Genomic DNA, 144,179 nt, shown 5'->3' on the forward strand with positions numbered 1-144,179 from the left:
ATTCTTTAAAAAACATTTGCTAGGACGCCTGGGTGGCTCAGTTGGTTGGACGACTGCCTTCGGCTCAGGTCATGATCCCGGAGTCCCGGGATCGAGTCCCGCATCGAGCTCCCAGCTCCATGGGGAGTCTGCTTCTCCCTCTGACCATCTCCTCGCTCATGCTCTCTCACTGCCTCTCTCTCAAATAAATAAATAAAATCTTTTAAAAATAAATAAATAAATAAATAAAAAACATTTGCTTTTTTTAAAAGTAAAAATTATAAAACAAATTTGTCCTCGCTGGTCCAAAGCCAAATATACAAGAAGAGTGGAAGGGAATGCTAAGGGCAGGAGTTTTTTTTCAGAGTCACATTTGGGTCTCTGGGGGAGATAGCCTTGCAAGTTTTCCATATACCAACTTGGGAGTTGGCCAATTCAATGTGAATTGGGAAGTTCTCTCTATGGCAGGTACAGGGAAGACAGAAATATAGCTTTCCAGAACTCTTCTAATTCCTGTGTGTCACTGATTGGTCCCAGGATTTCCTGGAAGTGGAGGGGGAAATGAGGTTGGGGATAAGGGTCCAATGTGAAGATTGTTCTGTGGAAATCAGCAGGCCTGAGCAGGATGGTCTTATGGCAGAGGCTGTGGGATCAAACTCAGAGTAGAGCCAGAGAGAAGACATGGAAGAGACCCAGGAGGTCTTGAGTACCTGCAAGCTCTAAGATAAGACCAAGTCAGCCTGGTAGCAACACTCAGCCAGTCCCATTCAGAAAGACCAGACAGCAGAGGACAGCCGTTGCCAACTTCAGCTGCAGATGCCAGCAAGGAAAGCATGACCAGGCAGGAAAGAGAGATCCCAAGCAGGGATCCCAGTTCCCCTCACTCCACCACCTCGGGATGACTCCATCACCCAGAGAATTAGGGTAAGTCTGAAGGGACCAGTCTTTTTACCCAGAGTCACACAATAGATACTATTTAAATCACTTTCATAGGTTGAATGTTAATTGCTTTTTAAAATACGCTCCATTTTTCTATCAATATATTTACATGATCTATAAGCTGAAACAATGTACAGAGATTTAAAGGAAAGAATCCTGTTTCCCTCTATCCCAACCCTACTCCCCCAAGAACGCTCCACCAAAGACATTATTTTAGCTTCTGATGTATCTTTCCAGAGTTTATGCTATTACTAGAAAATGTGAATATATATTCTTAATCTGATTTTTCATTTTCTTAAAGATGGCATCACTATTTTTTTCTCATTTAAAATACATTATTGGGATTTCCATATCTGTATGGTATTACAATGTATTTGTTGTTTTTTTGGAGGGTATTTCATTGTAAGGATGCTTCATAATTTATTCAACTCTTTCCTTATTGATGGACATAGATAACATTTTGCTATTACAAACAGTGGTTCATGAATGACTTTATTATAAATGTGTTATTTTTGTTGACATGAGATAGATCTTTAACAAAAACCTAAGGGGTTGAACTTTAAGTGAATGGGTATACTGGATTATGCCACAGCATACTGGAACATTGCTAAGTTTGATGGTCCCAGGCACGCAGTGACTAATAACTTTTGGGTGATCAAATCAGTTAATAAAGAAATAAAGAAGCCACATAATCTTGGTACATCTAAGAATATTGTCAGTAAGTTTGTGACTTTACTTCATAGGCATGCATATATGTAAGCACACGTTAAAAATATAAAATTGGGCGCCAGTCTTGTAAAAGTTGTGTAATAGGGAGCCACTAAGGCCTGACTGCACAAAAGGCTTAATGATAGGATTTACAAAGAATAGCAAGGAAATTGTCTTGGAAATCTAAGAGCTGGGGTCGGGTTAGGGCAAGCCCCTTGTGAAACGGGCTGGAGTGTGGGTCTGCATCTGAGGCAGCTGCCAAGACTTCCGGTGGCTGCCCTCCAACTGTCTTTTCACTCTGTCTTCAACTGCTCTACTTGTTCTTAACTTGTGTGCCCCCATACTTTCAGCTTCCTACTTCTCACAGCGGCTCCTCCAGTGTCAATTTTACCTTATGACCTTTTAACTGAGCTGTCAAACTTACTGTCTCATGATTTCTGGATTTTTAGTACAAATTTCAAATTTTGCCCTGCTCATTTTTCCATCAAGCCTGTACAGATAATAGGTTGTTGGTAAGTGGACTGTTTGGTTACTCTTCGATCTGTTACTCACTCATGAACCAATCAGCGACCCTGGAGTGAGGACCACGTGGTCTAACAAATTTTCAGTCCCCACCTCCCTGCAGGGAGAGAAGCTGGTGGGGCTTTCTTCCTTACAACCCAGTGTGGTCAGGCAGGCACTGTAACATTTCTAATGTCCAGAATCAAAACGTTTTATTCATGTTCTTTAATATCAATTTAACATGATTATAAATGACTGCCTAGTTGTCTATCACATGGTAGTTCTGTAATTTATATTATGAATTCCTTTCGCTTGACACTGGAGTATATACATAGCCAGGGGAGAAGGATGAAACAACGATGAGCTTTGAAGGGAGGTCAAGAAATTGATCAAAACCTGATCAAACTTCCTCCCTTATACATGTGTAGAAAAAAACGATATTGAGGTATTAACTGGTGCATGTGTCCTCTCCCCCCCACCCTGTCCCCACCATCTTCCTTTGTCTCTTGTGACTCTCCTCACCACCAGTGGGACAGTTTCTTGGAAAAGATGACACAAGTAGGCGATTCTCCACGCTTGAGTATTAAAATAGACCTTTGGAATGATAGCAAAAATGTCTTGAAAGAAAAGGTGTTTTGAGTTACAAGAGCCTAGGTTCTGAAGACTTCAGAACAGAATAATGAAGAAAATGTTCCCAGTACAAGACAATTTTTCCCATCCTTTCAACTAGGGTATCCATAAGAAAGAAGAATCAGAACACACTTAGACACTGTTGTTTTCCGGAGAGGGAGCTTGTGCTTTGGTCCGTACTGCTGGGGCTGCTCCTCCTAGAGCCAAAAAAGGCAGCAAGCCTTATGGGTCCCATTTCAGCATTGTGGTAGGGAAGCAACAGAGTAGAGATGGAGAGGGGGGAATCTCTGCACAGAGGAGACTGAGTCAGCTCTGATGGTCCCCCAAACCCAGCAGAGCTGGAGAAGCAGCAGAATGCTTTCCTGAGACACCAAGAATGGGCAAAGGCTGTTGATAGAGAGAGCCGGACCTAAGTGACTTTGAGGTCAGGAGGAGACAAGAGCCAGATGTACCCATGACCTGAGGCCAGGTGGGAAAGAGGATATTTCAGATATTTCTGTCCCAGGACAGAAGAGGACCAGGGCCTAGACCTCTGTGATGCCTTGGAATGCCCTACATCCCCTGACTTAGACACAACCATGGTCAGAGGCAGGCTGCATTAGACCTCAGGGGTAATAGGACATAAAAATAGAAATTAACTTAGTTGCAGAAAAATGAAATATATTTCAAAAATGTACACTTCTGTCCTGTTCCTGACACTCTTACCTGGTACACGGATTTCTCATGGGTGCAAATATTTGAGCTTAGATAGCCCCTTAGAGCTCATCAAACACTTGGGGGAAAAAACGTGATTTAAGAATAAACAGTCCTCTGTTCCTTTAAGTGTTTTTACATTTCATTAATAGTTGAACTGGTGTCTGACCTCTAAGATACTTTGATAAACATCTCAGAAATGTACACATGATGTTCATATTTTTTGAGGGGTGATTTTTCAGACTTGGCATACTTTAACAGTAGAAACCTCTCTTCAAACAATATATGGAGGACCTCAATATATGAACAGCTTGAAGGGGTGCTCTGGTGGAAAATCAGAGTCTCCCCTTCCCTCACTGTCCCCTTCACCCCCAAGATGGCCCTGGAGACACCATCTTATAATCCTGGTGACTCATGCACAAGCTGGAAATCCACTACTTGTTCAGGCTCCTTCAGTCCCAATGGCCTCATAAGTAAGAAATGAAATGGTGACATCCCACTTAGCAGGCTGGTCCTCAGTCCCCATGTCTGTTAAGTGAGGAGGATGGACTAGCTCAATAGTGTAATGTCATTAAATCTCCCAAGGGACTTTAAGGATATCTATGCTTGCTCCTCCCCCCACCCCCTGCTGAGATTCCTTAAAGTGGGGCCCAGGAATCTGTATTTTTTAAAAGTTCCCCCACCCCATTCTAATATGCAGCTACCACAAGAATCACTGAGGAAGATAGTCTTTGAGGACTGCTACAAACAATAAAATTCACATGAATAGGAATTTGGGGAAGAGTACCTTAATTTGACTATCCAGTTGGAACAAACTCTGGAGGGTAGGAGAGTCTTTTGAGAAGTCTTTTTTGAGGAAGTAGAAATAACACATTTTCAATTTCAGTGGTCTTAAGTCAGACAGTGAAGCAGAACAAAATCTATTCTCTCTTTAAGAAAGCAAAAATTTTTCTCTAGCAAAAAAATGTCCTTGAAATAATTGTCCTTGGCTCCTTGGAAAATCATGGCTGATTGCCTGGTGGTGGGTATAAAGAAGGGTGATTTGTTCATGTGAATGACAATATTGCCTTCAGGAGGTAGGAATGTTAAAAACAGTGTTTTAAAATTCTGGAGCCTAGTTACCATATAATTAAATTAAATCTCAGCTAAAATCTTGCGTTCTCTGAGAAGAGTATTATCCAATTTTTGTTAAATATTTAAAAAATAACCCATAAGGAAATGAAAATCATCATTTTAATCTTGCCTCATATTTGTTTAATAATCTCAAATGATTAATTTTCTAATTAAGGAAATGGAATTGATTTTGGAAAGTTATCATGTAGTATTCATGGTTGAAATGTTCAATATTTCATAATGACATTTAGCCCAGTTTAATAAAAATTTTGCAGTTTTCTAAAAAAGCATTCCCAAAATGTGTGCTATGACTGCCGCAAGAGGTTAATAGAAGTCATACACACGAAATATTTCTATATGGAAAGAAGTTTGGGAAACACAGCAGTCATTTATAGAAGTCTGGGTTTGAGTTTCAACACCTTAATTAAAGTTCTTAGAAATGTCCTTTATAATAGGTGCTTTCACCTCAAGATTATTTATAGACATAGAGTAAAAGGCAAAGACAGATTGTTTTTTTTTTGAAGTTGTTATTCCCAACCTAACCTCTGTTTACTCAGAAACCATAACAAGGGGGGAACCCACTTCTGATTCTGGGTTCTCCAAATGGGAATATTGAGAGATTATATGGTCATTCTAAGCAGTTCTCTGGGAGCAGAGCAGCTCAAGGTCTAAGTAATAAGGTTCCTGTCAGAATTCAGAGAAGGAAGCAGATGGAAGGACACAATTTGGGGATGAGTTGTTGATTTTTATCCCTTCATCACGGAGAAGTCTAACACATGATGAGCTACACTAGTAGCTACACTGTCCAGTATGGTAGTCGCTAGCCATATGGGGCTATTTAAATTTGAATGTAATTCACTGAAATTACATAAAATTTAAAATTCAACTCCACAGATGCACTAACCACATTTCAAGTGCCTAACAGCCACAGATGAATGTTTCATCATGACACAAAGTTTCTTTGGAAACACACAGGCCTCGATTATGGGTCCTAGCAGTTGAACCCTAACTCAGACTCAGAGTTTTGTCCTCTGCTGTAGGTCTGGGACCTTCCCCATCTACTTATGCCCAGCACCCTTGTCTTAGCGATTGGTTTTCATTTTATATTTCACATGATTTTCTCTTTGTAGGTGCTCTCTTAGTCTCTACAGTAGTTTCATTTACCTTTTATTTTCTGAGACTTACCTGAGCTCCGCGGTGGTTCTTCCTATTGTCATGGGGTCGACTAGGATCTCTCCTGTGCCTGCTGTCAGCTGCAAGCTCTATGGGACCCGAGTGTCCAAGATGGCATCAGCTCCCTGCTGGGCACATCAGCTAGGTGACTGGCATGACTGCAAGCTGGCTGGGTCTCTCTCTTTCTCTCTCTCTTCATTACGGCTCAACTCTTCTTTCACCCTATAAACGAGAGAAAGCAGAAGCTGCCGGACTTCTTAAGGGCTGGGGCTAGAATCTGCCCAACATCACTTGTGCTACAGAGAGTGAGTTGGGAAAGGAAAGAAGCCTCAGTGCTTTTCGCTGCTGCAGTGAAGAAATGCAGGACAGTGCAGTGAAAGTCAATCGGAGCAAAGTTCTATTATAGTTCACTCGAAGGATGGAGCGGGCCAGTCAAGAGAGACAAAGGTCCCAGAAACTCGGGGTGTTGGCTTTTATCATTTTTTTCTTTGGGGCGGGTCCTAAGGTTGCCACATTTGAGTGATAGGACTGGATGATATAACAAATTAGCCAACTACCCATGCTCTTTTGCAAAATGCATTTGAAATACCTGCAGGGGTAGGAAACAAGAGACATTATTTCTCTTCTAGAGACGTAGGTCAGATAAGGACAGGGGGCTGCTTTCTTCACAAGCACAGCAAATGTAACTCTTCTGCAGGGATGCTGTCACCCGAGATCCAGGGTGGGTGGAATGGGATGGTCTCCCTGAGGTCCTCGGTTAGGGCTCTTCAATAGGACCTCTAAGGTCCATCCTCCTGCCACTCATGCCTAGCTTCCTGCCTAATACTTCCATTGCATTCTGTAGGTTACAGCAAGTCGCAAGACCAACTGGAGCTTCCAACAGAGAGCAGCTGATGTGAGTTCTAGAATAAAAAGGCCCAAGAGGGGTGCCTGGGTGGCTCAGTGGGTTAAGCCGCTGCCTTCGGCTCAGGTCATGATCTCAGAGTCCTGGGATCGAGCCCCGCATGGGGCTCTCTGCTCGGCAGGGAGCCTGCTTCCTCCTCTCTCTCTGCCCGCCTCTCTGCTTACTTGTGATTTCTCTCTGTCAAATAAATAAATAAAATCTTTTAAAAAAAAAGATTTTATTTATTTATTTGACAGAGAGATCACAAGCAGGCAGAGAGGCGGGCAGAGAGAGAGGAGGAAGCAGGCTCCCTGCCGAGCAGAGAGCCCCATGCGGGGCTCGAACCCAGGACTCTGAGATCATGACCTGAGCCGAAGGCAGCTGCTTAACCCACTGAGCCACCCAGGCGCCCCAATAAATAAAATCTTAAAAAAAAAAAAAAAAGGCCCAAGAACCAGGAGCTCTGATGTCTGAAGGCAGTAAATATAAATGTCGAAGCTTAAGAAGGGAAAGAAAGAATTCATCCTTCCTCCTTTTTGTTGTATTTGGGCTTTCAGTGAATTGGATGATGCCTGCCCACATTGGTGAGAGTGGATCTTCTTTATTCAGTCTACCGAATCAACCTCCTCACAGACACACTCAGAAATAATGTTTGAACAGCTATCTGGGTACCCCTTAAGTTAAGCTGACACATAAAATTTACCATCACTTCGATTTTTGTTTTTTTTTCTGAAAATATTCTCACCCATCTATAACTGTATATATTGGATTATTTTTACCCAAAATGTTTGTTAGCACATATAGAAACAGAGGGAAAAACCATATATGAGTAATTTTTAAAAATGCAATTTTTGTCTATGTTTGCCTAAGGCCTATGACAAAATGTCAGGGTAGCTTTCCATGTCAAGCAGTTTGATATATTTATCATGTGATAAGTCAATCATGTCTTCATCATATCTTTGTGAGTATGAAGAGTTCTTTGGTATAAAAAATCTTAAATATATTTCTCAGTCTTGTCAATTTCCTCGATGAGCAAATTCTATAAAATGCTATAAAATTTAACCCAAAACCCTTTAGTCTGTATCTCTACTAGATATCATCACATCCAACAAATTTAACAATGATTCCTTAATATCATCCAAGGTATAGCCTGTATTCCAATGTCCCTGGTATCTTAACATATATTTTTCAATCAGAGTAGAAACAAGATCTGCATTTGGCTATAAGTCTTTTAAGTATGTAGAACAATACTTACAGACCTAAAAAGAGGACTATCCAAGTCCACAAGAATGAGAAAATTTGCATATTTCTTTCACTAAGTGATAAAACAGTCAAAAATCCATTCCTGTACAATGTTGGTGGAAACGTAAATTGTACAGCCATTATGGAAAGCAGTTCCCTCCAAAATTAAAAATAAAGCTACCATATGATCTAAGAATCCTTCTCCTAGGTATATATTCACAGGAAATGAAATCAGTGTCTCAAGAGACCCCTGTACTCCCACGTTTTCTGCAGGATTACTCTTAATAGTCAAGATATGAAAACAAACTAAGGCCCATAGATAGCTGAATGGATAAAGATGTGGCATGTATATACAACGGAATCCTATTCAGCCAGGAGAAAGAAATTCTATCATTTGCAACAACATGGATGAACCTGGAGGGCATTTTGCTAAGGGAAATAAGCCAGAGAAAGACAAATACTATATAGTATTCCTTAAATATGGAATCTACAAAAAAAATCAAACTCAAAGAGACAGAGTAGAATAGTGTTTGTCAGGGGCTGACAGTGGGGGAAAATGGAGAGATGTAAGTCACTTAAAAGATGAATAAGTTCCAAGGATCTAATATACAGCATAATGACTATTCTTTTTTTTTTTTTTTTTAAGATTTTATTTATTTATTTGACAGGCAGGGGTCACAAGTAGGCAGAGAGGCAGGCAGAGAGAGAGAGGAGGAAGCAGGCTCTCCGCGGAGCAGAGAGCCCGATGTGGGGCTTGATCCAAGGACCCTGGGATCATGACCTGAGCCGAAGGCAGAGGCTTAACACACTGGGCCACCCAGGGGCCCCCATAATGACTATTCTAACAATATTGTGTTGTATACTTGTTGTATACTAGTAGATCTCAAGCATTTTTATGGAGAGAAGGAAAGAAAGAAAGAAAGAAAGAGAACCTCATTAAATGTAAAGAAGATTTAAAAAATGGGATTAACAGATTTGACCCAAATGACATTATAGAGCACCCATCAAACAGTGATAGAATTCACATTTTTCGGGGTGCATGTGGAATAAACCTTTGTTGACCACATGCTGGGCCGTAAAGCAAGGCTCTACAACTGTGAAAGGATCGCAAACGTAGAGAATATTCTCTTTGATTATGGTGAGATTAAACCAGAAACCAGTAATAAAGAAAAGAAAACTAGAAAATACCCCCAACTTTTGAAGATTAAGCAAATTCATTCCCATAAATTATGAGTCAAAAAAGAAGTCACAATGGAAGTATCTGAAATGTAATAACATGAGAAAATATTTTAATAAACTTGGGGGGTGGATTTCTTAAACAGGAAACAAAAAGCACTTATTACAATGGAAGCATTGAGAAATTGAACGACATTAAATTAGAATTGAAAAGTGTACCTCCTTTTGGCAGAGAGTAGAGTTAGTGACTGGGAAGAAATACAAAGGAAACTTCTGGCAGAGGTGTGCTGGCAATGTTCTGTTTCTTGATTTGGCTAGTATTCACACAAGTGTACTTTGTGTTACTTCATCACGCCATGCATTATGATTTATACTCATACACAGTCATGTATATGAAATATTATAAAAACATTAGTGTAAAATGTAAGGTGACTAGGACTAAATCTAACAAAGAAAGCAACTTCTTTTAAGAGAAAAAATTAAAACTAAACTAAAATAAGAGATGTAAAGACAACTTAGAGACCAATACTCTGTTAATAGATTGAAAGATTCACTAATGTGAAGAGGTCAGGATACTGACAGGCCTATTTAAAAATTGTATATGGAGAAACCATGACCTCAATTGAACCGGGGCTATTTTTTCAGTTATTTTTAATTTTTTTAAATTTTAATTTTTAATTTTAATTTTAATTTTTTTTTTAAGTAGGCTCTGCACCCTGTGGGACTTGAACTCCCGACCCTGAGATTGAGACCTGAGCTAGGAGTTGGATTTAGAACTGACTGAACCACCCAGAGGCCCATTCACTTGTTTTTTTAATTGCGGATAAATACTGATGACATAAAATTTTACCATCATAACTTGTTTGAAGTGTACAGTTCAAAGACATTTAGAACATTTGCGTTACTGAACAGCCATCATCATCATTTATTCCAGAACATTTTCCTCACCTCAGAGGGAAATCCCAAACTTATTAACTAGTTAATCTCCATTCACCTTTCCCCACACCTCCTGGCAAACACTAATCTGCTTTCTGTTTCTATGAATTGGCCTATTCTGGGTATTTAATATAAATGGAAATATAGAGTCTGTGGCTTTTTTCATGTTTCATCCATGTTGTAGTATATATTAGGACTTTATGACTCCTTATGGCTAAATAATACTTCATTGTATAGAATATGCTGCATTTGTTTTTCTGTTAGTTTCTGGGTTGCATCTACCTTTTGGCTATCACAATAGTACTGCTTTGAACACTCTTGTACAAATTTGTCTGAACGCCTGTTTTCAGTTCTTATGGGTATATATGTAGGAGTGGAGTCAGATGGTACAGGCTGTCATATGGTGATTCTATGTTTAACTTATTAAAGAACTCCCAAACTGTCTTCCACGATGGCTATCCCATTTTCCCTTCTCACTAGCAGTGTGTGAGAGCTCCACCCTGGGTACCCATGTGGCCTTCTCGATTCCCAGGTTGATGAAGTTTTTCAAAACTCTTCTTCCTCAAAGGATCTCACTTCACAGCCTTTCTCTCAGACTTTTTGGAGTGTCAGCTGTTTGCCTCAATGGATAGCCTTAGTCCCAGTCCCAGAAAGTCATATTTCTGCCTGTAAATGTTTTTGAAACATTTCTCCATGCTGCAGCTTCTTTGTCCTGAGAGAGTTGCAGGTTCGGCAAAGTAAAGGCAAGCTCTTCTCTCGTCCTTCAGGGAGTGACCAGACAGGTCAAAGCACAACCACAGTTGTGGGTCTTTGAGAACAAGGTCAGCTCTGCTGTCTCCATGGACTGTGGTTTTCCAGAGCATCACGAGAAGCACAAGTGGGGTATTTTTACCCCGGGGGGCAAGGGTAGGTTAGAAATGCCACCAAGATTTCCTACCAGGTTTTGTTTGCTTCTTCCTGATTAAGAGTTTACTTGGTTGCTGTAAGCCATTGACCATTTTCCAGAGTTCCATTGATTTTAACAGTTTTTGTCAGTTTTTAGTGTTCTGTTGAGGGACAGGACCTTGGAGTTCCTGACTGTGCCATTATTTCTGATAGTCTTCAAAACACTCTTTAAGAAATAAAATAACACAGGGGCTCCCCATAAGTTATTAAGAGTTATTATAAAACCAGAGTAATGAGATAGTGTGGTTTCATTTTAGGGTTAGTCAAATTGATGAGTAGAAAAGAAAAGAAAGCACAGAGGTGGGCTTCAGTGATATTGTTAATATTCTGTTTTTTAGTTTTGTTGATGGGTGCTCACTCTTACAAATAGTCTTTTGAATGTAGCAGGTGTTACATAATGAAATATGTTTACATTCCAACTACTTGGACACTGAGAAATGCACTTCTAAGTAACCACTGGGTTAAGGATGATTTCAAAACCAGTTATGAACTATTTAGAAAGCAATACAAGGAGATCACTTCACACCAAAATCTATAAGACACTACTGCAAACCCATACAAGGAGTAAAAGTATTAACCTTAAATACCTTCATTATTAAAGAAGAAATAACAAAAAAGGAGCAGTTTCTTAGTCTACATCCTAAAAACATTGAAAAGGTCAACAAAATAAAAAACACTAGAAAGTTGGGGTTTTAAAGTAGGAAAGAAACAATAACTATACTGCTAAACATCTTTCAAAAGACAAATCAGTCTTTCAAAATAGGAAATATCAATAAAATTAAGTTCTTCTTGAGTTTGAGAAAAAATAATGTAGATAATAAAGATTGTGCTCAATTCGAATAAGGAAACAAACAAGGTCCTGTGATGAAAAAAAATAACTCAGGTGAACTAATGACAACAGCATTGTGGGAGAAAGTTTTCCTAATCTAAGAATGAGAGGGACTCTCGTCTAGGTCTAGGACATTAGAGGCTGGCAAAGATTTCTAGACTCCCCGTGATGTCAGAAAGAGCATGGTGTGCTGAACTCAGTTTTTCCACGTCTAGGGCTCAGTAAACGAAAATTACGTTGGGTAGGACAATGCCTGAGCAAATGAATGACGTCACAGAATCTTTGTTTGCAAGTCACCGCAAGTTGGCAACAAGAAGGAAAACTAAGAAATACATTTTATCCTTAAAATACATTTGATACTCAGCTAAAATATTATAGGCAGATACAAACTGAATAATCAAGCCCTGGAAAATCTGAAAACTGATCACAAAGGGGAAATTGTTGTTTTCTTTCTTCCTTTTAAGTTTTCAAATCAGGGAATTTCTACTTGCTTTGCTTATCTCATCATGCAACTTAACCCCTGCATTAGTCACTTCCTGTGTGTCCAATCCACCGTGTGGATAGATTGGATACTCAGCAACCAGGAAGTATATGAATAATCTCTGTGGTGCTCTTACTCATCATGCATTAGTGATTTGAATGCTAATTAGTATTTGTAAAGTAGGAGGAGAAATATAAGTGAAGTGTGGTTGATTTTCATTACCTGATAGTAATGAACATATCACAATATTATTGTAAAGAGTAACTTCCTAGCGTTCTTTAATCTTACCAATTTAAAGAAAATGGCTTTGCCTCACTCTATGTGGAAAGATCTGGAACAGATAAAGATAATTAAAATGTGGTCTTCAAAGGGATAAAAATAATAATAAAACCTATCTTTCCCCTCCTAGCATCTTCCTAATTGTCAGACCCATGTATATAAGGACTCATTCAGTGGATTCAGCTAGATGTCCACAATTCAAACATGTTCACAACATGAGACATTGTCTTCCCCCAAGCCCAACAGGTGTGCCAAGGGACCTTCCATACTCCCCTCCAAATCTACTCTTCTGTATTTTCTATCTCCATATTCAGCACAAACATCTACCCACTTTCCCAGTCCAGAAATCTCGGAATTGTTTTATATCTTCAACTCTTGCCACATCCATTAAAAAAGAATCTCCCTGTCCTGTTGATTCTACCTCCTAAATTCTATTTAAGTCCCATATTTTCTCCACTTCAGTTCAGTTCAGGTGCTCATAACAACTTTCAGATGCCCGGGATAGCCACTTAATTGTGTCCTGACTTAATTCTTACACTTCTCCAATTTATCTATATGTAAAAGTCCCAGCTGATCCTTATAAAATGCAAATCCCATTGCCTTTCTCTCTGATTTAAAATTCACCATTGTTCTTTATGGTATTTTGGATTATATACAAAAGTTTTAATTTGGTTTCTGATGAACTGGCCATCGCGTCTCTCCCACACGTACATGAGACAATAGCCAGGCTGAGCTGCTTGTATTCACCTACATGCCACAGTGTTTTATTCCTTCTGTCTTTTTCGTGTGATGCTACTCCCCCAGCTTGAAACACTTCCCCCTTTCTCTTATTCTTCTCATTTCTCTTCAACACTTCTCAAACCTGGCGAAATTGTATCCAAATATCAGGATTCAGCTCCAACATCACTTCTTCCAGGAATAAAGGGTTCTTGATCTCCCACCTCCAGTAGTCTGAGTTAAATGACCTTCTTCTTTGCACTACCCTATAGTGAAGATTGGGGATTGTTTTCTGTGAAGGGCTAAGTCATTATTATTTTCAGTTTTGAGAGGGTAGTAGGCCAAATGGTGGACTCTTAAAAGATCTATGTCTTAAAGTCAGGAATCTGAGAATGTCACAGGATTTGGGGGGGAAAAAAAAAAGATCCTTGCAGATGTAATGGATCTTGAGATGAGGAAAGCATCTTGAACTATCCGGGTGGGCCCTAAATTCAAGGACAAATGACTTATAAAGGACACACAGAAGAGAAGACCGGTAGAAGAGGAGGAATCAATGTAACCAGAGAGAGGACTCCGGGTGACGAAGCCATGAATTAAGCAATGCCAGCAGAAGCTGGATGAGGCCAAAAGAGGATTGTTCTCTAGAGCCCCTCATAGTGGGTGTGGCCCTGCCAACACCTTGAGACTGCATTTCTGACCTTCACAACTGTGAGAGGTTTAATGTTTGCTATTTTAGCCACCCAGCTTGTTCCAGATGCCACAGAAACCTATTTCGGGAGCTACACAGTCTCAGGCACAACTATGAACCCCTGCCGCGGTGGTGTGAAAGCAGCCGTGGACAGTATGTCAACACATGGGCAGGACTGGGTTCTAATAAAGACTTCATTTACAAGAAGGGATGGCAGGACAGATTTGACCCACAGGCTTGACCACCCACGTTATAATACGGACACTGTCACACTTGATCATCACTCCTCTGGAATACAAGCATATTGAAGACAAGGAATATGTCTTTTATCTTAAAATGTCTAACCCAAGAGTCTCAAACTTTAATTCTAATAGTGACCAGGCAGGTAAATTAAAGGAGTGTAGTAGCCTGGATGAGAAAGTCAAAGTGTCACCTAATGAGGGCAACTTCTACTCAGTCCCTGGCAGTTATTACCACGTGGGCCTCCCCAAGTCGGGCCAAATAAGTCACATCTGGGCTTCAAATTTAGTTCCTGGGCCACAATCTTTCAAGTTTGCATAGCCAGGGCCTGACAAAACACATAGTAAATACTTGAATGAATTGAACGAATTCATGTATTCACAAATACCAACATTCTAACACCAAATGCGGAGGATATTGTAAGTATATTAGTTGGGATATAAATTTGTACACTTTAAATATGTATAATTTATTGTGTATCAATTATACCTCAAGAGAACTATTTTTAAAAGGCGATAAACTAAGGGCAAGAGTATAAATAGGGAAGAAAAAGCCTTAATAGTACAAACTATAAAAGCGAGATTCCTCCCTCAAATAAAATTCTGAGCTGATACAGTGACTCAGCTCACTTAAAATGTGGGGACCAGCCCCCCCCTTTTCTCCTCTTTTCTAAAGGAGTTGCCTTTGTCCTAAGTACAAGATGTAGTACAAGATGGCGCACTTCCACATGTGTATTCCCACCTGTGAGAAGAGGGAAAGGGAGGCGAGAGCAGATTATGTTCCTTTGCAGATACCACCAGGAAGTTCTCTGCATAATTTCCACCCACATTCTAAGGGAAAAAAAGATTCACACCTAGCTCCAATGGAGGGTGGAGAACATAGTCTTTCTGGGGGCAGCCCTGTACCCAGGTAACGGTTGAGGGTTCTTTCACTATGGAAGGGGAGAATGGATATTGGGGGACTACAGTTAAGTATGCAGTGAAAACAATGAAATAATTTACATACTGAAAGCAATAGAAAAATCTGATTTAAACTCTTCAACCATTTCCCAGTAGGACATAATATGTCATGTCAGGCTAATGTTCTTTTTTATTTATTTATTTTTTAAATTTATTTTTATTTTTTAAAGATTTTTATTTATTTATCTGACAGAGAGAGAGATCACAAGTAGGCAGAGCAGCGGGCAGAGAGAGAGGGGAAGCAGGCTGCCTGCTGAGCAGAGAGCCCGATGCTTGCGGGGGCTCGATCCCAGAACCCTGAGATCATGACCTGAGCCAATGACAGAGGCTTAACCCTTTGAGCCACCCAGGTGCCCCTGAGGCTAATGCAAAAACTAGAAGAGGCCAAAAAAAATTCTAAAAATCATACTTTTAAAAACCTCAGTGAACTATGGAAGCAATGAAGGCTATATTAGGCTGCTCAGGCTGCCATAACAAAATACCTTAAACTGGGTGGCTGAAACAACAGAAATTAATTTTCTCCCAGTTCTAGAAGCTGGAAGTCCAAGATCAGTGTGCCAGTATGGCCACGGTTCTGATGAGACCTCTCCGTCTTGCAGACAGCCACCTTCTCATGTGCTCACATGGCCTTTCCTTGGTGCGCTTATGAAGCCTGAGAGAGCAAGCTCCCTGGTGTCTCTTCTAAGGGCAAACAAATCTATAAGGAGGGTCCCACCCTCATGACACCATCTAACACTAATTATCTCCCAAAGCCCCATCTCCAGATACTACCATATTGGGGCTTACAGCTTCAACATACAGATTTTGTGGGGATGCCAAAGTTTGGTTGATAACAAGGACAAGCTGGATATGATGCATTCACAGAGAGTAAAGAACTTTCCCAGATGAGCTGTCAGCCACCAGCTCTTTCTTCCAGGGAGGCATTGCTGATCCTGGGCTCAGGATAAAGGTCTGGCTTAGCCAAAAGGAGAACCTCTGCTCAGGGCAAAGGAAACCAGTAAGCTTTTAGGATCGTGGGGGCTGGAGCAACAAATGGGAGCTGTGGGGAGTGTCAAAAGCACAGGGGATTCTGGAGTTACGTCAACATTGGGGGAGTTAGGCTTCTACAAAGCAAGGCGAAATCTTCTGCAGTTTCACACCTTTGGGAAGGGGTCCTGTCTCAAGCACATAGCTGGTTTCCACATCATAGATATTTGTTGTAACCTTGAACAAGGCACTGTCTTCAAGGGTGATTCTTTGGGAGGGACCAAACTAGGTTCTGTCAGCATGCAATAATTCTGGCTAGAGGAGAGTCAGTACCCCCATCTTACAAGAAGAATCTTAGTAGTACACTGCAACTGCCTCCACACAGGGAAAGACGGGTTGTGATGAAATCTTTAGAGAGCTAAAATAAAATGACGCCTAACCTATAATTCTATATTCGGTGAAAATATCTTTTAACAATGATGGTGAAATAAGCACTTTTTTCAGACAAAAAATTAAAGGAATGTTGATAGAAGGTAAATTAAAGAAGTATCTTTAGGCAGGGGGAAAGGATCCCAAATAAAAACATGAAAATGCAGAAGGGAATGAAGAACACCAGAGAGGGAAACTAAATTGGTAAATACAAACATGAATTGTACAAATAATAATCATAACGTCACCTGAGTTTTAACATTATATGTACAACAAAAACAAAAAGTGAGAGATAGTTTAATAGTAAAAGTTGCAATTTGTCTTAGTCTATTATAAGAAAAGAACATATGTTGTATGTCTAGATGAACCACACTGTATAAATAGTTAATGACAAAAATTACAAAATAATGGAAGGGATAAATGGAATAATATTTTTTTAAGTGTGATTAGTCCTAAGGAAGGAAAGAAAAATGGAAAAAAGCAACATGAAACAGATAGTTTTAATAGAAAATGAATGGTGGGATGCCTGGGTGGCTCAGTCGGTTAAGGATCCAACTCTTGATTTTAGCTCAGATCATGATCTCAGGGTTGTGGGATTGATCCCCATGTCTGGCTCTGTGCTCAGCATGGAGTCAGCTTGTCTCTCTCACTCTGTTCCCCGCCTCACCCTCTCACTCTCCCTCCCTCTCTCTCTCTCAAATAAATAAATAAATAAATAAGATCTGAATGGCAACATTGTATATATAAACTCAACTATGCAAGTAATTACATTAAGCATAAATAAACTAAATACATCAAGATTTATGGTTGTTAGATTGGATTAAACAACTACGTTGTGCCTAAAGACTCACACTTGAAAGATAAAAACACAGAAAAGTGGACAGTAAAGAACAAGAGCAACAACAAAGCCACAAAAACACTGAACAGAAGTGATATATCTATACTAAAGTCAAAGTAGATTTAATGCCAAAAAGAATTATCACAGATAAAGACAGAGGTTTCGTAATTATTGAAGTGGGAATCCAGCAGGACACTATCATACAATACTAAATTTGTATGTACTCTATAATAAAGCTTCAAATATTGAAGCAGAAAGGGGCAGAATTAAAAGAAGCAATGAACAAATCCATACTTGTGGGCGCCTGGGTTGTTTAGCTGGTTAAGCGTCTTGGCTCAGGTCATGACCCCAGGATTCTGGGATCCATTCCGAATCTGGCTCCCTGCTCCTTGGGGAATCTACTTCTCTCTCTGCCCCTGCCCGCCCCCCTCCCTACCCACCCCTGTGTGCGCACCCTCTCTCTCCAGCTCTCTCTCAAAAATAAATGAATAATATATTTTGAAAAATCCATACTCTTAATGCAAAACTTTAGCATATTTCATTTAATAAGTTATAAAATAGTCTAACAAAAAATATCTATAAAAACAACACACTTGACCAGCTTGATCTGACTTATATAGAATACTACATCAAAAGACGATAGAATTCACCTTCTTTTCAAGGGCAAATGGATCTTTTACTGAAATCATAAAGAAAGATTCAACAAATTTGAAAAAATTAAAGTCATTCATAGTGTGCTATTTTTCCACTATAAAATCAAAATACAAATCAATAACAAAATGTAACTAGAATAATGCAACTACTTGGTAATTAAATACTTTAACAACAATGAATTTGACCATTAAAGTGAAAAGGATAATTCCTAGAAAAATACAACTTACCCAAACTGTCAGAGGTAGAAAATCTGAATAGTTCACTATCTATTAAAGATAGTTAATTCATTATTTTAAAAATCTCCCCCAAAGAAAATTCTAGGCTCTCTTGGTTTCACTGGTAAATTCTCACAATATTTAAGGGAAAGAAAAATAACACAAATCTTGCATAACCTTTTCCAGAAAACAGACTGTTTTTCAAATCCAACTTTTGTTGAGACCAATATAGCACAATTCCAAAACCTGACAAGGATATTACAAGAAAGAAGTACAGACCTATCTCTCATGAACATAGATGTAAAAATCTTTAACAAAATTTTTGACAATTGAATCTAGTGACATGAATCGAAACTATTCTAGGAATGTAAGATTGGGTTAACATTCAAAAGTTAATCCAACCATATTAACCAAAAAAAGGAGAAACTTTAAATGAACATCTCGATAGATACAGAGAAATAATTTGACAAAACTTCTCTCTCCCTCATTTATTATATATTAAAAAAAATACTCTTCACAAACAGAATAAAAAGTAAACTTTCTAAAACAAATAAAGAATATTACAAAAAATCAACAGCAAACATCATACCCAATGGTGAGATATTGAAAACTTCCCTTCTGATCAGGAGTGAGACAAGGATGCTAGCTGTTACTACTTACATCCAATATTTTGCTGGAGGTCCTAACCATTGCAATATTTTTTAAAAGATATTCAAATTTGAAAGAAAAAAAGAAAAGGAAAAAGAACTGTCAGTATTTCTAGACTGCATGATTATATTCTACAAATATTCAAAAGAATCCATAAACTATTTGAAATAATAATTGAAATCTGCAATGTTGTTGGATACAAGATCATTATTTAAAAATCATTTATATTTCTATATATTGTTACAAATACAATGTCATATTTTAAAATGTACTATTTATATTAGAATAAAACAGAAGCTATATAGTTATAATTTCAACAAAAGATTTGCAATGCCCAATAAACATTCTTGAGAGAGAATATCTAAAACATCTAAATAATATCTAAATATCTATATCTAATATTTAAATAATATCTAAATAATCTAAATATCTATCTAAATAATAATATCTAAATAATTTCTAAATATCTAAATATCTAAATAAATTTAGGAATACACTTTCAATATTTAGAAGGCTCAATGTGTCAATTCCCAAACTAATCTACATCTACAAATTAACACTATCCCAATCAAAATCCCAGCAGGTTTTTGTTTTTGTTTTTGTTTTAGAGAAGTTGACAAGCTGATTCTAAAATTTATACGGAAATGCAAAGGCCCAAGGATAGCTAAGGCAATTGAAGAGAAAGTACAAAGCTGGAAGATTCATTGTACCTGAGAACAAAACACATCATAAAGCTACAGTAGTGAACTCAAAGTTATATAAACTAATCAGTTAACTAGATTAGAGAGCCCACACATAAATGGTCACCTGATTCATGACAAAGGCAATAATGCAATGGGTGAAGAATAATATTTTCAACAAATGTCGCTGGATGAACTGGACATGTGAAAAAACATATATATGGACCCCTTCTCTCCTCTTACTCAAATAATAATTTCAGTGGATTGTAGATTTAAATGTGAAAATTAAACAAAAAAGCTTAGAGGACAGCATGGGAACATATCTTCATGACCTTGAAGAAGGTAGAGATTTCTTAAGTGAGACCTAAAATGTGCTAACCATAAAGGAATATCTCCTCATATGTATTTATAACAAGGGACTGTATCTCAAGTACACAGAAACTTCCACTGATCAATAAGAATAAGGCAGACAACCCAAGAGAAAAATGAAGAAAAGATTTGAACAGACATTTCACAAGGCAATATCAAATATCCAAAAAAAATGCGTGAATGGGTGCTTCAACCTTGTTAGCCAGCAGGGGCTTGTGGATTAAACCACAATGAGATTGTCAGCACACATCTCCCAGAATGGCTCAATTAACATCAGAAAATTCCAAGAGTTGGAGAGGATGTGTAGTGTTTGGGACCCTTCCACATGAAGGGTAGGTTTGTTTATAAATTGGAATAACATCTTTGAATACTTTTAGGCAACATCTACCCAAACCAAAAAGGTTACATGCAATACAATTTCATTTACGTGAAGCACACAGAAGCAGGCCTGACCCATGCTGTTTGCAGTCAGGGTGATGGTTACCCCAGGAAAGGAAACGGTGGGTCCTTGATAGGAATACAAAGGAGTGTTCTGGGAAGCAGAATCTCCATTTCTTGATCTGGATTCTTGTCACATGAGTGTATCTAGTTGTGAAAATTCATTATGATTCACACTTACGATATGAAAAATTATCTGTGTGTTCATCTCCAATAAAAACTTTAATCTAACAACTTATTTTTAGAGAGGAATTAGACTAGGTAGTAGAAACTGAAAAACACTACTTATTTTCACCTCATAATAGTTATGCTCCAAAGAAGCTGTCTTTTTAAATTAGCTTCTGATCTTAGCCATGAGCCTAGTACAATACATCTCTTAGCATAACCTAGAAAATCAGTCCTGCACTGCTGGGGGCAGAGCGGGGGAGTAGGGAGGGAGGCAACCTTTCTTCCTAATAAGAATTATTTCTATAGCCTGTATTTTATTTTCAAGTTCAGTTCTCTCTTGCCTATAGTTATAAGTGCTTTCTTTTCCCTCTCTGCTTCTAAAAACAAAATTTCACCTAAAATAGAGGAACAAAAATGCCCATGTATTCTAGGTCCTAGAAAACAGGCCCTATTTTGACAGAACATCAGTTTCATAATTCATTCTCCACATAATTGCATAATTCAGACTCATTATCTAACAATCCCCCTATTTTAACTGTATCTTTTTCTGTGTATTTTATTCCATAGCAACATGCTTTCTAGCTCTCCCGCAACCATTTCACTTAGGGGAGATGTCTCAAAGGTTTCTCTTCACATAATAAACTACCAAGAAAGAAAAAAGCCTTGAAGATTTTTGAATAATAGGCACTGAGAACCTTCTAGCATACCAGTCATTTACTGCACATTTGACAATTAGTCTTTGAGAGCCCTATGGGTGCCAGGCGATGGTCGAGGCACAAGGGATACAACGGAATCATGGTCAGCCCGTTGGTTCTGAATTTAGATGGTTCCAAATTCAAATCCTAACTAGAAAATCTGCTACTCCCGTGAAAATGATGTTTACTTTACAGCTCTGTGTCTCCGTTTACTCATTTTTAACATAGGGTAATGCCTTTCCCCAAGTCTTGCTAGGAAGGTAAAATAGCATATTCTGTGGAGTCACCAAGAATCATCCTCAGCACGTGGTCAACAACTGATACACACTAGCTGTTATTACCGGAAGAGATGACAACTAAAGTTATTTGCTGAGTTACCTGTTGACAAATTTTGACACCATCATCACTGCCTGCCATGTCTCCTTCCCTAGTCCCCCAGTCTTTGTTAGCAAGGCAATGACAAACATGTTGGACTAGTAACTAGGGGAGTCCTTCATTCATACCAGCTCCTGCCCTTTACACACAAGGACACTAAATCCCAGAGATGTTGCCCCACCTGAATAGAACCTCACACAGCTCATTAGGGGGTGAAGTTGGCTTTAGACCTCAGGTCTCCACATTCCCAGTCCAGGAATGGGGCAGGAAAACCCTGCTAGTTGGAAGCCTGGCCCATTCTCCGATATGGCTCCAGGCTGACCCGAGCCAAGGGAGCAAATAAGTAATAATCATTCTGGGTGGTAGGGGTGCAGGGCACCTTGCTGTAAATTGTCTATTTTTAGCCTCTCTATATGGCCTCCTCTCTGCAGACTCACTCAGGCTAACAGACTGCTGTGGGATTTAAGGCACTCTCCATGATGTTGCTTGGTGGTTGCCATGCCAACGAAATTTAACAGAAATAGAGTTTTCTAGTAGATTATTCTGGTAGAGGGTTTAAAGCTAGATTAGAGTTCCGACTCTGAAGCTGAAACAAAGCAAGCAATTAGTAATGGAACATAGTAGGCACGCCATTACTACTTGTTGGATAAACAGAATACATAAATGCAATTAGGTGTGTTAGGGAGATGAAGATGTAACAGCAGAGAACTTATCTGCTACATAAAGTCAATACTTAACGTCAGTCTGGAGCAAGTTTACTCATATCCTTCCTCCCTGGATTTTCATAATTACCTGACATTCTGTGTGCCATGATTTGTCTGACTGAGGAGGACTGCCTCTGATCTTCAGGCCACTTCCTAGCTCTGTCACTCAGGGGCCCAACAGCACACAGATGCTAATCTGGGGTCCTCCTTTGATCTGGGGAGCTTATTCACATTTGAAAGGGTCTGTGTTTGGTCCTTCTAAAGTCACTTTTTGGCAAATGTAACCACTGTATTTAGTAAAGTGCATTTGCCATTTAGAAAGCCTCGGTGGGTCAAGAAACCTGTGTTTGAAAGGCTGTCCTTCTGGTCGCCATGAGAAGATGCTATTAGACAAGGAGAGAGGCAAGGCAGCCTGTAAATCTCCATTCAGTTCTCAGGGCTTTCAGCAGGATGGTCTGACAACCCTGCCCACAGTCTCTTTCCCTTTTCAATGAAATGTATTTTCCCTAGTAATCATTTCGCCTTCCTTCCCTCCTTCCTCCTTGCCTATTCTTCCATCCTGCCCAGAGTATTTTCCGCTCCCCATCTCTCCTTCTTTGACAGTGGCAGTGGAAACAGCACAGGCTTTTGGAGTCTAGACAATTCATATCCTTACTATCTGATGCTTGTGAGTGGTGTGACCTTCAGCAACTTTCATGTCATCCCAAGCAGCATTTCCCCTTGTGCTACCAATGTCTGTCTTGAATGGATTTTAACAACAAATTGTTTCTCAGACTTCGGTGGATGTGAGAGTTACCTGGAGATAGGGGAAAATGCAGATTCTCGAGAATCATACCACATAGATTTCAAGTAATTATTCTAGGTAAAAATTCCAGACATCTGCATTTTAACAAGCTTCCCAGACTTCAAGAACCCTACTCTGAGAAGCATTAGATATCCTCATAAACACTTAGCAGGAAACATGTTGTAAATATTCCAAAGGTGGAAGCTATGATCATTATTCATTCAGTAGACATTTATTGAACATCTACTATGTACCTGGCGCGATTCCAAGCCCTGTAGATATGACCTATTTAATTTCTTTTACTACTATATATATAGTAGTAAAAGAAATATATATATAGATACCTATCTATATATATATATAGATATATCTTGTCCATTCCACTAGTTGTAAGATCCCGAAGGGCAGGGTAAAATATCATAATGTAGTATAAAAGAACATACATATTAGAAGACATGGATTCTAATCCTGATTCTATTACTTACTAGCTATATGACTTTGGGCAAGTCATTTTCTCTCTCAGAATTTTATTTTATTTGTCAGAAATTGGAAAGACTGTAAGAATAGTGGTTAAAATCTGGAGTTTGGAGTCCTGGCTCTAATCCTTTCCAGGTATGTCATCTTGGGAACGTTACTTAACTTTTTTGAGCCTCAGCTTCCCCTAAAGTAGAAAGGGAATTTGTTTCAACATTTATTCCTTCAAAAAATATTTACTGAGCCCTTTGTGCTCAGCACCATAATAGGTACTGCAAATATGCTGGGAAGTAGGACAGAGTCCCTGACTCATGTAGCTTATGATTTAATAATGGACGTAAATATTAAATAGGTAACTCTACAAATTTTTCCATTGTGATAAACTCTGCTGTAATAAATTTTACTAGCAGGAGCTAACTGGCTGGACAGGATCAGGGCAGACCTCCTAGGAATGGGACCACGGAAGCTGAGCCCTGACAGATAAGTAGGCATTATCCAGAAAAGAAGGACCTGAGATGGAAAAACTGAGCACTTGGAGGAGAAAAGCAATACCAGTGTGGCTGAAACCAAGTGCACAGGGTCCCCTCTCCTTCACAGGTGTTGGCAAGATTAAATGAGATAATAAAATGCTTAGCACAGTCCCCAGCATAAACACAATGATCATAGAGATAGCACACCTTTTGGTTTGTTGTAGACAGTAAATGAAGAAGTACTGTGTAAATGAGAGGTTCTCAAAAACTAGTGTTCATTAGAATTACCTGCAGAACTTGTTAAACCACAGAATGCCTGCTCCCACTTCAGAGTTTCGGATGTTTGGTGTGAGGCACGTAATTTGCATTTCTAACTAGTTACAAACTAATGCTCACGCTGCTGGTTGGAAGTGGGAGGATACCCCTTGAGAGCAAGTGGTGTAACTGTAAGGTCCTGAATGTCTATCAAAGTTGAGTTTCCCACAGTGCTCAACTCTAATCCGTACATAATACAACCTCTCCATAATTATTTGATACTATCCTTGATACTTTTAGGGTGAAAATAGGACATTGAAAATCTCTATCCTTTTATTTTTACAGGGGAGGAACTCAAGGACCAGAGGCAGAGAGCTAAGAAATGGGAGGGGCCTGAACCCCAGAGCTTTTTTCCTCAAGGGCTACATTTGGTCTATTTTGTTTTAAGGCAGGCAGCCGCTGAGAGAGGCTTACCCTGTATGCTCCTCCCATCCACTAGATGACCAAGATGAGATTGCCCTCCATTACATGTACATTTCACACTTAAAAATATTTTACTAAGTGAATTGATTTTTGAAATAAACATTTTTGGGACGGTCATCGGATGAATTCAATGAAATATAATCTTTTCAAAGAGAATGCACCCCAGCACAACAGCCTACCCACCCTTTATGTGGAAGTGAGTGCATATTTAGTTCCCCTTCTCTTCTTCTTCTTCTTTTTTTTTAATAGATGTGTAGCCTCCTCTCTTGTACCTGAAATAACCAGAGCTGATTTTATCAGTGTTGTTCTGGGTCAGAGAGAGTGTTTTACCCTCACAACCTCATTTGATCCTCATCACCCCAGTAGAAGGTAGTTTCCCCCTATCTCTTTAACAGATGAGAAATCCAAGACAGAAAAGTCCAACTTGATGCAGATCTTAGGAGTCAGGATTTGAATCCCAGCATTAGGATTTGAATCATGTCTGACTCCAGAGCTTGGGCTCTTAATTACATAAACAAACAAAATCTAAGATAGTCATTGAGGTATTCACAGCTGAAATAAAATCAGCGTTGAAAGGAGAAGTATGGGAAGCTCTGAGATCAGAGACACCCTTAGGAGTCGAGAAGATGCATTGAAATAACTATACGGATGAACAGAATCTCTCTTTCTAATAAGAAAACCCAACAGTAACTTTTACCCTGGTTTCATACTTCAAGAGTTAGACCAGGAATACCCTGAAGCAGGTTAAAATAAGATGCTGAGTCATCAGGGTCTTCCTGAAGGAAAGAAGCCTCCTTAGGATGAGAGATCTTCGCTCCTGCGGGGAGGGGCGGAGACTGGATGCCTGAGGACTCCGGGAGGGAGGAGGCGTGTCCCTCACAGATCCCGGAGAGGGCGTGGGGGGGTCTTCTCGCTTTATTTATTCACAACCCACATACTTTACTAGATTTAGTTCTGCCGGTTAACATACCACCAGGATGCTCGGCTGGTAAGGCTAGAGGAGACTCTAGGTTATTCGGGGACATTCTCGTCCCCGTTGCTTAGGAAGAAGAGGTCCTAAAATGAACCACCGGACCTTCCTGCCGGCAGATTAGCGAAGATACCCAAGCCGCGCCTCATCCTCATCCACACTCTCCCGCTCCCCAGTAACTGTAAAGTGCAAAAGAGCTGGCCGGGGCCTGCAGAGAGCGCAGCGCCTCCGAGCCTGGCACGCTTTTTCCCTTCCCTCCCCCGGGGGAGCGATCCCGGCGTCTCCCCGCGTGATGTCAGTGGGATCCTGAGCCCCATCCCGCTTCACGGCTGGGGGCGGGGAGACGGTGCTCCCCCACGCGGGGCAGAGCGGGGTGTCACTCGAGGGGCCGCGGCGCCCCAGGCCCACCCCGCCCCCGCCCCCGGGGCGTCCGCTCTCGGGCCCCGGGGTCCCCGGCAGCGGCGCGCGCCGCCCCCGCCACGCTCCGCCCCGGACGCCGCGGGTCCCCGCGCGAGGGTGCGCGGGGGGTGGGAGCGGGCCCCGGCTTAGCCTGATTTACGGCTCTGCTGAAAACCGCTTCGCTCCCGCAGCAGTAGCACCGGCCGCGGCGGCAGCAGCAGCGGCTGCGGCTGCAGCAACAAGTCGGTAAGTGGCGGCGGCTGGGCTTCCGCGCCTGCGGCCCGGCCCGGGGGGCGCAGCAGCGGGGGCCGGCCGAGCGGTCCTGGGCTGGAGAGGGGTCCCGTCCTCTCCGCGCGGCGGGGAGTTGCGCCGTCGGCCCCCACTTGCGGGAACTCGTGCGCGCACGAATCCACTCTGGCACCTGAGGGCTGGCCCGCAGCGGAGCGGGGGCGGGGAGAGCCGGGACCCTCGGGGCAGCGTCTTTGCCAGACTGCCCAGGGCTGGCAGAGGAAATTAGGGCTTTTCCGCCAACCTTGTGGATTGGGGTTTCCGCTGGGCCCTTGAAAGCATGAGTACTCCCAGAGTGTGTGATTACCCATTCCCCCATTCAGGGATGCCAACCCTTTTCCATTGCCGCCTGGAATCCAGACTTCCCCTGCCTTCACCTCTCTGCTGCCTTTTCGGCCAGGGTTTGCAGCCTATCTCCACGGGGTTTGCAGCCTATCTCTTACAGCCCGGAGTAGCACAGGAAGAGGTTTTCCTCTCTCGGGGGCCAGAGGCTTATTAACCTGGAGGCTTTGCCTAGCTGGCTGGGGACAGCTTGGGCCTTTGCTTTTCGGAAGAGGTTGAGGTTCCAATAACACCACTTTCCAGGTATAGACCCTTAGCTGAGCTTCCTCTTTTGGGGGCCCAAGGCTTGTTAACATTTAAATAGAAGCCATTCCTGGAGGGAATAGGTATGCCCCGCTTGCAGAATAGGGTTGCTAGCAGTCATCTGTTGCTAGGGCTAAGATAATAAATTCTTACAAGGAAATAAGAACTTCCTGTTATTAAAAGACTTATGCTGATACCTGCCAGGTTCACATATTGGCCATCTCTAAAGGTTATCATATTAAAACAGGATCAGAGATGAGATAAATCATTCAGAAAACCATATCTTTATAAAGTCTTGGCCATGGCCATGGCCCCTAGTGGGTCAAAACGTATTTGATATCTTGAGTTCCCAAATGTCAGTAATTCTGGAATATGGAGACTGTCATTACAATAACATTTTGATTTCTGGCATCACAGCAATAACTAAAAGCAAAATCTCAGGTTGAAAAATTTCCAGCTGATTCTGTGTTTAATGCCACTGCACCTAGCTTGAGTAATATCATTCTTATGTTTGAAGAAAGATTGCTGAACTCGCTCTCTCAGGACAGTTTTGACAATTCATGTGAGTCTTCCTCATTTTTGGAATTCATGCTTATCAGGATTGTATCAGTAAAATAGGGCACAGATTTGCAGTTAGTGCACTCAATTCGGGAGGGCAAGAAACTTGAATTTCACTTCTGGAGCTGCCACGTTCCATCTGGCTTTGAATTCATTACTTTACCTCCTTGCTCCAGTTTTCTCATCTGCAAAAAGAGAATGTTATCCACCTTCTTTATCGTGGGCAGGGGGAGGGGAGGCTGGCAGGCTTTTTCCTAAAGGCCAAGGAGTAAGTCATTTTGGCTTTGCAGGCTGCAGAGGTCACTCACCTTTGCCTTTAGTGCAAAAGCAGCAGAAGGCAACACAGAAAGGAGTGAATGCGGCTGGATTTGGCCCACGGATTGTAGGTTTTAATTTTAATGTGAGATGTTATATTACCAAAGGCATTTGAAGCCAAAGGCCTCTGCCGTGGTGTTGATGAACGGGCCACAAGTGTTTCAGGAGCATTTTTTAAACAGACGTGTGAACTATGTTTTATGTTGCCCTGTTCAGGATTTGAAGAGTAATGCAACAGAAGGCTTTTGAGGAAAGCAGATACCCCTGGCAGGAGTCCTTCGAGAATGTTGCTGTGTGCCTGCCATTCCGCTGTCCGAGGTGTGGAGACCATACCAGATTTAGAAGTCTGTCCTCGTTGAGGGCCCATCTGGAATTCAGTCACAGCTACCAGGAAAGAACCCTCTTGACCAAATGCAGCCTCTTTCCGTCCTTCAAAGACACAGACCTAGTCACTTCCTCAGAACCCCTGAAGCAGGGAAAACTGCAGGGCACCGGCCACGTGGTGAAGCAGAAACCCAGCTATGTGAACTTGTACAGCATCTCGCACGAACACTCCAAGGACAGGAAGCCATTCGAGGTGGTGGCCGAGCGGCCCGTGTCCTACGTGCAGACCTACACGGCGCTGGACCTGCGTGCAGACTCGCTGGAGGGGCCGCGTTCCAGTCCCGGACTGCCCACCCCGGACACCAAAGCCGCTTTCGAGGCTCATGTCCGAGAAAAATTCAACCGGATGGTCGAGGCCGTGGACAGGACCATCGAGAAGAGAATCGATAAGCTCACCAAAGAGTTGGCCCAGAAAACTGCCGAACTGTTGGAAGTTCGGGCGGCCTTTGTGCAGCTAACGCAGAAAAAGCAGGAGGTGCAGAGGAGAGAGCGGGTCCTGAACCGCCAGGTGGACGTGGCGGTGGAGATGATCGCTGCGCTCAGGCAGCGCCTGACCGAGTCCGAGGAGGAGCTGCTGCGGAAGGAAGAGTAAGTGGTGCTGCGCCATCGCTTTAAGCGCCTCCCCCCGGGGTACCCGCACATGTAAAGCTAGGATTGGTTTTTATTGCTTGCAGGTACCTCGGCTACCTTTCTCACTGATACAGCTGAACTCGGGACCCACAAGGCTTTTGATACTATTTACCCTCTCTGTGTATAGTCTGCGAGCCGGCTGCAGGAAAGACAAAATATTCAGTCCCTTCTCGCCTTGGAAACTACAGCACGTTTTGAGAGAGGAGTAGTGGGGTCTATGCATGGTGGGATCGGTTCCCAGCACTAGCTGGTGAGCTGGGGGAGGTGAGTGGGCGGGCAGAGAGGGGGCTCTAGCCCAGCCATTCCTTCTTGGTAGCCTCCGCCTAGCAGAGTCAAGAACATGAGATGCTGTCTTGTTCAAGTATAAAAATATACTCTGAATACCAGTAATTCTGGCTGCTTTGCCATTTTGGATTATCTGCTCGTGTTAATTAAATGTTGGTAGCTGAGAATCCATTTAATTATAGTTTTTATTTGGAAGAAGCCGACATTAGTAAACCCAGAGGAGACTTTCTGATCCTGCTGGCTTCTGTGATTTTAGTTTGAGAATTTTCTTTTTGTAGAATGGTAAGACTAGAGTCAGTCAGGCCTGTTCGCACAGAGTTGGCAAGTGGTTTTCACAAGATAGAGGTGAAAGACATCATACTTGGAAAAGCATTTCCTTATCAATAAGTATGGCTTCAACTCAAACTAGAAAAGCTTACCTAGTAAAGCAGTGTATTTCCCAAATGCATAATGTTAGATTTAATTTTAAATGGAGGCTCAGAATTTGTAGAATCAAAGAGCATAAAAATTGGGACGCCTGGGTGGCTCAGTTGGTTAAGCAGCTGCCTTCGGCTCAGGTCATGATCCCAGCATCCTGGGATCGAGTCCCGCATCGGGCTCCTTGCTCAGCAGGGAGCCTGCTTCTCCCTCTGCCTCTGCCTGCCGTTCTGTCTGCCTGTGTTCACTCTCTCTCCCTCTCTCTCTGACAAATAAATAAAATCTTAAAAAAAAAAAATCTAAAAAAAAAAAAAAAAAGAGCATAAAAATGGATACCCTAGGATAAAGTAGGAAGAAGGTTTCAAATAATCTGGATTATATTACAGAGATTGACTTAATTTCCTACTTTCCGTGTCTACTAGCACTCTTCTACCCTGTATTATCTCTTAAAATGTAGTAGTTAAAGCTTCTCTGTTTGGTTCGAGGCTGAGAAACCCTATATATTAAAGAGACCATTACCTAGTGTCACTAAATACCTACATTGTACCTAGAGGGAAAACCTGCTCTGATCACCTAGAAATTTTTTTAATTACCTAGTGAGTACAGATTCGAATCAGCCATGGATTTACTTGGCTTTTAGGGAAATGATCTGTAATGAAAATGTTTCTCTCTGGGCTTCTGGAGTTTCCCTGTGGGAAGTTAGTGCCATGATGAACCATTGTGGCCAGCAGGGTGATTAACATTGCATCACTGGAAAAATGGCACTTGGGGTTCCCCTATGTGCAAAGAAAAGCTTAGAATTAAATTTGTGGTGTTTGATTGAAGAGCAGTGAATTTAAAAGGAAAAAAAAAACTGATTGCACATACTGATTTGTCATATTTTACTTATTAATTACACAAGTAATAACAAATGTGGGATTTGGGCTGGTGGTTGCTGGGAAGAAAGCCAATATGATGGCAGGGAGAATCCTATAGTTAGATCTAAGTTATTCTTAAGGATCTAAATTTTATTTGGCGTTGTGAGTTCAAAGTGCTTTATTATTAAGACTATCTGGTTGACTTTGTAAAAGTGGGCCATGCATGGATCAATTATGATAATGTTAACCCAGTGCTAGCACCTGAGGACCAATTGAAAAAGTAATACATACTCATAAAAAAAAATTTAACAGGGTAGATTTGTATGTGTTAAAAGGGTCCCTTCCTCTCCAAGGATACCCTACTCCATCCTCCAGAGAAAGCAATGGTTTAGGTCAGTGAATGTCCTTCTAGAGCTTTCCTGTGTAGATACAATCATATGTACTTTACACACAGACATACTATATTCTCCCAAATGGAATCGTGACATATACTGTTCTGCCATTTATGCATGGAGTATTTTTTGTTTTAATGTAGTATGTTGCAGGCATCTTTCAGGTCCTGAGTATAGGATTATGTCATTCCTTTTGGCTCTTGCATGGTATTCTGTGGTGTGGATGCATTCATGCCTGATTTCATCAGTTTGCAATTAATGAATACACGGTTTTGTTCTGTTTTTCTAGTATTAAAAATAATGTGTCAGTTAACATCCTTGTACATACATCTTTGTTCACGTTTTTGTGAGTATATCTGAAGATAAATTATGAATTGGTTTTTAGTAAGTCATTTTGGACAGCCAGGGAGGAGGGGAAGCAATAGCATTAAAAAAAAACAAACAAAAAACTTTAAATGAAAATACAGTGAAACTGCCTTAAACTTTTAAACATAAAATTAACAAAGTCTCCATTTTTTTTAAGCCTTCATTTGGCCTGGCTTGTCAGTTTCTGTATTCAAGTCTCAAATAATCACTCTTTCTGTACATAAAATAACACTGAAAGAGTCTTGTTTTCAGGAAGGACACTGGAGCTCTTGGTCTGAGAGGGTGACTATGGCCAGCTCCGTCAGGGTCTGTGGTATTCAACCTCCCTGACACCCGTCCCTGCCCCCAAAATGGGGATGGAGAGCAAGTCAGCCGCCCATCTGCCACACCATTGAAACCGAATTCATTTGACTAGATTTGCCTGCCCTGCACAAGGCCCTTCCCTCCTCACCAGCCTCACAGAGCTGTGTCATGGACCCAAGAGGTGACCTCTTAGTTATGGGACAACCCTATTTGGCCAGAGAACAAACCAGGGGCTAAACCCCTCCAGATGAGCTCTCAAGACTCATTTGTGAGAGAACGCAGGTGGTTACAGTCCTAGTCGATGTGGACTTCAACTTGGGGACCCTTTGAGACCCAGATGGGAGATTCTGTTTAAAAAAAACCCGAACACCTACATGAGGCTCTCTTGCGTACGGATTTTTTTTCCATCAACTTTAAAAGCCTTTCAGGTGAGGCTTAAGAGGCTCACTTGGTTATGGATTTTGCATGAGGCTCTTCTGCTTACGGATTTGTTCTCTCAACTTTAGAATCCTTTCTTTCAAACTGAAATGAAAGACTCCAGGGCCGCTTCTGCCCCGAAGCCATCTATAGGCTGAATCACCCTGCATTGTAGAAGGCCTAAGTAAACTCTAACAGAGGAGATGGGTTGGATAGGCAGTATCTTGTACTTTGGGGCTGGTGAGTCTTATTGTACCTCTGGAGAGAGGTGTCTGTAAGTCTCTGGAGCACAAATCCAAGGGAGCTGTTGCCCATCATCTTCGCAAAGTCTCTGCAACTTTACAAGTCCTACCGAAGCAGGTATTTACTTATTCAGGAGTTTTCAGAGCTATAAGGTAGCACTGCCCATAATCAGGTAAATCAATCCCAGCTGACCTTGCAGTAAGGTGTCCCTTAACAAGAAAGGATGGACTTGGATGGTAGCTGAGTTGTGGTTGAGTCAGTCATCCAAGGTTTGGAGCATACCCGTGTAACGCCACTAATCCTGAGTATTTCTGTACCTCCCTCTGGTGAGACTGGGAAGCCCTACCTGAGCACCCGCGATGGGCCCAACACTATGCTAGGTGTATATAGGGAACATAAAACTCTCGCTGTTTTCCTCTAAGGAGCTAACATCCTACATAGGAAGAATAAAACATCCTGCGATCATGTCCATGTTCAGACCCAAGGTAGCTGAACAAGTGCTTAAATACAAGGCATGGTTTCAAGTTGATAAACCATTAAAGAACAGATTTTTTTTTTAACGTGGAGCGTCCACACTGAGAAAGCGAGAAGGAAGGGCAGTGTTTGCATCAGTGGCCAGAGGAGAGTGACGTTGAAGGGACAGCAGGGAGAAGAAAGACTGTTAGAGAGGGCACCTGGGGAGATTGTGTGTTTTGGGAACTGAAAGGTACTTCTGTCTCCTTCAGGATAGCACTCTCATTTTACAGAAGTGGAAAATAAGGCCCAGAGCAGTGGAATGACTCGCCCAAGGACAAAAATTTGGTAGCAGAGCTGAAATCAAAACCCATATTCCCTATCTCTCTGTTGAGTGCTTTTTCCATTAATTCACTGTGTCTCAGCCAGACTTTTGAAAATGTGGTATTTGCCCAAAGTGTCAAGACTTATGTAATACTGAATCTGGCCCATTTTGGAATGGGCTGGCTTCCTTGCTGTTTTGAGAGAACTGCTACGGTGACGTCATTTATTTCTCTAATGAGATTAAAGCAAATGTCAGCTGGCATCAAAGGTGTTGGGAAATAGGGAAATGCTGGCGTCATAAGTGTGGTTATGCTATTCAGATTCTGGAATACCAGGCCAGGTCTTTTTAACTTGACTCTGGATGTCCATGGCCAGTCAAAGTGGATCATGTACCACAGACAGCCCTTGATTGTGATGAGGGGCCCCCTTGTAATTCTGTCTCACCTCCATGCTACTCCCTTGCAAAGTCTGATAGAGATAATCCTTCCCTTCTTCCTTCATTATTTGCCCTCCTCTCTGCTGGGAGTCAGCCCAGGAGACAAACCTGGCACTAAGTCCCTGCCAAGGGCCAGGTATTGTTCTAGGTCATAGGTAGTATAGCAGGTGAGTCCTGTTTCTGCTTTCATGACAGCAAGAGGCCAGAAGGTAAAATTAAATGTTAAACGGATCCTTAAGGACATGATGAAAGAGGCATAAAGGGTGGCCTGAGCCAGGTAACCGGCATTTAGGTTTCTATCCTAAGCTTGCTGTGGGATGCTGGACTTTTAAAGGTAAGTTTGACTTGGTAACTTGCTTTGCACAGCTAAACCCTCTTGCCACTTAATTACAGCATTCCTATTTTTGATCAGCGAAAGCAGTAACAACTTGGTCTCCAGATGGATCCATAGCTAGGAAACAGGCCAGGAAAAATCATGTTACATGTAGGGTTCAGTGGGACAGGGAGGGGTCTGTTTGCTCCATATTTTACTGTGTTTATGTAAATGAGGTCCTCTCTTTCCAGGCTGCTTTCCCTGCAGACTTAAAAATAATGTAGGAAAAACTGGACGTCAAACATGTCCTGTTCGGGATGGTTAAAGGCTGGAGACCAAGGAGAATATTCCGTTTTTCCCTGTCTGTCTAGTGTCAGTCGCCTTCTATCTGGATTGAGGGCCTTACATGTAGTGTTGATCCACTTAGTACCAGTAAGAGTCATTTGACTTTCTCATTAAAGGTATTTTTTAAGCTCTTAATGAGAACTATATACGTTTTGGTTTAGTCAAAGAGGCCAAGAGAGAAAGTTGAGGCCAGAGGCCAACAAAGGTAGAGATGGCCTGGCTTCAGATGTGCCACAGGTGCCGATTCCACAGGGGGGCGGGGGCAGCGTGGGGGTACGCAGGAGCCAGCCCTGAGCTCCAGGTCAGCAGCCCAGCTCCCAGCACTGGCTGGCGGTAGACTCCAGCTTCAGGATTTGCCTTGCGGCTGACATCGCGGTCTGTCTGAGGTGCTCTGTGATCAATAGCTAGCCTATTTTTAGCCAGAGGTATTTTTACCATTTCACATACCTCCAAAGAGGTTCATAAATCAGTAATGTAAAATGAAATTTAAATAACTTGGTAGAGCTTTGCCTTTGGGAGGAGAAGCTGATTTTAAAGTGTTGTCTAAGAATGGAAGAGAAGCATCCATTTTCGATCCCACCCTGGGTCCTGTGGGAGGTACCTGTGTTGTGGGTTACTTTTTGGTTTTATGCCCCTGTACTTGTCTAGAAAAAGATAAAAAGAAACCTCAGGCTCTTTTCCTCAGTTAAGGATTTTCAACTAGAGATGGGTTGTACATTTCACGTACATTTCAGCAGAAATTTGTTGTGCCCCTGTTGTGTGCTGGGCTTGTGATTGGTGCAAGGGTGACCACAGTGAAAGAGGCGGCAAGGTCCCTAACCACACAGATGTCCCAGTGGAATGGGGTACATGGCATGACTAGTCCTCTGCAGTGTGCGCTGTGACAAGGTGCAACATTCTGTGGGAGAACACAGCAGGTCACCCACACCTAGGCTTGTGTGGGAAAGCTTCCTAACGGGAGAGCCCTGAGGTCAGAAGACTCCTTAAGAATGGGGGCTAGGGAAAGGCAAGGGGAGGGCCCTTGTGGAAAAACGGCGTGTGCAGAAATAAGAATCTGACTCACAACCAGAATGAAGGGAGATCCCTGGTGCTGGAGCGGAGAGGGAGATGATGTGCATTTATGAGGCCCAAGGGGGACATCAGGCTACAGGATGGCCCTGAAAGCTGGAAACATAGGGAAATAACTGTAAATTACAGTACATGATATGATCAGTGTGTTGTCTCCTATTAACAGTGCAGGGTTGGATGGCTATGTAACATTGTAGCGAACACCACAGTGCACATAATCCCTCTGTCTCTACACCTGCTTCTAGAGTGGGTTCATCCCATGACAGTGTATCTTTAATTTTTCTGAATTATCCTGTCTCTAACCCACCTCAGAAGAAGAAATGGAAGGGTTTGATCTGTAAAAAATTAAATGTTATCAATGTTTCAGACCTTATGGCTGTCCTGTAAATGGATGAGTGCATAGGGGAAAAATACTTTTTCTAAATAAAGCTTTGATTGCACTATAAGGGCTTTTTCACTCACTGCCCTTCTGTTCCTGAATCTCAAGATATGGACAGATTTCTAGCTCCACAAATCATTCTGTGTAACAGTGAGCTTCAGGCCAGTTTCTTTTCCTATACTGGTATTTCTTTCTTTAGTACCAAATATTGATTTTAAATAAGCATATTTTCAACCAAAGCTTAAAACCTTGCGTTCTCTTATATTTAACCTCTTTAAAAAATACATATAAGAGAAGTCAAAGACAGGGCTGGAGGTAAGGTAGAATCAGTTAGCTTCCCCAAAGCTGGTTTGCACCACGGCCTGATGGGATTTCACACGGGCTCCCTCTGTCTTCTCACCCATCTGGCCCTCCAGTCTTCCCCCTGTATTCTAGGTCACAGGGTTGAAAACCTAAAATAAAACCACACAAGTGTCTTCCTCTTCTCTTAGATGGCATCGTGTTATTCTTTCTCTTAGTCATTCAGCTCAGCTTTGTAATTACATATTTATTTCAGTATTTGTTTCTTTTAGTGTTCGCTTCTCACACTGTATCCAGGCTTAGCACACCACCAGCCTGATCCAGCCTGCTACCTGTTTTTGAGGAGCTTGTGAGCCAAGAATTTTTAATGTGAAAAAGAACTCAAAAGAAAACTAATAATTCATGACATATAGATATTATACAAAATTCAAATTTCAATGTCTGTAAATAAAGTTTTATTGTTACACAGCCCCTGTGGTTCTTTTGTGCTAGGGAGAGTTGAGTAAGTGTGACAGAGACCAGATGGCCTGCAGAACCTGAAATATATACTCCCCAGTCCTTCCCAGGAAATGTGGGCTGACCCTGCGTTTGGCAGTCAGCTTCTCAAGAAAGCTGGGTTCACGAAAGCCCCAACACTAAAGCCAGTACTAGCTAACATTCAATAAATGTTTGTTGAGTTACAGAATAGCAGAATAAATAAATGTGCGGGCTGTGACCACATCCTCCTGGGCTTGCAGACCTCATTGCCCACTCCCCACCCACGTTCTGAGATTCAGGAGCACTTGTACCGAGTGGGGCAGTGTCTCAGATTCCTTGGCCCCCCTTCCCCTTATATTGCTAAAAAAAAAAAATACCTGAGGACCCCCCAGAAGTTTTGTTTGCATGAGTTTTATCTATCAATATTTACTGTATTAGAAATTAAAAGTTAGGGGCACCTGGGTGGTTCATTTGGTTAAGCGTCTGCCTTCAGCTCGGGTCTTGATCTCAGGGTCCTGGGATCGAACCCCGAGTCAAGCTCCCTGCTCGGTGCGGAATTTGTTTCTCTCTCACCCTCTCCCTCTGCCTCTCACCTCCACTCGTGTTCTCCCTCTCTTTTTCTCTCAAATAAATAAAATCTTACAAAAAAAGGAAAACTTAGAAATTTAAAAAACAATTATTAATTTATGTAAAAATAATAAGAAATCTATTGCTTGTTAGCGTAAATAACATGTTTGTATAAAAATAACTGTTTTCCTAAAAACAATTTAGCAGAAGGAGTCGCATGGTTTTATAGGTCTTGCAAATATTTGTAATATGCGACTTAAATAGAATGCAGCTGTACCTTGTTACTTTTGCATTTCTTCTGTTGCAAATCTTTTGGTTGAAGTAGATGAAGGAAATCCAAGCTCACATATATATGTAGTAAGAAAAGGGAGGGGTACTTTAATAGCTTTTTCGGAGAACAGAAGATATTCTGCTTGGCTACTATGCCAAAAGTTGACAACTGGTAGTTTCTTCAAGGTTCATCAAGATATGAGATCTGAAATCCTATCAGAGAATATCTTGTTCTTCTTGATATTGAAACCCACTAGTATTTCTTCCACTTTGAATGGCTATTCAGCGGTTTGGTCTAATTATTAAAGTGCTTATAAATGCAATGTGGTTAAACCTCATTCCTTTTCATTCAGGAAATTCCCAAGATTCCCTGGGGAAATAGGAAATGTTTCTGGATATTGTTAGTCCAGATTGAATAGGATGTGAAAGGGGAATCTGAAGTTGTACACACAGGCTAGTCCCCAATTAGTCACTGGGTTTGGTAACCGTTTTTATCTAATACACCCAAACGTATTCTCAGCACGAGGCACTTCTCCAGCCATCGTCTGATAGAACATCGTATTTAAAATGAAATCATCAGGCTTCTTCTGTCTTTTCTTTTTCTTTCTTTCTTTTTTTAGTTGATATGAACCACTCATAAACTGAAATTACGTTAGTATTGACACCAGGTTGGTTGAAAAATGCAAAGGGTGTTAACTTCTCAGCTTCAGGGCACAGGGTAATTGGGTGAGGGAGATGTTAGAAAAAGATGCTTCTCTCTGAGACTTAACATAGCTCCCCAGGATCAGCTAGGAGCGTTAATGTTAATTTGCAAAAGTTTTATATAGAACTGATAGCAAAACATTCCATGATTTAAAAATACAGCCATAAACTGTATTGCACTAAGATTTGTCTTCTTGCTTTTGAGATATTAATCCTGTAGGATTAAGCTGTCAAATATTGCTGTTTTACATTTTAGGCATTACAGCCTGAGAACCCCACATAGTAAATATTGCATAGAGGAAAAAAAAGACTGGAAAAACATACTAGGATGTTGATAGTAGTTACCTTTGGGTGTTGGGATTGTGGGTCATTTTTTGTTTCTTCCTTGTCCTTTTAAAATACTCATTACAATGAATACATAGTGAACACTATGTGTCACGTATTCTATCGAATGATGGGCTTAAGCAGGGAACAAAAAAGCCGATTTGGCCCTTGCTCAGTTTTAGATCTTTCAATAGGTCAATTTTTATGTTTCCCAAAATAAATGTAAATAATATTTCTATAATGAGGAAATTTAAGTTAATTTTTATTTATTTTATTTATTGCATTATTTATTTATTACAAACCAAAATGAACTGGAAAAAAAATTGGCTCTTTTTTTTATGTTTTTCTTTCGGGTAGGGGAGAGGGTTGTGGGTTTTGGCTATTTTCCTGATAAGTACAGTTTGGAGACTTGTGTCATGATTCCGGTGTCGTCTACGAATATCACCTAATTATCACCTACAAGTGAAGTTTCTACAACGGACTTGACTCTGAATGAATGGAACCCTTTTTGTCGGAAAGAGGAAGGCATTAGCCATTTCCCAGGCTCTGTGTTCTTGGTACTTTTGAGCTCCATCTAAAGGATCCCAACCATTCCTTGGAGCCATGAACAGCTGTGGCATGCTGGACGTAGCACCCGGATGGACCCTCCATCCATTATTTTGCGGCTAGGTAAGGTTACTTTGAGGCAGATCAAAGCTGAATGACGGTAGAGCTTGAAAACTGGCCAGTGTCTGTGGCCTGAACAGCTTGGAAAACACACCGCTTCCATGCTGGGTTCATACGGAAACATCTGGAAATTAACTTGAGACTTGATGATGGGAGAAAGCTCCTTTCCAAAAGGATTCATTTCTTTTATGTGACTATTTCTTAGCTACTGAAAAATACTAGAATTATTATGGAATTGGGGTTTATGTTTGATCCTGGCTAGGAAACTAGGGGAAAAAAGGGGGCTACTATGATAAGCAGTTCTGTGATGCATTACATCAGAACCATCTCCTTTCTATTTTTATAAATACATAATTTCCAAGGTTTTGCAGAGATGTTTGACTCTGAAGGAAGTGTCAAAAAGGTTTCAATGTAGCCAAGTGTGACTTATTTATGAGAGAAAAAAATCACAACTAATTGTAAAAGCGAGTCACTGACTGGTTGTACAGAATAAAGGAGCAAGAAACCACTTTTTTGCAAAAACCTTCTGCCAAACTTCCTGGGTCAGGCTTACCTGAAGTCCTGCTCTCAGGAAATTATGGAGCAGAGTGGAAGGTGCAGAGACAGCAGTGGATTTCATCAACTCTCTACAACAACTGCATGAGGTTAGATGTTTTCAAACTGGGATTTCTTAATCTGAAATGAAAGAGGCTTGGAGGAGAATGAGCAGTCTTTAGAATCGTGGTTCTGCATATGTTGAACGTGGCCAGAAAAAGGAGGGGGTACTTCTTGACAGTATAGAGAGATCCTGAAGGCGTATACAAGAAGTGCTATAGCCAACAAGTAGTAAAATGATGGCATTCATTACCCCTTTGGTATGTGTGGCAGGACATACAGAGGGGAAGGCCGAAAGGATCTTTATAATTTCTTATAGAGAACTGGATGAAGAGAGTTGTGATAATATGTTGGTCATGCTGATTACCTGGTGCTGAGAATTCTCAGGCCAATCACGTGTGTGTGTGTGTGTGTGTGTGTGCGCGCGCGCGCGTGCAGAGCTGCCGGTGAGAATGACTACCAAATTGTTACAGGTGGTGGTCTCAGGATGACAGGGTTTCAGATGGTATTTTCTTCTTTATATTCCTCATGTATTTGAATCTTTATAAAGAACAAATTTCATTATAATTCAGGAAAGTGTTGTTTTCATCCATGCATTAGAAATAAAAAGATATCAAATAGTAATAAAGTTATTGCAATTTTTCTGGGTCTATAAATGACAATGAATTATGTAGATAAAGGAATATTGTTTAGGATATTTTGCTTAGCTTTTTAGGGGAAGGGCAGTCTGCATGTGCATTCTTCTCTGTCAGCTAATATAGCTTTCCCGGTGGACTTTGAGTCTACCTCAGGATGACATTTCTTGGACTGTTTCACTTTTAGCTCAAAAATGCATAATTGGACAAGATGACTCATTTTACACCCTCCAGTGCTCAGCATGCCCTTTCATTTCCATACCTTCCCTCCCTGTGCTCTCTTCTCCCCCAGGAGCTAGACCTCTAAAATGTAAGTTAGAACTTTTCTCAAAAGTGTCCACTGGTTTTCCATCTCATTTATAAGAAAATCTGGAGTCGTCACAGTGGCCCTTGCTCCTTCCGTCCTCCCCGGTCCCTGCCCACAGTCAGGCAGCCGTCCTGTCTGCCTGTTCCCATAAAGGCCTGGCTTACCCTCCCCGTGAACTTTCCTGGCTTATTCCTTATTTCCTTCTGGTATCTGGTCCCCTCTTTTCCCCATCCTGAAAGTGGTCCCTGACCCCTTTCTGAAATACCACTCATGCTATTCCTCCTTCTGTTACTTTCTATCCCCTTGCACACAGTTTCAGTTTTCTCCCTAGCATTTATCATTCCTGGCCCAGATATTTATTTGGCTATTCGATAATGACCCTCTCTTTGTACTGAAATGTAATCTCAAAATGTAATCACCAAAACATCATGTTACCTCCGTTGTCATTGCCGTGAGCATGCTGCCCAGGGCACTGCCTGACACATAGTCGGCTCTCAGTAAGTACGTGCGGAAGGAATGAATTCTTGTCTCATTTCTCTGCTTTGTGTTCTGACACTTTTGCCTTGCAGAGAAGTCGTTACATTCAACCATTTCTTGGAAGCAGCCGCTGAGAAGGAGGTTCAAGGGAAAGCCCGGCTCCAGGACTTTATTGAGAATCTGTTGCAGCGGGTAGAACTGACGGAAAAGCAGTTAGAGTACTATCAAACCCAGCAGGCCGCTGGCCTCTGCCGAGACCTCAGCGGGCACGTGGTAAGTCACTCAGGTCCGGCCACCATGCTTGCAGTCCTTGGGTATGGCGAGACTGGGTCAAGGACAGAGGAAAGGGGAGCTGGGGAATGACTTTTGGGAGACCTCTAGACATCAGCACCAGTTCATCCCTGTGTATGAGGTGATACAGTGAAGCCCAGACACCTACCTAGAAGTTAGCAAAATTCCGGATACATGGTTGTCTTCACCTGACCACTCCACACCAAGAGAAATAGGTAGAGATATTTTTTATACTAAAGAATAATAGAGTTGGAAGTGGCCAAAGAAATCATCGGTCCCAACCCTGGTGCTCAAGTAGACTGGAAGGTATCATTACCCTGTTCGGGAGCTCTTTAAGGGGCTCTTAAGAAATCTTTGGCCTTTCTCAGTAATAGCAAAATCTAACCACATGCCTCTTTTTTTTTTCCTTTAGAGGAAGGGCAGCACCATCCAGTAGTCTCAATAGGTGAGACATTCTTTAAGTAGATTTTCAAGAAGTCTTAGAAAATTTCACAGGTTATAGTTCTGTAATAAATATTTGCATACAAGTTTATATATTGTTTCAGGGACTTAAGAAACCCCTGGAGCCCAGACAGGAACTGTGGAAATGGCTGAAGGTCCAGGTTCTGCTAAGTGGCTTGATCAGGATTCCCTGGTCTCTTTGGGGGTGGAAGGAGGTCTAAATAACCACCCTTGGGATGAGGGGGATGGGTGGTCCTATCTGCCATCCAAACAGGTTTTTTTTCGTATCAGTAACAAAGCCAAAGGAAGGATTTTTGAAACCCCAAAGTGGTTTATAACATTTTCATGATCTCTTTGACTTTATTTAGGCTTAATCCCTTTCCCAAAGATTTTTAAATGATTCTTTTACTTACCCCACAAGTGGACTGTACATATGAGGGAAAGAAAAACAGGGAACATTTATGCGAACCGAAATGTTGGTAAAGTTGCTACTGGTTGTTCAAAAAGTTTAGTTTGAGCATATTGGAAGCCAAGATTTAAAGGAAACATGATTAAACAAAAGAAGGAATGAGATGACAAGCAGGTGGATAAAAGAAAGAAGGTGGGAGGGACAGACAGGCAACAGGAATAAAGGAGAGAGGGAGGAAGGAAGAAGTGAAGAAATGTTATGCAGTCTTACTGTAACGTACACTCAGCTTTAGAGCAGGGCAGGAACGGGAGCTCTAGAACTTTCCAGTCAGGAACAAAAGCGGACAGGAAAAAGTGAGTGTGTTACTTCTGTGTGGTTCCAGTAACTGTAATCAAGGCAGTTTCAGCCACCTGATATGTTTATTATTTTCCTGTTGGTGTCTGTGGTCTCCTGAGAGGGAGTTTACACTTCCCTCCTCAGTTCTTCTCTTACCTTCTTGGGAAACTGTGAGTCCAATCCCAACTCTGTGTAGCAGGAGGGACACTCTGAACCCTTCCCTGCCTTCTCTCCATCCTGCTGTCTACCAGGAGAGTGTGCAGCATGGGGTCACGGGGCCTAGATGTGAGGTGAGAAGGCCTGGCTTCCAGGTCATTCCGGCCCTGCTCCTTGTTTTCCTGGGCCTATAAATCTTCTATTAAATGAAGCAGTTAGACTAGATGCTTGCTAGGGTCTCTGGCCTCTTCAATTCTCTGATCATCACCTGACTTGGGTGGTTAACAATTCTAAAATAAAAATGTAGCCTGAATAGTTTTAATATTTAGGCTTACAAATAACCCAGAAATGGGTAAACGTCTACTGTACTAAGCCAAGAGGATCTTAAAGAAAGAGAGAAAGCAATGGAAGGCAAAGAGGAAGGGAAGAAGTCTATCATTCTCTCTCTTATTTATATTTCTGTGCTCTTTCCTCTGCTCAATTTATTTTTCCAGCTTGAAAATTAAACATCTTTTAAGAGACATTGCCAGTGATTCTCTTCTCCATGCTGGTACACACCATCAGAAGTTGGGCAGGTCTCACCTCTCCTAGTCAACTGTGTATGTACGAAGTTATGTGCGTGTACACACCCATGTATACACATAAATACATAGATGTACAGATGCACATGTCCACACACAACTCTGCATACAAATAAGCAGGGAATTAATCCATGCATATGCCTCCTGTGTCTCAAACATGACATGATCTGCCCTCATCGGACTTGATCTACCCGAGGAAGAATTGACTGAGTGAAATATAGGAAAATGCCGTTAAGATGGTAGTGGGGAACATAGAAGTGAGAGCTGTCTGTGAGTAGGACATGGTCAGGCTGCAGTGAAGCGACTGTGATTGTTGTGGGGAGGATGCGTTGCCCTGAAAAGACCAAGAATGAAGCCCTTTGTTTCTGGAAGGATCGAGCAGAGATGCACTTCCCCTGTGTTCATGGAAGTCCTCCAAACTCCTCTCTGAACCTTACCTAGCATATCACCATGCAGTTTGCCGACCCTCAGACCTTTTCTCCCTTTTCCCTCAGCTCTTTAATCTTAACAATAGCCACGCACCTGTGAAATTAGGAACACTGTCTTTGATGTAATGCAAGTGCTAAGTCCGGCCTCCCAGGGTTCCCATGGCCTTCCACACACAGAAGAACTTGGATGCTTTTAGCAGGAAAAGCTTCGAGTCATCGCTTTATTGACTGACTTGGCCCAGCTTAGTGAAGGCACAGAGCAGTGAGGAGCCCTGGCTTCTGAGGCCTCAGCCCCTCCCAGGAGAGCTCCTTGCCCCCGTGCGCCCTGAGATGGAACAGAACATTCTGACGCAGGCCAAGCTTCGAGTCATCACTTTATTGACTGACTTGGCCCAGCTTAGTGAAGGCACAGAGCAGTGAGGAGCCCTGGCTTCTGGGGCCTCAGGCCCTCCATGCTGCAGCTCAGGACAGCCTGGAGTGCCGTCCCCAGCCGACCTGGCTCTTCTTCACCATGAAGGCTGCACTGAGAAGCACTGTCTGTCCTCTTCCCTCGTTTTCTCATTACGACCTCCAGACAGCAGTGAAATCTCTAGATTGATGTATGAGGTGCTTTTTTCCAAAGTGCATTCTAGCTTTAAGATTCTTTTATGCCCTAGAAAAATTCCCCCTCACATTTAGTAAAGGCCTCTTCTGAAATGATGTTTTGGCATCTGTATTTCCCCTTAATTCTCTTGAGCATCTGTGTTCTTTTTCACCTGGCTGATTTCTAAAAACATAACATGCTTACTCTGATATTTTGTCTTTGTGCTCTAAAAAATGCTGTCAGATTAGACATAAAGTGACCTAATATCCCATCTGCCAAAAATCACACACAGACCTGCTCAAAAGGAAGGTTATGAAACAGATTAAGTGTTGCATTTAGTTCCTGCAGGTTGTAAATAAAGGCTAGCAACCATTCATTTAGTATCTGTTTACTGGGAACATAGCACTTACTGGGTGCTGCAGGAACAGGGTGAATGAGGAGGGCGATGACCCCAGAAACAAGTCCACAAGTAACTAGGATGATCTCAGAGGCTGATAACCCCTGTAATGAAAAAAGGAAGAATGTGTACGAGTCCCTCTGTGGTCAGGAGATGCCTTGCAGACGAGGCTGCATTTGGACTGTGACCTGAATAACAGGACCAAGGCGGCTCTGTGAAAATTGGAAAGTGGCTTAGGAGGGAACAAGCTTGGCACATCTGAGTAATGAGCTGAAGCCGGAGATGCAAGAAGGTTCCAGATCGTGCTGGGGCTTCTGGGTCACATAAGGAGTTTGGATCCATTCCAGAGCACAGAGGGAAGCTCTTGGAAGTTTGTAAGCAGGAGGTGATTTGTGTTTCAGCAAAATCCCCCTGGCTGCTGGGTGCAGAATAGACTAGAGGGGTGCAGGACGGAGAAGGCTAGAAGGCCATTATGGTGTGGCAGGGGAAGTGGGGGATGGCAGCTTGGGGAGAGCGGAGGTGGAAAGAAATGGCGGGTATAGGACATATCCTGGGGATAATGTTGACTAAACCAGTTGGACTTGCTGAAGGTTTAGGTTTTAGCAGGTGAAAGAAAGGGAGGAATCAAGAATGAATGTAAGATTTTGGCCTGAACAGTTGAGTATACAGTGCTGTTATCTACACAGAGAGGAAGTGGGAGGAAGACCCAGCGCCCGGTCTCTCCAACCCGAAACAACTTGGGACATCATGTTTGCTCTCAGATAGGCTCTCCATGCAGCTGCTTTTATTTTTTCAACGTGGAACCTTCTTTAAGGACTCTCTTGATCTCCATCCTCCTACAAAGTAGTTGGACTATGAGAAAATGGAGACAAATGATGGGACCTAAGAAGAAAGAGGGTTTCCATCTGCCAGAGGCTGTGGGGCCAGAAGGAATAGCGGCCTCTTGTGTTTGCAGGGAGGAGAGCATGTGAGGTTCTGGGGGGACCGTGGTAGCAGGCCCCACCTCCAGCCAAGCCTCATGATCTGTAGGATCACTGGAGAAATTCGGATCCAGCCACGGATTCCATTTAACTTTTTGGGTACAGACTTGCTCTTCCACAAACAGACGGTCCCTAAGGAGGCTGAGCAGCGTGAAGTCTTCCTTGGACCTGGAATGTGCTAACTTGGGTTTGAAGTCCAGCTCTGAAACTGGTGAATCATTGAGGCTTTAAACCAGCTACTTAACTTTTTGGTCTTACTTTCTCTATCTGTAGGATGGGGATGAAAATGGTTACCTCATAGGGTTGTTTTGAGGGTTAATTGAGGTGGTTTTATATAGCCAGTATTTTGTCCAGTGTGTGGCAGATGAGACCTGCACAAGTTATGATACTTACGTATCTGTGTATATGTGAGGTTGATGGCTCATCTCTACCCGTATTTATTTGTGCATTTCCCTTTCTGTAATACACAGTAAACTCCTGTAGTTTCCCGAGGTCCCAGCAGGGTCCATCAGTGACATTCATGGGCACCAAGGTTTTGGTTCTTAAAACATTTTGGAAGTCAGGGACCACTTTGAATTAGATAACATCTTTGGCCTTTTCCCCAGGGAAGAAGATATGCATATGCATGTAAATACACACACACACACACACACACACACACACACACACACACTTAACTTTACACAAAATTCCAAAGCGTATTATATATATATATGCAACACATCATCAAACTGTATGCTTACATACATATATACAGTAAAGTGAAAAAAAATTGCTATGCCTTAAGAATAGCTTTAGAAAGAAGGAAGCAATTTAAAGGAAGAAAAACTCTGTAAGCTTTTTTTTTTTTTTTTAATAGTTTATACAAATACTAAAGTCCATTCGAGGAGCTGAGCTGAGAAACCCTTACTAGTGGTAGTGGGGCCATGGCAGAAAGATGGAAATGCTAAAACCTTCGAGTTTCCCAGAACCTGCCAGCCTGAGCCATCTGTCCAACCTTCTTTGTGCATTGCATAATGTCAAGACCTTCCTGCAAGGAAGATGCCTTTTTCTGTCCACCCTATTAATCTCCTGTTGAATCCAGCCAGTATGAACAGGGTCAGTGGCAAAGCTTACTTTTGATTGAATCAGAAAGCAGAAGCCAGGAATCTGGTCTTGCCTTCCCGGGGCCATGGCCCTCCGAAGTTTGTTTAGGAAAGCTTCTTTCTGATATGCTTCTGACTGCAGACAGGGGACTCGGGGGAGTGACCCTGTTATGCTGACCTTGGTTTCTCTGATTATTTGAATATGATAAGACTCGTGTCTTGGCCACACTGGGCCCCAACACCAAGGTGGCCCTTTCTGCACATTTTCTTTATCGTTCTCTTCTTCTGTGGGTCTCTGCCTGCTGCTGTGACAGCATTTCTTTCTGCAAAGGCTCCATGAGGGAGGTCAGGAATGAAGGCTGGGAATACACTGGGTTTGCCTCTGAAGGGGATGGTGACATCTGGCTCACAAAATGATAGTTCTCAATTTGTTCTGCCAGTGATATTTGAGCCCAGCCACAAAAGGGCATGCAGACACTTCATTGGGAGTGGAAAATAGTCTCGATGATAGATGGCCCCAGGGACCGTTGTGGAGTTGGTCTTCATATGCTCTCACTTTAGAAATGATGTATCTTAGGCAATAAACATTTGATGCCAATTTTCCCTTTAGTTGATACACTGTGACCAAGCGCAGCTGTAGTAAATTAGCTGCACATGCCGCCTGAATTAATCAAGAAATAATGGCGCATCATTCTAGTATTAAAAAACATGTTTCTTCAAATGTTGCTCTGTGAGAGGGCTCTTTGACATTCTGAAATTTTTTAGATGGACCGATAATGGGCTTCTTGGAAATTTCAGAACAAGGAGCCACAGAAGCTCCCTGAGGAAGCTGAGGCCGAGCACAAGACGTTCGCGCTCCCTACCATTCTGGAAGGTGCCACGGGCCGTGCTACTGATAATAGTTCCTGGCTTCCTTAATGGGAACACTTTCTTAAAAATATAAGCAAGAAAGATTCTTAAAGCCAAATCCAACCTTTAAGCGAAGTAATATTTTTTCTTATTTGTTTTCCTTCAGCTTACAGATATCTCCTCAAATAGGAAACCCAAATGTCTGTATGTATATCTTTTTATACTTGGGCCATTTGATTATGTTTGCATGATGTGCTTTCCTGTTACATTTTTTTTAATATAATATCTGTATTCTAAATGGATTTGAGAGTTTCTGATGAAAATGCACCTGCCTGGGAACCTAATTTTGTAAATCGTGGTTACAACTTTTAACTATGCTAATAGCCTATTAGTTTCTGGCAGTATGTTAGTACCCAGTATTTTTACAGTATTCTATAGTGTGACTTTCTCTTACTGAGGTATAATATAGTCATCATAGCTCTATAGTAGTATTAATATAGTATATATACCACGTTAGATATACATAATATAAATACATGTATAAATTTATGCTGGGAATCACATAATCACATACTTTATGATTGCTGCATGGCTAATACTGCTATATACAGTCACTTACTGAGTCAGGGGTTTGGATTCTGGTCTCATCTTTTCCATAGACCAACCGTATGTATTATTCCGGGGAGTCCCTTCCATTTTGGGGGACTCAGTTTTGTCACTGGTAAGAGAACTAGTAACATCTCCCTGAGAATTTGGCATCATGAGATCATTTCATGAAAGCCACAGGACTTTTTGAAAGAAAAATACCAATTCCTGTTTGACTTACTGGCAGCATTTCTACCACTCCAGTGTGCGGGAGTAATTGTGCCGTGGATGGTTTTTTTTTTTTTTTTTTCCTCTTCTTTTCCTTTTAAGGTTCTAAACAAAATCTTTCTTTCTGCTCATCTTCCTCTGCTCAACCATCTGTAGAAGTAGAGGGCACCCACATCCTGCATGTAACCACGCTGATCTCAAGACCCACTTCCATCCAAAAGGAAGGAGCTACCTGAGAAAAGCCAAGGATGACAGAGCCAGCATGCAGCCTGCTAAATCCATTCACGAACAGGCTGAGTCCCCAAGAGAACTCTGCAGACCGTCGAAGAAAGGGGAGCCTCTGGGGTTTAGCCGGAAAGGCAACATCAGGCCCAAAATGGCCAAAAAAAAGCCAACAGCGATTGTGAACATCATCTGAAAAAGTCATCGGCGGGCTTTGCAGAACGTTGCTCTGGGGGCCAACGGTAATGCCTTTTGGGGTACATCCCACAATGAGACACATTAGAAAAAAGAAGGGCAGAACACGTTTACTTCGTGGCTGAACAGGCACCTGGATTAACCAGAATTTAACAAATGGGAATCTTGGGGAACCAGAAATTTATTACAGGCTCCTTTTAGAACCAAGAGGCAGGTTACAGAAAGAATTGGAAAAAACAAAACAAAACAAAACTGTCTTATTCCAAAATTTTAGTTAAAAGAAAGCTCCAACTTGTAAAATAAACAGACCACTCTCCAGTAGTTTCTGCATCTGGGGTTCTGTGTGGGGGTGATTCAGCTGAGGCCCAGGGCCACACCAGATGTCGGGCACTAGGAAAAAAGTCTTCTGTGTCTACTGCTCTCTAAATTGTGGGACAAAGAATAGGAATGCAAAGTTCTCTTAATAGCAGTGAAACAGTAATATTTTTACTTGTTTTTAACTTTGCCCTCAATTAATTTGAAAGTTTCCAAAATAAGGATTCCTGTTTCCCCAACTATTGTGGTTAATTAAGATTCCAGTGTTTGGGTGGCTTCCGGGATTCGTCTCCTTCGACTTCAGTTCTCATTTCTAGTTTGTTCGATTCAGGTTTGTTGTTTCTCTGGATGCGTGTTTTTTTCTGATTTGGGGGTGCCTCTGCTCTCTCCTTCAGCTGAGTGTTCTGTACCCCGAGAGCAAGCTGCAGCCTCTGTCTTCAAAGCCAATAGTGTTGCCTGTGGCTGGGATGGAGACCCCATCAAAACCTTCCAACCGAAACTCTTTAACACCCATCACCGGTTCCGGGTCTGAAGGGCTGAACAGCACCGGATGGCACGTCTAGTGCCCCGTGAGCCAGGGCCTGGCAATGCTGCAGACGTGACTCAGCCCTTCCCTGCTTCCCTGGGAGTAGCAGCAGCCACTGTGGGCTGTGGACATGACTGTTCCCTTGCAGGCCTCACTTTTCCACCTCCTGCTGCTTCTGTGCCCTTTGATGACTAAATATACATCCTTACCTTTCAACCAGGTGTTTGAAGCTTTCACTGGACACTGCTTTCTAAAGTAGTTTCTGAAACAGTGCATGTGGGATCTACAGTCTGAGACTGTTCTCCTGTCCCTCCCTAAAATAGCCTTCGTTTCCACAAAGAACCATCTGTTAAGGGCCTCCTGCTTTATGGTTCTCTTCAAGAATGAATTTCCATGTTAAACTTTTTTTTTTTTTTTAATGTTAACAATATCATCAGGTCTTCTGCAGAGTTTACAAGTGCTGACACCCTTCTGGAAAAAAGAGTAGTTATGTCCACAAATGTATACATATACATATATATATATATAAAACACAAAATATATATGTCAGGTATATTAATAATTTATTTTTAAATACTCATGCAAAAGGTGTGTGTTTGTGGTGGGTGGTTTTTAAACTATATACATTAGTTCATGTAAGCTGAATTCTCTTACTTTGAAAATTAAAACTGTAACCTAATTAACATTAGTAGAATGATTGTTATTGCAATAAACATCAGATTAGCAATGCATTAAAAATAGGTATAATGCAGTTACTTAAAATGCCAGTAAGTTGAAAAGTGTAACTTATCATTATACAAACATTTTGAACCTATCATAGTGAAAATGTTTTTTGAACCTTCACTTTGACATCTGGCTCACGGGGGTGAGCCATTCGTCTGGTGTATAGGCAACTATCAAGTGGGAAAAAAACATTGTTGTGAAGTGAATATCACTGTTTAGGCTAACATTGTAAAAATTGTAGTGTTACAATTATTGTTTATTTGGAGAGTTCATCTCCTCCAAAGTTATATATTATTGACGTTTATACCATGATTGCACTCTAGCCTTTTACATACTAAAAAATTGACTCGTTAGGTGTATTGCATGCCCTTTGTCCTGTAACACGTGTGTGCAATGACAACAGCTTGTTTTTAAAGGCAGTAGAGCCAGATTTTTTCGTTTTATTTAACATAACCTACATTTCCAGTTTTAATTTAATATGCCTTGAGGGCATGATAGCTCTCTTTGACAGTGGTACTCTGTGATCTTCAGAAAGCACCATAATGTCATATCTACTCGATGTATATTCCACAAGGCAAATGACTTTTAAGATTATATTAAAAAATTCTTTTTAATTCCAACTAAATTCTGACCTTCATACAAGGCACTGCATTATAGATGTTGTGCTTCCTTAGAGACAGAAATTTGCTGTTGAACGTGGGAGCTGGCTCACTTTAGGGGATATTTCACTTACATACCATGGCCTGGGCCGTGTACCATGTCCCACTTGGGTCTTATTTTTAAATATATATATATATTTTTTGTCCACATGGCCAGTCAACCTGCGAGTTGATTTTTGGAGAAATTACCAAAGTTCCTGGGAAAACATGTTCAAGGCTAAACTGAAGAATGGATCTAATTTTATTATCCGTTTTGTAAGGAAGAAATTTTTCTTTGAGCTCGTCTTTCATTCTTTTATTCCCAAGCTAGGTTATAGATTTTCAACTGCAAAGTTCAGGTTGCTAAGACACTGTTTTCTAGCATTCTGCAGGGTAGATCAGTTTTATGGAATCTGGAATGTTCTTTTCCCAGAATTGAAAAGAAAAAGTTTTTAGATTATGAAATAAATATTATAATAATAAAGCTATATTTATGACTAATGTGTTGGTATGTTTTGTCTAGTTGAAATGTTTCTGGGAAGCCAAGTATGCTGGTCTGTTGAACAGTGAACAAAATGGTTTTTCATGAATAAGCTGTTCACCGTACATAAAATCACCATGATCTTGTACCTATAAAGCTTTCTTGAGAACTTAGCTGGATCGTTTTTATTTATCACAATGCCTGTATCTAAAAGTTCTTTTTACATATGTTCACACTGAGAAGTCCTCATTAAAAGCCCATTTGTGCTTTTCTCCCATCCTCCTCCACACTATGAGTAATTTTCCAACCTCTATTTTTAAACTTGGCAATTCTTAGCAAAAACCATGGGCAGATTTCACAGTGTACATCCCAGCTTATATAGGCCATACATCTCAGTCATTGTAAGACCCAGAGAGTGATTACAATAGATAACAGAACTACTGTATATCACTAGTAAGTTACTTAGCCATTTGTCCTTTGAGAGCCATGGAATTGGGAAAATTTAGGGGATGCCATTTGTTTAGGAGCTGTTAGAGCTTTTAAGGAGATAACCTTAGTCTGTTCTTACACCTACTTGTGTTAAAGTTGATGGATTCACCAGGTCATATAGTGTTCTTGAAAAATAACTAACATTCTCAATTATCTCTGGGCATTAGAAAACATAAATAAATCCCAGTATCTTAATTCTGTTTAGGCTGGATCCTTAAAAAATGAGTTCTGGAGATGGTATACATGCAGGCCCAAACACAAACCCTGGAAACATTTCAAAATTTAAGCAATGGGGAGCTTTAGACACTGAATTGTGTGTGTGTGTGTGTATGTATAATTAAGGTGGTGAATTTTTTTTCTTTTTTTTTTCCATTCTTTTTTGTCCATGTTCTGTATCAATAAAATGGACACATCTGAAATTTTCATTTAAGACAGACTTGGGATGCCTGGGTAGCACAGTTGGTTGAGGGTCAGACTCTTGATTTTGGGGTCAGGATTGTGAGATTGAGCCCTGTGTCGGGCTCTGCCCTCAGCAGCGAGGTCTGCCTTGAGAGTCTCTCTCCCTCTCCTGCCGCCCTTCCCCTCAACACTCTCTCTCTCTCAAATAAATAAATCTTAAAAAAAAAAAAAAAAAAAGAAGAGCATCTTTAATCTGTAGCACTATGCTGTTTTTACTCTGCATTTGTAGACATTTTTCTAAGACCTTCTAAGCCATTCCAAGAAATGAGCTTTTCTCGGAGAGGAACCTCACATACAGGCAGGCCTGGCTCTCCTGCCCACGCTGTAGTGGGGACACTGGTAAGTTTTGTAAATGTGGAGGCAGGTGTGGGGGATGGTGAATGGGAGCTTTGAAACCCATGTCCTGTGGGAAGAAGAGACATGATCGCTATCTCTGAATATCTGAAGCACTGTCTCATGCAAGGATACTTATTTTGTGTGGGTACGCAAGGCACTGTGAAAATCAGTCAATGAGAGTTCTACAGAAGCAGACATTAAGTCATTCAATAAAACATGTCTAAGTGCAATGTGGAGGAGGTCATCTTGTGAAGAGTGAGCTAGCTCCCTGTCTCTATGCAGTTCCCTCCTTTGTGGTTGGTGGGACTCTACTTTGGGTAGGGAATTGGACCAGGAGTCTTCAAATAACATCGAGCCCTGGGATTCTGTCATAAGTATGGATATTACATTATTGTAAATGTTGGCTGCGTCAAACAATGTGGACGTGACAAACTGGTTTTGGAAATTTTACTCCACTGATGTGGACTTTGTGAATTTTCCTGTGACGTGTTTCCACAGCTAACCTCATGAAATGCATTGGAGGTGGGTAGGCATGAGGAGGTATCATTTTCTTCTCTTAGTATGTGCAGAAACATTATCAAGGGAAATGGGAGAGAGACACCTGGCCCTGTTGCCTCAGTCAGGACCATGTACTTCTTGGGAAGGATCTTACCTCATGTGGTTTCGGTGTTTCAAGAGACAGTATGCTTTTTTGGTACAGTGTGGCTCCCGAATGCAAGCCAGTTAATTCACCTGGTGTTCAGTTGAGTCAACAGCAGTGCTGTCCAGTGCTGGGGGAGGAGGGAAACATTGGACTTAGAGATGACATGTGGTGTATCAGGCTCCAATATCATGCCTTCCTCAAGCATTTTTCAGGTGGTTTTGATGATACTTGATTTTTGCTTCCTGATGATACTTAAGAACATGACTTCACCATATTTTACAATGAAGGTGGGGCTTATAATTATTGAGAAACGTTGTCCAGGGCCCAAGAGCTCCTTCATGACAGAGCCAGAATGAGATCCAGAATACCATCTTCCCGAATCTCAGCCTGTGCTCTTTTCACCACTGTGCCATCTCTTTGACAAGAGTCCCAGAAAATGGCCCTAAGTCTGTGTATTTGTTGATCACACAATGGTTCCCAATGTCCTACAATTCAGTTTTATATTTCTTATCAATAATTGCACCTTTTTAGGAGTACATGGGTGACTCAGTGGGGTTAAAGCCTCTGCCTTCGGCTCAGGTCATGATCTCAGGGTCCTGGGATGGAGCCCCACATCGGGCTCTCTGCTCAGTAGGGAGCCTGCTTCCCCCCCAACCCTGCCTGCCTCTCTGCCTACTTGTGATCTCTCTCTCTCTCTGTTAAATAAACAAAATCTTTAAAAAGATAAATAATTGCACCTCTTTAATGCAAACTGCTGTGGGGGAATATAAATACCACCACTTTGTAATCTCTAGATGCCTCCTTATAACGGAAACACCCTAGCTTGGTAAGGAATTTCAGAGTTTCAGATCTGTCAGAGTTTAGGGCACACGTTTTTGGACACCTCAAATCGGTAGTTTGCAGACTGACGAGAGGGGCACTACATTTACCTGACTGGACATATCCTAGAGAAAGAGCTGATTTCTAGATCTCAATTCCTTGTGTTTGTTCAAGGCAGGGTAGCCTTTTCCCGCGTTCTCAAGAATGCACCCTTTTGATTTTATTCCTATTTAAGTCTACCTATAACTTGAGATCATAGCTGAAATTTCTTATTGCTAGGTCCGTTATTAAACGAAATGAGACTGAGACACAGTGAAAGTTATTTAAAGCTTTATTTTGTGATAAGTATTAGAAGTTAGACTGATTGGCCAGGGGAACAAGACTGAGACAAGGTGAAAATTATGCAAAGCTCTATTCTATGCTAAGCATTAGAAGTCAGACTGACTGGTCAGGGCCGCCTCCGAAGACAGCGATTACCCCCAGCTTACAGGCTCAAGAATTGACTGACTGACCAGTCAGGACCACCTCTGAAAAGGGCGACCCCTCCCAGGCTCACAGACTACCTTTTATAGAACAAAAGCCTGGCCACACATAGGTGGCCAATGAGATTGTAACATTGCATAGTCTTGCTAGGTCACGCGCAGGTGGCCAGATGAATTACAGTTTACCCTATAGTAGCTGTTTGAACTAACCTATTACTCTGGTCAGAATTGGCACTCAAGTTTGGGGCCCAAAAGGTGGGGTTTACATTCTTTGGTGGTTAGGGAGACAATATGTGTACTTTTACTGATTGGATGTCTCCACCTGGCCTGACTCGTCCTTGTATTCTGGGCTCTGTTATCAGGAACTGGCCAACCTGGCCTTGTATTCTGGCCTCTGTTATTAGGAACTAGCCGACCATATTTTACTGATTTCCCAGACTTGCTTCTAAGTAAGTTTCTCTGTGGGGAGGGGGGCAGGGTCAGTTTAAGTTTTACTGCACAAACAACAAAATGGCTTTTAACCAAGATGGAGTCGCTCTGGCTAAATAGGTCCTTAGACTTATATAATCCTAAACAAAGGGCTGGTGAAGGGAACCAGGATTCTTATTAGGGGAGGGACACCCTAGCAGAAACACAGAGAGGTGTGAGGTGGGGGGATGGGCAGGGCAAATGAGAGGGGTTGCAGGTAGACACAGAACAAAGCCCAAAGCTTGCCTTTGTGCTGTCGCTCTGGCCTGCCTTTCCGATTTCCTCTAGCCCCTCAGTGCTGACTTGCGCCTCGCCAGCCACTGGCTTCCCTCCAGAACCTCTCCATTACTCTGCTCTCCCCCTATACAACAGTTATGACAGGTTAGGCCGGGTACCTGGAATGCCCTTCTTTTTCTTCTCTACCTGGTTAATTTCTACTCAGCCTTCAGATTCCAGGTCAATTGTCACTTCCCCAAGGCAGCCTTATAACTCTTAGAACACCATGTGCCTCTTCTTTGTAGGATGAATCCCAGGTGCCCCTTTAGACTTCATAGTGTGATTCCTTGACTCACACCTGCCTCCCCCACTAGCCCGTTATTCCATGAACAAGAAGCCATGACTACGCCTTTTATGCACAGTATGTCCCCCCAATGCCAGGTGTAGGAGCTGGCACAGAGTGAGTCTTTCAGAGGGAGTGTTTGCAGAGTATGTGTGCATCAGCTATGTTTAAAAAAAAAAGGGGAGGAGAACAGTGAGAAAGTACATTTTCTCCCAGCTGGGGAGGATCAAAGAGGAAGTGGCATTTGAAGGCTGAGTAGGATTGGGGGTGGCAGAAGAAAGGAGAGCATTTTAGGAGTCTGAGCAGAGCCACAGAGGGAGAAGGCCCAGGACCAGTGAGACCTGGGAAATAAGGTTAATTCACCTATGGGAAATACATGCCATGTTTGCCTGTCTGTCAAAATCACTAGAATTAAGAACGTGTCCAACAATCCATCTATCCAACCAGCCATTCACCAGTAATCACTGAGGATTCTGTAAAAAGCCAATCACTGTAATAGTTAAAAGGGATACAGGCTGCCTCCTGACCACATATATCTGAGGTGGCTGGTGAAGTTTTCTGAACCATCAAGGCCAATCTCAGTCACTGTTGGCCTCTGGAATGGTATCCAAATTATCCTGACTCGCCTTACAGCTTTTGTAGTGTTCCAGAACCACAATGTATAAACAGAATCCTGCCTCATTCCCTGTCCTGTGACACTGTTTATCTTCTTCATGACATGGATTACTATCTGAAATTATTTGTTTACTTGTTTATTGTCTGTCCCCCTACCCCTGCCTCATGGGAGTGCCTGGCCTGTCTTTTTCACTGAATACTGCCAAAATGCTGATTAATGAAGACTCATTCAATGAACAAATGAATTGGTTCTAGAGCAAACCCTTCTCAGAAGATCCGATTTAGAACAGGGCTAAGGAATAGCTCCCTCTCTGTTGACTGAAAAAAAGAGACTTGGAAGAATCCCTCCAGCATGTAGAATAGAGAGAGGAATCTTTGGGGTGCCCCATGCGGTCTGAGTGTTCTTTCTAAGATGGCGGTACTTGATAGCTGATGCTGGTCCTCCCCCACATAGCATAGGCTTCTGCAAGGTGGAAACTGGGCTCACATGTAGCCTGTGTCCCCAGATGGTAATGAACTCTTCTGAGATTGCTCTATAGCAGAGATTCTCAAACATTGGTGGGAATCATGATCATCTGGGGAATTTGGTGAAAATACAAAGGCCCAATACCTATCCTATTTTAGCAAGCCCTGGCATCTGTGTTCTCTGTCAGCTCTCCAGCTAATTCTGATACACACCAGAGCTTGAAAACTACTGCTGTGTATGGCTGCATTTCCCAAAGTTAGTTTCATGGAACACCATTTTCTCAGAATGTTAATAGTTAAATAAATGAGTTATCAGGTTAAACATATTTTCCCACTGCATATAGTTTAGAATCATTAAAATGCAAATGTGCATTATGAATCTCCTAGAGGGGAAAAAAAGTATACAAATTCTTCCCAAACTTCTCTGACCATGGAACCGTTTACTTCTAGGGAACATGCATACTTTCGTAACTACAATAGTTAATATTCAGAATATACTTTAGTAAACACTTCACAAGTACAAACACTGGACACCCCTCTCTCTCCTTAGGAGAACTTCAAGCACTTATCTTAAAGCACTCTGTCCTAAAGCAGTTCACAGTTAACAGCTGGAGTGGCCAATTTTTAGGTTATTTTTGAATTTATCTAAAACCTTGTTTCTTAAAATCATCCATGGACTAACAGTTTCTAGTATCGCTTAGGTGTTTGTTAGAAATGCAGAATCCGAGGTCCCTCCCCAGAGCTACTGAATTGGAATCTGCATTTTAATAGGATTTCTGGATGGTTCATTTGCATATAGAGAAGTGGTTCATAATCAGGGGTATAGAAATATGTGGAGAGCAATTTAATATGCAATTACTGGCCCATTTCTCCCCTTCCTTTATTCTAATTTCTGATTGACTCTTGTAAAGAGAGAGAGAAGGGGAGAAAGTGCCCCTAGGCAATACTCATATACTCATATACTCTGGATCTTCCCTTCTTTGGCTCAAATTTTCCAAGGCTGGACTCCTGGCTGAGAAAGTCAGGGATCGTAGTCCTTGATCTTCAGGATATCCAGCAAAAAGCAAGCACTTCCTGAAACTTGGAGTGTTTCTCAAAGAATAAATTCTATAAATTATTTATTAGAGATAATAGAGAGAAAACTGGTTGTGATTCAAATAAATTAGGGCAAAAATTTGCTCGGGATTTTATCATTGTTTTTAGGTTTCTTAACACAAGAGAACTAAGAGTGAAGCTCAAGATTATCCTGTACTATTCTCAAGAGCGTTCACCTCCGTCTCTGAAAGAGCCTGCCAGGTGTACGACTTCCTCGTTTTGTTGTTGTTGTTCAGACAGCCTTCCCCAAGTTTCTGGCCTTCACCATGTAGCTAGACTCTTTCCCTTGCCTTGACTTTTGGTTTAAAGCTGTTTAATCATGATATGCCTCGATAATGGTTTTCTTTATATTTATGTTGCTGATGGTTTATTCTTTTTTTTTTTTTAAGATTTTATTTATTTATTTGACAGACAGAGATTAAAAGTAGGCAGAAAGGCAGGCAGAGAGAGAGGAAGGGAAGCAGGCTCCCTGCCGAGCAGAGAGCCCAGGACCCTGGGATCATGACCTGAGCCCAAGGCAGAGGCTTTAACCCACTGAGCCACCCAGGCGCCCCTGATGGTTTATTCTTGAATCTGTGCCAGAATTTCATGAATTTGTATGTTGGTATCATTTTTCAAATTGGGAAACTTCTTGGCCATTACATCTTCAAATATGATTTCTGCTTCATTTTCTCTTATCCTTCTAGGACTCCTTATATGTATTAATACCTTTTCACCATGCCGCACATATCTCTTGTGCTTTTTCTATTACTTTCCATTCCTGTTTTCTCTGTGCTTCACTTTGGATATTTTCTATTGGTCAGTCTTCCAGTTCATTAATCCTGTCTTTTGTAATCTCTACTAATCCTGTCTTCTAATCTCTACTAAACACATAATATCATATGTATTTCAAAATTCTGAAATTTTCATTTGATCCTTTTTTAGAGATAATACTTCTCTGAAAAATTCTCCACTTTAAAATTTATTTTCTCTAAAACATTTATTTTCTCTGTATTCTTGAACATATAAATCATAGTTTTTTTAAAGTCCTTGTCTACTCACTGCAAAATCTATGTCACCTGTGGTTCTATTTCTACTGAATGCTTTTTACTTGTGGTTTTCATAATATGGTCCTGACTCACAGCAAGTCTGGAAATCTTTTATTGAATGCTGGTCATTGTATATTAAAAAATATGTACTTCCATATGACTTTTTCTTCCTTCACAGTGGATTCATCTTTTCCTCTGCTAGGCCGATGAAATTGGGATTGATTCAGTCCCAATCTTAAACCAATCAGATGTTGAACTGAGTTGAGAATGACTTTCAGTTTTGGTAAGGTTTAGTATGCCTCTGATTTGTTACTGAAGTGTTGTCTTTCAGGGTTTTCAACTGAATGAATGGTGGTGTGTTCACTGGCCTCCCTATTCCTAGCAGGATCTAATCTTTGTCTCTTCAGCTTTATGAAACAGTGGAAAACTTCCATCTAATTTTCAGAGGTTTTGGCCTAACTTCCAAGTTCTAAAGTCTACTCTTTGTCTCCTTAGCTCCAAAAGTCCATGAAAAAAAAAAGTTATTTTGGTTTACAGAGGTTTTATGATTAGCTTTTTAATAACCTGCCCTCATAGCCTCAGAAATTAGACAATGTCTTGAAAGACTGTGTGTTTGAGGTCCCTCAAGACTTTAATTACATCTTTGTAGCCCCACAAGACCATTAAAATCTCTGCTGGTTTTTCTTTCCCACAGCTATCTGGGAAAAACTCAGATTGCCAATCTCTGAGAACCTGCATATGTCCCAAAGGAAAAAGTGGCTGTAGATTGCCAGAGAGCTGAAGTTCTTTCTGTTTGAGAGATTTAGTCATTCTTGTCTTCTTTAATTCAGCAACTGTCTGATGTCTTTAAATGAATGAATCTATGTGTTTTACAGTATTTGTAGTTGTACTCTCAGCTCTGAGCAGTGCAAATATCTCATCCTTCCCCAGCATGGGTTCCCAACACAGGTCAAGGGTCCTAGACTTCCACCTGATCAAATGGAATATTACCAGAAAAAAAAAAAACTATTATGAAACTATAACAGCATAAACTGAACACAGAATGAGCTAAAGCAAGAAATAACTTTTGGTGGAAGAATGATTATTTCTTTTTTTTTTAAGATTCTATTTATTTATATGACAGACAGATCACAAGTAGGCAGAGAGGCAGGCAGAGAGAGACAGGGGTTTTAGGGGGAAGCAGGCTCCCTGCTGAAGCAGAGAGCCTGATGTGGGGCTCGATCCCAGGACCCTGGGATCATGACCTGAGCCAAAGGCAGAGGCTTTAACCCACTGAGGCACCCAGGTGCCCCAGAATGATTATTTCTAATCTAGTAATGTTCTCCTAACAAAAGAAAGGGAAGCATTTTCTCTTGGCATTCATTCTCTGAAGAATTATTTTCATCTGAAATATTCCCATGTTTTCCTAATACTAAATTTAAAAAGCACATGTCTGATATCTTGAGGAGAGAACCTATTATTTCCAATTTCTTGATGACAGAAAATAGGAATAATAATGGATTAAAAATATTTGGAAAGCTATAGATCCTAAAATATTAGGTGACAACTTACAGCTCAATATAATTTTTTTCTATTCACATGGAAATCTTATGAGAAAGAAGGAATAAGAGAGAAAAGGAAGTTGAGTGGATATGTAATCATACAGCATGAGATTATTACTGTGCTTTGATGTGTTTTTCCAAACCAATTATAAAACCCTTGAAGGCAAGGTCCCTCTGTAGTTCCGTAACCCAGAGAATTTCAGATTTGAGATCTAATAGACCTATTATGTTCACAGAAGTGTTATTGGAAATAATATTAAAGTATATACTTCTATTAAAGAGAATCAACCACAAGAAATGTACTTATTTTGTTTACCAAATGACCACTTATATTGCTTCTAAAAATTTCCAACATTGGTCATCAACTCCTTGAATCTACTTGAGCTAAACACACCATCTTTCTCCTTATTTTGCGTCATTGTAATATTTATTCATATATCAGCCTAATGCTGATTATTACTGGGCATCCTGTCTGAAGTCCTTAGAATAGATTATTTTAGTACTTTGTGCCCTAGTAGTCATTTTTAAACATACCGGTAATGACTCCAGCAGATAAAACATTCAATAGTCTTTCATAAAAAGAAACTGCCCTAAACATGAACAAAATGTTCATTCTCATTTCTTTCTTAATGCCATATTTGAGTCAACTAAAGTTCTTTTCTACAGACTTTACCTCTGAAGGGTTGGCATGAAAAGTGAGGAAAAATTAAAAATCAGCTCATCATGATTAAAACGTTGAGGCGTTGCTAATAGTTGTCAGATCTATTGTAGAGGAGGAAAAATGTTTTTCTAGGTTCTTGACTGTGACACTTCTCCCCCCCCCATAATAAAAGATAGATCAACCAGAGAAAAACTGTTTTAATTGCATATGTATGTAGGGGAGCCTCACAAAGGTATGAGACTCAAAGAAGTGACCAAAAGCAGGAAGCTTTGATACCTTTTAGACAAAAATAATAAATTTGTGAAGAATTGACAAATAAATTTGTGAAGAAGTTTGGGCTGGGGGTAATAAAATGGTGAAAAAGTAACAAGATTTGTTCATATAGCCTATTAGCCCGAAACTCCCTGCCCGGTGATAAGGATGCCTTCTACCCTCCTGGGTAGAGAGGGTAGCTTTTCCATGGCAGATTAACCTCCTGCTTTCAGGAGGATACAAGAGAGTCAGAGTATCCTTTTTACATTGGCTGTTTCTCAGGTACCTTTAATTCAAAATAATCAATATGCCAAAGGAGCATATTTTGGGGTGACATCCTGAATCTCTGCACAGTCTAAATCAAGATTGATGTACTTCAGCACCCACAACTCAGACATTGTTGTGACATTTTTTGTTGGAGATGGATAGGACTCTAGAAACCTGTAGTCTCCTTTCTTTTGTATACTTGGGGAAACTGAGAGATGGATTGATAGTGTGATTTTCCAAGAATCACATGAAGAGTTAGTAGCAGAGAAAGGACGACAGCCTAAGCCTCTTAATTTTTCTTAAAATTGAAACTCCTTGGAAACAAGTAACATATTTACTTTTCTTTAGAAACTCACTTTCCTCTTAGCGTGCATCGGTATATAAAAAATACCTGAATCAGAATCTCTGTGTTATATTGTGTATTGTGTGCTCACCTTTCACAAAAAGGGAAAGGGAAGAATAGGAGATATGTATTTTTGTTGTTGTTTAAGTGGCTCCATGCCCAGTGCATGAGGTGAGGTGGACTGGGATACTGGGTTGATCACCATTTTGTGGGTTCAGATATTCGTATTAACTTTATCAATGACAATGTTGATATGAACATTCTTATACGTTTTCTAGGTGCAGATACACAAGAATTTCTCTAGCACACACTCATGTGCATGGAATTGCTATGTTATAAAATGTATATTTAATTTTGCTGGGTAATTGCAAATTGTTTTCTGAAGTAGTTTACTAATTTATCATCAACCCAGCTGGTGTGAATGTTGCTCTTATCCACCTCCTTGTCAGCCCTAAGCATTGTCAGTCTTTTGAATTTTAGGCATTTTGCTGGATGTGTGTGCAGACTTCATTTTTGTTTGAATTTACCTTCCATGATTACAAGGTTAGGTTGAGACTCCCTAAATGTTAATTGCTACTTTCTATTGAATTAGTTTTCTTTCTTTTTCTCTCTCTTTTTAAAATTAGCCGGTAGAAGATCTTTCTCTTCTCTGATTTTCTCACAGGTGTGTATGTGTGTGTGTGTGTGTGTGTGTGTGTGTGTGTGTGTGTTTGGATGAGCAGAAGATCAGAATGTTAATTTAGTCATTTTTCAATAGTCTTATGCTTGGTACATTTTTGTTTCTTTTCCTATTCAAGGTCATGGAATATCCTCATATATTAATGTTTTATTATTGAGTCTGATGATTGGTATGGGTTTTAGGTATGTACCCATTCCAGGTTATTATAGTTCTTTTCAGGTTTTGGTTGCTAAGAGATTTTCTTTTTAATTATGTATCCCTCAAATGCATGTAAATTTGAAGGGATGTTTTCTTTTATACCTAATAAGATTTATTTTATTCTGTTTTTATGCTTTAGCCTCTTAATGTAGAGAAGTATAGTAGCTTATATCATGTTATGTTATAATATTAACTAAACTTGAATTCCTGGAATAAATCCTATGTGATTAGTATATGTTATTTTTATATACTTTATTGCATTTAAGTGGAGACTGATTGGTCTGTAAGTTTCCTTTCTTATGTTGACATTGTATTATTTGGATATCAAAGCTAGATTAGGATTTTCTATTTTCCAGAACAGTTTCTGCAAATTTGAAATTAATTCATAATTAAATAATTGTTACAATGTGCGTATAAAACTGCCAGGGCTTAGATTTTAGTTCTTTTGGTGAGAAGATTTTATACTGATGATTTAGTTTTGTATCAGTCATAGGATTATTCAGGTCCTTATTCCTTGACTTTTGTCAGTTCTTGGTATACTGCATTTTTCCCTACTAAAATATCAATTTAATTAAGTTTTCAAGTTTCTCAGAATAACTTATCTTTGTTCTTCTCTCTTTCGTCCTTGGTTTATCTTGCCAGTTTATTGTTTTATTAATTTCTTCAAGGAATAAAGTCTTACCTTTGTTGTTTCTTCTTATTGTTCTTTTTCTTTTTATGTTTCATTAATTTTAATTTTGTTGTGTTTTATCTTCTACTTTATTTAAATTTATTCTGTTACCGCTTTTCTAATTTCTTAAATTGGAAATTTAGTTCATTGTTTTAGGTTTTCTTCCTTTCTAATATAAGCATTGAAGGCTACAGTTTTCCCTTTTAGTACCTCTTTAGTTATATACCACAAATTTCAGTGTGAAATGTTTTTATAATCTTCAATTCTAAGTATTTTCTAATTTTATTATGTTTTCTTTTTGGCCCATATGTACTTGAAATTGTATTCTTAAAATTTCTAATTGAAAGGAGTTTTCCCCCTATTTATCTTTTGTAATCAGTTGTAAATTTGTTACATACCAATTAGAATATGTGCTGCTTTGACACCAGTCCTTTGGAGTTTGTTGATGCTAGCTTTATGGCCTATTACATGATCAGTATTTATATATACTTAAAACTATGTATATTGTCCTAATGTTGGCTGCAATGATATACCTATTTATATCATATACATACAAAATTAACTTATTTGACTATTCATTATACTATCTATATCCCTCCTGAATTTATTTTACCTCTGTAATCTATCAACTATTGAAAAAACTGTGCTAAATCACTTACTATTATAGTGTGCGTATCAACCACACCTTATTAGTTCTGTCAGTGTCTATATTTATTTTAGGCTTATTATTAGGTACAAACATTTGGCATTTTATGCCTTCCCAAAGACTTCATTCTTATATTGTTACACATGGCCCTTCTTATCTCTGTTAAAGTTTTTGCCTTAAAGTCAATTTTTTCTGATGTTTATAGAGCAAAAGCAACTAATTTTGGTTGATATTTGCTTGGTTCTCTTTTCTACCCTATTACTTTCAGTCTTCCTTGTCCTTAAGCTTTGTGTATGTCTTTACCCAAAAAACATATAACTGATTTTTTTCCTGATCTGATTACTTGCTTTTTGATTTGAGAGTGTAAACTATTTATAATGATATGGTAACTTATACATATGTATTACTACCCCCATCTTTTTATATAATTTCTATTTGTCTTGCTTAAAATTTTTTTCCCTCTTTTTGCCTTTCACTTTGGGTTGAGTTTTTCTTATCCTTATTTCCTCTGCTATTTGTTTGGAGGTTATCCACACTATTCCCATTCTGTATTAAACTTGGTTTTTATTTATCTAAATCACTTTATTCTCTCTCATTCATGAGAGTTTCATTGGATACTGAATACTAAGTCGATAGTCCTTTTCTCTCTGTACATTGAAGATATCATTCCATTCTCTTCTTATTGACATTGTTACTGTTCAGCAGTCAGTTGTCACTCTATTTTTTTTTTTTTTTCTTGAGAGGTGATCTTTCTTTTCTCTTCAGCTGTTTTTAAGATCTTTTTTGTTTGTTTTTGGTATAGTGTTCTGAAATTTTACCACAGTGAGCCTAGTTATGGATTTTCTTGTATTTCATAGTTCGGGGGTTATTTGGGCTTCTTGAATTCGAGAACTGGGTTCTTTCAACAATTGAGATATCAGGGAAGTCTCAACAAATACTATTTTTAAGATCTATTTTCTTTTCTAACTTATGTACTTCTGGAAACTAGGCAGAACATGTATTAGTCCTTCTCATTCTATCCTCTTTCCTCTTAACTTCTTCACATATTCAATGACTTTGTCTCTCTGAGTTGAATTCTGGATATAGTTTTTACCTTCTCTTCCCATTCAATAACTATTCCTTTAGCTGTATCTATTCTGCCATTTCATCTACCCATTAGTTTTCCATTTCAATTCTTATGTTTTTAAATTTCTCCATATTTTGTTTTTCATTTATTGAAAAATCTTTGTCATTCTTTATCATTTCTTGTTTTATGGTTATATCTTTAAGTTACTGTTTTTGTCTTTATATATTCTTTCAGATTGTCTGTTGGTACTCAGCACTACCTTGCCTGTTTTCTTTGTATCCCCATATAGCAGGGACTAGAAGCCTTGAAACTATTTCCCGGAATTTCCTGCCAACTGAGTCCCAATTTATTTCTGCCAGTGAGTTACTCATACACAATTTGGAAGGCAGAGGGAAGCAGAGGCTTTTATGCTTTTTGCAACAACAGAAACCTACATTAGTTTTGGCAGGTATGAAATTTTGCAGCAACCTCCAGATTACATGTCACCTGTTACTTCAGTGCTGTAGGCAGCTGTGACCACTAGAGGGATTTTCTCTTTCCTAATCCAGAAATGATGCACCTAAATTCTCACATTTCAATGGTGTCTACATAACTGCAAGGAATAAAGGAAAGCAAATAGAATACTTGGCAATCTTTTCTGTCTCTGGCAGCTTTTTGAGTTCTTGGCCTGGACGGGAGAAGTAATATCCTGATTCCCTGAAAATTGGCAGAGAACTTGAAAACAAGTGATGGCCTTCTCTGACTTTCTGTCTTCTATCCCTTCCAGTGATTTTATAAGAGCCTAATGTCCTAATTAGGTCTTATAAACACTTAATACCTTCTAGAGTGGTTTCTGTTTTTCTTACTGAACACTTATTGTGAAAGCATTTTGTACCAGAAGCAGTTCCAGGAAACAAACTCTCAAAGATGGGAATGTGGTCCACTTAGGTTTAAGGGCATTGATAACTGGTAGTGGTGATTCATGACATTCACTGGCAAAATATATATTTATCTATTTCATATATTTTTACTTGGAATGAAATGTTTATTTGAGAGGAAGTCTTTGGGAAACCAAGTGGCTGTTACAATTGATTACTAAGGTAAGAATAATGAAAAGGGCTAGCGCAAATTTTAACTGAACTTATAAGCTCGGGGTTTTAAATTCTTAGGTTTAGACTATTGAAAAATCATAATTATGACTGTCCTAAAAATACATTATCTCTTGTAATTGTGGTATTAACATATCTTAAAACTACAGTTAAAGTGTAATTCTGCATATGGCTGAATGATTGTGTAAGTATAGATATCTTTTACAAAAATTATAGCATTGATGGAGACCCTGAGAATTGGAATTGGGAAATTTGCATGGGTAAATCCCCCAAATCCCACTAAGTCTTCCTGCTTTTTTGATTTCCCTTTGCTTGACAATTCTATTACAACTTTATCTTAGGCAATTACTTTGGAAGGGGATGCTGATCTTTCTTAAGACCCACCCCTACCCCACACCATCTCTAGATTGGCAACCAACATGGTATAGGGGAACAACTACAAAGTCTAACTAACAGGGGATAGGTTAAATGCCAAAGAATTTTGTGACATGGCTGATTTAAATTGGTAGAAACTTGGAGAATATGTGTGAGAATGGATGGCAAACCTAATAGACCAGTTAGAAACAGGCCAACATTTTCTTTTGAGGTACTTATCAGAAATTCTATATTCATTATGTTAACTTAAGCAACTGAGAGTGGCTTTATTTGGTCTAGTTAGTTGATTTTAAGTGAAATCAATGATGACCTACATTAAATGAAGTTGAGTTGCTAGAACATTCTTGATATAACATAGAAGCATGAATCTTCTATGTTCATGGCTAGAATATTGGAGGCTAGGAGGCTAGAATATTGGAGAGGATATATCATGTGTGTCCTGCTCCCCACTCTTACACTGTATTCTCTCAGAAGGGCCATTGGACTCTTCATAACCAAGGCAAATGAGACAAAGAGTAAGTACCCTTGGAAAGCTTTGCCATAGATGTCTTCTGCAATTTAGAGATAATGGTGGGAAATGCCATAACTGAAAAGGGCTCTTCTCTTTAATTATAGTGAGGATGAGGGGAGCCTGAAGTGGGAGCAGTAGAGTGGCAGCACTTAATGTCCAGAGACAAAGTAGATGTGGTTACTGTAGGGAGTGGTAGGACCAGAGCAGTATTCAGACTAGTTTTACCTTGGGGGGCACCTGATTTATTATGATGTACCTTGGACTGAAATAGATAGGTAGCCATTTGTTTGATTACAGGAGACCTAAGTCATCGACAGTCATAGTCTCATTCACATTTTCTAATCTGAGCCAGTTCACAGGGCCCTATTAATGGAGGGCCTTCAACCTGATGCCTGCATCTTACAACATTGGCACAATTACATACTGAAAGTCTATTACCTAGCTTTTTTTCAAAGGAATCTATGGCCATTTACCAGGGTGAATCATAGTACATAAAGTAAAATACCCGAAATTTTTAGAAATAGTTTTTCACTGGCTCTGAGCCCATGCAAACCTGTTAAGGATTCTAAATGCTCCTGCGGTCCATTAGTTAGAGTGGGGACTTTGGAGTTTAGGTAGAAAATGGAACGTTAACCTAAGTTCATATCACACTTGGCCTAAGAGGTCTGCAAAACCATACTGTGTTAATCTCTAAAAGCATGGTTGAAGCAGATCTAATTACTACTGGCAATACCCCCCCAATGGCATCCTAACTGCTGGAGTAGGAGGCTTATGATAGGATAGACTCAGAAAAAGTCCTTGTCTGTTATATGCTTCCCCCAAATAGTAAACCGCGATTAATACTGCATCCCCAAAGTAATTGCAAGGACCCGGCGCCACCATCAAGCTCTTGAAAGCAGCAGGGCTATCGATTTATTTCACATCAACATCAACTCATCTGTCTGGTCCCTACAGAATACAGATGAGTCTGGAATAATAACAGCTGCAGACGATTGCAGTTACAACTACAGCTCTTACAGGTGTGGGCTCCCTGCTGGGACAATAGCTGGGACTCAGCCACTGATCTGGATAACATCTGCCCCCCCTACCCCAGTTCTGAATAACAAAATACATCAAAAGCATTTTGCCTTATCTGCTAGGGACAGCAGTATATCTTCATCATTTTCATTCAGAGCTGTGTCAACATTCTGGTTTGGGGCTATAGTCTGTCCCCCAGAGACCAAGTTTGTCTCACCATTTTCTACAGGACGGCATGTGAGTCCATGACCGGATGCCTCACACTGAGTGGACCAGGTGAGTAGCAAGTAACAAGTTCTTTAGATGCCTCGGTAAAATGTTTGCACACTGGAGGTGGGAGAAACCCCATGGAAATTCAAGGCATGTCTTTTTGGTGAAATTTCTAAGGGTTGTGTCGCCTGGGAAATGTGGTATTTTCTAAAGAATGGAAGACAAATGGCTATACTTTATACCTTTATCACTAAGAAGGTACAACCTTTGGTGGGTTTCTTTAGATTTGAAAGGCAACACACATTGCATTTGAATGTACTGCTTTGACCTGTTTACCAGGTAACAACCTGTCAGTATGCCAATTTTGACTGGGTCTCGCTGGTGTAGACTGTTGTGCTATCTGGGTCTTATGCCCAGCCAGCCTAGCAGCTAGAGATCCTATATGGAGCTTTGAGAAACCCCCGTAAGGTAATCACAGTGCAGAGCTGTAGGATTTTAGAGATAAGTCATGCCCTCTTCTGAAAATACTTATTCTTTATTTATCAAATAATTCTCAGTGTTGCACTCGGTCCTGGTGAAGACTGAATGCTGAAACAGGTCCCCACGTGACCATGCAACCTAGGTTGTCCATCCCGAGCTAAATGTCACCAAATCCACCAAACATACAACTGACCGTTCACAGAGTACTCCATAATCACAGGAGAGAGGAAGAACTGTCTGTGGGATTAAAATCCAGCAGATCCTCTGGTTTCTTCGATTTTCCTATGACTTGTTGTCTGAAGTAGGAACTCTCTGGACCTGGGGAATGGATGATTTCACACAGTATGTTGGCACCACCTAAGGTGGGGCTTATTGTAATGTTAAATGAATTTGCTGTGAAACTAGCACATATAATAGATGTTCCATAAATGTTAGTCCAGCTCAGCAATTTCCAGACTGTTTTGTAGGGTGTCACTAAATGAGACACTCAAAAAGAATTTTTGATCTAAGGAGTTTGGAAAAATTTGAATAGAAACTTAAGAAAAACCTGTAGAAATTCTAAAGGAGATAAAATATGAAGACATATAGTGAATTTCAACAGTACCTCAACTTCTTGGGCCCTAAAACCCCTTCTTCACAGAGCATTTCAGAGGAGTAATGCTTTTCAGAATCTGCTTTGGGAATTGTGGTTTTCAGTGATTCAGGCTTTGACTGAGTAGTAGTTTTGATAGCTGGGAATGAAAGTGTTAAGTTTTTATACTGTCTAGCATATAAGATGTGTTCAACTTGGTTATTCTAAATAACTACAATTCTTAGTTCAGAGAGAGATTTTTTAATAGAAAATCCTTGCCATGAGGGTAATGTAGGTGACAGTACCCAAAAGGAGTGTATAAATCAAATTTAATGATGATTTTTGCATTTTGTAATAGGGATTAGGGTTACAAGGAGATCACAGCTCTGTGAATCCAATTAGATTATAGTGAAATGCACTCTTTGAGCTTACAAACCAATTGATTTAGAAAGAGAAATAATTATAACAATAAGCATGATATATTTGGCATCATGATTACACATTAGGTTACTCATGTTATTAAAATCATTCTTAATTTCAAAATTGAATGTACCTAGTTTTGCACAAGACATTAAAGTTCAGGGAATCTAAAGTATATGATATTTTCCTTTGAGGACCTAGTGGAGGAGATAATTGTAAACAGGGTAAAGGCGTGAGGTTAGAATAAAAGGAAAAAATTAGATCTTATTACAAACGACTCTGTGTTATTAATGAACTCTATTAATTTGAGCAGCCACAAGTGAGTGTGCTGGCCCAATGGAGTTAAGTGTAATTTCGGTCCTCTTGCCCATCTTTGCTACCAGATTCAACATTTAGTGTTGTTTGTAAAGGATATGAGGTGGTAAGATGTAAGGGGGTAGATTTTTTCCTCCCAATAGGAACCGTATATATAGCTCTATTGTAACTATTACATGATATTGTAGACAAGCTCTTTTCAACCTGGGTTTTGGGAAAGAATTAAATCATAATGCCCTCAAGGATTTATTAAACGCAATGAATTAGCTTCCCTCCAGTGCATCAAGAAGAGTGTCCCATCCTTGGGAGAATTGAGAAAGTAGTCATTCAAATAATTTCCGCTTTCAATAATTTCAATAATTTTCCACATTCAAAGAATTTTCCTCTAATTCGCTAGCAGAACCTCTGTCTGCTCTGGATACTGATTCCAAAACACCAGTCAGTGAGAGCTAGAAAAACTTGAGCTTGTCATCCTCACTGATTCTGATTCGGTGGAACAGGCATGAGATTGAACTGTCTGTGCTATAAAAATCTCTCTAGGTATTTCTGATGTAACCAAGTCTAGGAATCACCGCTGCAGGCAGAGAACACCGGTTCCCCAGCTGCGTTATGAAACAAAAGCGCTCCCGCTGGAGACGCTCAATGATATTAGTATATTAGAGGATCTCGATTGTCCTGGAGTTAAAAAATAAGTATTCCAACATTCCCAAACTTCTTTTAACATGGAAATTTTTTCGCCTAATACCTATAGTCATCTTGTAGAACTTGAGTGCCACAGGAGCACTCTGGAAATGACACTAAAGGATGGCTGGTGGCATTGGGCATTGTGAAATTCAGTAGGATCTTTCCCAGTTAACATGACCCTGCCTGCTACATTGAATTTAGAAATCCATTTCCTTGGATATTGGAAGTTTTTAAATTTATTTTTTTTAAATATTTCATTTATTTATTTGAGAGAGACAGAGTACAAGGTGGGGGGAAGAGCAGAGGGAGAGGGAGAAGCAGACTCCCCGCTGAGCAGAGAGCCCAATGAGGGACTTGTACCCAAGACCCTGAGATCATGACCTTAGCCTAAGGCAGAGGCTTAAAGACGGAGCCACCTAGGTGTCCCTTGATCTTGGAAGTTTTTTAATTTCAAGAGTCCTTTGTTTCTTAAGTAGTAAATTAGTAAATCCTGTTGTATTTATTACAATATGTTTCAGAGGATCCAAGTTCTAAGTGTCTTTTTTCATTTAACCATAAAATTAAAGGAAGAAAAAAAAAAGAATGAATTTTTCTTTATCCTTGGAGTGGAGATAAACTTTCTAAATAAAACACAAAACCTAGAAGCAATAAAGAAAAGGTTGAATTTTTTTTTAAAGATATTTTTTATTTATTTGACAGAGAGAGATAGGTCACAAGTAGGCAGAGAGGCAGGCAGAGAGAGAGGAGGAAGCAGACTCCCTGCTGAGCAGATAGCCCGATGAGGGGCTCGATCCCAGGACCCTGGGATCATGACCTGAGCTGAAGGCAGAGGCTTTAACCCACTGAGCCACCCAGGTGCCCCAAGAAAAGGTTGAAATTTTTTACTGCATAAAATTTAATACTTCTGAATCACAATTATGTCTAAACATGACACATACTCATATATGGTAAATATATGGCAATATACCTATGAACACGAATGATGAAAATATTTGCAATATAAATGCTAGGCAAAGACTAGTTTCTTTTTTTCTTTTCTTTTTTTTTCCTTTTAACTCCATCAGTGAATGAATGGATAAGGAAGATATAGTAAAAACTCTCTCTCTCTCTCTCTCTCTCTCTCTCACACACACACACACACACAGGAATATTATTGAGCCATAAAAAAGGACCAGTTTCTTTTCTTTTCTTTCTTTCTTTTTTTAAAGGACCAATTTCTTTAACATGCAAAGAACTCTTATAAATCAATAAGAAGACTGGCAACCTAAGATAAAAATGAGCAGGCAGTTCCCAGAGTAGTAACAATGAATTCTCAATAAATATTTGAAAAGAGGAAATCAGATATGATCCAGCCAAAGGCCTTTATGCTCACTGTTTCTTCTGCCTAAATTGCTATTTTGACAGATTTCCTCTCCACACCCTTACCTGTGAAGCTTTTGAGACCTCCCCTATTTAAAATTGCACCCTCAATTGCCAGCAAAGTCTATTCTCTTTTCCTGCCTTATTTTTCTTTATAACACTGATCACCATTGGGTACACTATCTATTTTCTTATTTCTCTAGTTATTGTTCATTGCTCTCTGCTAGAAGCCAAGGTCCAGAGTCAGGGAATTTCGTTTCTTGCACTTACTGCTATATCCTTCACACAGTCCAGCACTGACACATAGTAGAAATTCAGTATTTGTGGAATATATGAGTGAATGAATAAAAAGATGCTCACGTTTGTTATGATGAACAAAATGCAAGTCAAAACGATCACTTTGTAACAGGTTTTCATTTTGACGCTATCATGGTAACTTGTCAACAAACATTCAAAATGTTATGAATCCTTTCCTTTACCTTAAAGCCTATACTAGAAGTTTTATTCTTGTAACTCAAGAACAAACTCTTCATCTTTGTCCCCAAACTTGATTTCATAGTTCACCTTCTCTGTTGATGACATCACTGTCTTCTAGTCATTGACTCTATTCTCTCTGTGTCTTGATGCCCGCTCATCTGGATGGCTCCCGCAACTTTGTTAGGTTCCTGCCTCCAGCCTTGTCCAGCCTTGTCCGGAAACACAGCTCTGCCCCTGGGACTGCCCTGTTCAGAAGCTTCTGTCATCGATTTTCCATCACGGAGGTCTAGATCCTTCACAGACTTGGTCAACTGCCCCTCAGTTTCGCCTCCTAAACACGCACAGCCCAGCAAACCAGAACTTCCTTCCTTTATAGCTGCGTGTTCCTTTATGAGATGGTCAGTCAGGTATGGCCACAGGAGGGGACACAGGAGATGTGCAGGAAAATGAAGTGTGTTAGAATCACAGGTCCTAGAGACAGAAGGTGCACTGTGCCAGGCAGGGCCATGTGAGGAATGCCAGATTTTGGTCTGGTGGGCCAAGACAGGGCCAGAGGAAAATCTGGATGGAGTCTCTGGGGATTTCTGCGGGAGAAACAAGGCAGGACAGGGCAAACAACTTAGGACTGGCTACCATGAATATGAAGGGCTCTAAGCCTTTGGGATGGTCTCTAGTTGTCTGGTAACTGGTGCTGGGAAGATTCAGGCAGAGGAATATTGCCTCTTAGTGTGCACTGGCCAGAGAGGAGAAAGGGCTCTGGATTGGTGGGTTCATCTATCAAAGGCACGCTCCCAGGGAGCCCTAACTAGCTCTCAGAATTGATTAGTCCCAGGAAAGGCAGTCGCCCCCCAGCCAGAAAGGATTTTGAGATGTCAAAACATAATACACGGAAAATAAGCAGTAGAAACAATACAGTACTTCTGCCTATGCTGTCTTCATGACCTAGAATACTTTTTGCCAAACATTCCCCTTCCTCCCCATCTATTATTGAAAGCCTACTTAGCCTTTAAGCCCCAATTCAAATATCAGTTTCCCCCTGGGAAGTTTTCTGATTTCTCCCAGCAGGAAACACGATTTCCCAGTGTGTTCCCATAATACTTTGTAATTTTCCTTTTACCTCCCACTTGGGTAATTTGTGTCCTTGACCCATTTCCCCTCACAGTGCTAACCCAGAGGGATGCTGAGCCCTGCTAATCACCCTGCACGTGCAATGTCCGGTCTATGACACGAGGAGGGGAATGACTCCCGTCCCTGCCTGTTGGCACTCTCCTAGATGCTAGAAGGCAGCTCCTGTGTTGGGGGGCCTTCGTTGGTTCTTGCTGCCGTAAGTGGCAGAACCACCGGTCAGAGCTGCCGTCCTCCTGTGGAATAGGCCTCGGAGCTATTGAGAAAGACCCCTGGAGACTTGAATATAGGGGAAAATTCCAAATTCGCTTTATTTGGACATCACTGAGGTGAGGATGCTGAAAAAGCAGGAGTGGTACAAGACATTGTAGCTTCAGCCACAGGTTAAGGCAAAGGAACAATTTTTAGACCATCCCACACCATGTTGCTAATTGTGGCTTGTCGCTCTGGGCACCTTATTCCCTAAATGTGCTCTTTTTGGGGGACTCTCCCAATGGTATGCTGGTAAATAGAACCAGCTGGCTGGGGTTGGGGGGTGGTTAGGTGTAGGAAAGGCCCTGACTTAACAGCATTTGTCGCTTTCCATGTTCAGAGTCAGGCTACTGACCAGGGAGCAGGGCCGAGAGGCTCACCATGACCTTGAGGTAGCAGGTGCCCATGTGGCACCCCTCCAGGGGGTGAGTCTGTCTGCAGCCAGTCATGTCTGTGCTAGCATCTCTAGTTTTGGACACGGAGTTCTTCCAGGAAGCATCTCAGCCCCCAGGTAAATCACCGGGATGCACAGAGGGAGAAGCGGGAGAGGGTATCACTTGTGTTTAGCGCTCCTCTACCTAGATGTCCCAGTCTCAGCCTTGGTCCATTTGAGAAACCCGGTTTCACATATTGTTGGTGCTGACGAAGGAGGTACTGATTGCTGCGTAGCACCACGCCTCCAGGAACTCACATTTTTGTTATATCAAAAACTGAATTGTTATAAGCCTCTTTGCCTTTTTAAGAGTCTGCTCACGATAAACTTCCGGAGGGATTACTGAGTCCTTTGGGTGTTCCCTTCACACACGCTATTTACACTTGATCTTAGCCAAAAGGCCGAGAAGCAATTATTGATGAATTACTCCAAGAAGAACCAGATTTGGAGGCGCCTGGGTGGTTCAGTCAGTGAAGCGTCTGTCTTTGGTTTGGGTCATGATCCCAGGACCCTGGGATCGAGCCCCGCATGGGGCTCCTTGCTCAGCAGGGAGTCTGCTTCTCCCCTGCCTGCTGCTCTCCTCTGCTTGTGCTCACTCTCTCTTTCTCTGTCAAATAAATAAATAAATAAATAAATAAAATCTTTATTTAAAAAAACTAGATTTTGATCTTTCAAATAAATTAGGAGATGAACAATTTTATCTAATTGTTGGTAACATGTTGGGGTCAATCTATTACTCTTGAACTGTGTGTACGTGTGTGTGTGTGTGTGTGTGTTGTGGGGTAGAACTCTCTGGATATTCATATCTTAACTGCTCACAGTTCAACTTACTGGTGACATAGTAACATCAGATGTGTCATTCTTCTAACTTCTGAGGTTGTTTCAATAATTAGCTTATAATGTCAGGGTGAGAAGTGAACTTCTTTTTGATGGACTTCAGGTTACTGTCTTTCTTACGCTTAAAGGAAACAAAGACAGACCAAATCTAGATGTTTGCCTACCACTAGGAGGCCTCATTGGAACTGAAGGAAAGGAAAGCTCTGGCTTTCTTGCAGCAGCATTGCTTACCATTCAATCTAAGTTTTGGTGGCTTGCTTACTATGAGGACACTGATCCTGGCGTTGTGGGGAGCATGGGTCAGCAGGAAGGCAGTAGTTACTGAGCAAACTCTCATGAAAATTGGTGACATTTTTACATTTATGTTTCTCTGGTAACAAGAAAAGGTCATTGTAGGAAACTTAGAAAGTACAAAAGCAGAAAATCATCCCAAATCTCAGGAGACTGACAAAATTAAAAATAATAACATTAGAATGGTATTGTATGTGCATTGTTCATATGAATCCTGTCATTGTTATTCTTTTTTTTTTTTTTTAAAGATTTTATTTATTTATTTGACAGACAGAGATCACAGGTAGGCAGAGAGGCAGGCAGAGAGAGGAAGGGAAGCAGGCTCCCTGCCGAGCAGAGAGCCCCATGTGGGGCTCGATCCCAGGACCCTGGGATCATGACCCGAGCCAAAGGCAGAGGCTTTAACCCGCTGAGCCACCCAGGCGCCCCTGTCATTGTTATTCTTAATGACACTGAATTAGGGGCGCCTGGGTGGCTCAGTGGGTTAGGCCGCTGCCTTCAGCTCAGGTCATGATCCCAGGTCCTGGGTTCGAGCCCCACATCGGGCTCTCTGCTCAGCAGGGAGCCTGCTTCCTCCTCTCTCTCTGCCTGCCTCTCTGCCTACTTGTGATTTCTCTCTGTCAAATAAATAAATAAAATCTTTAAAAAAAAATGACACTGAATTATTCTGTCATATGAATTTTACTGATTTTCACTACAGCTGATTTAATTCTTACTGGTCTATATAAGCATGACTCCACTATAGTAATAAATCTTGTCTACCTCTTTGATTATGTGGTTAGGATGGAGTTATAGATGTGAAATCGTGATATCAAAAAATAAACACATTTAGAGACGCCTGGGTGGCTCAGTCGGTTAGGCTGCTGCCTTCAGCTCAGGTCATGATCCCAGGGTCGTGGGATCGAGTCACGAATAGGGCTCCCTGCTCAGCAGGGAGCCTGCTTCTCTCTCTGCTTCTGCCTGCTTGTGCGCTCACTCTCTCTCTCTCTCTCTCTCTGACAAATAAATAAATAAATAAATAAATAAAATATTTTTAAAAAATAAATAAACACATTTAAAAAGATCTCTTTGAGCCTAATTGACATACAATGTTACATTAGCTTCAGGTATACAACATAGTAGTTCAACTTTTTTATCTGTTATGCTGTGCTCACCACAAGTGTATACATACACTGCTATTAGGACAACCTTGACTATATTCCCCGTGCTGTGTCTTTATTCTTGTGACTTATTCATTCCATACCTGGAAGCCTGTGCCCCTCACTCCCCTTCACCCATTTTGCCCATGCCCCCAGCCCTCTCCCCACTGGCAACTACCAGTTTGTTCTTTGTATTTATATATCTGATTTGACTCTTTGTTTATTCACTTTTTGTTTTTCAGATTCCATGTATGAGTGAAATCATACAGTATTTGTCTTTCTCAGTCTGACTTATTTCACTTAGCATAACACCCTCTAGATCCATCCATGCTATTGCAAATGGCATGATCTCATCCTTTTTAGGGTTGTGTAATATTTCACAATGTATGTGTGTGTGTGTATATGTACCTATATATGTCACAGTTTCCTTATTCATCTATTGATGGACATTTGGGTTGCTTCCATATCTTCGTTATTGCAAATAATGCTGCGATAAACATATGGGTACATATATCTTTTCAAATTAGTGTCTTCATTTTCTTTGGACAAATACCCCATACTGGAATTACGGGGTCATATGGTATTTCTGTTTTTAATTTTTTAAGGAACCTCCATAGTGTTTTCCACAGTAGCTGTACAAATTTACATTCCCACCAACACCGCATGAGAGTCAAAAATAAAGACATTTTTAATCATCTTGTTTAGTAGGCTGGAAACTGCTTTTGAGAAAGGTTTTAAAAGATTGCATTTCCATGAGATTCCCATCTTCCTTAAATCCATGAAAGCCCTCCTTATGTTAAGATTCATAATAAAAATCAGATGGAATGGACCCTTGTGAGGTTTTTACCTTAAGCTTCACCTGCCATAAAGCCAAAGTTCTGGAAAAAAAAAAAAAAAAACAGGAAACGCTAGTTTGGTGACATTTACAAATTGCATCAAAGTGCAGTCTGCCAAAACAGGAAGGAGAAAGACACTGGCCAAGTTTGTATGTCTGTGCAAATGCTTAGCTAACCCGGATAGCTTGTTGGGTGAAATTTCTTTGGTTATTTTTCTTTCTGCCGTAACACCAAGCATAAGGGATCTGACAAACAAGATGTAATATGACAAACAAGGTGTGGCCTCGGGTGTCTTCCGAATGAGAGGCTGTCGCACCCATCTTCCGAGGAGGTGGTAATAAGGATTAAGAGTCCAATCCTATCATTTTGCTGCTCTTTTTACTTATCATGTAGGGTGTAATTATAGTGTTTCCCTTTTAAATGGCTCTTAAACGTGTTTGGCCAAAGGGGAAAACCAAAGCAGTGGGTAAAAGTCAAGTGTTTCACCATCTGTCTCTATCACGTTTCCCTGGCTCCATTTCCAGCAGCCCTGCCAGGGAGGACTAACTTCTTTTTTCAAATAGGCCAAATCTATTGATCTTGGCTAACAGTCTCAGATTTAGAAAAACACAATGGCTTTCCCTCCACCTGCTCTTTCTTTCTTTTCTTTTTTTTTTTTAAAGATTTATTTATTTGACAGAGAGAGATCACAAGTAGACGGAGAGGCAGGCAGAGAGAGAGAGAGAGAGGGAAGCAGGCTCCCTGCCGAGCAGAGAGCCCGATGCGGGACTCGATCCCAGGACCCCAAGATCATGACCTGAGCCGAAGGCAGCGGCTTAACCCACTGAGCCACCCAGGCGCCCCAGCCACCTGCTCTTTCTTATTACTTATGAAATTATCAAGTAATAGCGTGAATAGTAAAAACAGTACCTCTCTTGGGTATCTTTCCAGAATTTTCTATGTGGAAACAAAGAAATAAAGATATGCATGTATATGAACACTTAAAAAACAAGCCCACATGCAGTCATCCCACATACATGTGTTCATGTGATATGTTCCACGACATATCCTGAACATCTCTTTGTATTAGTAAGTAGAGACATTTCCTTTGTTTTTTTAATAGCAAAATGGATTACGTATGTCTCTAATGCAATTTTTTTAAACCAGTCCATACTGATGTAGATACATCCTGTTGTTGATGATTTCAATCATTGCCTCAATATAGATTACAGTAATACTTCTGGGAGTCTACCTTTACGATACATTTCTAAGTCGAAGGGTATGTGCAACAAAATAATCTTTCAATGATAAGGACAAAGCAAAACAGGTCATGAGCCTCTAGATACAAGAATGAGGTAAAGATGGGTGATATTTTAAGGAGGATTTCATAGAAAGAACCATCTGATAAATTTTCCATTCTGCCATTGTAAGTAAGTAAAGAGGCTAAAGTAGCATTTCTTCTTGTTCTGGTGTCGTTCGCTTTTTTTTTTCCCCCCAAATACCCAGTGCAAATGTAGACTCCAGTAATGATATTGAGATCCAAAAATGATACTTAAAAAAAATATATGTGATATAGAAGAAAGAATAGGAGACCTGAGCTTATGCTGTGGTTGGTCACAAACACCCTATGATCTTTGGCAAATCACCTCTTGGGGTCTCAGCTTTCTCGTATGTGAAAGGAAAGAGTTGGATGATCTCTAAACTTGGTTTTCTGTATTGTGTCTGCCCCACAGGGTTTCTGGGAGTATTGCTCATGAGAGGACATGCTCAAACCGGGAAGCTAACTTGCTCTGAACATGGGCTCCCTGTGCCTGGATTAGCACTGCTGGATGCTAAGGGGCAAATCTGAGACATCTGAGAATATTTTTTCATATTTCCCGTATTGTCTTTATTGTGTGGCCCAAACATGCACTCATCAGCTCCAGGAGGAATCTGAGCCCGTACTCGACCTGACTCAACCCTCAGGATCTTCCAGAGCAAGGAGCAACCTTAGGGATGACAGAATGTCAGTGTTGGTGCTATAGTTTGAGAACGTTGGTCTTTTCCATCTTGGAGTCCAGAGAGTATTTCACTGAAATGGGCACTTTGGCATTCACAAACCTAGCACAGAAAGATTGACCATTGATATTTTCCGGGTTCTCTTTCTAAATCCCTCACTTAAACAAATAAACAAATAATTAATATTTTTAATTTCCTTAAAAAGCCACCATCTTTTTAGACTACTCTTTTTTTTTTAAAGATTTTTTATTTATGTATTTGACACATATATAGCGAGAACACAAGCAGGGGGAGCAGCAGGCAGAGGGAGAGGGAGAAGCAGGCTCCCTGCCAAGCAGGGAGCTCGATGCAGGGCTCCATTCCAGGACCCTGGGACCATGACCTGAGCTAAAAGCAGATGCTTATTGACTGAGCCATCCAGGCACCCCTTTCTAGACTACTCTAAGTAAATTAGTACCTCTGTATTTTCAAGTCAGCCCAATACTGAGTAAGAAGTAAATCCTGAAACAAACTGAGGGGTTTGGAGGGGAGGGGGATGGGGGGGTTGGGTGAGCCTGGTGGTGGGTATTAAGGAGGGCACGTATTGCATGGAGCACTAGGTCTGGTACATAAACAATGAATCTTGGAACACTGAAAAAATGAAATAAAATTTTTTAAAAAAGAAGTAAATGCTAACTAACTATAGCAACTATTAATACTATTACAATGACAGAAGGTGAGCAATTGTGTAGTAAGTAGCCAATTAAGATAAGGTTCAGTATTTGAGAGACTTTCAAATACATCAATAGGATTGAAGAGAATCTAGGTAGAAAACATAACTTCTTTATATCAAATAGTATATAAATAATTTCAATCCCCAGCACATTTTATTATAAATTTTAAAAATTTACATTGAGCTCTCTCAGTAAACACAGACTAGGCACATATTTCTACTCATTTTTCTTTCTTTCTTTCTTTTTTCTTATTTTTCATTCATCATGAAGCTTAGCAAATCTATGGATTTATCCCTGGCAAAACCCACACTTTGGTTTTCCCCTGAAATCCCAGATTACCAGACACATCATACCAAAAGGAAGTAACAAGTTCACCTTAGATGTGATAGGTTCCTACAGGACCGGCTGCTTGCTATCTCTTAAGTTCAGCTTGGGTTTCTATGAGAAGGGATAAAAAGTGTTAAGGGAACAAGGCTAGGATAACTCAAGTGGAACCAGCAAGTTCCTTATGAGCTTAATGAGCTTTCGGAGGTCCCTGGAACTTATGTTCCTGAAATGAATTTCCCCAGACGGTAGACAGATGACTCACCCACTTTGGCCATCAAGTCAGGCTGAGTCATCTAAAGTCAGCTGAAGCACCTGCTTTCAGCTCTGTTTTATAAGAATTGAGGCTGGATGGATATTTCTGTCTCTTTGATTGCAAGTATTAAGCATTTAACTATATGGAGAATATGATGTCCTTCTTCGGAAGAACCACACAAATGGCTTGTACACAGATGGACTGCATTAGTGAGAGCAGATCAGCAATTGTTCTTATTTCCTGATGACCAAAACAGTGGCCCGGACCCTACCCCTGGGATTCTGTTGCACACCAGATAAACCAAGTGATGCTGGATGGAGTTCCAAATCAGGACTGAAGAGACCGATGGCTAACTCCACAGAACTGTAGGCTGGTCCAGAGAACATCATGAGATGTCCTTTGTGGCGGGCGCTTGCTTCTAAAGTCTGGATGCTCCTTTGGAACACACACACACACACACACACACAGTGAATAGAGAGGCTTTGAGAAAAAAGAAGTTTCAGAAAGAGAGAATATTGAAAGAAGTCAGTTTAACATTTTCATTGGAAATACTGAGGAAGCATTTCTAGGTGCTCAGTTCTCTTATTTTAATAGCTTTTTTTTTTTTTTTTTTTTAAGGGGGATAGCGATTTAGTGGAGACCAGGCGGCCTAAGAGAAAGAATCAGGTCAGAGCACGTGAAGATTCTCAAGCCCTGTGACCCAGATGAACATTCAGATGAAAGGGTTGTGTTAGATTGGTGTTTCCCAAACTTGCTTGAATGTGAGGATCACCTGGGGCGCTGTTTAAAAATACAGATACCACTTGCCTCACCCAAGCCTACCAAATCCAAATCAACAGGGTGAGGCCTGAGAATGGACCTTTTTAACCAGCACCTTGGGTGATTCTTCTGTTTAGACAAGGATGGGAAACACCGTGTGAGATGAGCAATAAGATATCTTGCAGCTCGAAGATTGCTCAAAGGACCCTTCAAAATACCAAATCTTTCTCCCTCCCCCCAAAATTGGGGAGTTAAGAATCAAATTGAAAACAAATCAAGTTAGGTTGTGGGTGGATAAATATCGGAGGGGCTGGTCCACCACTGGATTATATATGAAGATTGTCTTGGGAACACTCAGCCTTAGACGCTGAAGATACTTCTGTGTTATGCCTGCTCTAAATTAACACCTCCTCTCAGGAAGGGCCTGATTAGTTCCTTCACTGTGGAGTTTAAATAGCTCAAGAGCTGGGACACTGAGGGGGCTCAGTTGGTTAAGGGTCTGCCTTCTGTTCAGGTCATGATCCCAGGGTCCTGGGATGGAGTCCCACATCAGGCTCCTTGCTCAGCGGGAAGCCTGCTTCTCTTTCTGCCTGCTGCTCCCCTACTTGTGCTTACTCTCTCTCTCTCTCTCTCTTTCTGACAAAAAATAAAATCTTAAAAAAAAAAAAAATTTCAACAGCCTTCTTGAATTCTCTCTCTGGTACATTAACAAGCACGCCAGGAAGGAGGGTAAGCACCCAAATCAAGCAATGACCTCACCTACTCAGAAAACCGCGCTGAGCTGGTTCAACAGGAAGCAGGAAAGTCTGCATCAGTTCAAGGACGGTGTCACAGCCTCTCGGGCCTCCAGGCAAGGAAGTATATCAGAAATCAGGGCACAAGTACAAACTCTGGATGTTCTCCTTGAGCAGTTTTAATCACAGACCGATCTGCTAACAAGGGGCGTTGGAGTAAACGTGTTTAGAAGACCAATTCTTGCACGTATTCAATACTATTTCGGGAGGAAATTCATCAGTTCCTATTCAACATCACCTACCGCCGTGCTCACATGCACCAGGCGCTTTCTAGGTCCTCTGGATCCAGCAGTGAACAAGATGCATTCCTGAGTGCCTTCTAGAAGACGTTCTGGAGCTCGGGTTCTAGAAGGTGAAGGGGATCAGAATATGCTCTCCCAAAATATGCCTCTTTGGCATAAATAATATTTTGAGCTGAACTGAGAAACAGCAGATGCAGGTAAAAGCTCTTTACCCTCTGGGACCTGTCTAAAGGCAGAGTACACGAAATTCCCTTCAGGAGGGTGCCCCTCTCCTGTGTCAGGAGGAGAAGAATATCCTTTATCACCAGAGACAGAGACAGTGGCCAGACGGACGTACAGAAACAAACCTCACTAAGATAATCCTTATCTTCTATCTGTTTCCCTCCTCTATCGACCTTCTCACCATTTTACCTCCATGCCAAAGCCCCTTTTCCTTTGTTTTGTCACTGTTCCACCAAAGTGTTGCTCTTTGTTAAAATGGCGTCTGAGTCCCTGGTCTAACCATTCCTTTGGGATTTTCACTGAATTCCTTTAGCCCCTTCATATACACATGAAATAACCCCTTTTCTCCTGTTTGTCTTTAGTCAATTTGATTTTCAGGGCCCCACGTGCACAAGTAAGGTGAAGACGAGTTTCTTTTTCCTCTCCTACAAAGGGGAGATAGACAATAAACAAGGGAACGAAGAAATAAGACCACGGCAGAGTGAGGTCCAACCTCTGCTGGCCTTGCTCTGGAGACGCGGGCTGGACCGCGGGCTGGACAGGGCTTGCCCCAGCCAGAGAGGCGCGCGCAGTCTCTGCGTCTGGAGGGAGGAATAACTGAGGTCCATGGAGGACAAAGGACCTAGTGTTCAGAGGTAACTTTTTTCCTGATAAATTTAACTTTCTGAATGTTAATTCCCAATGAAGACGTTTTATTATTGCCTCACAGATCCCCTCGCTGTATTTCTCCGAGCCCTTTTGTATGTATCGATCGCCTGGGGGGTCTCAGTGCGGGAGTCCTATGAGATTCTCCGGCCTCAGCGCTGAGGAGTCGTCATAGCCCGTTTTCAAAAGATTAAAGGACAACCATGAGCAAGAAATACTGAGGGGCTGTAGAACCGTAGACTTTTAACCTCACCTGACGGAGAATCTGGGAAAACGCTTTGTTCCCAATCAAAGGAGACCTGGCAGGGTTCGATTGCCAGAAAGACCAGTCCCAATTGTCATCCACTCTGTTAAGCAGCTTGAAAGTTATTTTTCCCATGGATCTCGACAGCCAACATTTCCCTCCAGACTCCTGGTAATGCTTGCATTCTTCCCCTGCAAGAAAACAATGAAACTCCTTTCTTTCAAAAGGTATTGACTCAGTCTACTTTGGTTCGCTTCCCATAAGCCACGTGGATGTGCTGTGTTTTACAAATGTGATGCTGTCTCCAAAATATTAAATAAAAGATTAGTTGTATCAAAATGATTTTTTCAGGATTAGTCCAGCGTAAGTTACCCATGGTAATGGTCCTGTGGCATTTTGTGCTCCTCCCCTGATGCTGGGAAGGTAAGATTTGACACCTGAAGTTGATAGAAATAATGACCTCTTTGGTGTTTGTTTGTTTGTTTTAAGATTTTATTTATTTATATGACAGACAGAGATCACAAATAGGCAGAGAGGCAGGCAGAGAGAGAGGAAGAAGCAGTCTCCCCGCTGAGCAGAGAGCCCGATGTGGGCTCGATCCCAGGATCCTGGGATCGTGACCTGAGCTGAAGGCAGAGGCTTTAACCCATTGAGCCACCCAGGCGCCCATGGTGTTTGTTTTTTATAGTGTAATGCTTTAAGACTATGACTTTCCTTTCTTTATCAACCTAATGGATGCACTAGTCTGAACATCTTCGTGTGGGTCACTTATATACAGATAAAGGAGCCACCGCCATCTGGTGTATTAGAGAAGACACTACAATTAGCATGTTGTGATCCCACCAGGCAAGCAGCCAATTTCCCAGACCATGGGAATTTTCTTATGGACAGATGGGAAAGTTCCAGTGGCCACACAAATCTAATAGAATAAAATATGGGTTAACTGTTTCTAAAGTAACTAAAATCCTTAATTAAATTATCATTTTCTTGATGATTGAAAAGAAGGCCCAGGGCACCACACTTTACATTTAGGAAAAATGAAAGCAACTGTCAACAAAAGAAGTAATAATTGATGTTTGGTTAAATAAGAAAATTCTAGAATATGTCCAGATTATCAGTAATAGTGCATGAAAAATGTATCATTAAGGATAATAATTTTGATCCCCTGTAAGACTGTAGTCATCAATTAGATTCACTGCTTCTTCTTCCTTTTTTTTTTTTTTAAAGATTTTATTTATTTATTTATTTGAGAGAGAGAGAATGAGAGAGAGAGAGCATGAGAAGTGGGAGGGTCAGGGGGAGAAGCAGACTCCCTGCCGAGCAGGGACCCCCCCCCCCCCCCCGATGCAAAACTCGATCCCAGGACTCCATGATCATGACCTGAGCCAAAGGCAGTCGCTTAACCAACTGAGCCACTCAGGCGTCCCAGATTCACTGCTTCTTAAGGTAGAATGATTTTCATCAGTTTTAATCCATAGGAGATAAATATTCCCTGAAGTTGTTTGAATATTGCTGAGCAACCTCCTTGCCCAATGTCTTGCACTTACTAAGTTCTTGCTTGTTGAATAGTACCAATGAACTGAAAAATTGCTCAAAGGATAATTGATGGAAACCAGTAAGATCTAGTCCCACAGTTGGCAACCTTGGGCCAGGAATTTAATATATACCTGAGCAGACTGGTGAAATGGTGAAAATAATGTGTCTATTTCATCAGTTTATTAGGAGGGTTATATGCCAAGTTCAACACCTAGTACATAGTTGATGCTCAAAAAAATTTTTCCTAGTACATACACACAGTCACACACATGCGCCCGAAAACTTCAAACAAGACCTATAAGCAAATGATATTGTCTCTTTAAATTCTCTTAAAAACTCACTATGACCTCGTTAGCTAAGAGAGAGAGTACCAAATTGAAATGTATATATGAAAAAAATATGTTCTTTGCTCTGCTAATACTTTCAGAATTAGAGATCATTTTGGATAGCTTATTTTTAAAAGCCTTCCTCAATCTATACCCGTAGATACAAATATAGGTTTCTGTGGGTGTTTTGGGGGCTAGGATCGCGTAGAATCAGGGAAATGTTGAATTCAGTTAAGTTGCTAGCTGTTTTGCAACTAATGATTTGTAAGTAGCAGTTTGGCCGAATTTTTTTTTTAAACATATAGTTTCTGAACTTCATCTAAAAAAAGTTGATCTATGTCAGGCTTTAGGGTAACTTCGTCATGATTTTCTTGCTTCCAGGAAAATCTGTTCATGTGATAGAGTAAATGTTAAATTTTAAATGGGAAATCAATACTCTTCTCTGAGAGGCTTTGAGAAAAAAATAGCTATTTTAAATCTTTCTTAGGAAAGGGTTCCATAAGCACGTGAAATGACATGAGCATATAGAGTTCAAAAGGAATTTTAAGCAAGTTAATTTTAACTTCAGCTATGTTTTCCTGGGTTAACAAACAGCCAGATCATTAAGATAAAGAGCAACTCATGCACTTTTTCCTTCTAAATTTGTGTGTGTGTGTGTGTGTGTGTGTGTGTGTGTGTTATATAATTCAAAGGTTGTGAAATTGGTAGCAAAAGCACTTTTCTGCAATAGCGCCTGGCTTCTTTCCTCTCTTTTAAAAGATCCAAAACTAGGGACGCCTGGGTGGCTCAGTTGGTTAAGCAGCTGCCTTCGGCTCAGGTCATGATCCCAGCGCCTTGGGATCGAGTCCCACATCGGGCTCCTTGTTCTGTGGGGAGCCTGCTTCTCCCTCTGCCTCTGCCTGCCACTCTGTCTGCCTGTGCTCGCTCTCTCTCTCTCTCTCTCTCTGACAAATAAATAAATAAAATCTTAAAAATAAAATAAAATAAAAGATCCAAAACCAGGGAGCCCTGATAAATATATTCTTCACCACTAGGGGGAGACAGCTGATAATGAATCAGCTTCCCTTAACATGCGGCAAATCACTTGGGTTGTTTTAGTAGGGGTTCAGTGATGTTTCTTCTTTTATTGATGGTGTGGTGGTGTTTGGTTTGATACATTTTGTTTGCTGAACATGTTCCACACCCGGGTGGCTTCCTACTGTGACGCACAACGTGGGTCTGATGGAAGGACCGCTAGTCCTGGACAGCTTTGTAGATGTCAGGTAACTTTCTGGAAAATTAGTTAACAGATAGGAACATTTATTCACTCATGCATTTATTTAATAAATATTTGAGAGTTCACGGGCCTCTGACAGGCAGTGGGGATACAGTGGTGAACAACAGTTAATTATCTGTCCTCACAGAGGTTTTACTGTAGGGGGAAAATAATAAAAACCAGGTAAACAAACATACCAATAAAATAATTGTGAGTTTACCAAGACAGATAAAAGAAAGATGAGGGTAAGATACAGAGTAACTGGAGTCAGAAAAGAGAGACTACATTAGATCAAGTATTACTTTAATCTAAGGCTTTGCTATTCTCCATCTAACCAGCAGATTTCAGAGCCACATTTCTGCCCTACTTTGGTTGTTTTCCACTCATATAGGTTCTGGCAGATTCTCATAATTCAGCGTTTTGGAGACTTCCGAGCTTGGAATATCGCTGATAGTTGATATCTGGCACTAGCCTATTCCCCCCTCAGGACACCTCTCATGGATACTTGGAAAACTTCATTACAAGTGGCATCAAATGAAAAGAATATGCCTGTCTCTTTCCCTTCTGCACTTCGGAATGGAAATTTCTGTGACGTAACCAGCTGACTTGCATCCATTTTGTCTGAATAGTTGGAGCACTTCTTGGGAAATCTCTCCCTCTCTGCCCCCCCCCCCCGCCACACACACACACACACACACACACACACACACACACACACACACTTCAAATAAAAGATATTGTTCACCGTGGAATCATGGCTCTCAGAATCCTAAAAATAGAAGGTTATGAAAAAATCTTAGAAATTATCTAAAATAATTTAAGATAATCGTCTCCTAGTTCTTCAGCATGACTAGTTAAAAATCACATATGCCAGATTTACTGAATTAGGCTCTGGGGATGAAACAATGCCAGATATTTTTAAACACTTCTCAAGGTGATTTTGATTCAAACAGTGAAAGTCATCCACCATTTTACAGAGAGATACCTCAGTTCTAGAGATGTTTAACAACTTAGCCGATGTTACAGGGTTGGTTTGGACGAGCGTGAGCTAGAACCAGAACTCTGGACTCTCGGGTCAGTGAATGTTCTTCCTAAAACATCAACAGGTTAGACCGTTTAAAATATAATTTTGTCATCATTGTGAATGTACTAAATTCCACCGACACTTTAAATTACACTTTAAAGTGGTTAGTTTTATGTTATGTGAATTTCACCTTATAAAAACAATATTAAAAAATAGAAGAGAGGGAGGTGGGGTTATGGACATTGGGGAAGATATGTGCTATGGTGAGTGCTGTGAAGTGTGTAAACCTGGCGGTTCACAGACCTGTACCCCTGGGGCTAATAATACATTATATGTTAATAAAAAAGTAAAAAAAATTAAAAAAATAAAAATTTTAAAAATTTTAAAAAATAATAAATTAAAAATGAAAGATATTGTTCATTTAAAGTTAAAGTTATCCAGCATAGAAAATAAGAAAATGATCCTAATGCTGATATAAATATTGGGAAAAGCATAACGTTGGTGCTATGAAAATAAATAACCTGGAAAACACTGCAGTGTTTTCTAGTCATTAATGCCATTTCCGAGTTTCTTGAGTTCTTTCCTTACCCGAGAGACCCTCCGCCTTTGTTCTCCATGAACTCAAACCCGCCTCCTCTTTCATCTAATGGGTCTCTGTCTCTCTCTCTTTAAATTTCCCAACATTCCACACCTATTCTCTCTTTTTCTTTATTCCAGAAACACTCATGTAATTGCACAATTGGTAAAATACTACATCCTTAGTATTTTATAATCATTTCATCTCTGTTAAAAGAAGATGTTGTCTGGCTTACTCAACAGTCCCTTCCTTTCCCAGCCTCCCTTGCAGCTAAGGTTGAGAAAAAATGACCCAGTTCTAACCAGTGAGATGTAAGGGGAAATATACTGGTATCTTATGAGAAGATATATTCTCCATGACAAAGGAAAAAGGGGGTGCATGCAAGCCGTCTCCTGGCCTTGGCTTTTCCCTTGTCCTTCCTTGGGATGAGGTTATGAAGGATGGAGTGCTTGGATCTGCCGAACCATCTTGTGAACAAAATTGGAAACCCAGGAGACTCTTGGAGATGCCGAGCCAGTCCTCTTGAGAATGAACTTGATGAACCAGCTCTGGAATGACTGCCCTTCTCATTATTTAATTTAATATCTTTATCATTTGCACCACTATAAATTAGTTCTGCTGTTCCTGGGGGCCAAACAGACCCTAGCCAACCCAATCTGAATATTGAAATCCCTCAAAACCATCCTCTCCCTTTTAATTTGGTAATGCTGAGAACATGGCCCAGTGCTCAGGACAGAGTCATGCCTGAATGGAGAGATGCAGTCTACATGTTTACCTTCATGGTTTCCACTTTCTCAAGTTCATCACCTAATGAACATCCAGAAATTAATCTCTTGTGCTTGTATAAGAAACTGCTCCATTAGGACAAGGACAGTGCCCACGTGGGTCTGTTATATAAGATGCATATGTGTGAGAGGGTAGTTTATGCTCAATTTGCCATGGCAAATTTTAATGATTATGAGCTTCTGAAATACATGCTTTTAGAAGGGGAGGTCATTCTTTTTTATTTATCTGCCAGCACCAGCTCGGTTCCTAGTACAAAGCATGAAGGCGGTGGGTGAATTGATTGGGGGAGAGAGAGGAGGGAAGAAAGTTGGAAGCGTTGGCTACTGACGTTGGCTACTTGGAAGGCTAGTTGGAAGTAGCTTTGGATTTGGCTACTTGAAAGGTCTGAGAGATTGTTGTAAATTCCTTGAAGCAGAATTATCCCTTATTCATCTTTGGATCTTCTATATTAGTGTTTCTTTTTTTTTTTTAAGATTTTATTTATTTATTTGACAGAGATCACAAGTAGGCAGAGGCAGGCAGAGGGAGAGAGCGAAAGCAGGCTTCCTGCTGAGCAGAGAGTCTGATGCGGGGCTCAATCCCAGGACCTGAGATCATGACCTGGGCTGAAGGCAGAGGCTTAACCCACTGAGCCACCCAGGTACCCCTATATTAGTGTTTCTAAACACTAGTCTGCTATATCTTCTAAACATTAGTCTTCCATATTCGTGTTTCTAAACATAGTCTGATCATTCAGAATCAACTAGAGCTTTGATAAAATTCCCATTCCTGGACCCTATTCTGATACTTCAGAAAGAAAACCTCTGAAGGCAGGCCTAGGAATCCATTATTTTACTCACCTATGAATCTCTGCCCCACTTCCTGGCAAAGTACTTCCTGTATGTTAGAATCTCAGTAAATCACAGAATGAATACACGTATAATACAAAGATAAAGCAGTCTTTCAAACTCAGATCCAATCTCTGAAGCCAGTCCTTTAAAACCTAGTAATTACTGATAAGGCAGACTATTTCATTTAAAGTAGAAAAGCCTCCTTTTTAGATGGGCAAAACGTTTTCTGTGACAACCAAGAAGACAGACTATTTCAATGATTCTCTTGGTCTCAAACATAAATAAGTTGAAACCAAGAATAATATTTGTTTAAAAATACTTGGGCGCTTAGAAATGAAGACAAAACATTCTAGATCCACAACCCCTGGTATATCCTCGACTTCTTCTCTATGAAGTTTTTCTCCACTATTCCTCCCTGGAACCTGGGCACTGGGCATAACAAGATTTGGCTACAAGTTCACTGAAGGGCGAGCTCACTTTCTAGACAGGGATAGAATATACCTATAGCAAAACAAAATGGTGAGCGCAGATTCCTCTTCCAAGTGGTAATCTGGCTGTCACTCTGCTCTTCTGAGCCCAGGGTGAGGCCGAATCATCGGCACGCCAGCCACAGCCCCATTTCCTTGAAAGCTATGGTTCCAGAGACTGGTGCCTCCCTGCTCTCCTAATGTGGGGTGATGTACCACGTGTGATCCACCCTGGCATAACCAGGTCTGCTGTAGAAAGACACAGCATCTGGATTCTTTCAGGGCAGGAGGGGAGAAAGCTCTTGCTTAAGCAGCTGATGTTGAAGGATGTTCTAGTAGCGTGTGGATTCAGGGAACCGAGGAATCATCTGTTCGGAGGGAGCGAGACAAAATGGGTCATCTAACCCCACCATAGCTGTCCAAACTTCTCTCTCCCTCCAACAGAGAGGCAAGCCAGTTTCCCCCTTTGGCCAACACGCCACACTCCTTAAAGACTAGTATGTATTTGCTTAAGATCTTTTAATCCAACTGGAATTCCTTATTCTCTTCTGGTTACCAATAAGAGTAACCCTCTTAATAACCATGGAGTGGTTACTATGTGCTTTATATATATTGTTTCTTTGAATGTTTGTTACAACTCCAGAAAGTAGTACTGCTCCAATCCCCATTTTATAGATAAGAAACGGATGCCTTGGCAGTGGGGAGGGGGGTGGTGGGGGGTGGTGCGGCAGGGCGGGGGTAAATTGCTTGGCTAAGGTCATCCAGCCAGCATGTGGCAGAGCTAGATTCAAATCCAAGTCCAAGCTTTGCGCAGTGGCAGTATCGTAGCCAATGAGGTTTATCCGAGGCGCGATTATTGCTAATTGAAAACTTTTCTCAAATCCAAGTCCATCCTTTGACCCATCATGCACTCATTAGATTGTTGTGGGGTTTTTTTTGTTTGTTTGTTTTTCTGGTTTTTTTTTTGCATGCCATGTCTCTCATTTTCCATGAAGCCCTCTTTGACGTTTTACATTGATTATTATCAAACTATACATATTGTTACTTTAAATCATAACATTATAGAATGTCAGAGAAAGCAGGAATTCAGAGGTCGTCTAGATCACCTCACTTCTTTTTTTTTTTTATAGATTTTATTTATTTATTTGACGTAGGCAGAGAGGCAGGCAGAGAGAGAGAGGAAGGGAAGCAGGCTCCTTGCTGAGCAGAGAGCCTGATGCAGGGCTCGTTCCCAGGACCCTGGGATCATGACCTGAGCCGAAGTCAGAGTCTTAACCCACTGAGCCACCCAGGCACCCCAATCACCTCACTTCTTTTACAAAGGAGGAAACTGAGGACCAGAGAGGCTGTTCTTGTCAGAAGTCTTATAGAACTCAGTCATGTCTTAGGGCAGAACCTTGCTGATTCTGGGGCTTCCTCCTAGAGTTCCTGATTCATTAGATCAGGTGCAAGGGCTTGGGAATGTACATTTTTAAAATATATTCATGACTGAGTCCAATCGTCAGACAAAGTTGGGAATCATTAGTATTCTGTATCACTTGGTGTTTTAACAGTGTTGGCTGTTTCATTTATTTTATCTGCATTGTTTTCTCTCTCAAAGCTTACTGTATTGAAACCTTATTCTATACTTCAGTGTACCCCCACCATGTCCAACCGGGAGCTAGAGGTGTCTTAAGCGTCTAGTATATGCTTGTGATTTGAAACGAAGAAAGTTTTAGATACTGAGTACTTGATGAGGAGGTGGCAGGGAAATGGATTATGGCAATTAGTTCCAAGGCCACATAGAGCAAACGCTCCTCGTGGGAGGTGAAATAGGTGGTGATTATAAGATTTGGCTTGTCTTATTTGCTTCGGCTCATAATGACTCAGAAGCGTGGTTGGCCAAAGATTTCAGATAGTAGAGTTAGGATTTCTGATTTTTCTTTTGCCTTCTCAACTGGGTAGACATGCTTAATAAATGTGATCCCCAGATGTTCAGGACATGTCATGTTCTGCTCTGAGCACATGGAATCAGGCCCCAGTGACACTCTCCCCGTGGAGCGGTAGTGCCTTATATGGAAACAAAGTGCACTTTTCGCTTTACTGGGGGATCTTTAAATAGCAGGGAACAGCAACTCAAAGCTTTTCAAAGAGCTACTTAAAGTTATTTTTCTCCATGACAACAGCCTGCCAATAAGGATAGAATTTAAAGAACTAGGACCCCAAGTAGAAAGAGAAAAGGAAAATTCCCCTGCTAAACTGAATGCTGAGAGATGAACCACAGCCAGAGTGTAAGTTCCATACATTGACTCACATCTATCGAACAGATGAGATGAGCAATCAGAGTGCACTCTTTAATTATCTGTGTGCAAAACCAGGAAGATATTTAAAGGTGTTCACTTGGCGGTGGAGATGGTGGAGGGTAACACGCACAGTCATGTGCTAGGATTGCTGATGTTGAAGGGATGGATTTATTTTCTTCTGTGTTACCCCTAAAGTTTTGGAGGGCTAGTTTTGTTTTGGGTGCTTAAAGATCAACTTCTAAATAATCCTCTCGGGTTTCCTGGGCGTACACCTTGCAAACTCACCTTTTGCCCTGCTCCTGAAATCTGCCTCCCAAGACAGACCATAGTGAACTCAACTCCTGATTTCCTCTTTTCCACCAAATGAAAATATTCAGATATCTTCTCAGGGAGCCCCCATATTTGTTGTTTTAACTAAGACTTTATTTTTCTTAGAGTAGTTTCAAGGTCACAAGTTGGTGACAGGTTGGTATAGAGGTTTCCCATACATCCCCGGCCCCTCTCTCTGCATAATCCCCCTCATTATAAAAGCCCCCACCAGAGTGGTACCTTTACTACAGTTGATGCCCTTACATTGACACATCATAATTACCCAAAGGCCATTTTTTACCTTATGGTTCACCTTGGTGTTGCACATTCTGTGGGTTTGGACAATTGTACAATGACAAATTTCCATCATTATGCTATCGTACTGGGTATTTTCACTGCCCTGAAAATCCTCTGCGCTCCATTTTTCATTCCTCCCCCAACCCCCCAGTCCTGGCAACCGCTGATCTTTTTACTGTCTCCATAGTCTTGCCTTTTCCGGAATGTCACGTAGTTGGAACCATAAAGTATACAACCTTCTCCGACTGGCTTCTATCACTTTGCATGTAAATGTCCTCCATTTCTTTTCATGGCTTGATCGCTCCTTTCATTCCTGTGCTGGATAGCAAACTATCCACTGTCTGGATGGACCACAGTTTATTTACCTGTTCATCTACGGGAGGACATCTCAGTTGCTTCCAAGTGTTGGCAGCTGTGAACCCCAACTGCTGCTATGAACATCTGTGAGGAGGTTTTGATAGAGACATAAATTTTCATCTCCTTTGGGTGAATACCAAGACTGGCAATTGCCAGCTCTGCTGGATTGTACAGTACGAATATGTTTAGTTTCACAAGAAACCACAAACTGTCTTCCAAAGCAACTGTCCCCTTTCTGCCTTGTCACCAGCCATGAATGAGAGTTCCTGGTGCTCTGCCTCCCTGCAAGCATTTGCTGTTGTCCGTGCTCTGGATCTGGGCCATTCTAATAGGAGTGTGGCCATATCCATTGTTGTTTTAATTTGCATTTCCCTGATGACGTGTGATGGGGAGCATCTTTTCGTAGGCTTGTTTGCCATTTATCTATCTTCTTTGGTGTGGTGTCTATTAAGGTCTTTGGCCCATTTTTTTAAATCGAGGTAAAATTCATATATAACATTATATACATTTCAGGCATACAACGTTATTAGTATCTGTATGTAGTATTTTCAGTTGGGTTGTTTGTTTTATTATTGTTGAATCACATTGGATTTCTATTTCTCTGCCACATTTATCCCCCACATTGGAGGGATTTATGTGATTTATCTTCTATTCCTATTTGGCCCCAAAAAGGAGGATGGACTTGCCCTGACAAACTTCTTACCCTTCCCTTCCAGCCATGTCCTAGTCAGACATTAGCTTTAGAAGCGGTCAATTTCAGAAATGGAATAAATACAGTTTGCCGTTATAGGTATACCTTCCACAGTGTTTCTTACAAAGGCTTGTCCAGACTTTAACCCATGACAGATAGCTCTCTTGCTTGACAGTGGCAAGTTTCACCATTGACCAGTATCAGGGATTACCATCCATCCAACAAATATTACTGGGTGCCCTTTATATGTCAAGCTCTGAGCCAGGCACTGGAGCAGTGAATCAATTAGGCAATTACCAACATCTCCCTGATGGGGTAAAAGTGGCTTTTCTAGAATGACCAGCTCTAGTCCTGCCATTTGGAACCACATGATTGGCCATCCCATTTCTCCAGAAAATTGAAGATGGCAGTCAGACCCCCTCAAAGCCCATTGTCATTATGGTCACCCTTTTCTTTGGACACAGTCCACTTGGTCAATGACCATTTCAAAGGAGACTGCTCAGAATTTCTACTTTCTGGGTTCTTCTGCCTCTGTTGGGATTCTCAGGTCTTAGTACAGTTGCCGAAGTCTGTGGAGTTACATTGCTTGACGTGTTTCTGGAGTCTAGAGGGGCAAGCATGCATATGTATATGTCCCTTGGGGAGAAGGAGTTGAAAAGATTAACTTCGACCTAGGGAGTTGTTTTTCTTCTGCTTTTTAACCAGAAGCATAAATGCGATTGTAGCTTTGGAAACTGAAATGCTAGCTTTTAAACAACTTGCAAATAATAGACTTTGAGATTTCAAGGGGAAAATGGGCTCCATAAAAATTCTGTGATAGGAACCCCTACATTGTCCTTTTAGTTGGTAAATTGAGAGTAAATGGTAAACAGAAAGTAATCGCCTCTAACTACACTTCACTGGGAACTAATATCCCTCTGACCAGTCAATAATGTTAACTTAGAAAAAAAGTGAGCCAGGTTTCTCCATGGTGACAACTTAAATCGGGAATGATTATAGTCCTTGAACTTTGCTCCCCTTCCTTTCCAGCTTGACTTTGCGGGAGCGGGGAAGGAACTTGGGGCCAGGCTGTCACACTAAAGCCCACCGTGCCAGCCATGACAAGGATTTGTGGTTGATATTACCAAGGATAGGACAGTCCCTTGCTCTCTGACTTGGTTTCTTCCAGGGCTAAGAAACATCCAGCTCACTCTGGGAAGAAGAGTCGACTGTTTTCTCCTACCTCAGAATTCAGAAGGAATGATTGATTGTTCTCCTGACGGATTATTCTCTGCTCCCATTTCCCACCTTGCTCTCATCTCTGGATGTGTTCTCTGCCTTCTTCTGCCAGCTCCTGGCCCAGGACACCGCCCCACTCCTGCCTTGCTCCTGACACGCGGTTTCCTTTGGCCAGTGACAGGCCTGGCCCGGATAAGAAAATGGGAAGAGAGCGAGATCAGTGTAGATCTTCCAAACCCTGTGCTTCTGCAGTGTCTTTAACAGGAGCTGTTCCTGGCTACTCCAAACAGCTCCTGCCAAGCAGCCCCTAACCGAGGATTCCAGCTCTCACTAGACTGTAGGGACTCTGGGTCCTCCTCTGGGCTAGGGCTGATGATGGCCTCCTGTCCTTCTTGGCCTCTGGGCCCCATGACCTCCTTAACATTTTCTTATCCCTGCTCTCAGCTCTGTCCTATCATTACGGCTTCTTCATTCAAACCATCTGGAATGACTTCTTTCCTGCCTGATCCCTGACAGATAAACCTCTGCTGTTCAGGTCTCTTCTCTGAGTCATGGAGCACCATGCCATCGGCACTGGGGGGGCCTTCTTCCCTTCTTTAGGCAGGTGCAGTCCCTGGTCCCAGGACCAGAGTTTCGGCTATTCCAACCTGGCAGTTCCTTGAATCACCTGGAGAGTTTGGAAAAAGATACATTCCCGAATGCCACCATAAAACCCTCCTGGGGTAGGGTCTTATAATTTCAACTTTTAAAGAAACCCAGGAAGCCAGAATGGCAAAATAGGGATGTTCGTTTAAGTGGCGGTGATGGGGACATGGGGCTCATCATACCAGTTTCTCTACTTCTGTGTATGCTGGAAATTTTTCCTGCAAAAAAAGAATCAGACATGTAAAGTTTTTAGTTGAGAACCCCTGATTCAAACTAGAGGGCTGCAGTCTGTTTTGCTAATTTTATTATTCCCTGTCTCCACTGGCCCCCATCACTCCATGGTAGGGTCACCATCTGGGTAAATAATGAGATGGAACAAAGAGACCCAGCATCTTGTAGTCCCTACCTACCCCTACCCCATTGCTTCGTGAATTTTGGTTGAACAGATTGGCCCAAATCCCTTGGTCTTTTTTAGACAATTCCCAGTCACATGGACACTATTTGTGACCTTTAGCCAAATTCTGTCAGTGAAGAATTGAAAACCCAAGTTAGTACACTCTGGTGTAGCTCTCGCCTCTGTCCCTTCTTTATGAGAAATTCCTTGCAAGTCTCACCATTCTATGTGTTCCATACAAGAAAAGAACCCAGATTTTTGAGTAACAAATTCAGGTTTCCAATCTTTGCTTCTGTGGAAGCTTGTGCAAGACTTACCTTTTCAATTTCTTGGATGGCTTTAATGTCATAGCACAGTAGTTAAAAGCACGTCCCTGGCTTTGAATCATAGTTCTGCCATTTCCTTGCCACATGACTTGGGCCAAGCAGCGTAATTTTTACATGCCTCCATTTTTCCATCTGCAGAATGGAAATATTAATAGAAACCACATCATTGGGTGACTGGGGAGATTAAATGAGCCATTGTATGTAAGGGGAGTGGCATAGTGCCTGGTGTCTAGGTTCTCTGTAAGTGGTAGCTGACACTGTTACCATTCCTGCTATTTAAATTTATACTTATAACTTCAGAGGACTCGGCAGAAGGAAACATAGCAACAGTTTCAGATATAGAGCTTACAGGGATTTTCAAAATCATAATGAAATTTATGGACTGCTGCTGGAGAAATTGTAGATATTAAAGGCTACAGACTCTGGGGGATGGGCCATCCATGCAAACAAGCCAGCGCAGCTGACTCCCTAGTTACTGGTCGTGTTGGACGGTTCTGGCCTTCTGCACCAGCCTGGGTGGAAGGCCTGGCTGGATCTGGAACTCCTCTTCCCCGGCTCTGGCCTGGACTGACATAAGCAGCCCAAGAGACTGGTTTGATGTGTGGGAGGTGACAGCGAAGGGAAGAGGGAGTGTGGAGGGCGCCCCTAAATCACACAGAAAAGACAACATGCCGAGACTGCCTTGGCTTACGTGGGTCCATTCTCAGCCAACCTGCGGACACACGGCTTCATTTAGCAAACTTGACCTCATGTTCCTGTCGATTAAAAACTATGCAAATGTGTTTTGAATTTTCTAGGCAAGGGTGTATTACCTCCTAACGCTGACTATTAAAATTCCTGATAAAATCCAATCTCCGAAAGTTGGATAGCAGGAGAGAGGGGTCAAGGAGAAATTTAGGCTTTTTCATAACTTAGCACAAAAACATAGATTAATGAATAATTTTACCCTGAAGAGCACCTCCTCAAGCCCTCCTTTGGTTGGGGGGAAAAGGCTAACCTTTCTTTTCCTCACACCTAACCTAACCAAGCCAAGATACCTGTAGACTGCAGATTGAGAACCCCTTGTTTAAATGTCGTTGCTTTTTTTTTTTTTTAAATGCAGATCTGGCTTTAGAGGAGTGACATGCTCAATGACATAAACTGATTTAGCCTGAAACTAATGTCTAGCAAATGGCTGAAAGCTCGCTCTTCCTCAGACAAGTATGTCTTTGCTCTGAAATGCTGGGCGCTTTTACTCTTTGGTATCTTCTGTTAATTTTTCCTACTCCTTGTGGCATGCATTTTAAAGTCACCACCTAAGAAAAGTCAGGTCTTCTGTCATTTGTTTTGATCCGTGAATGGCAAGGAGACGTGCATTCATAGTGCAAAGACCATCATCTGTCCCGTTGTTGTAAAACCATCAGGGGGTCAAATTGGGGCGGCTGCCTGCCTCACAACATGACCCCGTGGCCCTGGCTGCACCCTAGTCCTTTCTGTGGGGGAACGACTTTTCTTCACAAGTTCTCATCCTTCCACTCTCTGCTCCGTCGCGTGTCCCGGACAGAGCTGTGTCACACTGCCTTGCGGGCCACAGTGGAAGGGTTTAATGGGAGGTAAGATGACCCAGCGTCTCACACCTCACTTCAGGTCAGGGCTGGGAGGGGCACCCAAGTTGGTCCAACCGGAGTCCTTCCTCAGGATTTATCTCCCCATACCCAACACTTTACCATGAGAATTCTCAGACAAATTCTAAAAGAATTTTATCGTGAACACCCACCACCTCAGCTCTATCATTTAGCGTCTTACTACATTAGTTTTATCGTCTATCTATCTATCCACCCTTCTATCCAGCTATTAATTCAAATTGGTTTTCGTGCATTTCAGAGTAGATTGCAGACATTTGTACACTTCGTGAGAATTTTAGAATGCATTCAAATAGGGTTCGATATTTGTTCACAGTGGGTTTTCCTTCTGACATAAAAGTCACATACAATAAAATGCACATATCTTAATTGTACATTTGCAGAGTTTTTCTTTTTCTTTTCTTTCTTTCTTTTTTTTTTTTTTTTTTTTTTTTGCAAATATATACATTCAGGATTTATTTTCATCAGGAGTGGAGGAGTGGAGAGAAAGCTTCCTTCACTTTTGGAAGGTGAGGCTCAAAGATGTGAGCCCAGAGTGGGGCAATTATGACTCTAGCTTCAGATTCTGAAAGCCAGCTGGAGATAAGAAAGCTGACATATCAATGTGGAGGCAGAGCTAAGAGACAAAAATAATTTTGAAAGTATTGTAGTCATTTGTACCCTTTTTTTTGGCAGTTTGGTTACACGAGCCTATAAATTCTCATATTAGTCTAAACTATTTTAAGTTGTTTTTCTTTTACTTGCATCTAGTCCTGACTAATACGTGCGTGCGTGTGTGTGTGTGTGTGTGTGTGTGTGTGTGTAACTGTCCTCTTTAATTTTAAGGACAGCACTACATGTCTTTTGCAGGTATCAGCACCCCATCTTGGGAGACGTTAAGAAGGTCTAAGGGACTGTGTACATCTGGTAAATTGAAAGCGCTGGCCTCACCTAGGTTTTGGCTGTGGATCCATCCAATGTGGGGATAAGGGACAGGCATTAGCAACTTGATTCAACACGGACTCTTTAACCTAAAAATAGAAGCAAAACATGACATGCATTCACCTTGATATTGGAAGTACAGTTGCTGATAGAAGTAAGGATCCTCAGAAGCAGGACCCTAACGCACTTGGTAATTATTTTTTCTAACTTTGAACATTACCCAGTTTTTGTGGCTTTAGCTAAATAATTACAGAAACAGAGGCAGTATGTTTTCACTGTTAGAGGTAGAATAGGTTACAAAATGACAAAATGGGTCCAATCTGGAAAATGTTGAGTCCATATGTGAGAGAAGGCAACTTCTCTCTGTACTTCTTCTGTAGAAGAAGGCTCTCCATCTTCCGAGGGGGAGTAAAGGAAGTATTTTATTGCCCAAGAGAAATTTCTATTTTTTTTGGATTTGGGTTCATACATATGATACTATTTATCAGTTGTGTTATTTTGGTATTCTATGGTAGGATTTCTTTCTCTTTCTCTCTTTGTCTCAAATTAAAATAAAAAGTTTCTCTTTGATGAGTTCTAGAAAAGTGGTTGCTTTCGGGGGAAAGGAAGGGCTTGTGGATGGAAAAGGGTCCATGGAGGGTGTCCAAGGTTAGGTGCCCGAGTTCTGTTCTTTACCTGAACAGTGGTTACGAGTGTATTCCTCTTGTATTAAAGTACTCATTCATTTTTGTGTTTTATAATTTACAGTAAAAATCTTGAAATCTGAAGCAAATATATAAAGACAAGATTTGATCAAACTATGAGGTAAGTACATTATTAGTGCTTTAATTCATCATAGACTTTTATGTATCATTAGAATATTTCATAATATAAAAGTTTAATTAAAACAGTTTCCTCCTCGACCTCCAACTTTTCTTTGAAAGGACAGAATTTTTATATAGGCTTTTATTTCTGAGGTCTGTCCAAAGTGATAGTAAATGATGGTCATCCCCAAATTGTCACTAGCACCTTTTCCCTTTGCACTGTCCCCTGAAATGTGCTCTTCAAATCTCCAGATTTTCTTAGCTCCTCTACTCTTTTGTGTCTTAACCTGATTCCTTTTATGTAGAACATCTGACCTTTATATTTTTACAGCTTCATATTAAATTTTATCTGATCAGATCAGCTCATGGCCAAAGTGAATGGGAATGATAAAAGTAATTATTTGGATAATTTATGTTAAATATTTCTTGTTCAGATAATTCAAAGAAAAGCAGAGAAAAGAGTGTAGTGGTGAAAAAAAAATAAAAGAGTGTAGTGGTGAATGTCTCCCATTACATGATGGTTGCCCTGATTCCTCATTTTGTTTGGATATTGAGGTGCTTTATTTTTTTAACAAGACTTTTTTTTTTAAAGAGCAGTTTTAGGTTTGCACCAAATTGAAAGGAAGGTACAGAGATAGCCCAGACACTTCCTGTAATCATCCATGCATAGCCCCCTCTTATCACGATCCCCTATCAGAGTGATACATTTGTTACAACTGATGAACCTAAACTAACAAGTCATTGGCATCCAGAGTCCACCGTTAACCTCCGGGTTCACTTGTGGTCTTGTGCATTCTATGGATTTGAACAAATGTAGAATGAAAGAATCCATCGTTGTGGTATCACATGGAGTATTTCCACTGCCTAAAAGCGTTCTGGGTTCCACCTATTCATTCTTCCCTCTCTCCTGTAACCCCTGGCAACCACTGATCTTTTTACGGTCTCCATAGTTTTGGCTTTTCCAGGATGTCATATTGTTGCAATCATGCAGCATACAGCCTTTCAGACCGGTTTCTTTCACTTTGTAATATGCATTTAAATTTCCACCATTTCTCTTTTGTGGCTTGAGCAGCATTGAGTGATATTCCATTGTTTGGATGTAGCGCGGTTTATTTACCCGTTCACCTACTGAAGGATATCTTGGCCACTTCCAAATTTTGACAACTGTGAATAAACCTGCCGTAAATGTCCATGTGCGGGTTTTTGGGTAAATATAAATTTTCAGCTCCTTTGGGTAAATATGAGGAGTGTGATTGTTGGCTCTGCTGGATTGTGTGGTAAGAGCATGTTTAGTTTTGCAGGAAACCACCAAACTGTCTTCCAAAGTGTCTGTACCTTTCTGCGTTGCTACCAGCCAGGAATGGGAGTTCCCGTTGCTCCACCTTCTTGTGAGTATTTGCTGTTGTCCGTGCTCCAGACTTTGGCCATCGTAATAGGCATGTAGTGGTATCTCATTGTTTTAATGGAGGTTCTGAAGCCCATTATGATACCAGCAGTTATGGTCGGTAGCAACAGCTGATAATGTTTAACACTTGCCATGTGCTGGGCACTGTACAAAGCACTTTACAAATATCATCTGATTTAATCATTCCACAGCTCTTGTAACCTAAGTACTGTTATTGTCTCCAATTCAAAGGCAAGAAGATTGAGGTTTGTGAGGGTGACATTCCCAAGTCCCACAGTTAGCATGGGACTGCAGGGCTGGCTTCATGGACATGTGACAGGAGGAGTCACACTGGCCCAGTGGTCATAAGAGCTCCATATTTGGTTTAATATTTGGAAGTCACTGTCTTGAAATTCTTTCTTTCTTTCTTTCTTTCTTTCTTTCTTTCTTTCAGAGAGGGGGAGAGAGAGAGGCCAGGGGAGGGGCAGAGAGAGAATCTTAAGCAGGCTCCATACAGAGCACAGAGCCTGACACAGGGCTCCATCTCACAACCCTGAGATCAAGTCAGATGCTTAACCAACTGCGCCACCCAGGGGCCTCACTGTCTTGAAATTCCTGCTGCTTTGTGCACAAAGAGCCCTGCACTTTCATTTTGTAAATGAAAATGGCAAATTATGCCCTGCAGGGTAGAAATGGGTGTTTGACTCTGCTGTTAGCCTCTCAAAAGAGGCTGTCCCCTTAACCACGACTCTGTGCTGCCATTCTGCACCTCTCTAAATGAGGTTAGGAGAAGGAAAGACAAAGAAACAAAACAACAAAACCCAAACACCTCAACAAAGAAATAAATGAACAAACACAAACCCAGTAACAGAGGACCAGCTGATACAGCACACGCAGGTAACTAAAGACAGTAAGAAACCAATCTGGGGAAACTAGTTGCAATATGTGTGACTTAGATACCGTTCTTGGTAAATAAGATGAATATGTGTGCCTCGTTCTACCTTAAGACACATACACTCTCTCATGATACAAAGATCATTTCCCTCCATTCATTGCATGTAGTTGAGATAAGGGTCTTTTCTAAAACAAACCACTATTTCAGGAACAAGGGGAAACTCATCACATCTGGACATTCACTCATTGTTTTCTCCAACTGAGAAGAGCCGCTCACTGCCCAGAGTTTAGACCGACCAGCTCATCCATCCTTGTGCCAAGTGAAGCTTCTGGCACTACAGAAAGTACCAGAGAAGCAGTAGCTGCAGATTGGGCAGGCGACACGGGGAACGCTCCCATACATGGGAGATTGAGGGAGGGGCGGCCATTGCTTCTTCCTGGGCCCTTCTGATTTCCCACCTGTTCTGGTGTGGGTCTTGATGCTCTCTTTCAGACAACTGCTATTGGCATTATTTTGCTTGTGGTCCCCGTCCGTGCTTGCCTCCTCCCTCGAGTTGCTCAATTTGAGCTGCTAGTTGCTAGTCTGTCTCATTTAGCCTCCAGGGTCTTCATGGCTTGGCAGTGAGATGAAGCTTGGCTTCTACTCCTCCCTGACACAACTGGCTCGGTAGAGGGTGAGGGCGAGTGCTGGTGGCCGCAGAATCGTGAAAGCTGGGGCAGGGCTCTGGCCTTGGTTCCCTGTGGCCAGCTGAGGCGTCTGCTGCCTGCCCCTGGACAGCTTGGAGGCTTCGATGCCTCAGGAGTTTAAAATCTTAGAGCTTAACATGACTTCTTAATCGGAAAATGGAATCGCAGGAGAAACAGCTTTGCTTGCCGCACAGGGGCTTGGCTAAGGTTCACGGGTGGTTACCGACGTTCCCTATCTTGCCCCACCCAGCTCAACAATGCCCATCATTGTTTCTGAGAGCCGTTTCACCTGTGTCTGGTGAGAACCTGTCCAGGCAGGTCAGCAGCAGCGCCCAGCTGAGCCTTCTGTCTTCTTAGAGCTGGAACAGAATTCCCAACGACTCACATTCCAAACTGAAGGATTGTTGTGCTTAAGTAATCTGTTCTTCACTATGGATTAAAGATGGGTTTTTAAAAATAAAAATCCTACCTGCCCCTCGCCCCAAGGTTCATCTGTTCCTCACCACACACCTGTCAGGTCTGTATTATCAACCCAGAAACTGAGTTTCAGGGAAGTTGTGATTTGCCCAAGATCTAAGATGTCAGCCTCGATTTCTCTATGCCAAGAATGGCATTTCTCCATTACTGCATCATATTACTTCCATCATGAAACAGATCCAGAGTAGAGAGGAGGAAGTTATATGAGAAAGCTGTGTGTTGCTTTCAGGATGAAGGTGGGAATATTAATGGTAGTAGTGATTTTAGCATATGGACTTAACTATTCAGTGATGGTCAGTTATGGTCTAGGCTGACCGGAAGGATCAGCTTTGTGTCAGGGACCAAGAAACTTGTTGGGGAGGAAAAATGCTGATCCTTCTAGGAAAATTAACTATCACTCGGAATAATGAACTTGCATTTCTCTGTTAACTACAAAGCAGATCTTGGGCACCTGGGTGGCTCAGTGGGTTAAAGCCTCTGCCTTTGGCTCAGGTCATGGTCTCAGGGTCCTAGGATCGAGCCCCACATCAGGTTCTCTCTGCTCAGCTGGGAGCCTGCTTCCTCCCCCTGCCCTGCCTGCCTCTCTGCCTACTTGTGATCTCTGTCTGTCAAGTAAATAAATAAAATCTTTAAAAAAAAAAAAGAAAAAAAGCAGATCTTGTTCTCTAGACTCTTATACTGATCAAGGTTTGAAGGAGTCTTGGAAAAAATTCTCAAAGTGGAGTACATGGCAGTGTGTTGGGGTCCTTGAAGCTACATATGAAATTATGGCACATCTCCCCATATTGTGAGAAAAAACAACAGACAAAGAGAACAAATAAGCAAAGCATGTTTATCTATTAAAAACACCAACATCTTATGGAGGAGAAGGCAGTTTGGGCTTGAATTTTTTTGGGGGGGGCAGGGGTCAAGGGAGAGAGAATCTTAAGCAGGCTCCACACCCAGCATGGAAACCGGTGCAAGGCTCCATCTCACAGCCCCGTGATGGTGACCCAAACTGAAATCAAGAGCTGGATGCTTAACTGACTGAACCACCCAGGTGCCCTGGGCCTGAATTTTTTTTTTTTTAAAGATTTTATTTATTTATTTGTCAGAGAGAGAGAGGGAGAGAGAGCGAGCACAGGCAGACAGAATGGCAGGCAGAGGCAGAGGGAGAAGCAGGCTCCCTGACGAGCAAGGAGCCTGATGTGGGACTCGATCCCAGGACGCTGGGATCATGACCTGAGCCGAAGGCAGCTGCTTAACCAACTGAGCCACCCAGGCGTCCCCCTGGGCCTGAATTTTAAAGAAGAGAGAAACCTTACATCTGCAAGGAATCTTTTTGGGTCAGTACATCCCAGGTACTAACCCTGGGAATGAATTTCACATTCTGGTATCTTTGAATTATTTCTGTGAAAAGTTTGAAAGTACCAGTCATTTTAGTAGATGAGTTGAAACTAACAGATGATAAATGATTCTGCTGTGGTCACAGTAGGACTGGGCCCAAGATCCCCTAAATCATTGTCTCCCATTGTCTACCATTCCATAAACCCATTCTTTGTTGTGGCAGTTTTTCTATGAGGAGAGTATGTTTTCCTGCCTCAGGCAAACTAGGATGCAGAAATAATGACGTGTTGGGTAATATAGACCACATGTTCCACAAGCATCACTTCCCCTGGCCCAGCAACATGGGACATGGGTTGTGGAGTAGTTTGAAGTGAATGTGAATGGAACCTACACAGATCCAATGAGGGGCTTTCCCAACCATGTTTCAGCTGCCATCTTGCTTCTAAGGCTTTGCCTCTTTTAAAGTAAAAATAAATTCTGGTTTTTAGGATAAAAGCACTCAACCTCCTTAAACATCAAGCAGTGCAAATTAACATAACAATACGTTACAACTTGCCCCCTTAATTTATTGGTAACGCTTTTTTTTTTCTTTTTAAATAATGAAAATACTCAGTGAAGGTGAGAAAAAAGTGAATGGAATAGATATTTATCCAACTTCTCTGGTAGAATAATTGGATAATATATACCAAACACCTTGAAGTTTGCATATGTTACCCTTTGACAAAGCAATGCTACTCCTAGAGATTTTTCCCCAAGGAAATAGACAAAAAGCATGCAGGCAATGATTGTTCATTTCAAGGTTCTTGAGAACAGTAAAAAACTGGAAATAATTTAAATGTCTAATATTTGGGATTTGGTAAAATAAGTTATAAGTATACAAATTATAATAGAATATGGAATATCATTCCATCTTGAATGGCACATTTCATAGCCTGAAATGAGGCTGTGAATGTTAAAAGGCATTAGAGGAAGGTAGTTAAGAGTAGGGATTCTAGGACTTGATGTCTTGGGTTAACAACCTGGTTGGCCTACTTACTAGCTGTGGGACATGAGACAAGTTTCTTAAATTCTCAGTGCCTCAGTGTCTTCATGAAGATAATGCTATAGTGTTATATCTCCCTCATAAGAAACAATTTAGGTATTCATCAAATATTAGATACTGTTAGATAAGCACTACCAAGAGGGAAATTATTTTTTACTTGTTATTAACTAGAAATGACATGCTAACAAAACAGTTTGTATAATATAACAGAGTATTTTGCTTTAAAAGATCCTTTTGGAAAATGTAGACCAGTGGTTCTTAAACTGCGTGCCAAGGCACCCTAGGCCTTTGTAGGGAATTCACATGGACCTCACAGGGTATTTCAAAATTTCAAGAGAATCTCAGCGACCCTTCTGGACATGGTGTGAACTACTACTATTAGGTTGTTGGGACCAAACTGCATAATAAACATAATTTCTATGGGTTTAAAGTACCAGAAAAAAAAAAATTACACTAAAAGTGCCATGAACTGAGGAAGTTTGAGAACCTCTAGAGTAGCCTACGGAATTTACCAAGGTGTTAAGTGTTACTGAGAGGCAGCATTATGCGTGCTTTATATTCTCTGCCTTTGATGGACCCTAAATTTTCCTAATTTTTCTACCTTGGACTCTTATTGTTTTGATAAGACAATAGAAGTTATTTTTAAAAAATGATTTCTTCTTGAATGTATCTGTGCAAAAGCTGTTGACTGAGTACAGTTTGGACACACTCTCTGGGCTGCCGCACTGGAGGGCAAAGATGCCACCCCCTCGAGGAGCCCATAATGAGGGCGAGCCGAGAAGGTAAGCTAATGGTTGCCGCTCAGTAGACCAGGCTGTGAGTCAGAGGGGCCCGCTGATGTGGGAGCTCTGACACTGCCCTGGGAGCCTGGAAAACCTTCCCAGAAGGCTGGCGTTAGCTGGGTCTTGGCAGAATAAATGGAACTTTCCTAGATGGGAAAGGTGCAGAAGAATGGTCCCCCTTATAGCCCATGGGGAGGGACTTGGATGCCATTGAGGGTAGAAGGAGACTGGAAAGGCAGGCCAGATCAGAATGGGAAGTCTCCAGCGGGTCAGGTCCTGGACCGGGCACTTGTAAAGGATGGGTGAGCACTGACACGTTTGAAGCAGGGGGGTGTGGTCAGTGTGGTGTATGGGGAGAGACGGGGAAGCTGGCGCAGAGCTGGCCAGGGGGAGGGGACCAGCCAGGATGATTTTGTAATCATCCAAGAAAGAGGTCACTGAGCCCTGATTGACTAATGACGGAGGTTATATAATGGGCCCCTGTGGACCAAATCAGCAAAAGCAAATGATCCAGATCCAAATTATTCATCTCAAAATATGTTGGTATCTTTAAAAATAAAGCCTTTTTTTTTTCTGATGCTAGAGACAATATGTGATCGGTATAAATATTTGGAAAATACAGAAAATAAAGAAGAAAATGAAAGCATTTATATCCCATGAACTGAAGCTGAGATAGGATATAGGTACATATGCCACATACAAAATACAAAATATTACATATTTTATATAAATACTGATATCTAAATCTCATATGTATACATATAGTTTATATAAAAGATGCACATTTGGGAAAATAAAATCTAACTTACAAGAGGATAACAAATAAAAAAATAATAATTACTGAGTGCTCACCAAATGCTAGGCACTCTTAGAAGGCCAAAATACGGGCACCTGGGTGGCTCAGTTGGTTAAACATCTGCCTTTGGCTCAGGTCATGATGCTAGAGTCCTGGGATTGAGCCCCCAAGTTGGACTCACTGCTCAGCGAGGAGCCTGCTTCTCTCTCTGCTTCTGCTGCTCCCCCTGCTTGTGCTCTCTCTCTCTCTGGCTCTCTCTCTCAAATAAATAAATAAAATCTTAAAAAATAAGCATAACATCTATAATAGTTCATTATATTTTAGCTTATTTAATACTCACAACAACACTGTAAAGTTGGTCTGTGTGTATTTTGCCATTTACAAGTAAGGGAGTTAACATACAGAAAGATCAGTAACTTGCCCAAGGTTCTGTAATTTGCAAGTGTCAGAGCTGGGATTTACACCTGGCAGTTTATACCCAGGAATTATACCCTTAAAGCCCTATGGTACAATTATGAGTCATATGGTATTTAAACTTCTGTTGTTTGATTGATTGACTTTACATAGTGACATGTGACACTACCCTAGTGTTGTCCAGCTGAACTTTCTGTGATGACGGAAATATTCTACACTTGCCCTGTCCAATAAGAAGCCACCAGATAGATACATGTGGTGTTAAGCCCTAGAAATTGTGCTACTGTGAATGATGAGCTGGATTTAACATTTCACTTCATTTTCATTAATTTAAATTTGAATAGCCACCATGGCTAGTAGCATTCATTGGGCTGCACAGATTGATAGAAGATTTAAAAAAATAAACACCTCATCCCTTTGTCATACTTTCTGACCAGCAATGATGGATAAACTACCTTTGTTTGTTTCTGATGCTAGTCCCTTCCCTTGCTTTTAAGTCCAGAAAACATGCCTCTATTTGTATCTCTTGATTGAGACATTGGATTGATTGCACCGTGCAAGATGGGCAATTCATTTGTGGGCCCCTCCCCCACATCCTTTTCTCCTTCTAACTTGCATTAGTTATTTTAGTTTTCATATCAGTTAGGATTCTTCTGATTGCAAGTGGGAAAAAAGATCCCAATAAGCCTGATTTGAGTAATAAAAGGGGATTTTATGGCTCATATAAATTCCAAGATTAGGGGCAGCACTGCCATTCGGGAGGCTGCATTTAGAGCTCAAACACTGGGAGCCGGACTTGAGTCAGCTCAGGTCTCCTTGGTCTGGAAGCTTCATTCTCAAATCCTTCATGGTGGCCACAGCTGCAGGAGCTATAACTTCAGATCCTCGTAGAGTATAGACTAGAGGGAAAGAATGCATAAGCCTTCACTGTTGTGCTGTTTAACTGTGGCCACTGTAATGCTGAGTGCACACACAAACACACACACAGAATCTCTGTGTTGTACAACAATCATGTATCTGTGGGTTGGCTGAGGTCAGCTGATCTAGGTTGGGCTTGGCTGAGTGACCCTGCTGATCTTGGTTGGGACCCCTCACACCTCAGGGCTGGGATAGCTCAGGGATGCTCCACGTGCCTCTTAAGTTTTTCCTGGGCCTAGAGATGACAGAGGCCCAGGAGCAGCTACATAAGTATATCCCGTTAGCTAAACAAAGTCCCATGACTGCACCCAAAATCAACAGAATGGGGAAGTATACTCTTCCCATAGAAGTAAGAAGGAGGGAGGGAATATTTATAAGCAGGTAAGCTTGACTTACTTATTTCAAAACCAGTGACTGTGGCCAAGGGCCTGGGTCATACAATTTGGCCTAGGTCTTAGGTCCACAGTCCATCCTGGAGATAGAGTTTGCATTCAGATTCACCCTAAACATGTAGCCTAAGAGTGGAAGAGGTATGTCTACCCCTAGCGAAAGATCAGAGTTCTACTGGCCACACAGAGAGGAGATGATTGGGAGATGGCTGACCACGTGATTTTGACTTTAAACAATATTTTAAACTCTGTTTCTTGAGCCTTTGGTTCTAGATTATATCCCCAGACCTCATACTGATGAGTTCTCCTTCAGCCCACATCGCCCACTTGAATCACCTTGATCATATAAGATACTTGTGTCTACTTAGGAAGGAAAGACTAGGTGATGAACAGAGGTGGCTTGGTGTGGATAGTGAAGTTCTCTGCCACTGGTTAAGCATGTTTCCTCAATCATCATATCTCTCTAAAGGTGGAGATCGACTGTGTACAGGGTGGTCATGTCAATGGACAAACTTCCCTTTAGGGTATTAGGGTATTAGGGAATCATGCAGATGGTGTTCTTTACCCCACCAAAACACCAAAAACAAAGAACTTCCCTGTGGAACACCAAATCCCCATACAAAAGGCCTTAGTTTTGTCTAGGTAGCAATCTTATTTTCTTCATAGGGGAGACCCCAGGGAGCAAGTGAAGTCTCCCAGTCTTCTCCTGCTGGCCTATTTGCATGCATAGAAAGGTGAAGAAGGATGAGAAAGGCCAGATGATCCACTGGTCTCTGAACAACCTTTTGGGCTCCTTTTCCAATTCAGAGCTGGGACTGTGTTAATGCCCAGTGTGGAGATTCCCTCAAGGCTTCTTTAGAAAGAATATCTCTATCCTTTTTACAACCTTCTCTTGAGTAAACCTGGGACGCTGCTTCCTCTCTTCTGCTTAGGCCATCAGTACCATTCACTTCCTTTCCATCTTACAGAAAATTCTCAAATCTCAGCTGACTGTCCCCTTTTTTATCTCCGGTTATCCATTTGTTTGTTTTGCTGACTCTTCAGCAGAATTTTGAGAATATAGAAAAATGCATGTGCTCAGTCTTGAACACACACACACACACACACACACACACACACACACACACACACACACACGTAATATTGTAGATAGAATTTTTAAAACAAAATTGGATCTTACCTATTTTGCCACTGGCTTGATCGGATACTCTTCTCAAAGAGTCTCAAAAGTTGTTTGTCAGAGTCACCCTGGGAAAATGGGAATTTCTTTTTATTCCCTTTTTTTTCTTTTAAATAAAATTAACAGGGTTTTGGCTTGCTTGTTTTGCTACCCAAATGAATAAATGATTCAGATTTCAACTTCAGGGATGATATGATCTATTACACAGAAATTAAATTGAGTTGGCATTGAAAAGCAGGAAATGGTACACATGAAAATCAATTGATTCTAACCTCTGGAGGTTAAAGTGTTGTTGTCATTGTTTGTTTGCTAGTTTTTAATCCTGAGCAATTCTAAGCCATGCCTTTTCAAACTAGAGCTTTCACTTCAAGTCCTGAGGGAGGTTGGTGAGGAAGGGTAACAAGGAACCCCCAATTAGAGCGGGTGAGTGACCCAGGAAGGAAACGGCTGTCTTATGTGGGATCTAAAATCCAGCAAATATCTATTAGTAGGACTATGTATATATTTACTGTGTGTCAATAATATTCAGAATCTCTAGGTCTACCGAGGATGGCTAAAACACACAGAGAGTAAGAGGAAGGCTCTCTGTCTGGTGGGCTTCAGATCGAAGAGATGCACATCATTCGGATAGACACTTTCCAGGAGAGAATGATGACTCACACGGGGATGACTTAAATGGCATCTGGTTTCCATTTTCTTTGTTTCTTCTCTTGGACTCCATTCAGAGGCACTTCCTTCCAGCTGGAGCTTTTAATGGCATAATGTGAAGGCAAGATCCACAGAAGTGGGTTTAGAGGAGGGACTTGAAGGAGAAAATGCAGATCGTCAGGGGAGACTATGGAAAATTACACCCAGATGGGTGGTAACAGAGAATGTACACACATCCAGACTAAAATATACCAATTAAAATATTTAGGGAAATGCAAAGAAGTATATAATTTTTAATATGTGATAACAAAAATTTCAACTGAATATAAAGTCAAAGGGATCTAGTCCTGACGGTAATTAACAGCACATTAATGCCATTTCTGCTTCCGGCCTCGGAAAATATGTTGGCTTTCTTTATTTAAATGAATGTAGCATAGCACTACTTGTGGTTTTGCTATGATCTATTCATTCTACACACTAGTTCCATTCACGGTGGTGATACCCTTCTTCTTACTTCATAGTTGGAGAAGCACTATTGAACCTTGCCTGCTGTTCCAAACTGGTCTGGGAATGGGGTAGAGCCATCATCTGGGTAGAGGGATTGGCCTGTGTTGTTATAATAACCAGCAACCCATCAGAGCCCATACAAGACTGGAGGGGTATAGCAAATAATTCCATAGCTCCCTATGGAAGCACTCATTCTTGTTCCTCTCACTCTTTCAGCAGCAAGGAGGGAGCTCATTTCTCTTTTAAAAATGAGAATCCATCATATTCTACACCTTTCTTTTTTTTACATTATGTTTCTTTCAGACAAGTATCACCTCAAATGAGTGATCTGCCCTGGTCTTGTCCTCTTCCCTATGCCCCAAAAATACTTGCAAGAGGCCATATCCATAGAGGTGGGTATAACAACATTAGAAGTTATGACAATGGTTCTGTTCTAGACACTGTGGTGGGTAGAGCTAATTAAAACTGAGAACAAGTCAAAGAATAATTATTGGGCATTTGATGAAGACATGGCATTGTCCAGGTGTCTGGGGAGATAGGGTTTAATGAGTAATAGTACATATATACAAAATGGTAATATGATACTGATTGTATTACACTCTAAGAGAGGTATAAATAAGGCTAATAGGGATAATAAAGATTAGTTTTGATGGTGGGGGTCAGAGAGGGGAGTACAAAGTAGAGAATACTGGTCAAAGGAGAATATGGAATGTGTGGGGAGGATTCTCTGCCTCATTGATTTAGGTAAATCCAGAGGGAGTGCCGACTTCTCATGTAGGCCCCAGGGTCCATGAACACAGATGCCAAACAGACCAGGCAGGTACCATAAATACGTGAATCCAGCCATGTGTAAGGCAGTTGGGAATGGTAGAACTTGTGATGAACTGAGGGTGTGTCCACCAAAATTCTATTTCATATTAAAAATTCATAGTCAAACAATTCAAGTCATTGCCTGCAAATCTTCTCTGTCATCCAAAGGTCTTCCTGTGCCACTAACTTTAGACCCAACCACCTCCTCCAGCCCAAAAAGAGACCCAAGCTTTCCTCCAATGACACAATCACATCTGCATAACTAACAGAGTCCTCTAGAATTGGCGCTCTGGAACTATGATAGAGGTAGGCCTCAGAGACAAATATACTTTTCCACAGTGGAAGACTAGATTCATTAAAAGTCAGTTTCATTAGCCTCCACAGGATATTCCATCACTCACGGGCCACAAAACCAGGAGTGGAAGAGCTGGCAGAGTTAGCTCAGTCTGTCACTGCTCTAGGGGTGTTTCTGGAATCTGAGTGCTGCAGCAGGCTGAAGAGAAAGAGGAATGCCACTGCTTCATGTGTTGGACTCCTGAGTAAGATCTTATCTGAGGAAAGAAGACCTTTGAATATTTTTACAATGGAGACAAGCAAATTGCATCCACCTCTTCAGAGAAGGACTTGGCTGTGATGCCCTGCCTTGGTCTTCCTTCCAGTGTTCCTGTGAGGGAAAACTCCACTGCTCTCATTTGCTAATGACCCTCAACTCAGAACCCTTCACTCTTGGTCACCACATATGTAGGCATTTCCTCACACCAAACCTCTAATTCTTGGCAGAGACTGACTGGGTGGCTTACAAATTTAACCCAATTCTGACCTCTAGGAGAAGGGCTCAGTCCTGCAAGGCTGCCCTCAGCTCAGATGATAATCTCAAGTGGAGCTTGTCACCTGTACCCCTGATGGACCAGCTATAAATCAGGGTTCCTATGGCCCTCTCTTCAGGTTTGATAATTTGCTATAATTGAGGGAAACATTACTTATGTTTACTGGTTTATTCTAAAATGTATAGCAAGATGGAAGAGATGGGGGGAGAGCTTCCAGGCTCTCTTCAGGTATGCTAACCTTTCCAGCTCCCCCATGTCTTTACCAACCTGGAAGCTCATCCATTTTCAAGAGTTCTTGCATTTAATTTCCAGCCCTCTAATCATCTGGTCTTTCTGGTGACCAGCCTCATCTTGAGGCTATCTAGGGGCCCCACCTTGGGTTACCTCACTAGCATAAACTCAAGTGTGCTGAAAAGGGCTTATATGAATAACAAAAGACACTCAAATTCCTTAGGAAACCCCAAGGGTTTTAGGAACTCTGTGGATCAGGAACCAGGAACAAGGACCAAATATCTTTCTCGTCCTGTAGCACAGTTCCACTCAGGGATCTTCTTTGGCATGCAAAGACTCATCCCTGCCTACCCTATCCCATTCCAGTAAATACCATGCCTCAGATGTAGCTATTCAATAAGGATAACTTATTGAAATAAAGTCACATCGGTCCTGATTAAATTAACAGCTGACTGTAAAATTTTCCAGAATTGAAGAAAGGCAATCCTGGGATTGAACAGTGTCTACAAGTACTCTTAATAGGATTAGGAGAAAATAATAAACCCGTACATAGTAAAACTACAGAACACAAAAGAAAAGGGGGAAAACTTACAAAAAATTAAATTAGAATTGAATCCCTGCAAAAAAATATCTAAATTCTCTTCTTTAATAAGCAAACCAATCAACATGTATTAAGGCTATATTAATTCAGAATGGTGTAAGTCTGGCATTTTAAATCTTTCGTATTCTCCACCATCTTCTTTTTACTACTAGGGATTTTAGTTAGACATCTGAAAATAGACTTTCTTCTTGTTCCTTCTGTTACTGGTGGGAGAGTCTGTGTTGTGTGAATGGAGGTCTCAGTCCTCGGATTCCCCATGAGAAAATTTATGAGGTATCCATGCTCAAATAAACACACCCGGAAGTAGCAAACTCAAAGCAGTTAATTAAAGCAAAGGTACACTCTCCAGGTTGGGGAGCTGGCAGGTTTCCCAGAAGTGGAGCCAGCCCTATGGTTGTTTTGGGATTGGGTACTACTGGAACTCTCTGGGCTAGGAGGCGCTGTGACTTTATAGTGGGGGTAGTCTCTAATGGAGGCTGCTTCCACTCATTTGGGGAGCTCTTCCCACAGATTGGGAGGAGCGTTTTTGCCCCTACAAAATTTGTACCGGAACCATCATGGCTGCCTTTTTCCATGGAGGGGGAGAGGTTACACCCACAGTACAAATACATTATGCTGAGTCTAGGGCAGAGGTGGAAGAGGAAAGCACATACTCCACACCTGTGGCTCTTGATCTGTCAACCCCAAAGTCTCAGAAGGCACAAGGGCAGGATGTTGTGTCCCTGGGCTTTCAACATGCAGCTTATTGATCACAGTCTTGCGTCCGGCTCATGTCTCTATCATTCTCCTTCAAGGACTTGGGACTCTGCCTTGGGTGTTGTTTCCACTGTTCACGTCTGGCTTCTACCTAATACTTCTTTTGCTTTAACTCAGTGGTTTTCAAACTCCAGTGTATATTTTGCACAGGGTTGGACTGCTGCCACCAATCAATATAAAACAGGGATTTTGAATCTGTGAGATCCTCACCTCACAGCCCCCACCTCCCCTCCTACACACCCACACCCACGAGACACCCACACCTGCCCACCCACCCGCCTACACACACACACACACACACACACACACACACACATGCACACACACACAGAGCTGACTGGTGAATTCAATTGTGTTTGTTTGTCTTATGTTTTTCACTTTCTCCTCATTTCAAACATGTAGTCAGGCTTGTTATTTCTTGCTTAAGGCAAGAAAGGAGAAAGCCTGTTTTTTTTTTTTTTCCTAAGATTTTATTTATTTATTTGACACAGAGAGAGAGATCACAAGTAGGCAGAGAGGAGGAAGCAGGCTCCCTGCTGAGCAGAGAGCCCGATGTGGGGCTCAATCCCAGGACCCTGAGACCATGACCTGAGCCAAAGGCTGAGGCTTAACCCACTGAGCCACCCAGGCACCCCAGAAAGCCTGTTTTTAAAAGGATGAGTTAAGAAGGCCGGGGAGGAAGGACAGCCTCGTGGCTATGGTGAGTTGTGGGGCTCCACTCAGAGGGGAGGGTTGTGTGTGCCCAGAAGTAGGTTAGACCCCTGGAGCAGGTCTCCTCACTTCCCCAGAGAGTCTCACCCTCCATGTGGCCCCGGAATCAGTAGAGGTGGAACCTGGCTCATGTACACTGGTGAGAATTGCGATCTCAACACTAGCCAGTGTGGACAGATGACAAATACTGGAGGAGTCTTCCCAACGCTTCTACCCTGCGTAAGCCCAGACTTTTGTAGAATCTCAGTGTGTGGGGCGTGGGTGCAGTCCCAGCATGGTTGGGTTAAATTTCCTGCCAGCTTGGTGGGCTGGTTACTCAGAATCCAAATTTAATTTGATGTAAGGAAATCTAAAATATTCTTGTTTCTTGAACACATGAATTTATAGACTGAGATTTATACCTATTTTAAGTATTTGTTGAATGCCTTGCTGATGGGAAGGATTCCCTGACAGCTACCAGAGATCTGTCTCTGCCAGCTTGGGGAGGATATGCAGGAGGCCATAAAAGATGAGCCATACCAGTTTTTATCTTTCCAAGGCCTCATTGTAGATTGTTTAGGTAGAGCTAGTACCCTTTTCCATCTCTGCCAATATTGGGGGGTGGGGGAGAGAGTAAAAATGCACATATTCAAAAACAAATCAACAAACAACTTCACTCCAGCAAATCATTTTATTAGGCTCAAGATGAGTTCCTGCCTGCAAAGCTCTCAAATCAAGAAACTGTGGGCCGGGCAGCCGCCTACTTCCCATCCCAGTCACGCTGCTTAGGGTTCGCCTTGAATGGCTAATTACTGGTCACCTCACCTTCTTGTCAAAGCTGAAAGATTATACTTAATGCACAACTTAAGCCGTCCCCTGGACCTCACTTGTTTGGGCTGGCAATCACGTCTTCTGTTTGCTTCCCCACTTACCTTAAGTTTTAGTAATTGCCCTCTGGGCTCAAAAGAGCATCCCACCAGGCCATTGAAATGTTGAACAACCCCCTGACATGGGGAAATGTTTATCTGCACTCAGAGAAAGAACTGGGACAAATATGTACAGCTTTGGTTCATGACAGGATGCAAGTTTCTTATGAGCAATTTCCTAACCTTCAGCTTAATAATAACTATAATCAACTTGGCACGTTGAGAGTTGGTTAGAAGTGTCGTTAAGCAGTAACTAGAAACTTCCAAGACCGTAAATAAGTCAGAACGGAGATCTTTCGCACAATGTAAACAATAATGCCCAGTGTTCCTTCGAGCTTTACAAGATGCAGGAATACTTCCTCAACCTATCTTTGCAGGTACAAGGAAGATAAAGCTCTTTGTCTAACTCTTTACCAATTCTTCCTGCTGTGGGATTCCTGGAAGACGACCTTGCTCAGCCTCAGACAGCCCTTTCCAGGATGCATTTGTATCATCAGCTCTTCTTCCAACAGGTGGGAGACTCAAACTGTGTGCATTTTGGGGCTGCTTCAAAACCCTGATTCCAAGAAGTAGATGAAGTCTTCAAAGAGAAATCAGGCACACTTTATCAGGAAAAATTAAAATCTCCGAACTCAAATAGCCCTGATATTAAACATCACCCCCAACAGCTAGACTTGAGACAAGTGACTTCAGAGACAAGTAGACATCCAGGCCTCTTCTGTAGCATAAGGATTACAATGTCCTTCGGACTTACTGTGTTCTTTTCTGTTTTGGGTCCTCACACACATCATTTCATCTGCCTGCCTAGGCAATGCTTACTCATGCTGACTATCTCATTGCAAACATGATTGTCTAAAAAAAAAGCAACTTTCCTGACATGACCCCCATATTCTACAAGGCCTCATTACATGATCTCCCACTCAAAGCACTCTGACCTGCTTCTTCACAACCCCTATGAGCATTGTGATGAAATCACAATTTGTGTAATCTGTCTCTACTGCTAGAATATAAACTCCATGAGGGTGAGAGGTTTTTATCTGGCCCACAGTTCCCAAGCTCCTTGTACACAGCCAAACTCACAGCAGCAGGTCAAGAAAAAGCTGGTGAAGTAATGGGTGTTGATCTGTCTCTTGCGGTTGGCGACACGACCTTGTGGCAATGCCTCCAAAAGAGCCTGCGCCTAGAAGCAGTGGAATCGATTCATTTTAGCCTGCTTTCTCCCTCCTCTGTTTCACTGGTGTTTGACAGATGCATTCATTTTTTTTCCTGCTTTCTTCTGCAAACTCCAAATTGGTCATATCCTGCTGAAAAACCATAATTTTAGAGCTGGTGAGGAGCAGGATCACTACTTTATGGCCCCTCCTAGTAGACACTTGACAGCTGAAGTCAGAAGAGCACTTGTTAATTGTCAGGTCCCATAATCTCTTTGGTGACATGTTCAGCACAGTGTCAGTCTTCTGCCCCAGCCTCCTCCTCACACTCAGTATATACTCTGCTTTGCTTTCTTAATTTCCAATCTTTTCTCAAGCTCTTGCCCACCTAGCCCGAGGCATTCAATATGTTACCCTAGTGGCAAACTGACAGAGGTCTGGCCTGGTTGAGGCTTTCCACAAGAAAAAAAAAATTCTGTGTTAAATTGAGCATATATTAACCATTTGCTGCAAGTAAAATAGTCTAAGAAATTTGCTTTAAATCTAAAATGAAAAAGTAGAATTCGCTGGCCACAGGTAGGGCATCTATGACGATAAAGGAAATAGGTTTTTATGTTTTCCAAATCCAATTAGAAGTTTAGTGTTTTCTTCTCTTTTATGATTCAACAGAATTTAGATAGTAACAGTCGCAAATTAATTCATGGCATGAATCAATGCAAAAAGTGACCAAGATTATGGATTTTCTTTGACCTTTGACATTTTATGGGTCATTTGAAAGGAGTGGAAGTTGACCATGAATGTTTGATTATTTTGACTGGTTGGATGACTGAGTGGCAGAAAGTTGTTGAAGGCATTTACCAAACTCCAATCTAAGATCCCTGGGGATTCATGAACATCCTAGGAGAATCAACCTAGCAGGCCTCAAAGAGAAGCTGGACTTATTTTCCACTGTGACCTAGTCTGAACTTCATGGGATCAGAAATTCTGAAGAAGTACAGAACTATTTGAGAAAATGAAATCACTCTTTCGGAAGCAATTCACTCATTTTGGTGCTATGAATCATGCTGTAAGCTTCTTTGCTTGCTTTTGATGCTTGAACATGGTAGGTTCCTGAATGAGCAACTATCTGCCCTAGCCGTGTCACTCAGTTTCTGGAGTCTTGGTGTTCAACCCTGGGGCAGTCTGTGTTTGCATGGCTCTGTGACAGTACCCTCCATTTTGTTGACACGGAGACCCATCCTCCATAATATAAACCTAGTGTCAGAACCGCAATGGTTCCTGACTGAATACACCCTTAGTTCTCAAAAAGATCGAGTTGGTCGAATACTGGTATTCTCCCTGAACTCATCATTAAGGATTGACTAGCTGTAGGCTAAAAGCTATATTTTTGTGTGTTGAAATTTGGCTCACCTACCTTTTTTTTAAAGATTTTATTTATTTATTTGACAGATAGAGATTACAAGCAGGCAGAGAGAGAGAGAGAGGAGGAAGCGGGCTCCCTGCCGAGCAGAGAGCCTGATGCGGGGCTCGATCCCAGGACCCTGAGATCGTGACATGAGCCAAAGGCAGAGGCTTAACCCACTGAGCCACCCATTGGCTAACCCAATTTTTGACACACTTTAAAATTGTTAATAAAATTCATTCTAACTTTGGCCATTTGAATATAAAAATAATAATAATAAAAATAAGAAACGTATAGAAAAGCACATAGAAAAAATCCATCATCTTATCACACGACATGCACAGCCAATATTTTTTGTATATATTTCCCATTTTTTCTATGTCTATAAAGATATGTGGGTGTGAAGATTTTTTATGTATGTTTCATGTGCCTATGTGTTAAAATGATAGAACATATTGTTTTATAAACTCATATTTTATTTTATTTATTTTTTTAAAAAGATTCTATTTATTTATTTGACAGAGAGAGATCACAAGTAGGCAGAGAGGCAGGCAGAGAGAGAGAGAGGAGGAAGCAGGCTCCCCGCTGAGCAGAAAGCCCGATGCGGGGCTTGATCCCAGGACCCTGGGATCATGACCTGAGCCGAAGGCAGAGGCTTTAACCCACTGAGCCACCCAGGCGCCCCTAAACTCATATTTTAAACTTTTGAAGATTGATTGATTGATTGATTTTATTTTATTTTATTTTATTTTATTTTATTTTTAAGATTTTATTTATTTGACAGAGAGAGATCACAAGTGGGCAGAGAGGCAGGCAGAGAGAGGAAGGAGCAGGCTCCCTGCAGAGCAGAGAGCCCGACTCAGGACTCGATCCCAGGACCCTGAGATCATGACCTGAGCTGAAGGCAGAGGCTTAACCACTGAGCCACCCAGGTGCCCTGATTGATTGATTTTAGAGACAGTACCCATAAGTAGGGAAAGCGTCAAAGAGGAAGGAGAGGGACAAGCCCACTCTCCACTGAGCACAGAGCCTGACCCAGGGTTCCATCTCAGGACCCTGAGATCATGACCTAAACTGAAACCAAGAGTCAGAAACTTAACCGACTGAGCCACCCAGGCACCCCCATATTTTAAACTTTATAATATATTAATATATTTTAGTATCAATGGTGACAGTGATGATTATTGTTACTGTGTGCCAGGCATAGGGCTAAGATATCGTCTTCATAATAACCCTAGGAGATGCTAGTGTCACTCATTTTACATATGAGGGAGCAGACACTGAAGGGGGCTAAGTGCTGCTTGAAGTCATGAAGCAAGTAGTTGTTGGAATCAGAACCTGAAGTGAGGTCTCATTCCAGAACCTGCAATTTAACATTCCACGATACTGCTTTCCTTCTCCAGACAGTAAATATTCTTAGATCATATGTTTTTATTAACACTATATTTGTTAGAGAAATTTAAAGTTCATAGCAAAATTGAGGGGAAGTTACAGAGATTTCCCATGTACCTCTTGCCCCCACACGAGTAAACCTCCCCAATTATTCACATCCCCCACCAGAGCAGTGCATTTGTTACACTTGATGACCCTACGTTGGCTCACCATCGTCCTCACTTAAAGTTTGTAGTTGACCTTAGGGTTCACTGTTGGTGTTGCACGTTCCATGGGTTTGGACAAATGTATAATGACATTATCCATCATTATGGTATCATGCAGAGTATTTTCACTATCCTAAAAATCCTCTGCGCTCTGCCTATTTGCCCCTTCCCATGCCCCCTTCTATCATACTTTAGTGGGTATATACTGTATCATAGTATATAATATTATTATTGTTAATAATATATGATACGTCCAGTTTTCCAGTAATGTGAATGACATAGTGATGAATATCCTTTTCAATAAATGTTTGCATATATCTTTGGTGACATGGAAATAAGGAAGTGAGCATTGGCCGCTTACTTGGGAGTGATCCCCAAAGGGGAGCAGAATCAGTAAGGGGAGTGAGAAGGGAAGGGAAGAAAGTCAATATGGGATATTAATGAGCAGGTTGCCACAATTGGCAGCTGAGGCTCATTTCCACCATTACCTTTGCGGGTCTATATTGAACTCCCCTTACTGTTGTCCCCCCTGAGGCTGAGGAATCCTTAACTTCTGTGTATAATTAGTTGAGGACTGCTTCCAGGGGTGTTAACTTCTTGGAACTTCTTCCCAGCCTCCAGTGTTATCTGGCACACTTCCTTACCCAAAAAAGATCCCAGGCAGAGTGTGACCAGTGCTGGCCACTGGAAACCAGCTTGTGTACCCAGAGGGATATAGATGGGTGCTGACAACATCTGCTACAGCAGATATCCGTGATCTTTTCTTTCTGGATAAACTTAGGATATTTCAAGATATCCTTGCCAAATTGGCCCACAGAAATATTGCACCAGTTTGTAAATACCTTCTGTGCTACAACCAATGTTGGGTCCACCATGATTACTTAGTTCGTTATACATAAAAACTTACCTTGCTTGCATTTTCTTTTTTCTTTTTTTTTTTTTAGATTTTATTTATTTATTTGTCATAGAGAGAGAAGCGAGAGCGAGCACAGGCAGACAGAATGGCAGGCAGAGGCAGAGGGAGAAGCAGGCTCGCTGCCAAGCAAGGAGCCCGATGTGGGACTCGATCCTAGGACGCTGGGATCATGACCTGAGCCGAAGGCAGCTGCTTAACCAACTGAGCCACCCAGGCATCCCAACCTTGCTTGCATTTTCTTAATCAGTGTTGCAGTTAAATTTTTTTCATTTGCTAATTAGTATATGTAGTATTTTTTTTTTTACATTGTCCTTCACTTACTTTAAGCATTTTTCTGTTGGAGTGTTCACCTTTTCAAATGTGCTATTTTCTTATGTGTTGTAAATATTTTTCCCTAGTTCATTCTCTGGATTTTAATTTTTATAATTCATTAATGTGGAAAGTTTTAAATGTTTGTATACTTTTATCTGTAGTTCGACTCCTTAATGGACTCATATTTTTCATGTGTAATTTCTTTAACTTTCAAACAGTTTATGTTACTATATTATGTTAACATACACAAACATAGGGATCAAATGGATAGCCTATTTTTCCCAAGCTGACTTAAAATTCCACTTTACTAAGTTCTGTGACATATCAATTTATTAAGAAACATATTAATGGATTTTTAATTGATTTATATTTTCTTATTTTTACTGGTATCCATGTTCAGAATACTTATTAATTTTAATGTATATAACATATATTAATTTAATATGCATAATTAATTTTAATTCACTTATTAATTTTAATGCTACTCACAATACTCATTAACTTTAAAAATTCAAATTTCCTTTATTCATATTAATTTCTGACCATATGGCTCACTATTGCAATATCTTGGCTACCCATTGTATACCCACACTTGCCTATAGTCGGGCATGGATATATAACAGTCTTCATGATTATTCTCTAACTTCTTGCATTCTTTAACATTACAACCTTTAAGTCACACTTAATGTCTTACGTCTTACGTCTTAATGTCAACCAGAAAAAAAACATTCCTTTATCTTTTTTTATTATAAACGTAACTTGAACATGATTTTGAAATGATCTTGTCTCTGCACAAGGCAACACTGTCTTCAGTGGGATACGTTATTTGATTATAAAATAAAATTCTAGAAATTGGTGCATGTTGAATCAGCCACCAGGGACTCCTTATGTTTCCACAACTGCAATATCAGTGGCATTAGAATGGAGATTGCCTCTAAGCGTTCGAGCTTCAACAATATGCCTTTTCTGATTTTGTAGCTACATGGAGGAAGTGAGCCAGAACTGGGGCACACACCATCATAAGCTGCCTGTCGCTTAGATACCAGACTCCCTGATTCAATATGTACCTGTCACGTATTACACTTACCACTTTCCAAGCTGTGCGCCTCAAAGCCCAGTCTGTGTGGTCTCATCCCACTGTATCGAAATGTCAAGGGGTTGCTTATTATCAGGACTTGAAAAAATTGAGTGTTCTAAGACAAGAAGCCTCAAAATGGTTTCCTGACTGTACGGTATTGAAGGAATACATCTTTTCCAGAAAGCATTCCTACACATTCTGTGAGGGGTTGAGTTGTGCTCCACCAACCCCCTAAATTCACATGTTGAAGTCCTAACCCCCAGGACTTCAGAATGTGACCTTCTTGGGATACAGGGTCTTTATAGAGGTAATCAAATTAAAATGAGATCAAACGAGTGGGCCCAAATCCGGTATGACTGGTGTCCTTATAAGAAGGGGGAATTTGGGCACAGAGACAGACATGCACAGAGAAAAGAGGTCTGGGTATAAACCAAGGAATGCCTGAGGCCACCAGAAGCTAGGAGAGAGACCTAGAATAGCTCCTTCTCTACGTTTTCAGAGCGAGCATAGACCTCTGAACATGCTGATCTTGGACTGCTGACCTCCAGAATTTTGAGACAATAAATTTCTGTTGTTTAAGCCATCTAATGTATGGTACTTTGTTATAGCAGCCCTAGCAAACTAATACCTTGTCCCCGTCTTTTTTACTTCCTTGTACTCTCAAAGCATTTTGCTTATACCTCTACATGGATTTGTCACATTTTATTGAGTTTTAAACTTTTCTAGTTATTTTTGAATAGGTAGTACATGCATATGGGAAAAAAATTCTAAGAGTACAGAACAGCATAAAACAGACTTGGAGTGGAAACAGTCCTCCTCAGCTGCTTCCCTACAGCACTCCACCCTCACTCCCCCAAGTGCCTTTCCAAGAGGCAACCACCATTATCTATAACTTACATCCTTGGTTTCATGATCATTCCTAGTTTCATTTCCTCTTCCCTCTCAATGACCATAAGCCCTTGGGGGAAGGGATATTGCTTCGTTCTGTGTAATTTCAGCTCTCGATAAATCTGATTTTAATGAACTGTTTACCAGCTAAGTTCAGGCACACAGATACATAAAATTCAAGCTGGGTTGAACGCTCTGATTGTGATTAATATCTAAACACTCCTGCTACTTAATTATTTACACCATTAGTATGAAGCAGGACTTGAGTGAAGATTTTGCCTGGGCGGCAGAGCCAGAAGATAGTGAGGAACCTGGTGATGTCGCACAGAGCGAGTGGAAAGAATTTCACTGAAGAGGAAGTGAAAATTGTGTTAGTCTGACTTCTCCTTTGCTATTCATAATGATTCTCAGTAATGGGGTTTGAATAGGAGTAACCCAACTCCTGTTGGTCAATCTGAGAGGCATTCTAACTTCCTGGTTGTTGGAGCTCTGATTTGGGGTCCAAACTGTGCCTATCTTTGTAATATTAGTTCTAGGACTAGTTAGGTCTATGACATTGAACAAGTGATTTAACCTCACTGTAACAAAGTTCTTCATCTGGGAAATGAAAACAATAGTTCCTCCTGCTTATAGTTGTTACAAGGATTAAATTGGCTAAAACTCTTAGAACCATGCCTGACAAATAGTAAGAACTGTAAGTGTTGGATTTATTATTAAGTCACTCATCAACTGTCCCAGTATGCATTTATTAGTGTATCATTTAGGATGCTTTCTGGCTACAAGTAGCAGGAAAACCAAGCAAAAAAGCTTACAAAATAAGGACATTCATCATCTCTTGTAATGGGAAGTCCTGAGGGAGGTTCATAATTCAGTGGCTCACTGACAGCATCAAAAATCAGGTTCGTTCTATCTTTGGAATACGAACATCTGAGGGAGAAGCATGTTGACTTTTGTCCTCAGTCTTGTCTCCTCAGGGTCACAAAATGTGTATCACTGTTCAAGGAAACACACACAGACATTACAAAAGTTAGAACGTCAGGCAAGGGAGTACCCCTCCCCTCCCCGACCACATATCTCTTTTAAAGAACAAACAAAAAACTTTTCTAGAAGTCCTCAGAAGTTTTCTCCTGTCTCATTGGCCAGAATTATATCATGTGTACATGCTTAACCAATCATTGGGGTGTAGAATGAGAATCCTGTGATCATTGGTTGGAGTCATTTTTCCTTGAAGGACATGACCACTTGGACCAGAGTTCACAAAATTAAGGTTCTGTTAGCCTGGAAAAGTGGCAGTGTTTTGGCAACAAACATCTCTACTGTAATTAGTTTGCCTTTCAACTCTTGTTGGAGTTGTTGAAATTTCAATTTGTTTATTTAATTATTCACATAAATTTTTTTGGTCTTAATGTGTTTCTACAGACTCAGTTAATTTGTCATGGAAAATTATGCTCTTTGCTGTGTGTATGTATGTGTGGTGGGGAAGAAGAGGAGAGACAGGGATGGAGTATATTCAACTTCTTCATGATAGTCTTTATTTGCCTATCCTGTGGGAATCTCAAGTTCAAAATGGAACATATTTCCCCCTAAATTCACATAACATCAAAGGAGAAGAGGACACAGCTCCGTCCTATAGAGTTCGTAGCACCGTAACACTGGTTCACCTGGTCTTGCCACCCTTATTTTCTTTATGTTCTGCCCTGCCAACTTAACCAGTTTTTTATTAGCTATTCTCACTGCCAACCCTCCTTATCTGCTTTCTCATCCTCAAGTAAACAGTGTCCCTTTAGACAATGCCTGTTAGTCTATATCCTGATGAAGATGAGTTCCACCACTGGCCCTCTTCCCTTCATGAAGTCCTCAGGGCCACTCTACCAAGATGTAGTCTTATTCCATGGCCAGTTTCTTTTCCCTGTCTCAGTTGTAAATGACTAAGAGTTTGCTATCATCTCTTACCTCTTCACAAAGGGGTCAATCGAATGGGTTTGGGGCCATCCCATTTGCTAATGGGATGACTTGAATCTAATAAACAGAAACTTAGAATGGCATATAACTGGGACTTCCACTAATTCAGGCTTTCCTGTCATGAACTGATATTAAAGAAAACCACTCTCACCTCGTGCAACCTTAAAAAGCAAATCATACATAACTAGAGAGACACTAGAAGACTCAGGGTAGAAAGGAGGGACCTTGCATTCTTCTCTCAAGCCCACCAAGCTAAGACCAGATTCCTGGCATGGAACTCCATCTAGGAAATGCCCCAAGTTCTTTAACTGGAGAAGTGGGAGTCACATTTCCTCCCAGTGAGTTCACTGGCCCCGAGGGCACTGTGCAGGATGGAACCTTGTATCTAAAAGGAGCTGGCCTTCCTGTGACAGGCCCAATTAAGCCACCAGCTGTGATCAATTATCCAAAAGGCCAATCAGGTGCAGGCATCTGGGTAGTGTGGGGGCTGGACTGGAATCTTCCAGAAAGCTAGCAGATTCTTGGCTGCCTAAAACTTGTATTCAATTTGTATTTATGGAGCCCCTCTTAAAACTCACATGGATCTTATTGAAGATCCTGCATCTGAGGGTATTAGGATACTAGAAGGAGGTAGCCAAGATCAGGGTTTGCCCTCTGAGAAGTGGTAAAGAGACACATTGAAGAACATTTTGTTACCTGTCCCATGTCTATTTTCTGTGGGGTGAGGAAAGGGTCCCTATGCTCCAAAGACCAGTGTCCATTATATTTTATTTGCACTCAGGAGAAAAATCTTCTTTTAGGAAAGGACCTCAAATTCCTCTACCTTTGACATAACACTGACTGGTGCCATATTTTAGTTGTTTTCTACAAATATCTCTAGGTGATATAGCCTTGAGCTTTGTACTGGTTTCAAACCACGTTCCTCACAACCATCACAAACCATAGTTTCCACAGATTCTGGTTTGAGAGGCAAGTATGCCACAATTGGAAGTTTATGTAACATTTCTTTCCAGGTATTTAAAAGTTGTTTTTTTAAACTTTCTATGCTGAAGATTAAAGACTTAATTTGGGGGATCAGCCAACAAGTAGATAGATATTTTGGAGGAATGAGAAGTTTTCTTAAAGCTTTGAAATCCACCATACACTTTTCACTCACTCCATCAAGCCCTAATTGAAGTTAGATCTAGAGAAAGATATTGTTCTGGCAGATGTCAAAGAAGCCAGTAAGATCACCTGAGGTCTTGTGTTAGGAAGTCCAAATACAGACTCCTCTAATTCCTCCTCCTTGGAAGCTCTGGAGAAAGGCTGGAATGTTTAAGTCAGATAGTTCATAATTATTTCTATAGTTGAAGCAGCCCTCATATGAATACTATTTCAGCATGGCTGGATTTTAGAAAGCAGAGAAACACGGTATACTGCTTCATGCTATTGGAGCATCTATTTGAATCTGGAATTCAATTACGTTTCCTATCCTGCTTTGTGGGTATTAGTGGACAATGTTCATCATTCATTACTGAAAGCTGAAGATACTTGTCTCTTAAAATTTAATTTACCATTTTATGATTAAGTATTCTTGTCACAGGAAGCATATAGGAAGTTAAAAAAAATGTAGCATCTTGCTATTAAGTTTATTCTCTGCCCTAGCTACTATGCTATGTGAGGTGTTGAAAATGGAGAAAGACTCAGTCCCTGTACTGAGGTACCTCATAGTCTAATGGAAGATACAGATCCTAATGTAATTCTAAGAAAACTGCAAGTGGGAACATAAGGTGGAGAGCTAAATAATGAATGCAAGTCTGTGGTAGGTTTTTGAGATGAGGTAGTGGAGAGAAGGAAGCTGTAGCAGAAAGACAGTGTTAGACAGAATAAATGAAAAGAAATCCACATTTAAACCCGTCCTGATGAAATTTCTGAACACCAAGGATAAAACAAAGTTCCCAAAATTTTCCAGGGCAAAAAATAAAGGCAACTAGAAAGTCCAGGAAAAACCAAATGCTGTATAAGAAAAGTCATAGTTCAAACATGAAGCAAACAAATGTAGCATTTTGTGTGTCATTGAATACTTAGAGCTTTCTCTCTTAGGTATGTGGAATTACATGTTCTTCTTTATAGGTCCAATCACATTACTTGGGATTATGGTGGATAATCTTTACATAATCTTAATATCGTTAATGTTGTTTATGGGCATGACAGAATAAACTAGGTTATACTGCCAATGACCCCAAGTCTCAGTTGCTTCTAACAATAAAAGTTTATTTCTTGCTCACCTTAAATGTCCATCGCAGGTCAGCTGAGGCTCAGATGTATGTCACCTCCATTTTGGTATTCTGGAATATTGTCAGTCTCATGGCAGAGAGAAAAGAGATTTGTGATCCATGTTTCTTGACACTCGGCCTAGGAATTCATCACTTTAATCCACATCTTTTTTTTTTATTTTATTTTTTATAAACATATAATATATTTTTATCCCCAGGGGTACAGGTCTGTGAATCGCCAGGTTTACACACTTCACAGCACTCACCATAGCACATACCCTCCCCAATGTCCATAACCCCACCCCCCCTCCCAACCTCCCTCCCCCCATCAACCCTCAGTTTGTTTTGTGAGATTAAGAGTCACTTATGGTTTGTCTCCCTCCCAATTCCATCTTGTTTCATTTACTCTTCTTCTACCCCCTTAACCCCCCATGTTGCATCTCCTCTCCCTCATATCAGGGAGATCATATGATAGTTGTCTTTCTCCGATTGACTTATTTCGCTAAGCATGATACCCTCTAGTTCCATCCACGTCGTCACAAATGGCAAGATTTCATTTCTTTTGATGGCTGCATAGTATTCCATTGTGTATATATACCACATCTTCTTTATCCATTCATCTGTTGATGGACATCTAGGTTCTTTCCATAGTTTGGCTATTGTAGACATTGCTGCTATAAACATTCGGGTGCACGTGCCCCTTCGGATCACTACGTTTGTATCTTTAGGGTAAATACCCAGCAGTGCAATTGCTGGGTCATAGGGTAGTTCTATTTTCAACATTTTGAGGAACCTCCATGCTGTTTTCCAGAGTGGTTGCACCAGCTTGCATTCCCACCAACAGTGTAGGAGGGCAAAGTTGGTGGCATCACAATTCCGGACTTCAAGCTCTATTACAAAGCTGTCATCATCAAGACAGCATGGTACTGGCACAAAAACAGACACATAGATCAATGGAACAGAATAGAGAGCCCAGAAATAGACCCTCAACTCTATGGTCAACTAATCTTCGACAAAGCAGGAAAGAATGTCCATGGAAAAAAGACAGCCTCTTCAATAAATGGTGTTGGGAAAATTGGACAGCCACATGCAGAAAAATGAAATTGGATCATTTCCTTACACCACACACGAAAATAGACTCAAAATGGATGAAGGATCTCAATGTGAGAAAGGAATCCATCAAAATCCTTGAGGAGAACACAGGCAGCAACCTCTTCGACCTCAGCCGCAGCAACATCTTCCTAGGAACTTCGCCAAAGGCAAGGGAAGCAAGGGCAAAAATGAACTATTGGGATTTTATCAAGATCAAAAGCTTTTGCACAGCAAAGGAAACAGTTAATAAAACCCAAAGACAACTGACAGAATGGGAGAAGATATTTGCAAATGACATATCAGATAAAGGGCTAGTGCCCAAAATCTATAAAGAACTTAGCAAACTCAACACCCAAAGAACAAATAATCCAATCAAGAAATGGGCAGAGGACATGAACAGACATTTCTGCAAAGAAGACATCCAGATGGCCAACAGACACATGAAAAAGTGCTCCACATCACTTGGCATCAGGGAAATACAAATCAAAACCACAATGAGATATCACCTCACACCAGTCAGAATGGCTAAAACTAACAAGTCAGGAAATGACAGATGCTGGCGAGGATGCGGAGAAAGGGGAACACTTTAATCCACATCTTATTGGTCAACATCACTCCTTAGTTTAACATAAGGGGTGTGTAAAATCTTCCCACAGGGAGAGGCACCAAAGGGATGAAATAAAAATATTTGGTGAATCGCACTATAAACTCCTATATCCCACCTTTCTAGTATTCAGTTACTCAGTAACCTCCTTTTTCCACACGCTGAACATTTTCACTCCATCTCCTAGAGAGACACCTAGAAGTCCCAAACAGGACTTGGTCTTAACTTTACTTATAAGGTAAAGACCAGTATTTCCAGGTGATATGAGGTACTCTCTGTATCAGGTCTGGATGTAGCTCTTTTTGATCCAAGCTGCAGGGACAAAGGGAGAAGCTATCTGTCTCTCATATAACTTATGCAATGGTGGAATAAGAACAAGGAAACCGTAATATATACTCCTATTTGAAGAATGGGAGACACACAGATGTCACCAGTCTCTACAAATTCTAAATTCCCCTTGGACCTATGTTATCTGGGAGAGGGGAGTATGCCTAGATTAAACCTTGATTCCATTTCCTGGGAATATCTCCTAAACATTTTTCTCCTTAGTCCTTGGCTCTAACATTTGGGAAGTCTTTTCCGCTGTTATCTATGTCACACAGAGAATTGTAAAACATGGCTTTTTGGAGGCTGAAGTGTTAGTCCCCACCTCAAGCTCAAGCAGGAAGGATGGGGGAAAGGCAAGCATTGTTTTAAGTCCTGAACAATCTCTTTTAATCTAGACTAGTGGGTTCTCCTGGTGGCACAATGCTTTCGACTTTTAACTTACCTATTTGGTTCTTGTCAAAGAGTTCCTATTCTGTTTTGAAATATGTGTCTGTAGATATTTAATTGCTTGTACCTTGTCTCTATCTGATTTCTCTAGAAGATGCATTGTTAATCTCTTCTTGAGCCATTTCGCATCATTCAAAGGATTTACTAGACACTATCTTAATAAGTTAAGAAGTTTCTGCAAATGACATATGGCAACCCTTTAATTTGGTCCTTGACATAAGACTAAGTTTTAGTAGGAATTTTTTATTCAAAGATATTCTTTTCCTATGCTTTATTGAGTAAAAAGGAGAATCAGTTGTGTCTTCAAAACTATAAAAATCCCCAAGTTTCTGGATTTTCTGTCTCTCTTTTTCCCCTCTTCCCAGACTGACCAATTCTTTTTGAGCTCATCTTTTTTTTTTTTTGTCAAATGCATCTAATAATAACCAATAAAGCTTCTAAAATATTGTTTGCTCACATCTTTTTCTAAAGCTACAAGTTTTTTAAGGATATGGTTCTTCATCTTTTCATCTCCAATAGCAATTTCCTTGCTTTCCTCTAATGAGCCCTAGAGTCAATGCAACTTATTTTAGTTTTTGTTGTTGCTGCTGTTGTTTACAACACTTTGTGTCCATTAACAACATTTCTATTAGTCAGGATGGGTAAGGTTATCCTGAGGTAACACATGGCTCCAAAATATCATGGCTTATGATAACAAAGTTCTCTTTCTTGTTTTCATTACATGTTCATTGTGGGGTGGCTGTCACTTTGCTTTATGTCATTTTCACCCTGGGACCAAGACTGTTGGTCTTGTTTGTTTCAGGCCACTACCTGAAACATTCATGATCTCAGAGAAGAAAGAGAAGAGACAGTGATACATATGTTATTACTCTAAACTTCTGCCTGGAAATGACACTTATCACTTCTACCCACATTGGACAAAGCGAGTAATATGACTTCCTTCTGACTTCAATAGACAGGGATATATATTCTTCCCACAGAGAGGAAAATGAGAATATTTAATAATTGGTAATATTAGTTACCACAGGTACTCTTAATTTTAGAGTCAACAGGAGTTAATTATAGTTATATCCTATAAAATGGAAGTACTAAAAACGTTAACCACATGAAAAGAACATACCTACAAAAGTGAGGTAAAAGTGTGTGCCATCTCCCTCCTTAACCAGAGGTCCTGCCTCAACTTTCTGTTTGAGCAGGCTTTAGCCTCTACTCCTGGTGATTATACAATTTATCATGTGGCTCAGCACACTCTTGAGAGGGAAAGTTGGTGCTACCAATAATGACATCAGGAAAACAGGTAAACACAGAGAGCATCCCATGCAAACCAGGTGGATGATTCCCTTCCTGAGCTGCCTGCTCAGCTCAAGTGCCCAGGTACGGGTTTTGCTGGAACAGTATGAATTCTCAGTTGTGAAAAAATAACCTCTACGCATCAATCATCATTTGGCAGTGTGTAAGTGAAGGGCTGCCAGCACAACTGTTGGCCAAGACCCATGGCTGAATCCACATTTTTGACTATTGCTGCTGGCACCTAGATCCCACTTTTAACTGTTCAACCTTTGCTCTTGGTTTTTATGACTAGAATTCTGCACTTTTGGAATAATGAGCTTCAGATGGTATGGTTTTGCATGAGGCCTTAGATCAAGAAAATCACATGTTCATGGTGTCTGAAAAGCTTTTATTTGCTCAACAAGGATTTATTAGGTATGTTTTACATGCTGGGCACTTTGCAAGACACTTGAGTCAAAGCAGAGTGGGTTCAGACTTCCAATGCACGAGTTTTGGGTAATTTTTACACAGCTGTGACTTTTCTGCCTAATGATGCAGATTTCTTAAGGGCACAGGCCAGTCCCCATGCTTTATATTATTCATAGAACCAGTCCCAGTGAGTAGAAGAAAGTTCAGAATATCTAATCGTACGAGATAAGATCATACTCTATTTAGTTTGGGACATAGCAGGTGCTCATTTATTGTTAAATGAATGAATATTTATGTGTAATTTATTTATTCAGTGCTGTTTCCTGGGTAGAACAAAATCTAGTTTCCCGTGCAAAGAAAAATAATCAATTGCTTAAGGAAGTCCAGTTGAGTTTGTTTCAAAAGTACTCTTACCGGAGAAGTTGGGGGCTACACTGATTCCTCTCATGAGGTAACACTATCTTGCTCTTCTCAAAATCAGCAACCTTATAACAGAGGTCAAAGGGGAAGTGTCTTCCCCTAAGCCATATTTAGCACAGCCTTATTAGAATAGAAGCATCTAATGTAAGTTTTCTCCATCTCTTTTGAGATATTGGTCAGGAATCCATCATGACAGGGTTGTGCAGTATTTACGAAATTCTCAAGTTGAGGAACACATTTGCTATTTTTTTTTTCACTCTGAAGTTGCTTCCCTTAACAGAGGGGCTGGATTTGGCTGTTCTCTCATGGTTTAAATTGCCCGCACCTCATTAGTGTTACCAGCATTTATTTAATAAAATCAAATCAGAATAGCATTTAATTTAGTTTTAATAGGATAGTTAATATATGTTAACTAAATATCAATTGATTATTAAAGTGGAGAGTGCTGAGGTGTAACAAATATGTGAGATATAAATCTTGTTGCTGTGCCATTAATTCAGAATTACATAAGCAATAAATGTCTAATTAGATTCTTAGTAGTGATGAGTTGTAAGCATTTGTTGAGATTCCATAAGATCGATGTTACAGACTGGTGCTGAGGGCCACAGCTTAATTAACTCCTTCATTCTTATTTTCTCTTCATTTGCCATTATTTGCTGTACAGGGCGCTTGAATGGAGGAATGGTGATGGATGGGGGAGGTTCTGAGCACAGCGCCCTAAATGATTCCAGACCGACCAATAATGAGAGGACAAGGATGGCCATTCTTTTTCATAGGCTTGGATCCCAGGACTTTTGCTAATGCAATCACTGATTTCTAAGGTCTTTTTCCTGCAGATAAGTTTGAAGATTCAGCATGAGGTGGCAATAGTCAGACCATTTGCATCAGGTGAAAAGTGGGCCCGGAATTAATCCCATCCTGCATGGGGGAAGAACAGAAAATCTCTTATGCAGTGTGATTTTAGGAGTCCTTGCTACTCCAAAAATATCTATCCTACTTCTCTCTCACACTGTCTAAAAATCATTATGCAATTATTCCTTTGGGCTCAGGTTACCCTTTGATTTCTGGATTATACAGGATGGGCAAAAAGTCTGGAAACATAGGTAATTATAGAAGATAAATGGGTAATTCTCATAAAAAGACACGACATGTTCAATGATTTTGCATAATGTACTCATTGCGTTGTTCCCTGTTAAAAATATATATCTCAACGCACTGTGCAAGATTACAAGAAACGAGATTTGTGAATGCAGTGTTTCCATCAATCCCTGTACATGCGCATGTGATCTGTTGCCTTATTTGTGTCTCTGATTTGCATTGAATAAACTTGTTTCTTTAACATGCCCCAGAAAAAGTAGCCAAGTGGGTTCAATCTGTAGAAAAAATAATTTATCTGTGTCACCAGATTTTATGACACCTTTACATTTTAAGATAATACTAGACAGCTCTCTAACACCATTTGGAAAATTAATCAAACAATTTATTTGGCATAATGTCATGGAGACACACCTGAATTTGAGGTCTGTGTCCTGTTCCTAGCTGTATTAGCTCCTGCACATTAATCAACCTCACTGAGCAAATAATACTGATCCCATAGCTTAACTGGGGGGATTAAATGAGATAATGGATTAACAGTGCCCAGCACTTAGTTTCTTACATTTTCTGAATAAAATTGATGTTGATATCCTTTGTTCTTCACTGTTCCCCTCCAGCCCCTTCCTGACCTCCCATCCTATCTTCCTGCCTTTAATGCATGGACACTATCCCTGCTCTTTTCTTTTCTTTCTTTCTTTCTTTTCCTTTTTTTTTTTTTTTTTTTTTTGCGGGGTTGGGGGGAGGTACAACACTATTTCTTAGATGGGTGTAGGGGTTAGTGCTCTGGAAGCCAGAGATGGGAAGTAGAGGAAGGACCCAGAACCATGGAAAGAGAAGGGGGCAGAATACTAGGAATGTGACTCCTTGCTGCTCACATTTTACCATGGCCAATCCTGGTCTAGTTCAGACTTCCAAGGGGCCCAGCTACAGAGGTTGTAGGCAATCCATTGCTCTGTTGACAGGGGTTAAGTATATCTCAGAGCAACTGCTTTCTCTGCTGGAGCTTCCCTAGGGGTAGGCTACTGCCTGCAAATTGCGTTCCTAGACTAGGCAGCACTGAGAGTAGACCTCGGAACCTGCGTGGGGGTAGACATTGGCTCTGGGCTTATAGAGTGGTTTAGGCATCGCTACTTTATTCATTCATTTACTTATTCATTGGCAACACCCCCTGGAATCTTCCTTTGTTTCAGGCCATCTGCTAATCTCTATGGATAGAGAGGTGATACAGAGAGGCAGCTCAGAGTTCCACATGCCCACATTGCCTTTCTTTGTACTTAGGAAACCCATGCCTGCTATAATAGGAACTCTCCAAAGGAAAGAAATCATTCAAATTCTCACCTGCAAATTCAAACTTAGTGAATAAGAAATTTAACTATTTTCCTAGGAAATTTAATATCGGAAGCTATGGGCAAATATTTGTTTGTCTTTCATTCTATTTGTTTATTTCTCTCCTTGTTCGTGAGAATTGGGGACAGGAATCCAGCTGTGGAAAAAGGTCTGATTACCCAGGATTTTTTTTTTTTTCATTTTTCTAGTTAGGTTGTTTCCTCTGCTAGTTATAATCTCCACCAAAAGTTAAGCAAGAGAAGGACACCTGGGTGGCTTAGTGTCTGCCTTCAGCTCAGGTCATGATCCCAGGGTCCTGGGATCCAGTCCCTCATCCAGTTCCCTGCTCAGCGGGGCGTCTGCTTTTCCCCCTGCCTTTGTGCTACTGATGCTCTCTCTCTCTCAAATGATTAAATAAAAAAAAAATTAATAAAGTTGAACAAGAGAAGAAGAATTAATTAGGTACATTTTATTTTATTCCCTTTATCAACAAATATTTTCTATGTCCTCTCCTGTAGATTCAGTGTTCTTCTGAGCTCTATCAGGAGTATAAAGAGACACAGGGAACATTCCCTGCCTTCATGTAGTTTTCTCAGACTTCTAAAAGACACAGAATTCACTAGTCTGCAAAGATGGAAACCAACTGTGTACAAAATGTGGTGTTTCTCGCCAGTATGAGCCCAGAGATGGAAAGCAACAGGATGCACTGGGTTCTCCAGGTAAAATATTGCAGGAAGGAAACCAAGGAAATAACTAAGTTCTAGGAGCATCCCATTTTTCTTTAAATTAACTATCCTTAACCCTCCAAACAAATCTCTGAGACAAGCATTAGCCCCATTTAATCGATGTAAAAACAGGCACAGAGAGGATATAGTCCTATTTCTTAACCTCTCTATAGTCCCACAGCAATTAAGTGTGAAACTAGAATTTGATTCCGAAACAATTTATCTTCAGAGCTTTCTTACATAGAACACTCTGGACACCGAGTGGGGCTTGAACCAAGTCTTGACAGATGGGTAGACTTTGCCTCTTTGTGCAGGAGGACAAACATTTCAAGAAGCACTGGTCATTTGGGGGGTAGTGAGTTTTAAGGCTGATGACACCAAAATGGACTGGGGATAGTGAAAGAAAACATTTTATTTTAAATGAGCTGTATTTCCTGGCATATTTCAGAAGAATCACTGGTATCAATAAATAGTGTTTCAAATAAACAATAAAAATAAATTTGGAGTTGTTCCAATGTTTAAGGGTTATAATGGTCAATAAACATCTAAACATGTATATGGTGTAGTTTTGCATGAGTTATATAAATCCATTGCTACGGCAGCTCCACTTGGAGGGTGCTGCACAGTGTGGCCCAAGTGAGAAGTGGATCAGCTGCACACTGACACCAGCAATTTGAAATATTTTGTGATTTATGTGATTCAGGAACAAACAAATACTTTCTGGGGAATGTGGACCTTTGAAAGTGAGGGAGTAGTTTAGCAATCAACCAGCAAGATGTATAAATCATGAGCCTACGTCCTCCTAATGAGCCAGGCTCAAACTACATAAAACAAAATTTAAGAGAACCACAAAGAGAGGCTAATCCAGGATCATAGTGGGAGATTCTAATATATTTCTCTCAGAACTCTACAGATCAAGTAGACAAAGGAAAACTAGTAAACGTGTAAAGGATTTGCACAACCTAACTTAAAAGCTCGATCTAATGGTAGATATAGAACCTTGTACACAATAGACCAAGAATGCATTCTTTTAAAGCACCCATTGAATGTTTATAAAAATTAATCACATACTAGGTCATGAGAATAGTCTCAACAAATTCCAAAGACTATATTCATATGGTCTATGTTATCTAACCACAAAGAAATAATTAAATTAGAAAAAAAAAACAATAAAAGACAGTTATAAACAATAGCAGCTGTCATATTTAGGGGGTAGACATGCTTCTAAAAAACTCAAGTGTTAAAGAGGACAAGTATAGAAATTAAAAACTATTTAGTACCCAGTTAAAACAATAGTATTACATTTTAAAATGTAGCTAAAAGTAGTACTCAGTAGAAAATTTGTTGTCTCTAAGTTCAATTCTGTGTCAATAAAACGTGAATTGGGGGCGCCTGGGTGGCTCAGTGGGTTAAGCCACTGCCTTCGGCTCAGGTCATGATCCCAGGTCCTGGGTTCAAGCCCCACATCGGGCTTTCTGCTCAGCAGGGAGCCTGCTTCCTCCTCTCTCTCTGCCTGCCTCTCTGCCTGCTTGTGATCTCTCTCTGTCAAATAAATAAATAAAATCTTTAAAAAAAAAAACGTGAATTGGATTTTTTAGGAAACTTAAAAAGTTGTACTTTTCATAAGGAAGTCAGAAAATACCAAAATATAGTCAACAGCTTAAACTATTCTCAAATAAGAACAGAAAATGCAGACTTGTGCTACCTTATATCCAGATTAGTTATAAAGCTGTAGTAAATTAAGGTAGAGTAGGTTGGTATTAGTACATGGGTAGAAAAATAGATCACCAGAACAGAATAGAGAGCCTAGGAATGAAACCAAGCATATGTAGGCCCCAGTTTTATAATAGAGGAGGGGAAAAAATGAGATAAATCAGAGAGGGAGGTGAATTAATAAATAACCCTTCATATGAAAAATTGGTTTTCATATGGAAAATGTAAAATTAGATCACCACCTCACATTATGCATAAAAACAATCTCCCAGTGTATTAAAAAACCATAATATGGAAAAAAAACCTAAAAACTATTAGAAGAAGGTATTAGAGAATATTTTAGAATCTCAGGATAGGAATGATCTCTCTAGCAAAATAGTAAAAGCTTAAATCGAAACAGGAAAAAATATTAAATTTGACTACTCAACGTTTTTTAAAGGCACAGTAAATTTAAAATATAACTGACAAAGTAGAAGGAACAAAGGTACTGTATTTTAATGCATATGGCAGACAAAAGACTATCATCTAAGATGACCTATATTACATATAAATAAGAAAAAGACTTAAAAAAAAAAGCCTAAAAGAAAATCATCAAGGATACAAATAGTCAATTCTCAGAAGAATAGATCTGAATAGCCAAAATAAAAAAAGAAAATGGCATGCATGTAAATGTAAATGAGCACAAGTAAAACTGGGAAAATCTAAAGAAAATCGGTGATATGTCACTGTCAATATCCTGGATGTGATGTTATATTGTAGCTCTGCAAAATGTTACCACAGGGAACATGACAAAATGTACAAAGAATCCCTTCACTTTATTTCTTACAACAGCAAATGAATCTACAGTTATCTCAATAAAATTTTTCTATAAAAATATAAATATAAAAAGATACTCTCACTGGTAATCAAAGAAATTCAATTTTTAAACAAGATACTATCTTACACATGTAAAATTGATAAAAATTAAGAACTGTGACTATAACCAAAGCTGGCAAGGAAGTGTCTATTTAGAGAAAAGGGAATTCTAGTATTTTGCTGGTGGGAGTGTAATTTGAAGAACAATTTTGCAATAACTCTTAAAATTGAGAGTGTGCAGACTCAACAAATTTCCTTGTAGGTGTATATCTGGATGTAGTATTTTGCATGTGCCCAAGGGGACATATACAAGGATGTTATGTAATATTAAAAAATTGAAAACAACTCAAACACTCATGAATGAAAGAGTGGTTAAGTAAATTGTGGTATATAATGGATTACAAGACAATAATTTTTCAAATGAATGAACTAGGTTGTTATGTACGGACACGATAACTCTTACAGGTACAACACTGATTGAGAAAATCAAACTGCAGATGTTGCATTCACTATGAACCCATTCATTGTAAGTTTTTCTGTATTGTTTATAAAATCATATGTAACAAGATATTAAAGAAAGTTTCTTTCTGTTTCAGTTTAAAACTGGAGCCCCAAGTCAAAAAGCAGATGTGGTCCCACATTTTTAAATAAAGCCCAGCTTTCTGGTGATTGATCCCAACTTTAATCTTTGAAAAAAAAAAAAAAAAGGAGAAGTCAAGAGAGAGCATGGGGAATAGAGAAAGGTTTGCTTTGGAATAAGCATCCAGCTTTGGAATAGTGAGAGTCCCCCTTCTGTCATTCTGAGAAAGGTGAGGTGCACAGTTCCATCTTTTTTTTTTTAAGTTTTTCTTTTTTATTAGCTTTTTTTTTTTCAGCATAACAGTATTCCTTGTTTTTGCACCACACCCAGTGCTCCATGCAATCTGTGCCCTCCCTAATACCCACCACCTGGTTCCCCCAACCTCCCACCCCCCGCCACTTCAAACCCCTCAAATTGTTTTTCAGAGTCCATAGTCTCTCATGGTTCACCTCCCCTTCCAATTCCATCTTAAGTCAGATGAGAGGGGCTTTCGTGGGACCTCTTGGAGGTTGGTGGTCTACGAGCTGTTTGTTGAACACGGTGGGCTGGCATGAGGCGGAACCTGAGCAATCAGGGGTTCAGAGGACATGGCTGGGGCTCAGTGTTCCAAGGGCCCAAAAGGAGAGAGGCTGTGCTGGGCATGGCCTGGACCAGAGTCAAGAGTGCATGAGTATTTCCCAGAGACAAAATGAGCCATGAAAAGGAGTCTGCCATTGATTGACTGATTGATTGACTGACTGATTGATTGATTCATTCATTCATCCATTCAACAAATACTTACTAAATGCCTATTATGTGCCAAGCACAGTTTTAAGTATTTAAATCAGTAACCAAATAGGTACTGATCCTCGATCTTAGGGAGCTTATATTTCAGTTGGGAGAAGCAGACTAGAAATAATAAACATAAGAAATAATTGAATGATACAGTATAATACAATGTGATAAGTAGGACAGGAAAACTAGAGCAGAGTAAGGGGCAGTGGGAGTTCTACGGAAAGGTGGGTGAATGGGTGCAGTTGTAAATAAGGGCTGCAGAGAAGGCTCTATGGAGAAGGGAAGATTTGGGCAGACTTGGAGGGGTAAGAGAAGCTGCCTACTATATTTTGGGCAGAGAAACTAGCCAGTTAGAATGCCCTAGAAGGAAGCAGGAACAGCATGTTCACGGGGCAGCATGGGGCCAGAGGCTGGAGAGGAGGGAGCAGGGGTGACAAGCAGGAGAAACAGTCTGAGGTCGGAGAGGTAATGCTCCAGCAACCTGGGGAAAAGGGTGAGCAGGTTATGAAGGACCCGATAGGCCCTTCTGAGTTCTTTGGCATCGACACTGAATGAACCCTGGATTCCTGCAGGGTTTTGAGCAGAGCGGCTGGTATGATCTGCTTGTGTTTCAAGGACCTGCTTGTGTGTCACTAGCTGCTGCACTGAGAATAGACTGTGCCATGGCCGAGGGTGGATGAAGGGTGACCCGATGGGAGGATTCGTCGCAGTGAACCAGGGGAGAAACGGTGGAGTTTAGGTGACGGCAGTAGGTGTGAAGGTGGTGAGAAGCAGGTGGAGTCTGGGAAAAACCCAAATGCAAACGAGTGTGAACTTCCGTGAGAACAACTGGACGGCCGCACCGAAAGACACAAAAGAACACTAACAAATAGAAGACATACCATAGCCGAGGAGAGGAAGACCACATCGCACAGACGACAATTCTCTGGTAATTAATTTGGAAATATAATGCAATCCCAAGAAAGATACTGACAGTGTGTAAGGTTATTTAAATTAGACAGACTGATTCTAACATTTGACAGTACGATAAGAAGAACTATCTTCGTGGGAAAGCACATCAGAAATGAAGAGAAAAGATAAATGACAAGTTGGGAACAAAATTTCCAATTGATATAACTGATTTTGTTAATATAAGACCTTCTACAAATAAGAAAGCAAGTTGACAACTCAATGGAAAAAGGGGCCAAGAAAAAGAGATGAACAGTGAAAAGAAAATACAGATCGATTTTAAGCACATGAAATGCTTCTCAAGCTCACTTAGAATTTGCTTTAAAAAAAAAAAAAACCCACAGTGTGATACTGTTGTCACCTGTCAGGTGGACAGAATGAAAAAAAACAAAACAAAACAAAACAAAACAAAACACCACTGTGGGCCAAATTCCAGGAAATGGGCTTGCTCCTCCATGGCTAATGGAGGTGTCCACTGTTGCACCCTCTGAAGACTAATTGAAAATGACTATCCACAATCAAAATGCCTCCAATGTCCTTTGATCTAGAAATACCACTTTTTGGACTTCCCTGGAGATGTGTCTTCATTGGAGAGAAATAACAGATGTATTGGAGTCTTCACTGCAGTATTGTTTTGAATATACAGAAATTAAAAGCTGCTTAAATATCTATAGAAAAGGGACTGGATAAGTAGGGTTCATCACAGCACTCAACAAGGGACCACGAGAGCTGTCCAAAACCATGAGGCAGTAATACACACCAATGAGCAAAATTTTTAAATCTCTCTGAGATACAGTCCGTGGAAAAAGCAGAACAGATCAGTGTATAAAACATGTGCAAGTTTGTTAAAGATATACATATGTGTTGTACGTTCCTGGAATAAGGTAATGGGTGGTCGCCTCTTAGAACGGGAACTGGGCAATCAGAGGGAGAGACTTTTTCCACCATGGGCACGGTTGAATTTTATACATGGGCTCGATTTGCTGATTTAAAACCGTAAGTGATTTTTAAACAGTCATAGTCAATGTGTGAAGAGCACAGGAAAGTGGATCAAAAAAGATCAAGAAAATTGTGGCTTTAGGGGTGTCATCACGATTCTCTGAGGTGAGTCCGGAAATGAAACTAGTCAACATTTAAGCGGAACTGGGTTGGGTTTTTTTTTTTTTTTTTTTTTTTTCCCTTCTGCAAATTCACTTGAAATCCACCAGATGGCACAAGAAAATACAGTGTGAACAGAACTGGGGTGGTTGGTGCAGGTAACAGATCGAGGTATGTGAGAGACCAGACTAAGGAGAACAAAGTCGCTCCAGACTGAGTCCTGATGCCTTCAAATTTCAGTCTAGCCAAGAGGGGGGGAGGGGTGGAGGCTGCTCCTGTCGCATGCCAGACAGGTGACACTGGGGCATCTTCAGGTGCTGCTGGTGGTCACAGATGTGGAATTATCTGTATGTCACAACCTCGGCATGAAAGGCTTATTGAGTGCTCAATTCTTCCATGTAGAATTCTCTTTCCTTTTTTTTCTTTCCTCCTTAATCCATACTTAATGCCTTATGAAAAGAGGTATTTGTTTCTTGGTAAGCCACGTTTCTTTAATTAAAGGAGGAGGGTTGGGAGAGGTCTACTGGAAAAGGAGAAAACTCTGGTTTCACAATATGCACTATTTATGAGGGTGCTTTGCTGTTGAAACCTATTAGAGGCCAGCCCGGCCCCGTTTGCCTCTTGCCCTCCCAGGAGACAATTACTGTCCTGCATAACAATTTGAAGCAAATATCGGATGTGGTCGGGAGAACAGTTGCGGCCCTCTCTCCAGCGACCGTTTCTGCTTAGATTTCTTAATTGTTTCCACCACTTCCTTTCCTTGGCTTGTGGCCTTCTGGGTTCCGCAGGATCCTGAATTTTAATAAAAGCCTCCCATCCCCACTGGAACTCACATATGCAGGCAGACGCCCCCGGGACCCTAGAGACACAGCACCTTAGAGCAGTGCTTTGGGCCAAATTCATTCAGCTCTGGGGCACTTGGGCCGTCTTCTCAATGCCACACCTTCACTTTCTGGGCCAGTGGGAAGAGGGGACAATGGGTCCAAGCCACCCCTTGCCTCCCCTTGTCAGCACAGCTCTCCCTCCTTCCAGCCCTAGTGTTCTGGTTTGTTCTTAGCCCCCGAGGAGACGTTTGCCAATTGCTCTCTTCTCTCATCTTCCTTCGGGTCTGTTTGCAGTGTGGCCTCCTGGGAGACTTTAGGAGGATGGTAAAACAAGGCATCAAAGAAAGAAATCGGGCAGGACGATTGTTTAGTGGTGCGGTTTTTAGCACTGAAGTACCTAAGCAGGGAGATGTGTGGGCGGGGGGACACTGAGAGCTACCACACCGGATGACCCACTTTTTTTTTTTTCTTCACTCAAATGAGAGACCAGCCCTGCAATGGCTGCTGCCTCTGATTTGCAGGCAAGATGCTGTAACAGGATTTAGGAGCAGCCTGGACCAGGTGTCCGTGTGCGGGACCAGGAATCAGCCGAGGCTCACCTCAGCCCTGTGACCTCAGTCTGGGAACATCCTTACTGTGCTGAGCCTCGGTCTGCTTATCTCTGCAATGGGGCTGACTGCATCGGCCAAGCAAAGAAGTATTGAGAAGAGGAATGCGGAGGGGCACTGGCCAAAATCTTAGGGCTATGGTGGGAATCTACGAACCTGGCTTGGTGGCTTCAGCGGGATGGGAGACGAGCAGAGCCCAAAGAGCCAGGCACGGTTGAGACCAAGTGCTGGGTGATGCTCTGTCGGACTGGGCTGCACACAAGTGAAAACTCCTGCTGGAAACTGCCTTTTAGGGAGCTGAGACTTTTTAGTGAAAATACTATGCAAAATGATGCTGGAGGTGTCACAGCAGTGTTCCTTGCCCAAGAATGACAACCCAAAATGCAGAACGTGCCTTTCCCTAGTAGTATCTTAAACAGTTCTGAGCATCTGCCGGTGATGTGCCCCATTTCTTTGTTTTGCAAAGGGTTTTACAAAGGTAGTCATTAGCCAGTCTGGACCTGCACACACACACTACTTCTGCAGAACAACCATCTAGGCAAGCCGCGTCAGGTACACTTCCACTGTCTGTAGCGGGATTTCTTCCGGTTTATTTTTCAGAGACCATCTCACCTTCCCGGCAATAGTCGTGGGCTCCCTGACGTGTTTCAGGAGCACTGTGTAGATGACAAAGAGCTCTGGCAGATAAAATCTGCCACCCCGCACGGAGCACTCCACAAGAAAGACGTTACCTCTTTTACAGATGAGGAAACAGGCACAAAGGGATTTGCTGATGTGTCCAAAGTTGGAGCATGTGCCAGAGCCAGAATTAGGACTCAGCCCTCTGTTCCACCCCTCCTTCAGCGACGCCATGTAAGAAGTCCCGACAGTCCCAGAAGCATGGAGTTTCGCCATGCTGAATGAG

At 41.1% G+C, this 144,179-nt stretch overlaps 1 protein-coding gene and 1 pseudogene across 6 annotated transcripts; both read left to right on the forward strand.

Annotated features, from left to right (window-relative positions):
* Positions 1-784: 784 nt before the first annotated feature.
* Positions 785-50,182, forward strand: ZNF365 (zinc finger protein 365). 6 transcript variants are annotated; one of them, XR_007122762.1, is made up of 6 exons: positions 25,722-26,371; positions 28,087-28,843; positions 40,895-41,075; positions 47,505-47,542; positions 48,308-49,045; positions 49,279-49,350. XR_007122762.1 is itself a non-coding variant. In XM_047703055.1 (6 exons), the coding sequence occupies exons 2-5, from the start codon at positions 28,101-28,103 to the stop codon at positions 48,567-48,569; spliced, it is 1,224 nt and encodes a 407-aa protein (XP_047559011.1). In that variant the 5' UTR covers positions 25,722-26,371; positions 28,087-28,100; the 3' UTR covers positions 48,570-48,615; positions 49,279-49,441. The 6 variants fall into 6 exon arrangements, 5 of the variants coding, with proteins under 5 accessions (XP_047559013.1, XP_047559011.1, XP_047559012.1 ...); XM_047703055.1 differs by having other exon boundaries at positions 48,308-48,615; positions 49,279-49,441; XM_047703057.1 differs by lacking the exon at positions 25,722-26,371 and adding an exon at positions 785-903 and having other exon boundaries at positions 28,088-28,843; positions 48,308-49,422.
* Positions 50,183-91,231: 41,049 nt separating this feature from the next.
* On the forward strand, positions 91,232-91,384 carry LOC125085409 (uncharacterized; annotated as a pseudogene).
* The last annotated feature ends 52,795 nt before the right edge of the window (positions 91,385-144,179 follow it).

The sequence above is a fragment of the Lutra lutra genome, chromosome 14, assembly GCF_902655055.1.
Source record: "Lutra lutra chromosome 14, mLutLut1.2, whole genome shotgun sequence".
NCBI lineage: Eukaryota > Metazoa > Chordata > Mammalia > Carnivora > Mustelidae > Lutra > Lutra lutra.

What these genes read in the sequence shown, in the direction of transcription:
- ZNF365 (XM_047703057.1), top strand. Translation starts at nt 28,101, where the DNA reads ATGCAACAGAAGGCTTTTGAGGAAAGCAGATACCCCTGGCAGGAGTCC. An exon ending in GAGACCTCAGCGGGCACGTG is followed by an intron (nt 41,076 to 47,504) that starts GTAAGTCACTCA and finishes GTTTTCCTTCAG; the next exon opens with CTTACAGATATCTCCTCAAA. An exon ending in AATAGGAAACCCAAATGTCT is followed by an intron (nt 47,543 to 48,307) that starts GTATGTATATCT and finishes AACCATCTGTAG; the next exon opens with AAGTAGAGGGCACCCACATC.